The following is a 144,179-nucleotide window of genomic DNA, read 5'->3' on the forward strand; positions in this document are numbered from 1 at the left end:
AACCATGAACTTGGAAACTACAAGCCTCTGGGATTACTGGCCATGGAACACAGGAATTCTGCCAAGACCAGCCACAGTCCCGAACGTTGCTTGACCTAAAGAAGCACCCGGCAGGGATGCTCTTAAACCAAAGAAGCTATTCTTAGAAACGCCCCTTGACTTTTCTGTTTGGGATTCTTTCTGCTGAAGACGCTGTGACCTTCGTACAGACTGGGAAACAGATCTATCTCTCACTATCTGTTCTCTTCGAACCTCATTATCAAGCCCAGGTGGGGAGATATCACGGCAAACTTCCAAAACATCCTCTTCTAACTGTTGGGTTTTGTTTTCATTCCCACTGACCTCTGCATCAACAACACATTCCACACTGTCAGAGTCAGGGAGAGCTTGCTCAGTTTGAAAAACTATCAGAGAATCCTGTTCACACAGATCAGGATCAGACTGAACCCCAACAGAAAAGTCCATACACTATACACACTTCACTAGATATTGGTGCTAGTTTAGGTTTTGTTTTGCACAATTCCCCAGATAAGTTTTGAGATCTGTTCCCCCCAAAATGTAATATTTCACAAGAGAAATTCTCAGAAGCTCTATAAAAGGCTTATGTATAGTTACATACACGTATTTTTTAAACTGATATTGTATCAGCACTACTGTATCAGATTATAAATTTTATAGCATAACCACATTCTTTGTCCCAAATAAGGACTTGGATTAGTAACTCACTGTCTAGAACCTTTCTCATTCTCTTCTAACATGGTTTCTGGTTGAGTCAAGAAAATTTCACACAATGTCAATAGGAGTATAGCTACTAGGAAATATATGTTCAAAAGTAATCTCAAATAAGACCTTCAAAATTTTCTCAACCTTTTTTCCTCATCATGATGTTCATTAATTATGTTTATTTAAGCATTTATTTTTGGCTAGTCATTATAACTTTATATTGATGTTTTACTTATTGTTTTGATTTGGTCTATGTCTGTTTGTTTTTTTATTATGGCATTGAATGTTTGCCACTTTTTGTTTGGAAACTGCCCTGCATCCCCCTGGGGAGATAGGGTGAGTTAGAAATAAAATTTTATTTGTAATTATTATTGTTGTTGTTTATTTATTTATTTATTTGATGCATTTATTAACCGCCATTCTCAGCCCTTTAGGGCGACTTGTTGTTGTTGTTGTTGTTGTTATTATTATTATTATTATTGGATTACAGCATTGAGATCTCCAATACCATAGTAAAATTAATCTCTGCCCCTTGATTTGGATCCCTTCTGCAAAGAAGGAGTGGATTAGACATGTGGCTTGTAGGCCAGGTGCTCAGTCTCTGTGTGCATGTACTTGTATACGCAGAGGTAAAGAGATATTGTTAGTGGCAAGTGTATGTAAATACTAAGTGATGTGGGAAAACAGCCAAATGATAATTTCAGAAAAAAATCCAATGACAAAGTGACATACAGGCAGTTCCTTAGTTACAAACACCCAACTTACAAATTCCTCATAGTTAAGAATGAGCATGACACATCAGGAAGTAAGAAAAATCTATCCCTTGGAAAGGAAATTCACTCCTGGAAGCATGATCATTGGGAAAAGAGGTCTCCACTGAAGGTCTCCACTGAAGACCAATCTTTGTTTCTACAAGAAGTCACATTTTTTAGAATCAGTTATCACAGGGATAGATGATGAGGCAAAATCTTCTATATAGCATTGGAGTTACGCTGTTAAACATACCTGTTCCAGCTTGCATACAAGCTCAACTTAAGAACAAACCTATAAAACCTATCTTTTTTAACTTGAGGATTGCCTGTATATCTATCTGTGATCAAAGAAAGCAAAGGGAACACTGCATTGTCAAGATCACAAGGTCTTCTATTAGCAAATTCGCTTTTAACTGTATGTTTTATCATTTTGAATGAAAAGGCTTTAAATGCTACAAAATGAATAGTAAAGATGAAAAACTCAGTTCTTTAATCACAAAGAAAATGATTGCCTGCAAATTCAATGCTGCACTCTTTGTGCACTCCATGCACCCACAATTACTGTGTAGAGCTCATTCTCTCTTGCTTTCAAATACACTTTATGCTGTCTGGAAGAGAATCTTCCTGAGTTATACAAAATCAACCCCCCTTCAAGCTTACCAAGTCACCACACAGGCAAAATTCTCTCTCTTACAGCACTTTCACCTCATTTCAGGATTGGAGCCCTTCAGATCCCATCAGATGGTTTAGATTTACCTCTGGCAGGGCTCTCTCCCTGAACTGAGGTGAAACTGTCATTAGAGGAAGCATCTAGAATACAGGAGGCTCATCGAGAAGGGGCAATGTGGGCCATATGATTCCCTATGCCTCCATGCTGGATTCACCTCAATCCATGGTAAATCCCACTGCTATCACCTGCAACTTTGACTTCAATATGATGAGGTCTCTGGAGTTCTGAAAATGCTTAGGATAACTCTGGCCATGTTCTTTCTGCTAGTATAGTGCCTGTGTGTCTGAACTGGAAAAAGTTTGGGACCGGCATAAGTTAACTTCTCCTTCATTGTGCCCCTCAACTCCTTCCTTTTTTTCTTGGTCCTCCTAATGGATTACTTCAGGTGTGCCTGTGTATCATACTGCCAGCATGAAGGCATTGCCATTTATCGTGTAGGTCAGTGCAAGAGCATTCTGCCCATTCCTAACCTCCTACAGCTTATACTGGTCTGAGTTAAGTTTGCATGGCTACTCTGGTGAATAATTAAAAGTGTGTTGGCATGATATGCTCCTTTCACCTTCATACCAAGCTTCAAGAGATGGCTGACATACCTTATTCGGAAAGATCAACATTTACAAAGAGGCTGCTGAGGCGAACCCATAGAACTGTAAAGATTCCAGTGATCCCTGGAAATAACCAATGCTTAAAATAAGAATATAGGCCAGCATCCTGTAAGTGAGTTACGATAGTGTAAGTTCAATTTAAGTTATCACGACCTTCTTTTTTGTTGTTGCATGGATCATTTCCTTGTTGTTGGATAGTGGGAAGATTAGTGAAGACATATTCAGCTATTTTCCTGCTCTATGTGCACCATAAGAATGTCATCTGCACAGGCCTCACAGTCCCATCTCTCTCTAGGTCACTGCAGGTGCTTTTTGCAGCACATCCTGCTACAAGAAATGAAAGTTTTATTTTTCCTGAAATAAAAATAGGTTCTAGCAACTGACTGGACACAAGGAACAGGACTTTTGATGATTATCTGTAATTTTTGTTCATTTTACTTTTTCATTTAAAAATTCTGTATTAATATTATAACTAGGCCTGTTTGATCAAGAAAAAATTTGTTTCTAAAATCGATTTGTAATTGGGGTGTTTTTTTGTTTCGTTATTTAAAATATTTACAAAACTTTACAAAAAAATGTTTTGTTATTTACGAAATTTCGTAAATATTTACAAAACATTTTTTAAACTCCATTTGCCTAGTTTCCAACAGACCTCTGAGGATGCCTGCCGAGATGTGGGCAAAATGTCAGGAGGGAATGCTTCTGGAACATGGTCATACATACAGCCCTGAAAACTCACACAACCGGCCTCTGCGCGCCATCCAATCGGCTACGGCTCCTGCGCCCTCCTCCTCCTCCTCCTCGCGCGCGCGCCCACCCTTACAACCGGCCTCCGCGCGCCATCCTCCTCCTCCTCCTCCTCCTCCTCCTCCTCCTCCTGACACTTCCTGCAACACAGCTGGGAGGAGGAGGAGGAGGAGGATGGCGCGCGGAGGCCGGTTGTAAGGGTGAGCGCGCGCGCGCGCGCGCCATCCAATCGGCTCCGGCTCCTGCGCCCTCCTCCTCCTCCTCCCAGCTGTGTTGCAGGAAGTGTCAGGAGGAGGAGGAGGAGGAGGAGGGCGCAGGAGCCGGAGCCGTTTGGATGGCGCGCGCGCGCTCACCCTTACAACCGGCCTCCGCGCGCCATCCTCCTCCTCCTCCTCCTCCTCCTCCTGACACTTCCTGCAACACAGCTGGGAGGAGGAGGAGGAGGAGGAGGAGGAGGAGGAGGGCGCAGGAGCCGGAGCCGTTTGGATGGCGTGCGCGCGCTCACCCTTACAACCGGCCTCCGCGCGCCATCCGGCTCCGGCTCCTGCGCCCTCCTCCTCCTCCTCCTGACACTTCCTGCAACACAGCTGGGAGGAGGAGGAGGAGGAGGAGGGCGCAGGAGCCGGAGCCGGATGGCGCACGGAGGCCGGTTGTAAGGGTGAGCGCGCGTGGGCCGGGCGCCCAACAGGCAGGGGCGGTGCACTGCTGGGGTGCTTGGGAGCGCCGGATTGGCTCCCAGGCACCAGCAGCACTCAGCAGCCTCCATCCCATTAACGACACGAGCTGAAGCTCATAAAAAAAATGGGGCTGCTGTTTCAATATTTTTAAACCCTTCCGGGTTTGAAAATGTGTTTTGAAATCGCTTCGGATATGGTAAAAATAACGATTTAATTACGAAATAACGAATTAACGAATGAAACCGCACAGGCCTAATTATAACCAGTGCTATATTAAATAAAAATTAAAAAATAAACATTTTAAATATAAATAAATGTGTGGTGTGTATGGCGTTAGAACTCTATTTCCCATAGTAAAGGATTGAGTGATAACTGAATACAACATTGATCTATCAATATACAGGCAACCCCCAAGTTACAAACATCTGACTTGCAAGCAACTTATAGTTAAGAATGAGGGCAAGGCAACAGAAAGAAAGAGAAATCAACCCCCCAGGAGGGAAATTCACTCCTGAAAGAGTTGTAATGGGGAAAAGAGGTCTTCACTGAAACTTTATCACCAATCTTTATTTCCACAACAAGCCAAATTTGCCCAGACAGGGGTGTTAACCCTTCCCTATTCTGTATGTGTGTGTTTACACACACACACACACACACACACACACACAGCTGGATTTACACATGGCTAAGGTCATAATCTAACATATCAGTTCAGTATTGTTGCTTTAGTATTTTTTGGACATTCATTCTGTGAAGTTAAAAATCTGCCCACTCAAGTTTTTCCTGCTCTTTGGAGCAATTCATTTAGGGAGCCACAGACATTGACTCCATCTGAACAGAGGTTCTTGCTGATTCTGGTGGAAGGAGGGGGATCCAAGTGCATCACTGGGTTTCATTTTTGGGTATCATCTATACCTTAACAAAAATTGAAAAGTGGACATCAACTTCATTTTCCCTACTTGTGAACTACCTGGAGACCTCTGCTAGATTCTTTTGCTCTCATCTAGAAAAGTAGTTCTCTTGCTTTCAGGATCAATAGTAGATAACTCCTCAACATCTTTCCTACTTCTTAAAATGTAGTCACCATGGATTATTCCTGGTAGTGGAACTCTAAGATACAGACTTTGCAGAAAAATATCATACCAAGATATATTATTTATTGGGTTTACACTCTATCTTCCCCAAAATGGTGGGGATCAGCTTGCAGTAACCAGTTTCCAGTGATACTGAATACAAATTGTTATATAAAAGTACTACACAAGTTGCAAGATTAAAAAGGAACTAAGTTAAAAGCAGTTTTTAAAAAAGTTTTAAAACCAAACATTAAGCAAAATGCAACCCCTGATTAGTAATAAACTCCTGTCCCCTGCATCCAGACAGTTTTCAAAAGCCAGTTTGGATACAAAATATTTGCTTCCCTTGATAGAAATTTCACAGCCTGGAAAAAAAGCCTCTCTTTTGCTCTCTAACTCTTGCTCTCACTCTCCCTTTGAGGGGAAAAGGATTGAGAGAAAAAGACTACTGCATAGCACTTTATGGAGCTAGTCTCTGATCAAAAAGTACTGGTAGTTCTATTGTTCCTCTCATAGCCACAGAAGGGAGTTTTTCTTACAGCATTTTTCCATAAAAAGTCCAGGTACAAAGAATATATGATGGGATGCATTCACATGAATGAATCTGTCCATAAACAACAGTATGTACAATGACAAAATGACTTTGAAAACACAGAGAGGGGTAATTTTTGTACTGGAATTCATTAGCATTTAAAAATGTGTTTTAAAAAAAGGACAGGAGGACTGAATAGACTTATTGAAACAACCAATAAAGAGAAGGTGAAGAACATCAGAAAGTAACTTTTTCATATGTATTGGTATTCAAGAAATATTATGCGGAAAAGCTAAAAACAATATTTTCTCATAAGTGTCATAAAACAGCATTGTTATGCGAAAGCACAATTCTGTGCACAATATTGTAGAACTCAACTCTCTGGTATTTATTTTTGCACAAGAGATAGAAAAAGAGAGAATAAGTTTCTTTCTCCCTTTTTACCTATTTTAGAATTCTAGAAGTGACAGTGACAGGCAGTCTTTAACATCAAGTTTCATATATTGCTATTTGTTTGCTCATGGAAATAGTTTAGTTAAATATATTTTGCTGCTAGCATGATTAAGAGCTGCATGCTCTGGAAAATCCGAGTTTAAATTTCACCCCAACCATGAATGTATTAAGTGGCCTTAGGCTAAGAATGTCTGCACAATTAGACCTTTCCTTATTTCTATGGAAATATGTCCTGATCTGCACTTCTTGAATTAATGTTTGGGCCAGAATTTAACTATCAACCCAATTTTTCACTTCTCGTAATGTTCTGCTGCTGTTCTAAGTTGTTTGAAATGTACCAAATTATTCAAATGTGCATTGAAATGTATATTTTAACAATAAAACTCTAATTTAAAGAGGTGTTTAAGCAAAGGTATATAGAATGCTGGAAAGTTATTACGTTGGTTATACATATTTTAGGTAGTTTACATTTGCGCATCGAAGTTATTGGGTTTTTTTAAAAAAATAAAAGCTCAGATTAATGTAGAATTGAAACTAGTCAGGTGGAGATAAACATGTAAAATGTCCCAGTAATATTCCATGTTCCTCCTCTTTTCATTCTTTTGGCAATCTATCCTTATCTTCCATCCTTATCTTAGGAAATCACTACCTTTTGATCCTACACCCTAGTCTGAAATATAGGAATAGAAAGAAAAGGTTACAATAAAGAAACAGGGCTGCTATTCATGCTGATAAAGAATCATCAGGACTAGGAGGTAGGAAAACAGAGAAAAAAACTTGTGTTAAAGTCCAGAATGCAGGAAAACATGAATTCTGTTGATCCTTATGACTCATCTACACTAGCTCCTTATTGTTCCAGACTGGTCCTGGAGTCCTCTGAGATGGCCACATATTCTATCCCCAACCTGCAGGGAAGGCGGGGAGAAATTTGATAGATCCACACCACTTCAGCCTGGCACTACTGTCACTCCACTATCTCTGTCACTGTCACAATTGCTGTAGAGGTCCATTAGAGCTACTGGCTGTCATGTGTGCTGATATCTGCAGAGGTGCCCACACAAATAGGATGTAATAGGGGGTCAATTCCTTCCTTTTTCCTGGTTTTACAAACACCCCTCTCAATATCACCCCAGGGCACCTACAATAGCCAGGAGCTCTAACAGACCTCGGTGACTGTCTGGCAATTGAGACATTGCTGTCCCGTTTCCTCTGTTCCAATGAGTGATCTGTCCCTGTTTTTTTATCCTAATGAGCACAAGGAAAGGATGATAACCCACTTCTGCTGTCCACACAGTGCCAAAAATCCCCAAACCCTTTGAAGGCAAGCACTGGTGATATCATGATGAGTGCAGGCTATTGAGCTTGCGTAGACAAATACTGAGACTAAAACACATTTATCTGAAGATTTTTAAAAAGAAAATGTCTATTTTAGTCACCCCAGATCTGATGTTGGAGATCTTCATCATGCATAGTAACTTCCAGAGTTTGCTCTTAAGCAAAGCCAGAGAATATTTCAGAATTTGCAAAGAAAAAACAAAACAAACAAACAAACAAGCTAACTGTGGACTGTCTTTGGACTTTGTGGCTGCCTGGACAGTTGGATCAGGTCTATTTCATCCCAAACCACTTTCCACATTTCCATAGTTTCTATTACTTCATCCCTTTACTAATAGCCACAGGGAAGAGGATAGTAATTGTGTATACTGTGGTCATAATGGGGAACCTTCATAATCGCCAAAAAAGAATGAGTCACTCTATCCCTCTCTCACTGATCACATGAGCACCCTGTTATGACCTCAGTTGATATATTCATGATGGCCAGGTAACTGCAGAAAACTCTGTGGTTGGCAAGTATCAATAGTTGTGACAGATACAACAAGGCGACATCCTAGCAGAGTTGATATAGTCTCAGCCTGGCTGAGCCATTTGGATACTGGCAATAATGGATTTGTCCTGATGTATCCTAGTTGACATGGAGAGCTAGATAAAGAAAATCTAGTAGATGTCTAAATTTTAAAAATCTCATTTATACGTAAATATACATATGTGGCAACCAAAATTAGATTTGATTGGATTATGCCTATATCTATGTTAAGCATTTTTTTGTTTTGCAAAATCACTACTTTTTGTTTTTCATAGTTTTCAATTGGACATGTTAGAACCATTTCACAGGATAAAGATAAAATAAAATCATGCAACTAGATTTTTTTTGGTCTAGAGAACAACAGCTCATGAATAAATAACTCAGACATTTTGCCCCCAGCTCTACCTGCTGTGCACAAGGCCAGCCTTGTAGTTCCTGTGCTGTCACTCCTGCTGAGACTAACGTTGGATGCATGTCATCTAAGTTCCACTTAGACTCTCTAGTCCTCCAGACAAAGCTTATGTGCTCCCTGAATCCATTATCTGATCTCCAGCTTCCCAAAATAATTGACAACAATTAATATGTTCCCTTGTTTCACAATGAGAGAAATACCTGAAGATATTTTGATTATGCTATGGAAAATTCCTCATATATTGTTTGTGATTGCATTCCTGCATAAACTCTTGACAGCCTTAAATGACATGCCACAGACAGAAGTCTATGTCCTTATTTTGGAGAGATGTCACTGTACAGCTTAACATTACATGTAGGTGATTATGAACTTCTTTGCCTCACAATACCTGAAATCTATGAGATTTCAGACATCCATAAATATTAGGGCTGGGCGGTTTCGTTTCGTTAATTCGTAATTCGTCAACAATTCGTTAATTTTTTCAATTACAAAACGATAACGAACCATTCTGGAGCAATATTTTTAAAAAAACGAATTTTTAAACACGTTTTGTAAATGCTTCGTATTTCGTTATTGTATTCGTTTCGTTATTGTTCTGAGGTCGTTTCGTTATTATTTCCGCATGTCTGGGGCAAGTTTTTTGTTTAATTAGTGAAAAAAATTATAATATCACACCAACAGTCAACAACAGAGGGAGAGGGAAGCTTCAGAAGTTTTTGGAGGTTTTTTAGCGTATTTCGCGGTCGCGTCCGCCATTAACGAATCGATTCGTTATTGTTTCGGAAATCGATTCGTTAATGTTTTGTAATTTTTTCACATTTACAAAATTTCGTAAATATTGAACTTTTTTAAGGGAAAATTTTGTAATTATTTTAAATATCGAAACAAAAAAAACCCAAATACAAATCGATTTTAGAAACAAATTTTTCCATTGTTACCCAGGCCTAATAAATCTGTCTGGCATTGTAACATTCATATTCACTGACAAAAAGATGAGACACAAATGATGGGGAATAATTTGACAAATTTGTCAAACCATTTCAGATCAAACAGGACAGTGAGCACTTCCTTGGTACAGAATATATGTAGTTGAGGTAGGTTATACCTTTTCATCTCCTCTCATCCTCCTCCTCTATCATAATGGGACAACAACCTCAAATTCATGGTAAGTCAAAATGATCATTGATTCAGTAGTCCCAGAGTAGAACAGATGAAACAGAACAAAGAAAAGGTCACCATGAAGAAAGGGTGACTTTATCGATCTGATGCGATTGTTATTCCTAGTTTTACGACCATTGTGAGACTTAGTATCTTCTCTTCTTATTAGAAGTGCAAAATGTCTCCATGTCAGGTGCACTGCAAGGCCAGAACAAACAGTACCAATATCCAATTCAAGAAATTCACTTTAAACTAGTATAATATTGCCATGCATTAATAATTATATAGATGCATTCATAGCCACACTTATTTTAATTTAAAATCCGGGGCTCTTAATTTATCCTTTCTATGATGTGAATACATTCTTTAAATGTGCAGAAAAATCACATTGATGTCAATAGTAGAATCATGTCCTTTATTTCTAAAAAAAAAAAAAAAATCCTAACTCTCGTCCCCACAAACCATCTTTGACTTTAAACACACCAAATACTTATACAGTGGTGTGGGTACCTGTTACCTTTGTATTGCATTGTTTTGTTGTGATGCACCTAACATCAGAGGAATGGATGATACAGTGTAAATGAAGGGTGTGGGTTAGAAGAGTAGTCTAGCTGGAAAGGAAGGTGGCCCATGTTTTTACTGACTATTTCCATCTCAATTCATCTTTCTCTTTCACTGCACAGACATAGGGCTTGGTGCTCTTGTCTTTTCTGAACATACACAGTCAGGTCACACATAGTACAAAGCCTAATGCTTACATTAGTATCCTATGCATGGAGATTTGAACCTTTGAAGGATGAGGCCAATGGAGTAATAAAAGAAAAAAGCATTTCTTTTCCTTCTCTACCTAGAGGTAGGTAAGTTATAGTCCTACACCTGGTATTAGAGCCTAGCATTTCTTAGCATTGTTGGTACTGGCCAGGCCCTGAGGGTTACAATCTACTCACATTAAGAGAATCATGTTTTGTACATATCTGCTCTATCCCATCACTCAAAACTCACTCTGCCTCCTCTTCCCTTAACATCCTGAAAGGGTGGACAATCCATCATTTGCAGTGATGTGCAGACCTGCTGATCCATATCTTCTGCCTTAAGTATGTACACAATTAATTGGTAGTGTGTTCCTTTGCAGCATTAATTGAACATTTGAAGGACAACGTGGATTTTTTTGCTTGCTTTATTTAGTATCAGTAATTTTTTCCAGTCTGCCAAAGCATCTGCTTCCCATCTGCCAATCAGTGTCAGCACCAAATCACATCAGAATATCTGGACTCTTATGTCAGAAAATTAATTTATAATCAGCAAGACATCATTGATCATGACAGGCAGCAGTGTGTGGTTGCTAACTGGATTTCTTCCAACATATGGTAAAAACCGCATCCGTGAAAGTTGGCAGAAAGCCATTACTCTGGTTAGAAGCCACAATCAAGGGCTGATGCACTAGCTAAAAAGGTTGCAATAACAAGAACTTTGGAGCATCATTATTTAAACCATAATTTGAGAAATGTAAGAGAACTTCCTATAGCATTTCAAAGGTCTCAATGTGGATAATGATTCATTGAATCAAACTATATTGGTTAACATTCTGTAACAAGAAAATTTCACCAAAAAAAGAATAACATAAAAAAATGTATTTAGATAGTTTAAGTTTGTATATTAGATTACAAATTTGATATAGGTTCTTTCTTTATCCTCTATGGTTTTGATAATTTTGTCTGTTGGTTTTGCAGACTGTGTTTTGCAAAATGTTTTATTCATTTTTTTAAATTCTTGGCAGATTTTATTCAATAAAAATGATTTTTTTAAAAAAGAAAAGAGAATTATGATGGTTACATTTCCAGTCTTCAGTACAAGATATTACTGAAGCTATTTAGTGGTTTCCTCTGTGAAAACTGTAACCAAGTACAGTATAATAAATGACAGGCTGAATTCAAGGCAGCTCTGAATTCTTTAATTTATGTCAAAGCCTTAATATCATTTCAGGTTCCTTTTGTGAATGCTGCTATTAACAATAGACCGATATTAAATTCCTTTATCTGCTGACTTGCTGAGTTCTATAACAGAGATTCAAAAATGCCTGTTAGGTATGGGGTCGAAGCATATATAGTTGAAAATTAGTGCCCTTAATTTCACATTGCCATCTGATTAGATCCATGAGCATTGCAGACACTGTTCACTAATTCTCAACACATATCTTTAAGCTACAGGAAGTAGGTTTAACACATAATATTCTCTCACTTTTTCCTACTAGCTTAAAATATCTGCTCGCTCTATCCATTAAATGTCACACATCTGTAAAAAGTTGCAGCTGTAACACACACACAAGTATCCTAATGCTCTCACTTACTATGAGGTACTAGCATTGTTAGATAAGGCTAGTGATTTATGGGATAGAATATATTTTAAATGAGATGTACTACAAGTATTTTCACATGCTTGTCAGTGAATTGGTGTGTGTCTGTGCATGTCAAGTTGTTTCTAATTTTTGGAGCCCCCAGAGGGGTTTTGCGAGTGGCTTTCCCTGTGATTAAGGCCACTTTCACACAACCATATAAAACAGAATATCAAAGCAGGTAATCCACAATATTGGCTTTGAACTGGATGATCTGAATCCACACTACTATATAATCCCATTGAATGTGGATTTTATGCAGCTTTGTGGAAGGGTCCCAAAGCAGTTGAACTGGAATGTAACATTGTAGGCCCCTTCCACACAGCTTTAAAAAATTCACATTGAACTGGATTATATGATAGTGTGGACTCAGATAATTCCGTTCAAAGCATATATTGTGGATTATCTGCCTTAATATTCTGGGTTATATGACTGTGTGGAAGGGCCCCTAACTGTATAGTTTGGAGAGGGATGGAATGGGTGTAGGTGGTGGGTGCTTCACATGAACTGACATGTAATATAGTGGAAACCTCTTCAGTGCACTCCATAGCACATTCAGAGGAAAATTAACATCCAAAGAATGCAGTGAAGAATGTGATAGCCATATTTAAATATTGGAAAAGCTGTCAAATTTAGGAGTGAACAGGCTTTTTTTCTTCTGCTCCAAAGGCTAAAACCTGGATCAAAAGATTCAAACCACAGGAAAAGAGATTCATCTCAAACATTAGGGAAAATGTCTTGAGGTTACATCTATTTTATCTGGCAGTGGAATGTGCTGTTTCAAAGTGTGGTAGACTACCTCATCATACAGGCTGATTTCTCATTGTATGCCACTTCACCTCCATTTTCAGCACAGAGCCCTTCACATGACACACAAGGACTTCTGTTTGGGTTCTATGCTGAAAAGGGAAAGGAAGTAGTCTCTTTGGAGATTTTTAAAGCAGGCTGGACAGACATCTATCAGGGATGTTTTGATTGTGGATTCCTGCATGGCAGGAGGTTGGACTTGATGTCTTTGTGGTCTCCTCCAATTTTGTATTTTGTTTTTTTTTAATGAAGTTGAATATGGGAAATTAATAAACAAGTCACAAGGCCGGGGAAAAGACATGAGAGCAGAGTTAACACTTAATTTTTCTTAAAAGAAATCTAAAAGCAAAATATAATCACAACAAATTTTCCCCTTCTCTAAAATCAGGGAGGGAGGGAAAGAGAGAGAGAGAATAAAGTAGACATAAAGCCTTGGTTAAAGAAGGAAAACATTTCATTAAATCCAGTGAGAATTAAAGGAATATTATGCAGTGACTAACTACCCATAACTAAAGCCTATCACATATACTTCTTGTCTAAAGACAGAACTAGAATAACATTTTCACTTCCTTATCCCCAGGTACACCACTACGTGTAGCATGGTCTTCCAAGAGCTCTGTTTCCAGTTCCTTACAGCACTGGAAAATTGTTACTCATAAAAATCCACCCATATTCTATATACTAACTTGTTCAGATTCTGGAAAGGAGACTCTGGGAGCATATCAAGTTGTCTATACATGTCCCTGTCAATTTTGACCAAGTAGCCTGATTACAAGTAGAACAGCACCCCATACACCACTGATTAGCCTGTGCATAGCACAAATGAAATAAAGATTTCTGTTTGACCTCCTAGGATAACCAGCTAATCTTGTACATAATTGAAGTGTTATTGTGTCTAAAGAGGTGGGAAGGGAGCTGCCGAATAGAAAGAGGGCCAGGCTTAAATATTTTTGGTTCCTCTTTGTTCATGGTTTATGCCACCATGTAAACATTCTTCCTTTTCTGCACTCTCTTCATATGACATTTCAAAATAAGAGACCAGCATTGCACAGGGAATGGAACTGGCAAGTTACTGACTTGATTTATAGCGTTGCCATAATACATTCCTATGTTTAAGTAAAAGTTCATTTATATTTTGGTTTACAAATATTATGTATTGGTTATATATTTCATTAAAACATGTCGATTTTATACATAACTAACTTTTATACATAACTTGGATTGATGAATGAAGATGATTGCACAAGGAGTCACAGAAACAAAGAATACAAGTACAACACCCCATTTGCAAGCTTAGCATGGATGGGCCTGAGACATGCTCACTGACTTTGTGGTATTTGATTGCAAAATAGCACTACAAAGTTTGCAAAACAGGCTACAATGTTTTCATGTCATGGGGCTTTTGTTACTGTGTCTAAAGAAATGAAACTTAATGTCTATTTTTTATGAAAGTTGCCAGGGAAAAAAATGCTAAATTTCAGCTAAGAATTGGCAAAAAGAGCATGAAAAAAGTCAATAATCATTGGCAAATCTAGGAGTATTGAGCCAAAGAACAAGAACAGAGAAAGAACCTCAAGATTCAAGGAGCTCAGTTTTGATTCAATAATGGTGGTCAATCATTAAAACCTCCTGCCTGTCACATCATAGTTGTAATCCAGCTTGATCTCTTCACCTTTATTGGCTATTTAAAAAAACTGCTTCACAAAGGCAGACTTGGAGACATGTTACATTTCTTATTTGTCTCCGTGTGAGAAAGGAAATCAGGGCAGAGGAGGTGATAACAACTTATATGCATATCACTGATAATGCAACATATAGTATCTTCTACATGTTGTTCACATAGCGGTTTCTTCCATGCTCTTTTTGCAATTGCTTCCCTTGTTCATAGACTCTGTGCAGATTATCGATCTCAGCTGTTTGTGTAATAACAGAAAATATGTAAAAACAATTTACAACATAGTTTTTTTTAAATGTGTGCCTAAAAGTGCACACCCCAGGACATATGTCATTTCTCTCCTTGTGCTACATGTCACTTCCCATTTTCTCTCCTTGATGTTTCATTGGAGTGTAAAGCAATAAAGTTGCTTCAGTCTAGTTTGTCAGTTTGAAACTAAAGGAACTCAAGGGAGTCTTGTGGTGCTTTAGAGAATCATATTTCAGCACACTGATTCTGCTCTGAAAGTATATCTGGTCCTCCACAACAGTCGGATTTGTTTTCAGTAAGACAGCAACCCTGTGATAGTGCGCTGATGTGCCATTATTCTTCTCACATACCACCCTGCAACAAAATATAATTTGGATGGGAGACCTTTCCTCCTCCTTCTCTTCATTAGTCTAAGCACAGAAGTGATACATGAGCACGCCCACAGAAACACACATAATTCTGTCGTGCACCTTCATAAGTATGTGGCTGGCACCCTGTATTTCTTCCTTATATCAAAACATAATAACATTTGTTTCAAAGATGTCTGGTGGGTGAAAGAGAAAAATGTTGTCTGGCTTGTCAACTGGAGGGAAAACTACCAGCTCACCTCTTTCACCAGTTCCTGACATGCAGGTAGATTTTCAAAACTAAATGTATTCTAGAAATTATTTGTTGAAAATCAATTAGGAGATTTTCCAAAGCAGTTTTTTTAGGGCATCTTTCGCTTTAATTACCCAAGGAATTTGAAAACACAGTGCTCCGTATTGATGGCTTTTTCTTTGGGTTATTGTGCTTCTTATTATGCTTCTCCCATCACAAACTTCCCTGTTTTGTACTTATGATGTCATTGCACCATTCTTGCCTTGCTTTGAAGATCTATGTAGATGTTGTATTGGCCAAAAGAGTCAAAAGAGGCTATGTCTTGTGTGCAGCATGTTGAGGTGGACCTCCTGGACAAGGTAGACTACAATGGGAAAGAGAGACTATACTGTATTGTCTCTACTTCAGATTGGAAAATCAATCCTGCTGTGCTTAGATTTTGTGCACACCTGCAAAAAATAAAAGCCTTCTTATAGGATTGGTGGACTTTTCAGGCTCATATTGATTCACAACAGGAGTCCATAATTACAGTGAACAATAATGAAATAATATCATGGCATAAAAACTATTTTCCTCCTTCTAACTTTGAATAATATTTTGTCTTTTTTTTCTTCTTTCCAAAAATTGTCTCATAGAACATTACATAGGGATTGTGTGTGAAAAGTCTAAAGTACAAGTGTTGCTCGAATAACATAATTTATGTTTATTCCTTTCCTGAAGTATGGAAGTGTTGATGGGTTGTTTTGATATTTCAAAATCAATTCTAGGCTTCAGCTGAGAAAAAAAGAACCTCTTTCTGCTTTGCTTGTACTTGTGATTTTGATATATTGTGATTTTTTTTCTTTCCATTCCACAGCAAAGTGGCTTTGGGGTGTGTATGAAATGGCAAAATTCCAGCTCCAAAACTGCCTACTATTTGTATAAGAAACAACATAATATTTGAAATGAGTCAATATAATAGATTTATTTTATTCTTGCTAACAACACACATTTTCACTCAAAACCCTATCTCGGATCCTGGGAGGGTGGGTGATTAGCAAAACTGCACATTTTATTTCAATCGCTGTAATTCTTATGCCTATGCATGACACCAACAGGACACTACTAATATATATATACATGTAAAACTGTTCGTTATTTTTGGATGTAATTGATTTGGATACATATACATAAGAAGCAAAACATGGGGAATGGAGAAGAAATCTAACCAGGAATCCAAACACATCAGTGGCATTCTGTGTCTAGGAATGCTTTTTCAGTTCTGCCTTCCATCAGCAGTCCCTTCAACATTGGGGTCTTCAAAAGCTATAATGCCTCCGGTTCTCTTTCTACACATTGCAGTACTTTACTTTTTCTTATAACAAGATTTGAAGCAAAGCTGTAGTTTGTATCTAAGGCTGCCTACTTTTTATTTGAAAAGGCTTGCCTGATAGATGTGGATCCTGAGCAAATGAGCAGGTGTATGTAATTGGATAGGTATGTATTATAAAGACACAAAAACAATGAATACACTAATTTGATGTAATGCATTTATTCCCTACTTTCCTCTAAAGAGTTCAAGGCAATATACATACTCTCCCTGCTCTCTTTTTATTCTCACAGCTATAGTAGGATGAGAATTAATGACTGGATCAGTGTCATTTACAGATGAGTGTTCTTCTAGTCTAACTTTTATATCGACTTATTCCTATTAATATGTATTAGACAGATTAAGTTGTGGGGCAAAATTCCAAAAAAGAAGGGTGTCCTTTCTTACAAAGGGCCGAAAGCAGAAAACATCCTCCTCCCCCCCCCCCAGCAATAGAATTTGCTTCCAAAGGCTAATGTCTCTTAAGAATTATCCATTTCAATTAGGACCTCATCCCATGAGTGGTTGGAAAGTGGGGAGAAGCAGGGGAAAGTGGAAGGAACCATCTTATTCCATTCCTTCCCATCATCCCCTATTTTTCTTAGATGGTCAGCAATCCCATGTCCTTTCTGTGATGAGGTTTGTGATTCCCCCATTCCCCCCTTTCTACCATTTGGAGTCGAGTAACACCTTTTGGCATAGCAGTAGTAGTAGTAGTAGTAGTAGTAGTATTGCTCGTGCCATAGGCCAACATCATAGACAACAACAAAAATTAAAAAGTACAACATAGAAAAAATCTACAATACTTAAACAACTATTTTTAAGAAATAATAATAATAGTCATCATCATCATCACAATCGGAGCTGACAAAATTACCATCTGCCAGCTGCAGAAGGCCACCTTACTGGGATCTGCACACATTATTCGCCGATACATCACACAGTCCTAGAAACTTGGGAAGTGTCTGATATGTGATCCAATTCAACAGCCAGCAGAGTGTCTGCTGTGGACTCATCTTGTTGTGTTTCAAATAATAATAATAGTGCGGTTTTCTGGCATTGTATATTTCTGCTGCTTCTGTAAACGTTCGTTTGTATTTTGATTCTGTATCCCACTTGCTGATGGATGTCCAGAATCAACAGCATCCACCGCAGTCCTTTTTATCCTGGGCATCGACTGAGCCAGTATAGACTCCATTTTGGTTTGTTTCTCCATAATGGTAATGGGTTGGGTGCTCTCAGTTCCACTCCTCAGCTGAGACCTCTCTGGCTTGGTTGGACCTGCTGGTAGTTACACTACCACCAGCACAGCTCTCAGTATCCTTGGAGCAGTTAAGCCCCCCACCACGAGAAGGTGACACCCATTGTCCACTATGAAGACCTCAAAATTGAACTGCGAAGGCTCTGGCATAAACCAGTACAGGTGATCCCAGTGGTTATTGGCACACTGGGTGCCATGTCAAAAGATCTCAGCCAGCATTTGGAAACAATGAACATCGACAAGATCATGATCTGTTAACTGCAAAAGGCCACCTTACTTGGATCTACGTGCATCATTCAAAAATATATCACACAGTCCTAGATGCTTGGGAAGTGTTCGACCTGTGATTTTTTGATACAAAATCCAGCATATATATCTCATTTGCTGTTACACACTGTGCTTTGGTGTCAGTAAAATAATAATAATAATAATAATAATAATAATAATAATAATAATAACAACTTTATTTATATTCCATCCCTTGGGGAACTCAGGGTGTATTCCAACAAACAAAAAGGCAAACATTCAATGCCTCAATAACAGTAGACGCAAATATAAAAACCCAAGGTAACCCCACATAAAGAGCAACTTAAGCACAACTATAATTTAAATAAACATAATCATTTGAAAATTATAACTAACATAGAACTTAAATATAAAACATCCAAATTAATATATCAAAACAACACAATGTTTCACAAATGTGCGATTGATTGTATGGGCAAAGTTGTTAAAAGGGGTAATGTGATCTAACATGACCTGAGTGCATTTATACTATCCAATCAGCAGTCTGGTAGTAGTTTCTCTTCATCTAATCCTCCTTCTCTCCATATGCTTATGAGCAAAGATAGGTGTTCAGCCTTTTTTGAAGGAGAAAAGGGTGGCAGCTTTGATTCTTCAGGGAGAGAGTTCCAGAGGAGGGGCGCAACCACAGAGAAGGCCCTCTCTATCATTCCCACCAGCTGTGCTTGAGATGGGGGTGAAACTGAGAGCAGGGCCTCCTCTGATGACTCAAGTGATGAGTTGGTTTGTAGGATTAAATTACCACAAAGGTGCACACTACATTAGGTAGAAAGATCCCTGTAACAATCAACTAAAATGTCAGTGATTTTCATGGCTGCTAAAGCAAAAAGAGAGATGTGAATTACAGTAGAGCTGATCTCAGACAGGAAATAAAAAAAAAACTTTTTCTGAAGCAATGTTAGAATAAAGATAAAAAAAATCCCAGTGTAGTTTTCCATCAGGCTATGTTTTGCAACTATAGTTTCATATGTGCCAAAGTCTGGAAAGATATAACTATCATTCTTTTGATTTTAAAAGGATACAAACTATTACTTAAATTTTAAAACTTTCCTTTTTATGTAGAATAGCATACACCAAATCTGTTTCTGAAGTAGAACACAGTTTCCTTTTCTCTGTAAAGGTCATGGAGCAAGTAATAATAAATGTTATATACAAAGAAGAAATAATGGGAAATTAAGTGAATAAGAAATGAACAAAAAATTGTACCCCCCTACCTTTCTCATCAAGATGTGGTTTTTTTAGTGTCATATTTTAATTACAAACATATGAGTTGATTACAAATTCAGCATTTAAAAAAATGAGAAATAATTACTTGTTCAAGATGCTTACTATAAACAAATGAGTTTGAATATTAATTCAATTAAAACTGTTTGTATATAAAACATATTTTTGTAAATAAATAAAAGTCTTATCAAGAAGCTGAAAGGGGAAATAATTCTCTGTTTTCTCCCACTTCTTTGCAGATTTTTGTAGCAGAGGTGAGGAGCAAAACACTGAGTAACACATAATTCAATATAACTGAAAAACATTTCAGCAGTCCCTGCCTACACACAGAAAACACACACCACCACTTTTTTTGTATTTTTATTCTTTTTTAAATTTACATATTCATTAAAACGACAATAAAATAAAACCATACACATGTAAAAGTAAAGGTTTTCCCCTGACATTAAGTCCAGTTGTGTCTGACTCTGAGGGTTGGTGCTCATCTCAATTTCTAAGCTAAAGAGCTGGCATTGTCCATAGACACCTCCAAGGTCATGTGGCCGGCATGACTACGTGGAGTGTCTTTACCTTCCCATCAGTTCTAATCACATTTGCATGTTTTCGAACTGCTAGGTTGGCAGAAGCTGGGGCTAACAGCAGGAGCTCACGCTGCTCCCTGGATTCAAACCTGATGTCAGAATCCAGATGTCTTAAAGAGCCAGACACAGGACTATGTCCAAAACCATAGTTTATTAAAGCAAAGTAAACAGGACTCAGAGACACTTGCTTCAGTGCCTTTGGTCAAAACTCAAAGATTGTAGCAATTTCTAGCTTGTAAAATAAACTTAGTCAATAATCTGGATTAAACTGGCAAAAACCTGGATTAAACAAGAGTTCTTCCAAAGCACACCAAAATCACACAGTTCAAGGAAAACAAACAAACAAAGAGCCGTGAAGAGAAGCCGTCATCCAAATATTGCAAAAGATGAATCCAAAAATGATGCTTCATCATGTAAGATTGTGTTTGCTTTCATGTGCATTTTCAAGTTCCCTGTTGACTTATGGCTACCCCAAGTATTTAAATAAGCAGAGGTGGTTTTCACTGTTCCTTTTCCTGAAATATACATAGCAGCTGGTATTCATTGGGCCTTATCCAGACATTAATCAGGCCAAACTGGAAGTGGGCTAGCAGTCATTTCTGAGTTTGGGTTTACCTTTTTGTATATCTTTGTTTGGAGTGGGTTTGGGGCATAGGAAATTGACCCACTCCTGTTTCAAAATCTCCTTGCTAAGATGATTGGTGACTAAAAAGATACTGACTCCCCAGGTAATCATCTTATCATTTTCCGATGACAGAATTATCCCAATTTACTCCTACATACTGTTATAGTATTTCATACATTATGCATTTGTGCAGCTTCCATTAATGTAACATCTACTCTCTTTTCTAAGGAGGGCAGATCTAAGTAGTATCCTACCACTTGAATAGATAACTGCAATGCACTCAACATGGGGCAGTTCCTGAAGAGTGTTCCTGAGCTACATCTCACCATGTCCCCAAGGATTGTCCAAAAATAGAATTAGGTGGATTGATTTATGTCCACAAACAACTTCTATCAGCTTTAATCTATATGAAGAGAAACTTTTAACTATAAACTGTGTATGAAGAAATCCATTTTCTCAGCAACCACTGTGAGGATTACTGTTAGAAGGAATAGAAAAGCATAAGGGACTGGCAAAGCACTGCTAGTTAAGAAGTCCTTTTGCTCCCCCTTCAATGGGTTTTACTTCCAAGTAGAAGCCTGGCTGAATTGTTATATAACCCCCCTCAATACCTGCCATGGACAAGGGACAAGTATCTGGTTAGTCCCTTTCCCCTACCAAACAGTCAACACTCCCTGTTGTAAGTATCCAATTTTTCTTTCTTTGTGTAAGTGAATGCTATCAGCCTTGTGGAGCTTTCACCATCAAAAATATTATATGGTTCATCATTCTATTAAATTTCCTCCAGGCTGTGATGGAGACTTTGGGGATTCCCCATACTCCACAAATCTTGGCATGGCAAAATGGCAGACCATACCAATTAAGGTTAATGATGAAAACATGAGGAGGAGGCCTAGTACACTCATAAAACAAAAGAGGCAACACATAATTCCACTGAAGACATATTTTCCCAAGATACTCTCCAGTGCCAATTCACACCAGCCCAGAAACATCTCCAAATGGCAACTTTACCTGCTAATCCAAACTATGGCAACAAATCAGGATTGCTATATCACCGAATAGCATCTAGAACTAGCAGAAAAACATCATTAGTGAAATATAACCCACTACAATACAGAATTTGAGAGGATGCAAACTTCTGAAAAGGGGGAATATCTCCAACACTGTTTGATAGACACTGGTCCCATACCAATAGCAAAATTAATAGGTGAAGACCAATCAGAAAATAATAGGTGTTGATCTTAACCCCTTACAGGTCCAAGCTCTGCAAGGCCTTTATGGTGATGTCCCAAAACTAGCCATAAACTCTCATAGTCTCACTCGAACAAGAAGCTAAGGTATATTAGAGGTGTAATGGTTAATTCCAATTGAGGAAACCTTCCAGTACCAATTACCTTCCTTGAAACTTTTTGCTGAGTATTTTAGTGTACTACAGAATGCTATCACCCCATTACATTGTACAGGGCTAAAGAGAACCTTTAGGCACTCTGGCAGCAAAGGTTCGCTGTGTGACAGCACAATCAACTGTGGCGCAGCTAGTTAGTAGCCATCTGCATTAAATCACTACTGACTGAGAGGTCATTTCAAAGTCAGCCCGGGTCAGAGTGAGCTCCTGACCATTAATAGTCTAGCTTGCTGTTGATTTATGCAGCCCGAAAGACAGTTGCATCTCTCAAGTAGGAAATTTAGGTAGTGCTTTATGCAGGGAGGCTAATTTAACTAATTTATGACAACATAAAACTTTCAAGCAACGTGCATAAGAATGAGGACTCGGTGTCACAAGTGGACAGTGAAGTGACAGCTTCCCCTGTGGGCAGACGCGAGCCTTCATGAAACCGGAAAGCTGGAATGTTAAATTGTCTCTGTACCTGTCTATATATGTTGTATGTCTAATGGCATTGAATGTTTGCCATGTATAGGTGCATTGTAATCAACCCTGAGTCCCCTGTGGGATGAAAAGGGCAGAATATAAATTCTGTAAATAAATAGATAGATAGATAGATAGATAGATAGATAGATAGATAGATAGATAGATAGATAGATAGATACATAGATAGATAGATAGATAGATAGATAGATAGATAGATAGATAGATAGATAGATAGATAGATAGATAGATAAATCTCTCTGGACATCTCACACCTCTGCTTTGGCATTAGTCAAGCAATAAAGATAGAACTTGTTCTTCAACTTGGTGACTTCTGGGGCTTAAAAAGCTTCCCCTCCCTTCCTTTGAGGAGAGCTTTCTTACAACTTCCTGAAGTTCTTTCCTGAGTGTAGCTTAAGAGACATTTTCCTACATCAGTACCACAACCACTGGGTTGCAGTTCACTTGGTATTTCACATGTTTCTAGGCCTGTTCAACTGATATATATTTTGGAAAAGCAAAGCTTTTCTCCCCATTTATCAAACAACATCCATATCCCATTTTTCAAAGAATTCACCATCATTGCAAGGTCATTGTTATTTGCTTGCCTTGTTTGTTTAGTTTTGTTTTCGTCTTAAATGGTTCAGCTCTCTAAAATTTAATTCAGTCAGCTCTGTGTGGAGTTCAAAAGGTTTTAAAATGCTATTTTTATTGCTTTGCATTTGTCAATATTACATTTCACGTCGGTCCCTGTGTGACAGCCCATTTACAAATCAAATCCACATTCTTTTTAAGTGTTTCTAGCTGTGCGGCCTTCATTCAGCAGCCTTCCTTCTTGTCATTAGGAAATGTAACCAAGCTACATGTTTTATAAATAACAAGAGAGAAAGAAGACTCTCATACAGCAAAAACTTTAAGTACTGGCTCTGGTGGGCCTGAAATAATAACTTTTATCAACAATGCTGCCAGTCCTCTTTCCTGTTTTACTCTGAATCTTTTTTGCTGCCAGTAGATTGAGCTGCAATAATCACTGTAAAATTACCAAGGTCATTCTAAACCATAAAGAGCACCTCAAGATGAGGGAAATGGAAGCGAAACCTCTCTGGAATTAAAGAGTTCCTACTATTAATATTATTATCAGTAGTAGTGGTATTTGTGAGCATTCTCCTTATTATTTTTACCTGTTTATTCACAAATTGCAACCAGTTTTTTTCTTTTTTCTATTTCAATTTTTGTTGAATTTATATATTACTCTCTCTCTCTCTCTGTGTGTGTGTGTGTGTAGTATATATATCAGAAAAAAGAACAGCGATATGTTTCCTAACATTTACAGTTCCTAATTACATAATTCCCTCTGCCATCCTGTTATGTAGACTCCCCAGCTTTTGAGTTGAAGACAATCACATATAATTATCATTATAATTATCACATATAATTCAACTCAAAAGGAGCCCCCGGTGGCTCAGTGGGTTAAAGCCCTGTGCCAGCAGGACTGAAGACCGACAGGTCGCAGGTTCGAATCTGGGGAGAGGTGGATGAGCTCCCTCTATTAGCTCTAGCTCCTCATGCAGGGACATGAGAGAAGCCTCCCACAAGGATGATAAAACATCAAAATCATCCGGGCATTCCCTGGACAATGTCCTTGCAGATTCTCTCACAACAGGATGCTCCTGACACAATAAAAAAAATAAAATAAAAATCATATATAATTAGATAGGATTATTACATCCTTCCTTCCTTGTGAAATATTGTCCTATTCTTCCTTCAAGCATAATTGTTGTTTTTAAAAAGTTCAATTGAAAAAAAACTCTGACAAATTGTGAAGTTTTCTGTAAAAAGTTTTCCCTTTCTTTCTTTTTATGAAATTTAGAAATTTCTTGATATGTTCCAATTTTCCTTCCTCTATTCCTTGTGTCCTTCCCACTCTCGATGATAATGAGTCATATTCAATCTCATGCAACATTTCAAACATTGATTTTAACCAATTTCCATGAAATTATTATTATTATTATTATTATTATTATTATTATTAAATTGTCATCAAAGGGCACATCTACACTGACCTGTTATTCTAAAAGAATGGAGCGGTTTAATGTGATCATAAACCAGGTTAATAAATGTTGCAGATTGCCCAACTTCTCCCTGACAATCTGGAGCAAGCCACACATTTGGGCCCATTTAAGCGGCTGGGCTGATTCTAAGGCAGAACTTGCCATAAATGTTTACACAGCCATCCCATATTCTCCAGGCTTGGTCGGCCCAGTGATGTTGGATGATACTTACCACCCCTCTCCCATTAATGTTGTTGCAGCAGACACAACATGGCTAGTGTTCACCTCTTGTTGTCTGGAATGACACTAACCAGAGCAATGAGATGATTGGAGAAGGGAAGGATGGAGTGATTCCTCCTCTCCGGGTTGTTGTAAGTTTTTTAGGCAGTATGGCCATGTTCCAGAAGCATTCTCTCCTGACATTTCACTTGCATCTGTGGTAAGCATCCTCAGAGGTTGTGAGGTCCTCCCCTCCAGTTTCCCCAATCACATGTCACTCTGTCACCTAGCTGATATCTCTCCAGATAACAAGCAACAAACACTGTCTATGTTATGCTTGCTGGCCACCATGACAATGAGAATAGCAGAAAGATAATAATTTGGCACCACTTGATGATTAGGGATTGCTGGCCAAAATCATCCCAGACAGCTCCAGTGATCCTGTTTGGGCCCAGGATAAAATGCCTGTGATGCGCAGCCCAAAGTATTAAAGTGCTATAGCAATGTTGTACTAGTTATGCGTTAGGATAATAGTAATAATAATAAAACTTTGTTTGTAGACCATCCTATCTCCCCGAAGGGACTCAGCATGGTCCCTTCAGGGATTGCTTTGTTTTAGCGCTACCATTCCTATTTTCCCCATGCGATCCCTGTTGTATTTGTGTCCAGATAACAATAGCCATTTTCATTTGGCGGTTGTTTGAATTTGTATATGCAGAGCCAATGGATACAGAGAGCTGATTATATAGCTGATATAAATTGAGTAATTTGATTAAGTCCTAGAGTATTCTGTTTCTGCTTTTTTCCTCCCAATCTAAACTCATTATTTCCCATTTCCAGAGCAATGTGCAACTTTCAATAAAGTCTATACCAAACCCTTTTCATTTTTCTCCATTGTTGTGCATATTTTTGGACATTTTCATAAAAATGCGCATCAAATGTATACACTTTTATGTAACATAAAATTCAAATAACTATCATAAAATTTGAGAAATGAAAACTATATTTTGTCTATTGGTTCAATAAGTAGAAAGCTAGTTACAGTGCACTAATTTGTGAAGTGAATGTTTCTTTTTTCCTCATCCTATTGCTTGATCAAATGACTGCATTGACTTTCCCATACTATAAACAATATTTCCATGATCCAATTGCTTATTTTTTACAGTGTAGAATCAATCAGTCACCAAGCTCAATAACAGAAGCATTCCCATTAGAAATGTGAAGAGATCCTCTGTATACAAACATAATAGAAGACATCTTATTGGCTATAGATATGGCAAAGTGACTGTGGTTACATGAATACTTCTTAATCAGAAGATGAGGGATAAACTGTCAGTAGTTGTTAATCCTTTTTATTTTGAAAGACTTAGCTTTGAGATGAAGAAGGAACAATCCTTCCCTTGTTATGCCCCAGCAAAGAAAGAGCAAGGGAAAGAAACACAGCACACATTATGGAGGCCATTCATGAATGCACACGGTTATTTTTGAGCCGTCACTGCATTGTTTATGCCAACAAAAATTGCATAACTCCTATTTTCTGCACAAATTACACATTTTCCATGCTTCGTTGGCCACTTTTAACATAGGCCATAAATGGAGCTTTTGCATTAGGTGGTAGAAAGATTGCCATCATTACCCAGGCGTAAGCTTTATTATTGGTATTAAAGCACAGCAAAACATTTTGGCTTTCTCAAAGTTCTCAGGAGGGGATTCAGAAAGGTAAAATACATTTTGGCTTTCCCAAGGTTCTCGGGGGGGGATGCAAAAAGGTAAAATACCACTGATTGCTTTCCACCTCCACATCTACCACTCCATATTAATTGACTGCAAATGTTTTTGGCTCATTTAAGTGCCCAGACACTTTAAATTTCATTGTCTACACATCCTACTGGAGACAACGAGGCTGATGAGCTAACATGATGGAAAGGGTTGCACTCCTATCCTTAAAAAGAAAGAGAATGTGTTTGTATATGTATATTTGGCCAATGATTTATAAGCATATGGACTTAAAATGGTAAATGGCAATAAAAATAATCTCCTCAAAAATGTTTCTGGAGGAAGTTACTAATAATGTTGTTTGTTTAGAGACTTACTTTACTTAGGCAATCCCTTGTGGGATGAGTAGGATAGTCTTCCATGATCAGGATTCTTGTGGATCCATAGGTGGCTGTGGAGCCCTATTCTTGACCAGCATCTTCTCCCACTGTGAGGGCATTGGTATCCAGGTGGAAGGTGGTCTCGGTCGAGGTTGGCTTGACATGCCTTCCTCCTGGCACAGTTCTCTCTTTCACCCTCCATTCATGCCTCTTCAAATTCTGCAGTACTGCTGGTCACAGCTGACCTCCAGCTGGAGCATTCAAGGGCCAGGGCTTCCCAGTTATCAGTGTCTATGCCAGAGATTTTAAGATTGGCTTTGAGCCCATCTTTAAATCTCTTTTCCTGTCCACCAACATTCCATTTTCTGTTCTTGAGTTCAGAGTAGAGCAACTGCTTTGGGAGACGGTGGTCAGGTATCCGGACAACGTGGCCGGTCCAATGGAGTTGATGGTGGAGGACAATCACTTCAATGCTGGTGGTCTTTGCTTCTTCCAGCACGCTGACATTTGTCCACTTGTCTTCTCAAGAGATTTGCAGGATTTTCCGGAGGCAGCGCTGATGGAATCGTTCCAGGAGTTGCATGTGATGTCTGTAGACAGTCTACGTTTAGCAGGCATATAGCAGGGTTGGGAGGACAATAGCTTTATAGACAAGCACCTTGGTATCCCTACAGATGTCTCAATCCTCAAACACTCTCTGCTTCATTCAGAAAATGCTGCACTTGCAGAGCTCAGGTGGTGTTGTATTTTGGTGTCGATGTTGACTTTGGTGGAGAGGTGGCTGCAAAGGTAGTGGAAATGATCAACATTTTCTAATGTTACACCATTAAGCTGTATCGCTGGCATTGGAGAGGGGTTGGCTGGTGACTACTGGAACAGCACTTTGGTTTTCTTAATGTTCAATGACAGGCCAAGCTTCTCGTATGGTTCTGCGAAGGTGTTTAGAGTGACTTGTAGATCTTCTTCTGAATGCGCACAGACGACATTGTCATCAGCATACTGGAGTTCTATAACAGATGTTGTTGTAACCTTGGTTTTGGCTTTCAGTCTGCTGAGGTTAAACAGCTTGCCATCTGTCCGATAGATGATTTCCACTCCAGTGGGAAGCTTCCCATCAACAAGGTGAAGTATCATAGTGTTGAAGATGGAGAATAAAGTTGGGGCAGTAACACATCCCTGTTTGATGCCTGATTCCACCTTAAATGGGTCACTTTGGGAGCTATTGTTGTTCACGACTGTTGCCATCATGTCATCATGGAGGAGCTGCAGGATGTTCACGAATTTGTTAGGACACCCAGTTTTTTGGAGGATGGTCCAGAGAGCGCTGCGATTCACTGTGTAGAATGCTTTTGCAAGGTCAATGAATGCATGGACAGAGGTTGATTGTGTTCCCTGTATTTTTCTTGGAGCTGTCGTGCAGTGAAGATCATGTCCATGGTTCCTCTGGAGGGGCGGAAGCCGTTCTGGGATTCTGGGAGGGTGTCTTCTGAGAGGGGTAGAAGGTGGTTTGCAAGGATTCTTGCAAGGATTTTCCCAGCTGAGATTAGAAGGGAGATACCTTGATAGTTTCCGCAGTCTGTTCTTTCTCCTTTTTTGAAGAGGGTGATGATGGTGGCATCCTTGAAATCTGCTGGGATTTTCTTGGTCACCCACACTTTTTCTATGAGCTGGTGGAGTTGTGTCAGCTCAGGTCCTCTCTCTTTAAAGATTTCAGCAGGGATCCCATCAGGTCCGTTCCAAACTAGGCAGTGCTGCAAGCTCATCCCTGGTTTGTTGTTGCGGGATTTGTGAGAGAACCTCTTCGGCCACATTGGAGCTGCGGTTCAGGAGGCTTTGGTAGTGTTCTTTCCAACATAGTGCAATAGACTTTTTGTCCTTCAGCAGTTTGTTTCACTGTCAGTGTTGTCCATCAGTTTCCGTACGATCCATGTACCGAAGTTCTTTTTTTTTTTTGGCCGCAGGGTGGTGACCACATTGGACGCAGCAGTCCAGTCAGGGATAAGAGAGGCAGAATATGTTTAAGGCACCTTTTCTAGCCCCTTCCCCATGTGGGGTGAGCAGAGTGGGTCATAAAAAGGGATGCTCAGTCATGGATACAGCTGCCAAACTACTCAACTGCCTCGGACCTTGAGGCAGAACGACTGAGTCCATATCCACTGTCCATATGCCAGTCTGTAACTAGGGGCTTCCAGATTTCACTTCTCCCATCGCCACTTGCTGATCGCCATGGGACTTTGGTTGGTTTGTTTTTATTTTCTTTGGAAGACGCCTGTGCGTGAGTTTTTTTAATGTGTGGAGGTCAGTGCACAACTCATCAACACAGTCTTCACAGAGTGAGGTTCCACTGGTGGTGTAGTTTAACACAATGACCGTGGTTTCTCAATCTGTTGCAGCCTTCTTCTGCCTTCACAGCCATTGTAACATGCACCATGTTATCCTCCGCCTTTTCTGCCATTGAGGTCTTTGGGTCTTCGGACTGTGCATGGTCTGGAACCTCCTCTGCGGCCACTCCTGGGAGTGCACGACTCCAGTCGTTGTGCCCGCAGGTTCATTGGAACACGCAAGCCCCCTCACCACGACAAGGAGACAGTCCATTGAGGGAAACTGTTTAGAGACTGTATATCATTTGATGGGGCAGATGATCCCAAGAACAGAGTTTCTTGCCATGCTAGTAGGCTTTCTATGGGCAAGTAGCAAGGAAACAGAATTGTCCTATGAAATCCATAATGACCCTTTTGTTCTTGTAAAGTTCTTAAGTATTATGGTTCAAAAGTTTTATGGTTCAAAAGGGATGAGTCAATTCTCAAAAAATAACATGGTCTAGATTAATCTACTAAAACCCCATTCTTATTTCCATTGGTGCAAAGCAAAATGTCAATATCCTACCCACATGGCAGGGCCCAGTATAAAGCCGCTTTGCCAAACAAATAATAGTTGAACAATAGTTATGGAAAAAAGTTCTCTTCCTCCATCTTTGGCCAATACATTTGTTGTGGTTGAACAGATCTATATTTGTTAATTCTGAAATGTTAGCATAGATTGCAGATTTTTCAGATGTACCATCTTCACTGCTGTAACTAGGGAAAAAATTCACAGTAGCCATCAGACATGTATTTTTTTTTAAAAAAATGTTGTCATTCCCGAAAAACTCAAATACCTGCCATGAAATTGTATTCTTGGTTCAAATGAAAGGTCTTGGCTAGAAAACTATCAGTGTTTTATTACCCTCATCAAATATAATGTTGGGGTACTTTTGTCCATTTGGTTACAGCACTGACCTTTTCAAACTATAAATGGTGGCCTTTGCCTTGCAGTAAGACCAGGGTTTCTATCCTTACATGAATGCGTCGTATTTAGGGCCTTGCTTTGTCTAGCTTCTGAGTGGTCTCCAGCTTATTTTCTGATTTTCTGAAGAGCCTAATATTAGCATTCAGTCAACAATCCTTTGATACACTTTAGCAGTTATCGTTATTCAGATGGCAAATTCTGTTAAGTGGCAGGGAAGATTTTTAAAAGATTACATTATTTCCTATGCTCTGAAGTTGATTCCATGCCAATAAAGCAACACATTTTCAGACTCTTAACAGTTTTGGGACTTGCCTAAACTGAATTGGACACTTTTTTCAACAGCCATATTCCCAAATGATATTTCCAGTATTTCCTCTCTCATTGGGCTGTTATCCTTGATACAAAGGTACGCATATCTAATTCTTATGCTTTTCTATCCTTGATACAAAGGTATGCATATCTAATTCTTATGCTTTTCTATCCTTGATACAAATGTATGCATATCTAATTCTTATGCTTTTCTATTCTTTATAATGTTCAGAGTGGTTTATATAGGGCTAGCAGTTCTATTTCATCCATATCCTTAAATACACTGTATTTTGGGCTTCTCCAAGAGTGCATCTACACACAATTCTATGTGATCATGAGAGCTGTAGTCTTACAAAGCTTCTCTGCCAAATAGTATTAGTGGCTCACCAGACAACAATAACATAATTCCGTATTATTGAGCCATGACAGTTAAAATAGCATCAAACTGCATTCATTATAAAGTGTAGATGCACTCCAAGAGCTATTTGTGTAAGCTCACCCAGTTGGCTGAGAGAGTGTAGTTACCCAAGGTCACCAAGTAAGCATCAATGACTGAATGGAGATTCAATCCCTGGTTTCCAGAATTATAGTTCAATGTTGAAATGGTTGGATGCTGGCTCATGCTGGTTTTCAGGACAGCTGCAAATCCTTTAGTTTTTGACAGAATAAAATTGACATGTATTTAACATTAAGAGTAAGGGACTTGCCAAATTCCATGCCATCTATTGTACTGGAGCCTGAGAGCAGCTAATTAAACTTACCTGCTATTGCCGAAACATTAATTCTGAGCATTTAGAAAACTCTCTCAGCACAGAGCTTGTGCTGTTGTGGTTCACAAAAGCTTGATTTAAATGGTATATATGAATTAAAGGAGGGAGAACAAGATCATGTTCATCACACAAACCACCAGCAGCACAAACAGCTGCACACATAAGAAACTCCCTTATTGTGATCAGAAGTCTTACAAGGTAAACAAAGAAGTTTGATTTGTAGTTCATTGAGTGAATAATTGTTGATATTTTATGTCGGTTGTATGGAGATTATACCTGTTATAGTGTTTTCATCAGTTTTTTGAAGTTTCTGTATATTTAAAGACATCTTTAAATATACAGAAAGATGGAAACTTTCTGTATATTTAAGGAAACTCCCAGCAATATGTCCTCAAACGCACTTTAATAATGATTTTAGATTGTCTGTACATTTCTTCGCTCATCAAAACCTCTATCCCAAATTACATGTTACCTGTTCATGCCCAGCATTATTTTTAATTTTTTTAATTATTACATTTGGCCCAGCCATAGGTTTTTAAATGCGTCATGTTAGTGTTATTGTTTTTTACTTATTTTGCTATGAGTTTTGTATTGTTTTTCTATTATTGCTGTTATTGTTATTGTTGTATTGTGGGCTTGGCCTCATGTAAGCTGCACCAAGTCCCTCGGGAGATGGTAGCAGGGTACAAATAAATTATTATTATTATTATTATTATTATTATTATTATTATTATTATCTTTGATAGCTTACTTGGCTTGATCAGTGAAGAGACAAATCTCTTTGTTTCCACCTTTAAAAAATTTGATAGAGAATAGACATATAGAATTGTACAATCATGGAATCCTAGAGTTACCATGCAGGGAAAAAAATCAAGACACTCCTGAAAAAGGGCCATCCTAACTCTGCTTAAGAAGCTTCACTACAGCAATATAGATGATAGATAATAGACTGATAGTTTTGGGAAAGGTGGCCATTTGAAAAATGGCCCTCTCTAGCAGCCTATGTTACAACAGGCTTCCTTCCTTCCTTCCTTCCTTCCTTCCTTCCTTCCTTCCTTCCTTCCTTCCTTCCTTTGGATAGGAGACATCCTGATTTTAATTCCAGAGGAGCCTGTGCTGAAAAGGCTATAGCCTACAGTTAGAGTACCTTTTCTGAATGTGGAAGATCCCAGATTGAGACCCTTTCAATAACAGATACAATTTGAAAAGATTTCACCCTGAAACTTTGGAGAACCATGACCAATCACTGTAGAGAGGTGAGTGGTCTGACTTCATACAAGGAAGCTTCCTATGTTCCTAGACTTTAAAAATACAATCAAATGCCTCCTGCAGAACAATCAAGAGAGATTGCTGAGAAGACTGGTTAAACCAGCCCCATCTTTTCCTCTTATCAGTTGAACAGATTTACATTACAATCCCACTTTTATGATAAGCTGTACTCTTGTCCTGCTCATACTCAGAGTACACATGGTGGCCTTCAAAAGACTAATATTTCTCATTAATAACAACTGTATGCCTCTGCTTATTTAAGCAAAGCATGTCTCATATGTTGGCAGCTATGAATCATTCCTCCCACCCTTTCCCCTACCTCTGGCATCTTTCAGGAAATATTATCTTGGAATTACTACATTTCATTCACTGGTGTGGTTTAAAAAGAAACCTAATTATTCTGACAATTTTATCTAACACTAGCAGATTTTATGCACCGAGCTCATAAAAATAACTTTCTGTGAAATAATGCTGCAAAGTACATTTTAGTATCTATCATCTTGGAGGATCCTATTGACACATAGGACATGCAATTCCTCTTGTAGCTGATGGATGCAAAAGCAGAGTCACTGCAGGGATCTATGCCTTTATATTCATATTTAATCATTTAAAACTGAAGATATAGGAAATAGGGCTGAAGTTAAATTTTGCACACATCTGAAATTTATTGATTTTCCCTGATGTAAGCCACTAGGCCCTAATATATATGGAAATTCCTGATTATTTGGTAAGAAGTGATTTTACAATTTACTGTTTCAGCTTGGGACAGCTTGGAGTTGTAGCTTTTATTTAAATTAGGATGGAATTCAGAGGTTGTTCGACAGCAAGTCTCAGCAGGCTAGTCGACATAGTGAATAATGAAGAACGCTGGAAATGGTACTCTCACAAATTTTGGAGGACGATGTAAAACCACCTCAGCTTAAATTCACAGGAAAAGACAGATGTGAGTTTCTTTGATTGGTGTCAGATTTATAGACTCATCTAACCTTGAAAAATTTACATCAGAATTATATAAATATGGTCAATTCCAAATTACTCTGGAACCTGAGTACTATATTTGCACATAAAACAGCATATTTAATATCCTGGCTTGTTTTGTTCATGCACATTATATTAAGACACTTATTTGTCTCCATGCATAACAAAGAAGAGGGGAACTGAGCCTGGGAAGGAAATTCAGGGGTGAATCTCATTGCTTATGAGATCCTTTTTCTTGAGAGGAAAGTCTGGCTCTCCTTCCCTTACCAAATGTTTTCTATACAGTGGAACCTCAACTTAAGAGCAACCCAACATAAAAGCATTTTGAGTTAAGAGCCATTGCTTGGTCTGCATTTTGCTTTGACATACAAGAAGCATTTTGAGAAAAGAGCTAGCGTGAGAGGGAGCGTTAGCACAAGAGTACAGGGCTTTAGGGCTTTAAGGGAGCAGCCTCCATCCCTCATGCCTCTGTGCTTCATGCTATTGTCTGCTCTGAGAGATTGTTGTCTGCTTTACTCTTGTCCGCTTCTACCTATTCACTTTGTGCTTTGTGCTTCCTTGTCACAACATTTGCTTCTACCATTTTAAAGTTGATCTTTCATTTTCTATTGTTCCATGTGAATGTGAATTTATATATTATTTGTTATTTATAAACTACATTTTCTTATTTTAAAACATATAACAAAAATGGGGGTGGGGGTAAGGTTGAGGGGACAAAATGGATTAATAGAATTTCAATGCATTTCCAAGGGGAAAATTGCTTTGTGATAAGAGCGTTTTGAGTAAAGAGCTCAGTTGTGGAATGAATTACACTCTTGAGTTTATATGATCAATATATATCAGTATATATAAAACAATTGATACAATTGATATAATATCTGGCTTCTATTATAACTACACTAATTTGATAGGGATAACTTCAGATCAGGTAAATCACGCCAGATCAGCAGTTGAGGCTCAGGCAGATGAATTGTTCAGGGTCTCACTTTCATCAATCTCACATCCTGCAGTTTAGTTGAAAAAATAAAGGTACTGGGTGTCAATTGGCAAGCTCATGGATGCTTCATCTAATTTGCCAGCCCATTCAGCTTCAACTCATAAGGGAGGATGAAGTCAAGCAAATAACTGGGACCCAAAACATGTAGGGCTTTATAGATAATGTCCTACACTTTGAATTCAGCCTGGAAACAAACAGCCTGGAAACAAACAGTGGAGTTGTTTTAGCAGTAGAGTGGTATGTACCCCGTAATCAGTTCCTGTTAGTAGCTTAGCTGCAGATCTTTGCACAAGTTTTAGTTTCTGAGCTGTCTTCACAGCAACCCCATGTAGAGTGCATTGAAGTAATCTATCTAGGATGTAACAAAGGTGTGGACCATTGTGGCTAAGTCTTGCTTTTCAAGTTACAGGTGCAGCTGGCACACAAGTTTTAATTGTGCAAAGGCCCTCCCTGCCACCACTCCCTGCCACCTGGTCTTCCAGAGTCAGTGCTGAGTCCAGAAGGACCCCAAAGCTGCAGACCTGTGACTTCAGGGGGAGTGTTCCCCTGTCCAGCACAGGTTGCCACCCTATATCCTGATCAGCCTTGCGAGTGATGAGGAAGATCCCTGTCTTGTCTAGATTAAGCTTCAATTAGTTTGTTGCAGCTCAGCCATCTGTGTGACAACTTTTCACCCAAAATGAAGGGCTAATTAGCCCAAATATAGCTCAGCCAAAAGGTAATCAATCCACTGATTTAAAGTTTTTTTAAAAAAAGAAATGAGTGTTCTATAGAAAAAAAACTATTTCAAAAATACATTCCAAGGTAAAAGATACAAAAGTAAATCCAAGAAATAGGTAATAGATCAAAACAAAAGTACTGTTGTGAGTCAGCATTCTGACACCATTTCTACTACTAGTAGTAGGGGAAGAAGGAGTGATGCAGAAACAGAGGAGAATCAGCAGCAGCTGAAACGCATCCGTGACATCTTTCTGGCTCCCAGCGATGAAGAAGACTTTGCAGGATTCAGGCCAGAGGAGGCTCTGGAAGCAGATTACAGGGGAGTAAAGAGAGTAGCTAGTGATTCTGGCAGTGAGAGTGACACTATGTCTAAGAGGCTTAGAGACACAGCAGACAACTCCAGTGATAGTGAGGATGAGATGGAGGAGGCTGTTGACTGGACTCTGGTTCAGAACATTAGAGATATTTGCAATCAAGCAACATCAAGTGATGATTTTGAAGGTTTTAGGGATAATGGGAATGAGAGTACTGATTGGCAGGATCAGGCACTAGAGCAAAGGTGGCAGGAGTGGCGTGGTGTTAATGCTTCAGCTGCATCAGATGAAAGTAATGAAGCTCACTCCTCTGATAGTGAATAAAATGAGCACTCTGGGACCTATTCCTTTGCAGACGACAAAGTGTTGTTTCGTGTTGTTTTCTGCCTAAATCTTGTTTTGGATTCCCAGCATCCTGTTTTCCCTGCCGTGCTTCGGACCTTGGAACCCTTGCTCGTGAGTGAATATCTGGCTTCTTGACCTTAGAACTGACGGACTACGTGTTTGCCTACTGGATTTTGCCTCATGCCTTGCAACTCCTAAAGACTGTTGTTTTGTATTTTCTGCTAATTCAAGCCTGCTTATCTTGTGTTTTGTGTTCCTGTTTGATAACATCCTTGAACTGTTTGCACTGACTTTCAAGTGCCTTACTACGTTTATTTTGCATTAAAAGACTATTACTTTGCACCTCAACTACTGTTTAAGACATTCTGTGCTCTGTGGGTCACGACAGATTGTCGTCTGCCTCAACAAACACAGCAGTGAGATGGCGTCATTGGAGGAACTAGCAAACCAAGTGGCTCATTTACAAGCTCAACTCACTGCTTTGCAAGGAGTTCCTGGTGCTGGAGTTCCTGCAGTTGCTTCAAAGAAGAGTGTCATTCTTCCTGAGCGTTACAAGGGAGAAAAGGAATTACTCCCTCTGTTTTTTACTCAAGTGGAATTATATTTTGGCCAGATAGCAGCCTCAGAGTATCCTACTGATGCAGCCAAGATTTCTTTTATGTTAAGTCTGCTTACTGAACGTGCAGGAAAATGGGCTGTGATGATGGTAACCAACAACAGTCCCATATTAAGTAACCTGGCTGAGTTTAAAAAGGCTATGACTGATTCTTTTGGAGACCCGTTGAGTGTGGAGATTGCCAGCAGGGAGATACAAAGCATTAAACAAGGCAAAGACTGTGTGCTGGACTATGTAAACAGGTTCAACCAGTTAAAGCAACAGTTGGATTGGGGAGAGAAGGCTTTTATTGCTCTGTTTATGGGAGGCTTGACTCCAACTCTCCAATTTGAACTAGCCCGGTTTGAAACCCCAACCTCTTGGGATGAGTTAGTGAAATCTGCTTTGCGTTTGGAAGCCCGTCAGGAGCTGCAACGGAGGTGTGGGTTCTCTCAGCCTTGGAGTCGGATGTCCAACGGCAGCAGCAGTGGCAGCAGTGGCAGCAGCACCAGAGGACAACGAGCGGATGAGGAGGAACCAATGCAGCTTGGTAACCAACGCCGGCTGACTGTGGCTGAGAAGGAGAGGAGACGGTGGCTGCACCTGTGCTTATATTGCGGTGGCGAAGGGCATTTCGCCAGGAATTGCCCTGCCAAGGCTTCTCAGGTGCAGGGAAACAGGCAGCTCTAGTGTGCCATGGGTCAAGCACACTAGGGCCTGTTGTTCGTTGGCCCAGGTGCAAAGAGCATGTCTTTTTGCAGATTGCTTTCTTTACCAGCAATGGTAATAAGGTTTCCACTTGGGCGCTGGTGGATTCTGGTTCCACAGGGTCCTATATGGACAGAGACTTTGCTCTTGAACATCAAGTGACTCTTAGGAAAAAGAAACAAGCCGTATGGGTAGAAGGAGCCGATGGTACCTTAGTAGGGCGTAAATCTGTAACCATGGAAACTGGCCCTATGAATTGGGAGGCACAAGGGGTGCAGGGCAGATTCATTTGGGATGTCATACGATTGCCAAGGTACACCATCATTCTAGGCATGGACTGGCTAGCCAAGGTTAACCCTACAATAGACTGGGAAGCAAAGGCCATCTGGTTAAGACCAGTTCACTGTAATACTTTGACAGTTAATTCTGCAGATCTGGAAGGTGTGCCTGCCTGTTACAGGGACTTCAGTGATGTGTTCAGCAAGCAGTCCGCTGATAAATTGCCACCTCACCGACCTTATGATTGTCAGGTTAAGTTGGAGGAGGGGGTCAAACTTCCATCTGGTAGGCTGTATGCATTGTCTGTTCCAGAGAGACGAGCTTTAAAGGAGTTTATCGATGAGAACCTGGCCAAGGGTTTCATTCGCCCTTCCAATTCTCCTACGGCGGCCCCAGTATTTTTTGTGGCCAAAAAGACTGGCGATTTACGTTTAGTTTGTGACTACCGTATTTTGAACAAGCACACTGTTCGTGACTGTTATCCTTTGCCCCTAATTCCTGAATTGATTTCCAGAGTGCAAGGGGCGTCTGTATTTTCTAAGTTAGATCTGAGGGGGGCTTATAATTTAGTCCGCATGAAGGAAGGTGACGAATGGAAGACCGCCTTCAACACCTGTTTTGGTTGTTTTGAATTTTTAGTTATGCCGTTTGGCTTGTCGGGGGCTCCAGCAGTGTTCCAGCGGCTCATGAACGACATATTCCGGGACCTCCTGGACTGTTACGTTGTAGTGTACCTTGATGATATTCTTGTGTTTTCTCATGATATGCAGGCTCACAGACGTCACGTGCGGACTGTCCTGCAGAGACTCAGGGAGAACGGTTTGTTCGCCAAGGCTTCCAAGTGTTTATTCCACGTCACGGAGGTGGAGTTTCTGGGTCACATTATTTCTGGGCGGGAGGTGAAGATGGATCCACACAAGTTGGATGCTGTGGCATCTTGGAAGGCACTCACGTCCAAGAAGGATGTGCAGCGATTCTTAGGATTTGCTAATTACTATCGAGAATTTATTCCTTATTATGCCCAGATTACAGTCCTGTTGACCAGACTCCTGAAGAAGGATCAGCCCTTTGTTTGGAACCTGGATGCTCAGAGGGCATTTGAGACCTTGAAGTGCAGCTTTGCCAATGGAAGAGTCCTTGCCCACCCGGAGATTGACAAGCCTTTCATTGTGGAGGCGGATGCTTCTAATTATGCCTTAGGAGCTGTGTTGTCTCAGAAGGACCAGTCTGGTAAACTGCGTCCCTGTGGGTTTTACTCACGGCAGCTATCTCCCAGTGAACGCAATTACACCATCTGGGAGAAAGAACTCTTAGCCATTAAGGTGGCTTTTGAAGTTTGGAGGCATTGGCTGGAAGGGGCCAAACACCGGGTGGTGGTGCGCTCTGACCACCGTAACTTAGAGCACTTATTGACCGCACGGAAGCTTAACCAACGACAGATTCGTTGGGCTTTATTTTTTAGTAGATTTAATTTTCAGGTAGAATTTGTGGAAGGTAAAACCAACGTTAGAGCGGATGCTCTGTCTCGCAAATCTGAGTATAAAACGGACACTGATCCTGTAATGCAAACTGTGTTGCCGCCCAGGGCACTTAATGTTTTGGACTGTGCTGCCGATTTGAGTAACCAAGTTAAGGACAGTCAAAAGAATGATCGCTGGGTGCAGGAGCAATTAACTCTATTATCTGGTGGGTTGAAGACTGTAATACCTAATTTGAAGGACTTGGACGGGGTCTTGATGCGTCGGGAACAGTTATATGTGCCCATGGGGAAGTTACGTTTGGAGATAATTCGTGCCCACCATGACGAACCAGCAGCAGGGCATTTTGGGAGATTTAAAACAGTTCAGCTCATTACTAGGAATTTTTGGTGGCCTAAAATGCGTCAGGACATCTTGCAATACTGTGACACTTGTGCCATTTGTCAGCAGTGTAAGTCTGCATCTGGGAGACCTCGGGGTTGCTATCACCGTTACCTGTACCAGAGAGACCGTGGCAAATAGTCTCTATGGATTTCATTTCAGATTTGCCCAGGGCACAAGGTTATACCTGTATTTGGGTAGTGGTGGATCTGTTTACGAAAATGTCCCATTTTATTCCTTGTTCAAAGGTTCCGTCTGCCGTGACTTTGGCTCGGCTGTTTATGCGTCACATTTTCCGTTTACATGGAGCTCCTGAGGTTATAATTTCGGACCGTGCTCCTCAATTTGTCTCACGCTTTTGGCAGCAGTTTCAGTTGCAACTAGGGACGAAACTGAACATTTCATCAGCATTTCACCCCCAGACGGATGGGCAGACGGAAAGGGTGAATGGTTTTCTGGAGCAGTATTTAAGATGCTTTTGTCTCCAACAAAGTGGGGACTGGGTCCAATGGCTCCCAGTTGCTGAGTTTGCCTATAACAATGCGACACACTCTGTTAGCCAGCATTCGCCGTTTGAACTAACCTATGGTATGCACCCTCGTTGGGGCCCAGCTCCGGCCCGTAATGTGGTAGCGGCCGACCCTGTGTACCGTTCTAATGAGTTCCTAGCTTTGCATGACATGGCTCGTAGAATCTTGCAAGAAGCCAAAGAAACTCAAAAGGTACAGGCAGATAAGCATCGCCAGGAAGGGGAGCAGCTTCGTGAAGGGGATTTGGTTTGGCTTTCATCTAAGCATCTTAAGACTCCTGGGGGAAAGTTGGGAGCAAAGTTTTTGGGACCCTATCCCATTGTCAAACAGATCTCTCCTGTTGCGTTCCATTTGCGTCTTCCCCCGTCTCTCAAAGTGCACCCCGTTTTCCACCGTTCCCTGTTGAAGCTTGCGACTTCGGAATCGCGCCCACGCCTTGTTGAACGTATTTCCCCTTCTGTGGCTTCGCCGGTGGGGGCCTTTGTGGGGGGGGATAGTGTTGTGAGTCAGCATTCTGACACCATTTCTACTACTAGTAGTAGGAGAAGAAGGAGTGATGCAGAAACAGAGGAGAATCAGCAGCAGCTGAAACGCATCCGTGACATCTTTCTGGCTCCCAGTGATGAAGAAGACTTTGCAGGATTCAGGCCAGAGGAGGCTCTGGAAGCAGATTACAGGGGAGTAAAGAGAGTAGCTAGTGATTCTGGCAGTGAGAGTGACACTATGTCTAAGAGGCTTAGAGACACAGCAGATAACTCCAGTGATAGTGAGGATGAGATGGAGGAGGCTGTTGACTGGACTCTGGTTCAGAACATTAGAGACATTTGCAATCAAGCAACATCAAGTGATGATTTTGAAGGTTTTAGGGATAATGGGAATGAGAGTACTGATTGGCAGGATCAGGCACTAGAGCAAAGGTGGCAGGAGTGGCGTGGTGTTAATGCTTCAGCTGCATCAGATGAAAATAATGAAGCTCACTCCTCTGATAGTGAATAAAATGAGCACTCTGGGACCTATTCCTTTGCAGACGACAAAGTGTTGTTTCGTGTTGTTTTCTGCCTAAATCTTGTTTTGGATTCCCAGCATCCTGTTTTCCCTGCCGTGCTTCGGACCTTGGAACCCTTGCTCGTGAGTGAATATCTGGCTTCTTGACCTTAGAACTGACGGACTACGTGTTTGCCTACTGGATTTTGCCTCATGCCTTGCAACTCCTAAAGACTGTTGTTTTGTATTTTCTGCTAATTCAAGCCTGCTTATCTTGTGTTTTGTGTTCCTGTTTGATAACATCCTTGAACTGTTTGCACTGACTTTCAAGTGCCTTACTACGTTTATTTTGCATTAAAAGACTATTACTTTGCACCTCAACTACTGTTTAAGACATTCTGTGCTCTGTGGGTCACGACAAGTACATCCAAAGTACAGGATTCAAAAATACATTCCAAAGTATATTCTACAGGCATAGTATTCTTTGATGCATCAATAAACAAAGTCCAGCACTGAGAATAAAGTCAGTGCCCCCAAAAGTTAAATAAAAGACTGTAACTAAATGAGATCCCCCAATCGGAAAAACATGACACAAAAACAAGGCAAGAATCTCCTACTGCAGAGTGCAAGGAAAAGGTAACTTTCCCCTGAAAATGCAACATTTTACTCACACAGATCAACCAAAAAAAATAGCTTAAGAAACCTATTTTTTCCTATGGAGATAGTATCTGTCTGACACCTGGAATCCCTCTTTTTATTTTTCAAACACGGAGAAAACCTCTACTTGCTACTATCTTGTTGTAATTTAAACCACTGAGTTATAGGCAACAACCCCGTGTCTTCGACATTCCTCACATTCCTCTCAGGATCAGGGAAAGTGTCTGGAAGAGTCTCATGTCAAACACTCTTGCTAAGAGCAGATTTGTCTGTAAGGCAATTTCCATAATCTAGGGAAGAACTACTTTCTTCCTGAGGCACCACAGAAAAAGAGGGCTCCAATTCAGGCTCCAATTCAGGAGCACAAGGCTTCATCAAATGGTCCCCCTCCTCAGACCAGGCCTGAACATTGTTAGCCCTCATCCAGACCACCACAGCTGTCAGTCATTGATTAAGAACTAGTACAGCCTCCTTTGCTTTTGGTGTAATTAAGTAATAGAGTTGGGCATCATCTGTGTACTAGGGCTGGGCAACCACGGAAAAAAATGTTTCTAAACTCAATTCGTTTTTAGGGGGTTATTGCGTTTCAATTTTTAAAAGAATTCCGAAAATTTTCTTTAAAAAAGTTCAAAATTTACGAAATTTCGGAAATTATGAAACAATTACGAATCGATTCGTTAATGGCGGATGCGACCGCGCAATACGCTAAAAAAACCTCCAAATGGGACAGGGGGAACTTCTGAAGCTTCCCTCTCCCTCTGTTGTTGACTGTTGGTGTGATAATTATATTTTTTCACTGATTAAACAAACAACAACTATAAAACAATTTCGAAATGATTTCAAAACCATTTCGAAACAATTTCGAAACAATTACGAAACAAATTGAAAAATTCGTTTAGATTTTTAGTTGCTCCTGAATGGTTCAATATCGCTTCGTTATAAAAAAAAATAACGAATTAATAACGAATTACGAAATTAACGAATGAAACTGCCCAGCCCTACTGTGCACACATGACACTGAACTCCAAAACTCCCAGTGACCTCTCCGAGCAGCTTCATGTAGATATTGAATAACATGGGGGGATAGAACTGAGCCTTTTCGGTCTCCACAAGCTAACAGCCAGGGCTCTGAGCGGTCATTCCTCAATACCACCTTTTGGGTCTGACCCTCCAGAAACAAGTGGGGGCACTGTGTTAATGTCCCATCCCAGAGAGTCAACCCAGAATGATATCATGATCATGGTATTGAAAGCCACTGAGAGTTCCAAAAGAAACAAGAGGGACACACTCCCCCTGTCTAGCTTTCCGCTTAGGTCATCCACCTAGGGCAACTAAAACTATCTCTATTCCATGGCCGGATCTGAAACCAGACTGTGATATGTCTATATAATCCGTTTCCTCCAGGAATCCCTGGAATTGAGAAGCAACCTTGTGCTCCAGAATCTTGGCCAGAAAGGAGAGATTAGAAATTGACTGGTTGTTGTTCAAAAGTAAGGAGTCTAAGGACAGCTTTTTATAAATTGGTCTTACAATTGCTTCTTTAAGGCAAGATGGAACTTTGCCTTGTCCCAAGGAGGCACTGATAATCCTTGTGACCCATTTGGCCAAGTCCTCTCCAGCTTGTTTAATAAGTCAGGAAGGGCAAGGGTCTAGAGCACATGTGGTCACCCTCACTGATCCAAGAATCTTGTCCACATCATCAGGCTGATCAGATTGAAATGGATCCATTAATACTGGACAAGCAATTTGTCTATAAGGTATGAATTTAATACAGCAAATGAATTTTAGTTGCTAAAAACTGAAGATTTCAATTTTGATTTGGTTTCCCTCCCTGAAATGGTGTGTGTTTACAAAGTGAATTAAATTATTTCCATGTAAATTACGATTTCCCCAAGATTCATTAAATGACTTTTGCTAAGTCTGTAAGAGGACTAGCTCCTTTGAAACAGTACAGGTTGAATATTGAAGGGGTCATAGTGTTGTAAAATGCAACTATTTCACAGGAAAAAGGCAGAGAAGAGAGGCCACTAACTGTTACTGTAATATGGGATGGAAGCAAAAAAGAGACGAAATGGTCAAATGGGGTGCTAGTCTGATTTTTGAAATAACAATTAGAATTTAAAATGTTAGAAATTCATGTACTCTAATTACAGACTTCATATTGTATTCCTCCAGCACTCTTCTGATGTTCTGCTCTTACTTAGTTATACCTTTACATTGCATAGTTGAATACAAAGAAGCAGATATGGTGCCTTGGAGTGCTTGATTCAGTCCAATTTAAATCTGTTCTCTCTATCTGTCTAAGGGCCTGCTGTATGAATTCAAAGCAGGTGTTCTATTTGAAATGATTTCTTGCCTTTTAACATCTGAATACATTGACTGCACTGTGGAATATTTTCCATGTTGTATTATGTTAAAATGTCTCAGCAGGGAGAGAGGAACCAACCAGCAACCCCTTCCCACTCCAAAACTCAATTTTCAGTAGAAATTCAATATTCAAACACTTTGTTTCATTGTCAAAACCAAAGGTTATAACAATTACAATGAAAAAAATTAAGCAAATCTTAGCAAGACTCTATATGGCAGTCACATTGTGTTCCAACATTTTAAAAGGTAATATAACAACTTATTTGGAAGTCTGTCCTATCTATTCAGATGTCGGTCTCATTATGGTTCTTCTTTAGTAAGATGTATAGGACTGCAGCCTAAAGCTATATATTTCAGCGATCCTGCTATTTTCTTTTTGTCTGTTGAAGGAGGAGATTTTAAGGTAACTCTCTTGGGGATGCAACTCTTTGATTGTTTCATCTTGACATCTGAGAAGGAAAAAGAGCACATATTTTCCTTGCTGTGAGAAAAAAATGAATGTTGACCTAGTACTTTATTGCATGAAGGGGGCAAATAATCACTGAACTGTCGCTGGTGATGGCCCCCATCACACAATGTTGTGAGCATCTCACTGCTGATCTGCTTCTTCCTTGAGATAAAAACCATCACATCAACACTTCAGATTGCAATATGTTCCCATCACCCACCAAGTGTAATGGGACTGTTCTGCTTCTGTGCTTGTATTTCAATAGATTATCTTCTCCCTCTCTTCTCATCTCCCCATCAGTATTCCTGAGACAGTGGGGGGGGGGGGGGGGCATGAAAAAAAAACCTCACTGTAATTTTTCAAAAAGTTTGCTTCCGAAAGATAACTGTGTTACAATGATAGTGTTTGGAAGTGTGAATAAGATTGCATTTATTTCAGTCATTTTCTTAGTAAAAACTATCACTAATTGTAGTGGGCATAATATCTGTAAAGAGGTCTACTTGGAGTTTGGGAATAGCTACTTACTAATATCTAATTATTTACAACCCCCACCCCCAAATAACTAAGCTGCATCTAGATTACATCTAGTTTGAAAATTCATTGTAGATAATGCCTTTCTTTTTTAGTGTAAATGTAACTTGTAGTTATTTTCATAGATCCAAAGTGTGACTCAACAAAAGATGAAAAATAAGTATAATATAGTTCAAGTGTTGGCTGGTGCTGCTTCATAAACTGAGAAGATACAAAGAACTGTGGACTTTTAACATGCAAAAGTCATTCAGCATTTAGCATGGGCCTAATTATTCAGCACATTATTTTTGCTTGAAGGAAAGCAATGATCAATTTTACCAATTTTCTTCTTGCTGCTAGAGAGATTTTGATACACAATTTTCAAATCCAATTTGCAATTCTAGGTTTGTTCTATGTATATTTTGAATGTGATTGTTTTGAGCAGAAAACAACTTTCTTGCATAGGAAACATCTGTTTTGATGTGTTGAAAGGTTATCTTCCATACAGAAAAAGCTGCTTCCCATGAAGAAAAACCTGTTTTCAGTGATAAACCAAATGTGAATTTTACACAGAATAAGCCTTGAAGTGCATAGATCCAGTCCAGGATTTTCCTCAATATTTGAAAAAAAAGTCTTTGTTTTTAGTACCCCCCCCCCCCCCCACACACACACACACACCTGTCTGCCCACGTACCTGCCTACAATTTTTCTTTCCATCAATAGCGTGTAGGTGAATGAGGTCATTCAACTGTGTTGTTATTATTTTGTAAAGTTTTAAATTCAGGATAAGATTTAAAGATATGAACCTGGAATTATGTACCTGTAAAGAATCAATTTGCGGTCCTTACATAGTCACAATCATGGCACCATCATGGCTGCCACCCCATACTTTAGTAACCATCGGTTGCATGGACATGACAGAAAGGTGTCGCACCTCAGAATAGATTCACCTTGCTGAAATCACCAGAACTGCACACAGACTGAAGTCTTTGTAGTTTATTAAAAAGTTAAAGATGAAAAATTTAAAAAGCAAGTAGTGTTCCAAAGATCAATAAAACATAGCACTGTAAAGCAGAATTCCAAATGGCACCAAAGAAACAAAGTCCCATGAGAACATGACAAAAATCCAAAGACCATGGACACAGGAAAAACGTGAACCTGAATTCCATCATCCTCATCAGAGTCACTCTGAGACCCCAACTGAGTCACAACACTATCAGTCTATGTCTGTGGTTCCAGCTGAGTCACAACACTAGGAGACATTCCACTGGAGAGCAGGGTGTAATGAATCCCTTACCTTGGCAAGCTAGCCTGGCAAAGCCACAGAATCCATTTTAGAGAAGAGAGACAGGGAGATGCCATCTTAGTTTAGGTTTGCCTTAAGGAGGTGTGTTCCAGTCTTGGAGGGAAAGTTAGACCACTAGGATTGGTTAGAATGATGGGGGTGGAGCCTAAGTGAGCTGAAGGAAAAAGGTGACTTTTAAACTGAGGCTGGAATCCTCAGATTGCCAGTAGGGAGTTGGAGCTTGGAAAGGGTGTTAGCAAGAGCAGTTTGGGGTTTTGAAGAGGAACTTTGGGACAGTCTTTTGTCTAGTATTCAGGTTAGCTATAGAGAAGTATAGCTAGAATACTGTGGGAAGCAGAACCCCATCAGTGGTCTGTTCTTTTCCTTAAGGAAGGCTAGTTCAGGTTTTGGCTAGTTTCCTAAGGGGGATTTTTGTGGGAGTTACTTTCAGAGATTCATTTCCTGAAGTAATTTTCTGTGCTGTAACTTTTAAGACTTGAAACCCAGAAGTTTTTAAGATCTCTTCTCAAATGTAACCACAAGCTTTGTATGCCAGATTTTTACTGAAACCGTCAAGCATTTGTACCTGAAATATCCAAGTCTGTTCAAATAAAGTTCTTGTTAGTTTTACCAACTTATACCAGTCTCAGTGTGAATACCTTTGTGGTAAAAGTGTTATTCAAGTCAGCTTTTTACCAGCCTTTAAGAAAACTAGAGTAACACAGAGTGTGTTACTGAACAACCTCTCAATGGTACCTCAGCCTGTTCTTTAGTAATATGGTGGCAGCGGAAACCTTTTAAAGAATCATTTTTTAAGTCTCTCAGTTCCAGTGGTAAATAGACAGTTGGTCCAACAACTATTCTCCCTCTATATTTTTGATGAGCTAATCTGGAGTGGTGTCATCATTATAATTTGGTAGGCTGCTGTGTGGTCATTATAATTTGGTGAAAAAGGTTGGGAATTTTTATTATCAAATAAAGTTCCCTTCTTTTCCCCCACAGTTTGTTATAATTTGGCTGAAAAGTGGTGCGATTCGTTATACAGGGCATGGGAGGATGATCTTTCCACCATAAAAGATGGTTGGGAGGGGTTAGGCTAGTAAACACTACTTCACTACACAACTATAGTAATTATGTAACTTATTAGTCCATGTAGAATACTGATCAATATTTTAGTTACTTTTGAGACACTAGAAAGCAAAGAGATCTGTAACTGTGACGTAGCCTTCTAAGAACTGATTCCATGGTTTTGTAGTTCAACATAGGTTGGCTCAAACTACACAATATGACCATCAGAGAAAACAAAACTATAAAATTGGGTTACTCAGGCTTACACACATTAGGTATTGTGTGGCCAAATATACCAGATAAGTAAACCAGAATCTGCTATTCTCAATTAAAGAAGTTAGACACTACTATGCAAAATGTATTGTTAGTGTTGAGTGAATAAACTGGAAAATGCATAACTGATTGATTGTATATCTAAAGAAAAGCAAACAAGTTGTCACATTCTGTAGAATTCATTTGACTTTGGAATTTATGTTAATTGGTAGTATTTATTTATTTATTTTTCACTGCAGAATTTCTGACCCCAAATCAAATCCAATTCCAGCTATATAACTTAGAAGAAAAAGTAGCTTTTATGGCACAATATATTTGCATTTCAATAGATCAGTCTGAACCATACACACATTTTGGAGGGCATGTGCATGAAGGATACAAAACAGAACTGGAATAAATGTGAAATACAGAAATTCCGATAAAAGTAGGGCGCTGCCAAGAATCACCAGAGGTTTTTAGTTACCACTGACCCTGACTAGATGTGAGCAGATAACTTCTGAGTGAAATTTATTATGAATTAGCAACTCCTTCAGCCATCCAACCTCTTTTTAGTTTTATTCTCAATGCTAATATTTAAAAGGGGGGGGGGGGGGGGGGAAGAGCAGTCTGTCATAGATGTATATAATAATTGACATAATAGAACCTAACGGCTACTTGGAAGCATAATAGATCCTGACAGATTCACTGAAGCTTATTTGAAGGTTCAAAACAAGGTTTTGAAGGATTTAATATACACATTCTTCCTCGGATTTCCTTTTCACAGTGAAAGATTATGTGTAATTTATACAAAACACAAATACATTTAAAATGCATTTCAATTAATATAATCCCAGAGATTTGTATTTACATCAAAGAAGTAGGTCAAATATATAAATTGTGTGTATGAGGTTTTATTTGCCACTAAATACTTCACAAAACATTTGGCACCAAATGCTGCTTAACACCAAATCTCAGCATTGAAATGTTAAGGTTCCTTCTTAGACAAAATATGTGTATCTAACAAATTTGAGGGAATCTGAAAGAGCTATGTATGGCAAAAGAAAGATGAGTACCATAACATGGATTAAAATTTATAATTTATAGGCAGAATAAACTGCATCTGTTCAATTCCTCATTCAGTGCCTTCAAAAAAGTCTGCCCTGCAACACACCATCCTGCCCACTATGCACGCCATCCTGCAATACTACCTTCTTTTTGGTTTTCCTGTCTCAGTCCTGCTTCAGCCCCCCCCCCCCCCCCCCCCAATAGCAATTGGCAAAGTCACCCTAGAGCAGTGGTTCTCAACCTTCCTAAAGCTGCGACCCCTTAATACAGTTCCTCATGTTGTGGTGACCCCCAACCATAACATTATTTTTGTTGCTACTTCATAACTGCAATTTTTCTACTGTTATGAATCATAAGGTAAATACCTGATATGCAGGATGTATTTTCATTCACTGGGCCAAATTTGGCACAAATACCAGATACGCCCAAATTTGATTTTGTCATTTAGGAATTGTAGTTGCTGAGATTTATAGTTAACCAACATTCAAAGAGCATTCTGAACTCCACCAACAATGGAATTGAGCCAAACTTGGCACACAGAACTCCCATGACCAACAGAAAATACTGGAAGGGTTTGGTGGGCATTGACCTTGAGTTTTGTAGTTGTAGTTCACCTACATTTAGAGATCACTGCACACCATGAACACAGATATACATATTGGCACTAACACGGAGATACATTGTTTACATATACATATATTATTGATACACATAACATTCTCATAAACTTGTAAACACTCCATTGCTACAGCTAGATCTAGGGGAAAACAAATCTCTTCCACTAGTGAAGCTACTGAAAAACTGGAAGGGGAATTAAAGCAGATTGCAAGTGTGAGAAGTGGGGAGAAATCTCCTTTGAAGCTTCATTCCCTTTTCTTATTTTTACTGTATTGATAAAAGCCTCCCATTGGTTTCAATCCTAACTTAAATGTGCAATGGTATTTGGAATTCCAAAGAAGGAAGCACAGCAAACAAAGAGGGGATGTTTAGTGCTTGCCAACCTCTGTAAAAAGTCTCCCTCTCATCCCAAGTTCATAGAAAGCCTCCACTGAGGCTTCTTCTTCACTGCCATATAAAATCCGGATATCTGATTTGAAATAGATTATATGGCAGTGTAGAAGGGGTGTCAGCTAATCAATTTCAATGCAGGTAAACCGCATTATTTGGCAGTGTTGAACAAGCCTTAGTTACATTTTGCCATGCAAATTCCTTCAATGCCACCAATTAATAGGTGACACTGAAGGTTAATGTTTTGCTTTTTTGTATCCCACAGCCATCTCTTTGGCCACTATGGGGCAAAATTTTAGACTTGACGAGCTTTTGGTCAGATCCAATCAAGCTAGATATGTATAATACAGCAGCCTTATCCTCCACATTAATTCATTTCAATCTCACCCTGGACCTTTAAATTATAATGGACGACAATCCATTTCATCTTTTCCTTTGGAACTAGAAAGCAATCAACATAAGGTCACAGCTTAGTTCTTCATTGATATTAAGGTTTGATTCTTTTAGGCTAGTGAGAGCCTTTGATATTAACAGCTTCATTCAGATGAGTTCACAGTTCCATCTATTAGTATTAATTAGTTATCTTCAAGCATTTTGGACTGATAGATAATATATCTTCCTTTCCCTGGGGGTTAGTATTAATTAATATAGCAGAAACAAATATTGAAACTAGCAGCCACCAAGGCACTCACTTTCCCCTTTATATTTTTTTTCCTTCATTTATTTGTGTGTAGTTAAGCAACAATTACTATGATTAAAGTTTTTCTATCTAAAGCTTAGAGAAACAAAAGGTTCCTCAAAACAACAGTTGAACTATGACTAATTAGTGGATTTAGAACTTATAATAATGAATGGTTAGAATGAAAATACTTTTTGGTCATACACGAACATTCTTCTAAATCTGACACATTTTCTTTTTTGCTTCTCTTTTTCTCACTTTCCAAGAAACCAGTGTGGAGTGTTAAAATAAAGTGTAAAGGTTAATTAACAAAGAATCCTAGTTGTAATATGTTGTTTCATCATTACCTTTTGGATCCATGTATTTCCTTCTCTCCTCATTTGCTGTCTCTGTGATGATTTCATGTTGGCCTATAATAATTTAAACACGTACATCGATATAACAAAATACACCAATTACTCACATAATTACCCTAGCAAAAGCCCCCCGAAAGTGGTGGGTGATTGAGTGGTAATTCCAATCAATGGCTTCCAAGTGACGACCCATCTTACTGCTCTAAATACAGCATGAGCCTAGCTAGTTGCTTCAGGGCCAAAATCCCCAACAAAGGGGATTTTCTCCCTTTTGCTGTTATTTGTTCTTTTGTTTTTGCATATCCCATATATGAAAATGGACAATTAGTTAAATGTGACAGTGATAAATAGGTTGTCTCAGGTAGTTATCAAGTTATATAAAAACTCTCTGTACATCTTGGCACCCCTTTGGTGAAGGAAGAGGTTCTGGAATAGTTCAGGGGACTGGTAGTTGTGACAAAAGCTGCCCTTGAGGCTAGCTTCTCTCTTAAAGTTCTCCTCTCTCTTATGGAGTCCTGGAGTTTTGAAAAAAGAATGCCCTGGGTTGGCCTTCCAGTAATCCATAGCATTGGGTTGAGCAACCCATAGCACTGGATTCCTCTTTTTTTAGGTGTTTTACTCAAAGGAAGGCTAATGGGGTGATAGAAGGTATTGCACATGAATGAGGTATTACACTTGACCTCAGCTAGGTCATGTTGCCCTCTACCATGTTTCAGTTCAAACATCAAAAGAAGTGCCCAATTTGTTGCAACTATTTGAGACATGGGATTCTTCACCTTGGATAACTAATTACAGTTTAAGATAAACCCACAGAGTAGATTCACCAACTTTGCAAAGCTTTCAGATACCATTCTGTCTTCTCTAACATGCTACCAAACATATCCTTACTGGATTTAGGTTCTAAGACATATATAAAATCCATCATGATTGCATGGCTGTTTCCTGGAATTTACCTGATATGCTGAATGCACAAGCATATGTGATTTGGAATTTGTAGGTTAATTGTCTCACACATCTGGCTAATGTGTGAATATTTGATGTCATCTCCACGTGGATCTGACACCAGTATTGATGTTTCATATCCCTCTTTTTCCACAAGAAGGGGGGCTCAATGTGACTGAGCAAGTGATCTAGTAAATACAATTTAAACATAAAATTAATTCAAGTATAAAAGGTTTTAAAAGCAAATGTTAAACTCATGAACAGGGGAAAATACAGCATGGCCTATTTAAATGTCTCTTCTACAGCAAGTGATAAGACAACAGTGTAATTTTGCTTGATATATACTTATGAGTGTATTGCTGTTAAGTCTTCCTGTACAAGAATAAAAAGATATCCAACTTTGCAAAGCATTTTTATTTACTTTGGATGACTACTTTTTTCTTCTTCTGCATGCTATCTTCCCTATCATTTAAATTACACCATGAAATAATGGATCAATGTACTTACTAAAGGAAAAGGTTACTTTGTGGTTATTTCTTCTCTTTCCTCTTCAGATTTTTCTTTATTTTTTCTTTGTTTTTTTAACTGCAGTTGTTATGGCTTTGATTTTGAAAACTGACATCATCCCTCTCTACTCTTTTCTCCTTCTTTTTAACTCCTGCCACAATCTCCCATGGTGTTTTCCCCACTATGCAGAAAGATATTGACTCTAGGGTAGAGATTCATGAATCAGTCCTGTTTGTTTTTCTTTATAATCAGTCAATAATAAGAAAATTTGCATTTCACATAGCCATTCTTAGCTGAGCTCATTTCTTCCAACAGAAGATGCCTACTGGATCAATGTAAATGTTTCCCACAAGTAAGTGTGAAAAATGTAGAATGTACATTCATATACCTACATCCTTACATTCACTTGTTCCTTATAAAATACAATCTGGATTTCATCCCAACCCTTAAAAGTGAAGCAATATGCCGATTGACTGGTTTTTACTTTGGAGTCTTGTATTTTGCTGGCTAGTTTGTCACATCTCTGGGGACTATCCTTATTTAAAAGTTCTCCTATGATTTGTTTAGAATGCTGCTTTACTGAAACTGCAGAGATTAAGAAAATTATTTTCCTTTCATTTTCTCTGTTTTTGCTCTGGCATTACTACTTTTCTGCCATATCTCAAATTTGGTGTCAGGAGATCAGGCACGTTTAGATATGGGGAATTTTGGATCAAAATCTTTTTTTATACCCATGATTTAGAGTTAGGCAAGAATTTAATTTAAATACATTTTAATAAAGTATATTTTATTCATATTTAAGGGAGAAAGAATTTATGGTTTTAAAAAAGGATGTGAAAGAAACCAAACCTACCAGATGCATCCTTAGAGTGCTTGCTTAACTCATAAAAGTCTGCATCAAAATGAATTAGGCACTATTCCCATCCGTTTCTTAGATTGAGGGATTGAGGTTTCATGTTTGCTAATTTTGGATTCTATCAATTCTTTGTGAACTTCTGATCACCTGTGTGCCCAACTTATGATTGTGGTTAAATGAGACAAGCCAGGTTAACATAAACACTCCACTAAACATTCTCAAGTATTGGAATCTCAAGATATTTACAAAGGAAATGAGCAGACTCTTTCATACTATTTAGGTCATTTATTATATATTCATAAAAATATACAGATAGATACACGTTTTTCTTTTGGGAACAACAATGTTTGGGCACTAAGCTTCACTACATTACATTATGTTACATATGTTGAATCTCATATTAGCTAAAGGGCCTTTCCTTCAGCTGCCCTTAGATTTAGAATGTGGAATGACCTGCCAGAAAATATTTGAAAGCTGTAAACATTGTCTGAAAGTAAAACATCAATAAAGAGGTGTCCCTTCTAGCAGGCCTATCCAGATTAGTTTTAAAGTATGAATGCCATATCATGAATTCAATGTTGTGTCCTCATTATTTTAATATGTATTGGACATACAATTTGTTTTGAACTGATGCTTTATCCTGTTTTTAAACTGACTATTTGTGTTGTTTTTAAATATGTTGTTGTTCCCTGCCTCTATCCATAAATGCATACATATCCAATCATATGACTATCAAGATGTTACACTTTCATAAAGACTTTAATAAGAAGAGTCCTTAATTTTCTATTCCCTACCAGTTTTTTTTAAAAAAATACTTTAAACATATGGGAATGTACTTATTTACTTAGGCGATCCCTCATTGTCCAAATAGGATAATCTTCCAGGCTGGATCCATAGGTGACTATGGAGCCCTATTCTATGGAGCCTCTCCCTCAGTGAGTTTCCAGATGGAAGGCGGTCCTGGTCAGTGTTGGCTTGATGCACCTTCCTTTTCGCATGTTTCTCTCTTTCACCCTCATTCATGCCTCTTCAAATTCTACAGCACTGCTGGTCACAGCTGACCTCCAGCTGGAGCACTCACAGGCCAGGGCTTCCCAGTTCTCAGTGTCTATGCCAGAGTTTTTAAGGTTGGCTTTGAGCCCATCTTTAAATCTCTTTTCCTGCCCACCATTCCATTTTCCATTCTTGAATTCAGAGAAAAGCAACTACTTTGGGAGATGGTGGTCAGGCATCTGGACAATGCGGCTGGTCCAGTGGAGTTGATGGAGGAGGACCATCGCTTCAATGCTCGTGGTCTTGGCTTCTTCCAGCATGCTGACATTTGTTCACTTGTCTTCCCAAGAGATTTGCAGAATTTTCCGGAGGCAGCGCTGGTGGAATTGTTCCAGAAGTTGCATGGTTCCAGGCATTTGGGGAGTAGTGCAATAGGGAATCAACATAAATAGTCAGGTCTTGACTTTTTTCCTGAAAACCAGAAACAAACACTGAAAACCAGGAGCACAACCACACACTCCCACAGATTTAACTGCTTATATCAGCTCTTATATTTCATATAGTCCCTACAGGTTATACTATGGTCAGTTAAATTCTGTTCTGTCAAGAATCCTTGTGCATACTTCTAGCATGATACTGTCTGCATATTTTAAATTATGGGTGCTACTTGCTCCAATTTGTTTTATGAATGCTTCCTTAGAGCCTAATTCAGATTGATATTTGATACTTTCAATGTACAAATTAAACAGAATTATATAACATACACTTGCCTGGCTCCCATTAGGATGGTACTACACAAGCACATTAGGTGGTATGAAAAATGGTGGTTCTGGCTCACATTATGGTCAGATGGGGGGGGGAGTGCCCTGAGCCACCTCAGTGGCAGAATATTCACCTATCAGTAAGGTTATACTTTTGGGGGTAAACTGTACACTGTTTCATGTTCCGGCTTTCATTGGGGACCCCAATCCATCTTTGGAAACCTCAAGAAATTGGTAGGGTACATATTTGTTTTCAGTCTGGGGCCTCAAAAATCAGAAAATTATGGGGGGGGGGCACTCACTGGCTCCCTTCTTGCTGTGCAATTTAAGGAGGCTTCCATTCTTCTTACCTGGCACCTGTTGTTTCTACTCTAGAGTAAGAGGCACTTGACTGCAGGCACTGGCAGGTGTGCATGCTTTCCAGGCCTGCCTGCATGCCACACCACACACACTCTCTTCTTGAAAAGAAGCAAATTGAATCCAACAGATTTTCTCAGATTTCTCCTTGCAGGCTTTTAGAAATAGAACCAAAGATTCTATTCAAAGAAGGGTTTGGAATGTGGAGTGTTTTTTGGCAATACACTGGTTATTCTAACACATGGAGAGAGATACAGAGAATAGTATATTGAACAGATGCTGTTTTTAGAAAGAAATTTACAATATATCTCAATGAATGGTTTATGACATAGCTAGGTTATGAGATAGCTGACTCCCATGCCAAACAAAATGCAACAGGGCAGAATTGACATATTTAAAATTAATAAACACTGCAAACATGAATACAGAAATACAGAAACCACAAAAAAGCATACAAACCCCCATATAGATAGAAAATGTGAGAATTTTGGTTTCAGTTCATTTTCAGCAAAATTTGCAAAGATTTCCTAAGTTAATTTCTTAGAGAAAACACAATCAGCAATCAGTGTTCAATTATTTTATCAACGGGGGGGGGGGGGGGGCTAGTAACCTGATTTGTTCATTTTTTTTTAATTTATAAGATTGTAATTTAAAGGGGAAAGGGAAGACCTTGTTTGTTTTCTTTTATTTTTCTATTATTTTTCATGTGAGTTATCTATATTTCTTTTCAGGTGGAATATCTTAGTGTTTGACATCATCTGTCTTTCTTTGTTCAAGTGAAATTAACATGCTTCTACTTGTAAATAAAAAAAAAGAATTAGCTGCCTAACTGAAATATAAAAAGGATGTCTGAGAGATTATGTGAAACTATACAAATCGGCTCAATTGGTCCAAGGGAATTTGAGAGTTCAAAACAGTATCAGATGTCAGGGTTTTAATCTGAAATATAGCTAAACCTAATTAACCTAACTATGAGTTTCAAGTTGGGAGTGAATTGGGAGGGGTGAAATGCCATGCATCCAGTAGAGCAGACAAATAGATAGCTATTACTAGACATTGCTTGTGGATACTTTGCCTCCTTGGAGATCTTAAAATGGGACTGTTTGGCAGTAATGAGTTTTCCCTAGGAGAATGATTGCTTTTGCAGACATAAAGCATGCTGAAAGACCCCATTTGCCTGTAGACAATATATACCAGTAATTTGGTTGTAAACTATATATGAGGAGGAAGTGGTCAATTTAAAATAGCTCTATTCTTTAGATATACACTGTTATTTAGAAAACTGCCCCCTTACATTTTATTTTGTTTTCTTCTTTCCTTAAACATTTAGGGCACTACTAAATTCAAAAAAGGTGGCTAGCCTTATTCATGGGCAAGTATTCCAAAACTATAAAAGGTGACTATTACTAGAGCTTGTTTAGAAAAAAAAAATAGGACACTCTTTTTACTCTTCATGCCACAGGGAATGAAGGCATTTTTATGTATTTCTGTGGAATTTAGAGTTGATCATAATAGAAAGGGTTTTTTTTGTGGAAATATGTAGTGATGTTTGTGGAAAGGCTTCATTGTGAGTGAAATCACATGACAGCCAAGGTTGTACTGGCCAGTAAAGAAATAATATTTACATTTTCTTCTTTTCAATTATTTGGTAAAAGAGCCTCTTTAAATGTTGCCATCCATTGTGATTTTTTCCACCTTTCAAGACATTTTTGTAAAAAAAAATCATGAAAAATTCTTTTGTGCAGAAATAATTTTTGAAAAAATATCTTCAAGAAATCTTTTACAAAAATGTTTTGAAAGGTGGAAAAAACACATCATAGATAGCAGTTATTTAACAGATTCTTATGTCAATAATTCAGAACATTAGAAAAATCATATTCTATTTTATGTGGAGAATCTCAACCTACAAGGGTAATTGTTCTTTTGAGGAAATTACTCAAAGGAAACCTCGAGGAAGGAAATATACTTGTTAAGGTCACCAAATGCCCAGGTGAATACACATACCATCAATAGGAAGTGGCAGGGTAAAACAAGACCAACACCAAAGTTTACACTGGATTATAAACATAACCATGATTCATATAGTTCGCGGTCCTGAGCATAGTGTATAGATGAGAAAGGAGTACCAGAAAGATAATCCAAAAGTATATGCTAAGATCAGAAAGCCAGATATGACAGACAGCATGAAGTTAAGTTTGAAAGATATCATCTGCAAAAGTGCAACGGCCTAATGTACAGCCAATTCTTAATCAGCTCATCATTAGCCAATCTGATTAGCTCAGTGTCCTCTAGCTAAATGAAACAAATCATTGCCTTACCTTTTGTTCCTGGCACTTTAATTTATTTTGGCCTCCCTTTCAAATAAGCTGCTGCTGCTTGAGTTGGACAAAGTTTTAATTATTTAGAGAATTTTATTTAGAGAATTTTCACCATGCTCTTCAACCCAAAGGCATTCACAACAGCTTACAAAATGTTAATTTGCCCTCAGGCTTACAATCTACCTAAGATACATAAGATGTAATGCATAAGACATGATAGAGTTGTGTCTTGCTGGCTGTCTCTCTCCCAGTCAGTGGCCATTTGAAAAGGTTTGCCTAAGTCAGTATCATAAACAGGACTGCTAGCCTCCTCTAGCACCAACTGCAGCCTATCTTCTTGCTTCTCCTTTTTCCTCTTAATCCAAGGAGTCTTCCTGTGGGTAGAACATTTCCCATCTTTTAAAATGCCAAAGGGCACAATATCTATGAAGATAGGAATATGAGGTGGAAAAGCCATTGATAGATATATTTTAGATTTCCATGGGGGCATGGTTAGAGAACTTGGGAGACCCATGCCTCATTCACATTACCCAAGTGCTGTTCTTTCACTTTAACTGTCATAGCTGTATCCTTCAAAATCTTGGTGTTTGTAATCTAGGGAAATATTCTGTCTGAGAATTCTAGATGTCCTTCTCTTCCCTCCCAGTCTCAGAAGCACAGCAGTTAAAATGGCATAATAGCACTATAGGTCTATAATATGTACTAGCAAAAAAAAATGATATCCTTTTTTGCACCAGTCTCTATCTTTCTTAGAAAAAGAGTTGAAAAATGTATAAAATCATTTGTAGTGTCAAAGGCAACACTTTCTAAAATGTACATTTTAGAGAGAGAAAAAAAAGTCAGTGACAATTTACTTCTCTACCAGCCATTGTCAATCTGCCATGGAAGAAGAGAAAGCAGCCATTAAATCCACGGAAGACTGTCACTCCTGGAGACAGGGCAATTAGTGAGGTCCACTCTTAGTCTTGCTTGTCTAAGAGTGGATCTTATTGTTCTGCTTTCTTCCAGCATATACCACAAAATCTAGCACAGCAGCAACATGTTCAATCATGGCAAAAATGAGATTCTTCCCAGAAACTCCAATACGACTTCACTGCAAATTCAGCAGAGAATGGCATGGGGTAATCAGGCAAAACATTAGTAGTTTACCAGAAAAGGACAGTGGAAGAGTCAGGAAGAAGCAATTGTAAGAACACCCATTGAATAAATATTTGCTTTATATTCTAAAATTGATTTTGAGATGATACAATACTTGCAACTTGAAGTATACCATTATTGAACATCAGCAGCTATGACAACCAATGTATCTTGTTTCACAACAGAAATGTTACATAAAAACCAGCAATATTGCACAAAAATAGTCTCATTTTGTTTTTATGCAACATTGTTGAATTGTACATAATATTTTTGTTCTGCAGTGTTGCACAAAAATAGCCATGTATTTGTTAGAGTTTACAAAACATTGCTGGCTTCTATGTAAAATAAATCCAGCACAAAACACATATGTCCTCTCCATATGGAAAATAATGCTCAGATAAGCCTGCACACTTCTCAGAAATAGTGTATAGCTTCTAGAAAACAGTGAAGTTTTCTAGGTTAGCTATAAAGTTATCATGGAAACAGTTTCCCCCTTTAGTGAGGGGGAAAAATCCTTCCCAATTGTCTTGCCACTACAGAGACAAAAACAGTTTGATTTTTCTCATCTGTTAGGACTTGGAAAAAAACAAGAATTACCCTCATTTGTAAATAAAAATTAGTAAATAAAGGTAAAGAAAATAATATTGATTGATGATGAGAAAAAGCTTATTCAGGGACAAAGGAGCTGACCTGGAAACAGTTCTTGACTATTCTACTTGCAAACTAGACACTGTTGAATTTAAATACTACCCTAGCTGTTAATGTTCTTACAGTTTTGCACTGTATAAAATGCTTTGACCTACTTATACACACAAACTGAAGCTCCCAACATCATGTAGTACTACAAAATGGTCACATTCTAATCCTGTTACCCCAAGACAGAGGAAACTCTTTAAGTGGTTAAGAATATGTGAGAAGTAATGGAAAGGGGACAGAACTAGGGTGGGAACCCTGGATGCAAATACTCAACAAATTGTAGGCACGAGAAAAGAGAATTATTATAATAATCAATTCAGGGAAATAGACAACAACAATAAGAAAAAAGACATTTTTCTACAAAGTCTGAGAAATAAAAGGGAAATTTAAACCAAGTGTGGGGATGTTTTAAGACCAGAAGGGGAACACATTAGATGACAAATTAGACACCACAGCCCTGAAAGCTTTTCTGCATAGTGCCTGCACAAGGTTTCTCACTGCTGACTATGAGGTGGAAGGGAGCCCTACTGCCCAGACATGCCAAGCATGGCTTGGGGAGGGGGAGAGGAGGAAATCTCCCCTCCTTATTCTGCATGGCAGTGCTTTGCCTGATATCAGACAGAGCACCAGGAACCAGGTAGATGCTGTGTCATCACTGCAAAATGTCACAATATGGGATAGACACAAGGAATTGCCATCCCATGTCCCTGGACCGCCTTAGCTTAAGGTTCATGGGATGACAGCCACTAAATGAGGGGAAAAAAATCAAATCCTGGCCCAGTATTTGGGCTTTTTCTAACTTAGGTTACCTTAGGGTAAGGCCATGTTAAGGTTATCCAGTTCAGCACCATGTGACGCAGAGCTCATTCAGACCTACACAAACTTTTGGACAATGTAGATGTTCCCTGAGTTTGCAAGATCTGAGCAGAGTTGTTGATGATTGGGTGGCAATGAACTTCCTCAGATCCCATCTACACTGAGCATTTATGTCAGTGTAGATGTGGATCAGTCCCAATTTAGTCAAAAGTGGCCTTGCCCCACATTACCAAGATCAGGGGAAAGTCTGAATTCTCCCCCAAAATCTGGAGTCTCCACCAATTTAGGGACAGTGGGAACAGTCCCTACTGGGAAATGGGAAGATAATGGGAAATCCTCTTCTTCCCTCTTCCTCAGCACACCCTGGCCAACATCTTTTCAACCAACAGATAGAACCCATGTTGCAACAGGAGAATACTGGAATGCAAAAACTAGGGTGGAGTACAATTAGGGTGGCTGCTCAGTGGCATTGAACATAGTGGCTGGGGGACTCAATGCGTGGACCATAGCTGGGTCCAACCCAGCATTGTGAGTACGCAATCATACAAGCAACATAAGGTGAGTTCAACTTGATGGCAGTTATAAACAACAAGGCCATAACCAGCATTTTGATTTATTTTTGGAAACAAACTGTTTCACCAGGACAATTATAGGTTCCCTAGAATCATCCCTGGACAGACATATGCTCAGATTTTAGATCTGCTGCTCTTTCTGATCAGTTTTAAAATACAGCCCTATATACAGATCTTTACAGCAACCTATATGCAAAGTAATCAAAGAACGTCTCACCAACAGGGACAAACTCCCCCATCTAGATGCAGTGAAAGTAATCAGGGTAGGAATGTAATTCCTTATGACTTTCTTGAGGCAACAATGAGTAATTTCAGCAATTTTCTTCCAACTGTGAGAAAACTTTCAAAACCATACCATTTATGAAGGCTATTCACAATTCAGAACTTACTCTGGAATTTGATATGGTTGTTTTGCACAGAAGAGACCAAACTCAGGCTGCACATGCTTAAATTTATCCAATAGCATCAGACAAGTAGGAGCTAGCATCAAGTCAGAGCAAATCCATGTGATTTTGTGTGCTAAATGTCATGCAAATTTTCCACAACTAAGTGGTCTATAAACTTCTTAACCGTCTTCTGAAAATGTGCATTTCACTACATTCTTTTAAATCACGATTTTATATTATTAGTATATTTTAGTTACACACTTTATTTGACTTTTGAAAAGTAGACCTTAGAGACAGTAAAATATATACTTTCAAATTTTAATTTAATTTTGCCATGCCTATGAGCTTGAATTTAGATATGATTATTTGATTAGGGTCTGATTATAATCACTGCTCTTGAATACAGTAAACAATTTACACATCTGAAGATTGATTGCTATCCATATGTCACAGTGCTTCTTTGTTCTTAGCTCTTTTTCCTATTTTTATCTTAGAAAATTCTCTTTGAAATGTCTGAAAATTATGAAAATGAAAAATAGTCCCAGATGCTTAAAAAGCATTAATATCAGCCTTTGTGCAGTGCATTTATTTAATGTGCTACATAGTTTGATGGCATAGAGACAAGTTCTTCTGGGATGTTCAATAGCTGCTTTCATTTTCATCTCAGTAGGAATTTTGCTAGCAAGAGATGTGAGCAGAATAGGGGTTAAAATAAAAACCAGCATTTGTTGACCCCTCATCTCTTCCTCAATTGACTGAATGAATAATAAAAAAAGGAATATCCATTCATACAGGTTTAGCATGTGTACTTATTTTAACAGAAGCTAGTCTTAAGTTAGATATACGAATGAGTTTTGAAAGGAAATGTGTGGGTGGTCATCTTAGACTGGTGTGCTTTTATTAGATTTCTTAACATCTAGTATAAGAAGAAAAATAATTGAAGTAATTTAAATAGGAACAACTTAAAGTCAACTGAATACAAACCCTAAAATTGAAATGTAATTGTTAATGGATATAAGTTGTGGCCCTATGACTTCCATGTCAGTGAGATAGGTGGACGTTTTGGTCCAAAATATCTGGGCACCAGGATGCTTTTGTTATTATTATGTGCCTTCAAGCTAACTTCAACTTATCTTCTGGTTTTCTTTACAAGATTTCCTGATCAAACCAAGGAATAATGAAATCAACCCAAAAATAGGAAAGAATAATAGCAACCTTATTAACTGTTACTTATTTTATTATATTTGGTGATAAACAAAATTAATATGTGGGAGTAATTTGATACTAGAGCAGCCAAACCACACCCCTGCCTCCCTTGAGTAAAAACACCATAGCCCCTGACAAAAATCCCTGAAACTCAGAGGTGTTTCCAGGCTAGCTAGTAAACTGGAAGGCTGACCAGAGGGTGTAAACCCCTACATTTCATGGCCCCTGGTGAGGGCAAAGATCCAGAGACCAGGCCCAAGGTGAAGAAAGTTTTCTCAACCCCAAGATGGGAGCAGTTATAGATCTCCATCAAATACCTCATGTACCAGATAGGAGCCCCCGGTGGCGCAGTGGGTTAAACCCCTGAACCAGCAGGACTGAAGACCTATAGGTCGCAGGTTTGAATCCGGGGAGAGTGCGGATGAGCTACCTCTATCAGCTCCAGTTCCTCATGCAGGGACATGAGAGAAGCCACCCACAAGGATGTTAAAACATCAAAACATCCAGGCATCCCGTGGCAAATTCCTTGCAGATGGCCAATTCTCTCACACCAGAAGTGACATGCAGTTTCTCAAGTCGCTCCTGACACGACAAATAAATAAACCAGAAGGTGCATCACCAGTTCATATCTTCCCACAACACCTACCTGGCAGACTTATTTAAGGCACCTCCCTTGTGCAGTTGTCCAGTCCTTCATGATAATGTAGGGTAGACAGGAAAAAAGCCTTGAAACGGGGAAGGGATCTGAAAGAGAGAGAGTATAGAGCAAAGCCTTCTAATAAAGGTAGGCCAACCCCAGTCACCTTTACCCAATTTCCTAATATGGTGTCAGGACTTATTTATTGTTCACCTCAACCTTTGCTGTTCTACGGTGGAGGACATCAGATTAGTCAAAGGAAGTTTGTAACTGCTTGCCCAACACATATGTGTGTGATTATGTTTCCTTCCCATCCTGAGAATGCTTAATCTGTTAAAGAGTTCTAGATGATTAGGTGAGCAGAGTCTTCTTCAGTCTCTTCCATATTCACCTTCACATATTTCACTCTTTCCTCACTGTTATCGTGCAGAACCTGTATGGAAATGGGAATAAATTTTGGCAGGACTTTGTCATATTACTCATGGAAGGCTCATGCATAATCTTATATGACAACATCAATCCAGAAATGAATCTCAAAAAATTAGTTCTTGATATTGTCATGTCCAAAGCTACCCACTGAGAAAGGTGTGCCCATAAGAATTTTCACAGTACAAATTTTAATACCAGGACAAGTGCTATTTTCTATGCAGAAAAATCTTTTTGTGTATGCAGAAAATGCAATTGCCCTTGCCCAAAATACGCATTTTACATTCATTTTTTCCATTGAATAGCTATGAATTCAAAACCTGCCAGTTTTTATCATTTTCTTACATCAAAGAGAAGAATTATTTACTGCTTAGAAAAGAAATTAAGATATGCTTCCTTATAATACTACATGAGATTTACTTGATGATATCTACAAATATGCCAAATATCAGAATGCTTGAATAAATATTGTCAGAAGTGCAACAAGTTTATGATCCTTTAAAATTGACCCATTTTTCTAACCTTATAATATACTTTTTTGTCAATTACTTAAAGATTGTGAAGGTTTGTATATAGTCTTTTAAGTGTATTTCATCGGTCATACAATGCCTTTTCATAAAATGCATTAAAATAATATATGCAAACCTTCACAATCTTTAAACAAAACACTTATATATACAGTTTATATTTCTATGTTAATTAAATTGTATTTAATTTAGATTGTGGGTTTGAGTACATTACTGAGAGAAAAGTGGAATACAAAATAATAACATGTATCCAAGTATTATTTTAAATGTTATATAACTGTCATGCTCTATTAAAGCTTAGGTATTCAGTGGTCAAAAAGGTTATTTTGAGTATTCTTGGTGTCATTTTGAGACTAGAAGAGTGATTTTGGCATCCCATTGACTATCCTTGGAAGCATGTGAGATATAATAATAGATGGCATTTTAGGTATAATGATATAATAAAGAAGCATTATGCTTTATTGAATTGTAAATTGCAAAGTTTAATGTGATGTTACTTACAGTAGTTCCTGCAATCCCACCCACAGCCATTTGTATGGCCATTGCATTTGATGGAAGTTTGCATGCTCATACACTACAGAAGATGAGCATACACATTCATTGTGTAGCATGAAAGACATCCTCGGGGCTTCTAACATATATAAACAAGAAAATCTAAACTACATTATTATATGAACCAGGAAAATATAAAATTATAATTTATTGTTAACAATTTAAAATGTGGATACAACTAGGAACGTTTGCAAGACACCAAATTTGATTTAAGAAAAATGAAATCATATAACATTTTTCATTAGGTTTTTCTGATTTTAAAAGAGTAATTTGAACATTAGACAGGCTAACGTCTGTAGACTTTCTGATGTTGAGGCTGCCTCCATGTGCTGTACAAAATGTGTAAAGAAAATGAAAAATGTGTAGTCTGTATGTTTTGAATTTATGAAGGTCATTAGTAGGGTATGAAATCAAGATAAAACAGCTGTAATGATAGTAATTAGGAACACTGAAACACCCTCATGTGTTTCTATAATTGCTTATGTCTGCCTAAAGTTTAGGCATTTTTAAATTACCTTCATGAACGTTGACAAGAAAAATAATCCTTGATCCCATTTTATAGCAGCCCTTGCATAGACAGTATAAATGAACTTACATTTTCCCCTTGTTAATTTCTCACCATTACTAATGCAAAATGTGTCCTGATTTAGACAAGAATATAAAAGTCTTTGCTGTTAGGACCGTTCGTTAACAACCGTTACATCCTTATTAAAGTAGCAAACTCTTATGTGGTAATTAAATATATTGAGCATATTTTCTTCCCATTTCAAGCTTATGGAATATTACAGATATAGTGAGCAATGTCAGTACCAAGCCACAAAGCAGTGACTCAAATGATATTGGAATTGGAATGAGGAGATGCTAAAATCTAAACCAATAAATCAATTAATTAAACATTTTCTAATAGTTAACAGTACATGATCAAAAAGTGGTTTCTAAATTATTAACCCTCTCCCATCTTGTAAACCTTTCCCAAAAGATCCCACAGACCAGGGTAGATGATGGAGAAACATAGAATCATAAAATAATAGAGTTGGAAGAGACCACATGGACTAGTTAGTTCAACTCCCTGCCATGCAGGAAAAGCACAAAGTACCCATGACAGATGGCCACCCAGCCTCTGTTTAAAAGCCTCCAAGGAAGGCTTTTATTAAGTGAGACTTAATATTCACCCCTATAGTGGACCATAGGGCATAGCTTCAGCTGGGACAAAAGACATCAACTATAGCCAAAACGCAACATCCCATATATATATTTCTAAGTTTTATGAGGTAAGTTTCTCTCTTCCCTCCCAGAAGACTGGGGTATTTTGAAATAAACAACTACTCCAGGTAGCATGGCAAATTTCATTTGATTGAGGCCACATTTCCCCATTGCCAGCACAGCAAAGCAAGTACTACTGACAGGGAGTGTACAGAGCCCTTGGGAACTTACCTAGTTGCTATTTGCTTGGAATTCCTATCTATCAATTCCCAGAATCCCAGAAGTACTCATTATGATGAACCATGTCAGAAAAACAAACAAATGTCTGAAAATTAACCGTATGTCAAACTGGGTGAAGCTATCCTTACTACTAGAAAGATAATTCAATCCCATGATTGGCAGGAATGGGACACGCACATTAATATGCATATAGATATACGAGGGGTTTAATTTTATTTCAAAAAAGTAAATTTATTTTCAGAAAGTACATACTTCACTCTATTTTTTGACATAGTTGCCAAGTTTGTTCAAACACTTATCATACCTCTGAACCAATTTTAAAATACCCTCTTCATAAAAACTTGCTGCCTGCTCCTATAACCAAGAGTTCACTGTAGTCAAAGAAGGGCGACCGGAGCAGTCCTCATCATGGACGTTGTCACGGCCATCTTTGAATTGTCGTACCGACTTACGCACTTTGCTTTCACTCATAACAGTATCACCGTACACTTCACAAATCTGTCCATGAATTTCTGCAGCAGGCAGGTTCCTTGCTGACAAAAACCGTATCACTGAGCGAACCTCACATGCGGCGGGTGAGTTGATAGTCTTAAACATTTTTAAAGCACAGAACAGAACCTTACAGGTTAGCTACAGAGCGGAAACTGAGCATAGTTGTTCCCAAGGCATGCTGGTACACGACGCATGCGCTCGTTGCAGTATGCGCGCGAACTACTAGTGTCTACAACAAAATGGACCTTACTTAAAAAAATACACACACCCCCGTACTTCAATATTCAGCTTTGTGTGAAAACTCCATAGAAACATTGTTGATCTAAATGAAATAATTTAGGCTTCCATTAAATTTCATCAGAACTTTTTTCCTCAGAAGAAATATACCAATGTAACTAATATACACAGCAGATTTCTTTGGCAACATGAAATGTCTGAGAATAACTGAAGGTGGATTTTTAGAATGGCTCACATATATTAATGTATGATTTTCCATACAGCTGGAAATGATCCATGGAGCTGTAAATATCCCCCCACCCTGAGATATCACTCTCATTGATGACATACTTTAAAATACCTGTTTCTGCTAACTACCATAGTTACAAAAATATTGGGAGGAATTTATAGGTATGTGGGCATGCACAATAGGTGGATGGTGATCTATTCTCCACATTTTGATGATGAGTCATAAGTTGATAAGGGACTAATTGCAATGGTCCCTCTTTATGGACATCATCACATGGATGCTTCCCAGATGGAGTGAGGACCATCACATGATACAGGGCGACTTCCAGTGGGACTCTGAGTCTCCTTCAGGGTAATAAGGGTGGAATATAAATGCTGTAAGAAATAAAGAAATAAATTAATCCTGGATCAATCCTGAAAGCATCCTAGGATGGAGCCCTGAGAACACGGGTAGCTACACATGTGCTCATTAGCTAAGCTGGTGTTGCACCCTAGTACTGAGGCACCTCTTCAACGAGCACACCAGAAGCCAATAGTCCAATAACAAAGTATTTATTGAATAAAGAGTAATAAAAGGGGGTGGGGAAAAGGGTTATAAGCAAATGTAGCAGTCAAAATACAACCAGCAATATACAAAATCAGAGTTCAATAAAAGTCTTTCATAAGAACCAAAGAAACATCATAAAAGCTAGAAATCAAAAACATAGAAATAATACAAGGCAATTTCAGGAACATATATACAGGAGATCCTTCCAGACAAAACTCCTTCAAGATACAAGGCAAAGGCAGGAACTTGAAACAAGAATCTTGACAATACAAGAAACATAAAACTTGGTAATATGGACAGGGGACTGATTCCCCAACAGCAAGTTGTCTCCTCTGAAAATGCTGGGAATTGAGCACATAATTTAAGCCCTTCCAGTCTTTGCCTAGGTTCCCCTGAAATCAAGACTTAGACATCTGGGTTTCAAGACCTTATTTTGGAACAGCGCCTTATCTTGGAGATTCTGGGAAGATCTCTTCTGTCTGATTTTCATGCCCTGCTTTCTGAGATCTAATCTACATTCCCTAGTGACCTTGGCCTCCCCATCTTCCCAAGGTCTCTTAGCTAGGGAAAAGGTTCCACTTTCCTCAGCCTCGGTTGCTGGAGAACGGTCTAAGGTATGAACAGAATCAGCTGGGTCAAGCTGCCCTGTTTGCAAATCACACCTCATCCTTAAAATCTTCTGTCCTGGCTCTTGCCAAGCTACAACAGCTGGGGACAGTGTCGGGAGAAGCCAGGCGGTGATGGTTTCCCACATGTGAAGGGGTACGGCATGATGTGGGTGTTGCAGGGAGCTTAAGGACAGTTTCCCCTGTTGCCTGATAGATTTGCTCTGTTGCCTGACAGATTCTCCTGCTATCCTCTGGCTTAAGGATCTCAATGTAAAGAGGTCCTGTGTAGCATAGGTTCTGAGTATCAAGTCCTATTGATTTTGGTCAGTGTATAAAGGGGTGCAACATGATGTCATCATCATAGGTGATCACTTGTGGCTGAGAATGATTGTCTTCAAGGGTACAGTCTTGGCGGTGGGTTTTATAAGTGACTAAAGATCTATTCTGGATTCACATGGTTTTTCACAAAGAGGACACTGATTTCCAGATGGAATGGCAGTCACAACAAAAGTTTGCTTGATATGGCTTACCCTCTGCATGTTTCTTCCTTTCACCCTGTTTTTTTTTTCCTCTTCAAAATCTGTAACATGATTGGTAATGGCTGACCTCCAGTTATATTACTTGAGTGCCACATAGACACTGACTCAAGGTGGCTCACAGAATCACTCCAAGTGCCCATCTATACATAAGTTTATACACAGTGACATAAGTGTAAAAACAACAACACACATAAAATCCCACTATTAAAATGTTAAGAATTATAAGAATTATAAAATTTCTTAAAACGTAGAACTTGCAAATAAAACTGGCTGTGAGCAGTAACTAAAGTGCAGAGTGGTACAATCAGTGGATAATCAAGCTGACCATAAATTGTAGACAATTTACATGGGATTATAACATTAAGAGACAAAACACAAAATTTAGGAGAGAGTGAATACCTTTTTCCTTTCTGTGTGAGCTTCCTGCCATCTTTTATTGGCCACCATTGCAGAATATATAGTGGCCTGATTTATAAAATGCATGATAGAGTAGAAAATGTGCATTCTTGTTAATTTCCCCCACAGTTGTACAAAAAAGTATTTTGGTGGGAATGGATAGAAGAACTGTGGCATGCTTGAGAGGGGCAAATACCACAGATATCTTTTCCCCATAATATTATAAGATGAATACATTACTAAATCTCTTTTATTACTTCAAAAACAGAGGGCGGTTCTTGTTTTGATATCCACGAATGCTCTTATTCTCTAAACAAGTGATAGATTATAGGACAGTCATCTTTTTCTATTAATGTCGCATTTTCCTAGAAATAAACACTTCACAAATGGATTGTTCCTGCTACCATATGATTTCATTTTATATTAATGATTATTTTTCAATCTCACCAGTAAACAGGGGCAAAAAGTGGCAACAGATGTCTGAGGAATTGTGATGTTTCTCAAGTTAGGCTTTGTAATTTTTCTGTAAACTACTCATTCTTTGATGTCCTTTCTAGTCTTTGTCATGCTCAGAAAAGTGGTCTCTAAATTCAACCTGGAATATCTCCATAGACCCAACTGTCAGCTCCAGCAGAAGTCAGACATTTTGGTATGGCCTAAGGCATAATGGAAATTCAGGTGTGGCATCAACCTGTTTATATTTGACATGAAATAGAATTTTAACAACAACATCAAGGTAAAATATCTCTGATCTCTGGTCTTCTATTTACTCTTGGGTTTATTTATTTTTAAGCATCCAATTTTCTTTGGCTCAGATATGAATTACTTTTCTCTTGCAGTGTCCTAACTTTGAATCTCTGCAATATTGAGCCTAATGCTAGCAATTTCAATACAGGCCAGACTTATCTATTTGAACAGGACTCACGCTGAAGAAAGTTTGCATATTTACGGCTTGCAGCCTTACAGCAAAATCACAAGTAAGTTATTTGGAGTTCAGTTCAGTTAGCTGCAGGTGTGTACAGGACTGGGCAATCCTTTGTGCACTTACTTGGAAATAAGGCTTACTGACATAGTGGATTTACATCAAAGTTGATGTACAGGAATCTATGCTGTAAATCTCAATCTCCAGTAAACCCCTAGAATAATGCTTATACTTAACTAGAATTCGAGCATGCAAGCCTTCTTTGCACTATATAATGGTTTATAGCTGTGGCACTAAACAATATTTTGTGTAGAAACATAACTGCATTAATATTGCGTGGAAAGAATGGAATTGAGTACAGAGATTTAGGATCAGTTTTGGTGTTCGATTCAACAAATTATTAGGAAACAATTTATATTTTCTACAAAGCACTAGTAATGAGTGTTTTGTACTTTCATTCTCCTAAGAGAAACAATGGGTATGAACCACATAGAATTTTTATTTAGTTTTAATCAAAAGTGTTTTAATAGCTACTAATAAAATCAATCCAAAACATGTTTTAAAAGAAGCATTTAAAATACATTAACATGAGGGGATCAAAGCAGCAGAAAGTAATATTGGAACGTGTGAAATCTTTTGCATATGAAGTCTTCATCTGTGAGCAAAAGAAGGAAGGAACAGGTAAATGTTGGCAAAGGAAACGTAGTAGATAGAAACTAGTTTTTCCTCTGATTGAGCACTTATATGCAAGATTATATAAAATAAAAACAATTGCTTATTAAAATAGTGAGATTCCATTATACTCCTTGCAGGAATGCATGCACTTTTAAATGGAGACAAGGCTAACATTGTACATGAGATGCAGAAAGAAGGGTAATGCAAAAGACATGCATGCATTGTGCAGATTAAACTCCCAAGCATGTGATATCATAATATATGTGGGTGGATGTAGGAATAGAATGTGATCCCAGTTGCTTTCACATAGGACAAGGATGTTGCTAATGGAGTGACATTTTATTATACATCTTTTATTATTTTTTGTCCTTAGTACTCACAAGGCCAAAACTTACTGGATGTCAACGTATTGTGTAGACTGCCAGCACTGGATTTGAGATGAGTCCAGATTTTTTTTCTTAATGTAGACTAGACAAACTCAACATTTCAAATAAAATGTAGATCTGTGACACTAACTTTATCACTGTTTCTCTCCTGTATGTTTTCAGAACATATTTGAATGATGAGGAAGCTCCTGAATTATCAAAACCTTGCATAGTGAATTTTATGCTTGGGAGCTGCCTCAAAAATTGCATTGCTACTTTGGATTTTGATCTTGATAGTCTGATTATGGTTTTTCCTCCCTCAAAATGTGCCAAATTTTATTGAAGCCCAAAATAGATTTGGATCACACAGATAATTAAAAATTTAGAAACAAATGTGATAATCGTGTTTCATGTTAAATGACTTCTTGATATTCACAGTTAAATCAGTGACAAATATTATCAACATGACTGAGCTGGAAATATTCAAACCTCTTATTTCAAAAGTAGTCCTAGACTAGACCAATTCATTTCAACAGGGACACTCCAAAATAAGTAGTCCAATGATTGCAGACTGAATCATTCACTGCCCCTCTCAGAGGAGATTCTTTATTCTCTGTGTTTAGAATCTAGATGTACTAGAAGTGCTCAGCTAGAGCAAAGGAAGGAATACACACCACAGAGCTACTGAAATATTAAGCAAAAAGAAAACATGATTTATTTCAGGTATGTTGTGAATTTAAATTATTAACTGTAGCCAGATATCTTTCTGTTTTTGCTCTATAATTCCTTGGTGAGTGTGAAGGAGAAAAACATACATACACACATAGGCATACAGAGCACAACTTTAAAAACAGTCATATCATCAAATGCAGTCTATTTTTTTTTTAGTTGAAGAAAATATAATTTCAGTATAGCCTGCTATGATTCTGGAAATGGTTTCTCAAAGGTATTCTCTTCTATGGCTACTTCCAAATGCAACAAACATTGTAAATATTGTTTTGCTTTCATTGTGAACAGTCAACATGTTCTAAAAGATATCACCTTCTACATGACCATCTAAATGAAATAAATTAAACTAAATAGCCTAAGCCAATGAATGCACAAACAACAAGGGTGGACTAATTCTATTTTAATGTTGACTTTTTGCATGTTTTAACATAATTGTAATAATTTTAATTTGTATTTATTTATTTATTTATTTACTTCATTTATATACCGCTTTTCTCAGCCCTCAGGCGACTCAAACCATCTTGATCCACAATTTAAGAGTCAGCAATAACAAGAGGAGCTGAATAGATATTTGTTGGCATAGTTGTACAAAATTTGGCAAAAGGATGCAAATGTAGGTAATTCTGTTTAGAACATATGCCAAGAATTCATGATTTACCAAGAATTCATGATTCATGATTTACCAAGAATGGTGATGGGTAATAGCATTGATCCAAAAATACAAATACATCCCATAATTTCTACTTCTGGGAAACACTGGTAAGTGTAGATAACCAGATTACCATTCTCTTCCCTCTATGGATGATTCTACACAGCCAAGTAATCCAGAGCAGAATGTGGATGATAGAGATTTGGTTTGTCCTGGAGTGCCAATACGTGCACCACATAAATCAGCTGGAAAATGCAAGAGAGTCCACACAGTTCCCCTAGATTTTTATAATCCACTTTCCACTCCAAATTAATTGGTTCAGTCAAAACCCAGAATTTTTCTTATCTCCTTGCAGAGATACACTTATACAAACACTTTTTGGTGTTGCCTCCAAACACAACAATGCAAGGCAATAAGAGAATAATAGCAGCACACAGTTGGACAAGACTGCATGGGCCATCCAATCCAACTCCCTGTGCATGAAAAGCACAATCAAAGTACCCTGACAGAAATACCAACCTCCTCTCCCAAAGCCCTAAAAAGCCCTTTTAAAAAGAAAAGTACTTACCCAGCCTTCATTGGAGAGCTGCCACAGTAATTCTGGCACATATAAATGATGTGCCAGGAGAAGGGGAGCAGGAGGAAAATCGCTCCTGCCCCCCTTTTCTCCTGGCACATCATTTCTATGTGCCAGGAGAACTGCAGCAGTTCTCTAATGGAGTGTCCCGCTGTCCTCCCAGGCCAGTCCCAGAAGGACATCCGGACACCCACTCCAGAAAGTGTGTCCTTTCTGAGGTGTGTGGACAGGACCCCAGGAACATTCACTTTTTAACTGCAAATCCTCCGGGGATAAAACCCTGTCTAGAAAGGCCCTGGGTCAGTCTCAGGATAAGTGGTGAGTGTAGAACTAAACTCGGTTGCCTTAGCCAGTTACTTATCTTTTTCCTTGAGAATCAACATAACTGGAACAAGCTAAACATGTTAAAGTATCATATGTCTTCTTTCCGCCTAATCTTCCCAAAATTTTATAGTTTGACAGGGACAGTCCCCACTAATAATCTGTCATTCCACCTTCTTATCTTCTATCAATTTCTCCTTTGTCTTTGGCTTACTTCAATTGATGCAGGTTGAGTTCAAGGTGTAAATGTAACTTGTACTCAACTCCGCAGGAAGGAGAAAAGAAGATGGAGTGAAGTTTTGCTTTTTCTGACAGCTCATTGTTGCAGATTGTCCTAAATTTAAAATTAAACATTTTGTGTTGCGTGATTCCAAACTACAGGTTAATATAAGCAAAATAAAGAAATTCATCTTATAAAAAAAATGGCAATAGTTTTGCTAGTTAAAAGGGCCTTTCCTTGAAGATATGTCATTTGGCTGTGCACGAGGTACTTTTTCAACCTCTTTTTCTCACAACAAATAGTTCCTCTCATACTAATTTTTGGAAAATTGCATCAACATTGCAGAGAAATGTGGATTTGGGATGAGCCATCATGGTGTAGTGCTTTGAGTGTTGGATTACAGCTCAAGAGATCAGGGTTTGGCCCCAGGATCAAACATATCCACATGATCGACGCAACTAGAAGATGAGGTCTGGGACTCCCAGACTTGAACCTATACCACGATGTCTGCGGAATCTCCTGGATAAAAGATTGGATCCTTCTAGAAAAAGAAAAAACATTGGCGCTAGAGGGGTTCAATCTGAGAGTGGGTTGGCACTCATATCTGTGGCTAAACCAAACTAAGAAGGAAAAAACCTTTAATAACCATATCATAAGAAGGCCACTAATAAAAATATGGGAAAAGTATAAAAACCATCTCTACCCAGGGAAAACCCCCATGTGGCTATCAACTTTAGAGGGAGAACAAAGAAGACTGTTAGGCTGGAGGAAATGGCCTACCTACGAAACATCAACGATCAAAAAAGAAGGAGCACTCCAATTAAAGACGAAGGAAGAACCTTCCAGAGAATTCAAAGCATTCTCCTGGCTCCATTACTTTCAACTAAGAGAGCACTTTAACAAAGACCGAAAGGAGGGATTCTTGGAAAAAGATGACTTTTGGGAAAAAAATCCTACGAAAAGACAACAAAGATATTTCATCCATCTACAACAAAATACTTAAATGGGCAACCGAACCAGAACTAATCAAAGAATGTATGACAAAATGGGCAAAATACCTTGGCAGACCAATAATGCTTAAAGAGTGGGAACAATTATGGACGAAAAAGACCAAATACACATTTTCCATAATACTAAAGGAAAACTGGTATAAGATGCAGTACCGATGGTACATGACACCTCAGAAACTGGGAAAAATGTATAAAAATAGTTGCAACAGGTGCTGGAAATGCGATAAACAAACTGGAACTTTCTTCCACCAATGGTGGTCATGTCCTATCGCCCAGAATTTCTGGAAGAAGGTCAATGAAACCTGCGAAAAGATCTTCAAACTTAAGATCCAAGAGAAAGCAGAATGCTACCTTCTCAGAATTTTTAAAGAAGAATGGGAATTAAGCATAAATGAAGACATACTGCTCACATTCCTAACAACGGCAGCAAGAATAGTTTATGCTAGGAAATGGAAATTAAAAGAGATTCCAACGGAAAAGGAATGGATGGAGAAAGTTCTAGAGATAAAAGAAATGGACATGTTAACCTACGCATTAAAGGACACACATGGTCACCCACTCAAAAGAACCGACTGGAACCCATTAAACGAATACATGAAAGAGAAATAAAACCTTAAGGAAAGATGAGCAGAAGGAAAAAACGAGAATTAAATAAGACGTACAAGGGAAAAGCCACAAAGGATCCTCGACCAGAAGAAATGAAAACAAGAACGCGGCGAGTTAGGAGGCGGAAGTCAAACTGCATCCCCAACCCTATTCCTTCCCCTCTTCACCAACCTTTCAACCCCCCCCCCCCCCCCGTCCCACAGACTCTCCCCCGCTTTTCCCTCACAATACCCCCCTCCTTTTTATATAATCTTACAACACCCCCCCCTTTTTATATGTGATGTATTTAAAGAAAATTTGCAAATAAAAATTATATTTTAAAAAAAGAGAGATCAGGGTTTGGCAGTGGAAACTCACTAGGTGGCTTTGGACAAGTCAACCTCTCTTTCAGCCTCAAAGGAAGGCAAAGGCAAACCCACTGAACAAATCTTGCCAAGAAAACCCCAGGATGAGTTCGCTTTAGAGTTACCACAAGTAAAACATCAATTAAAGGCACCCAACAGCAGCAATTTGATTTTTTTTCCTCTTCCCTTCAGTTCTGATTTGTATATGTTTGTGTTTTTGGTATTTCATTCTCTTTACATTTATATAAAATATCTGTTTCAAGAGTTACTTTTACTTTTACACCCGGAATCCTCCCCCACAAACATTTTCCCAGCAGTGTGCCCTTTATCTTGCCCCAAATGCCTGCTGGCAAAGGAAGATCTTGACTTGCCCGAGAAAGGCCATAGAGATAGGGCCATCTTGGTCTCTTTTGAGAGGTAGTCCCAGGACGGTTCCAGACAGCACTTTAATGTGAGTCCAATAGGATTTTAAAAACCTGATTGGACTTGCATTGAAGTCTGCACAACCTCCAGACAGTGTGTGCCTTTCTGGGGTGGGGGTGTCAGATGTCCTGCTGAGCTTTCCAGCAGGGCACCAGGACACATAAAAGAAAATGCCTTAAAAAGCCTTTTAAAAAGCAAAATAACTCACCAGACCTCCATTTCTCCTTCTTTGGCTATATCCTAGTTTGTACCAAATATGCGCCTGGAGAAGGGGAGGCAGGGGTGATTTTCCTCACCCCCCCTTTTTTCAGGTGTGTCATTGGTACGACTCAGGAGAGGGCCGAAAAGGGGGGAAATTGAGGCCTAGTGGGGAGTTATTTTGCTTTTTAAAAGGCCTTTTTAAAGGGGTTTTGGGAAGGTGTGGGGGCTGTCTTGGGTTTCTTGGGCTCCAGCAACGCAAAAATCTCAAGTCAATTGTGTGGATTGGTACCGGAAGTTGCATGATGTAATCCCTGGGCCCAATCCACACAGCCCCCACATCTGGAAAGACACTGTTCTTTTGAAACACCCCTATATTTCTAGCTGACAAATTACCTCAGGTCATAGCATGCTTTTCCTGCTATGTCCCAAAACTATTTGCATTTACTGGAGGCATTGTCTGGACACCCCTCTTTAAAAAAGTAGGAGCTCCCACTTCTAAGCGGCTGTCTGTATGTGCCCCCAAAAAAGCCATCTCCTGTGTTCCCACCAAACACAATTGAGTGGGTGGTGGAATAGAGAGAAGGTCCTGCCTAATAGATCATAGATGTCTACCAGGTTCATAGAAAGAGGTACAGTACTTTGGATAACCTGGACTAGAGCTGTATAGGATTTTGTAAGTCAAAATCAACACTTTGAATTGTGCCCAGAAATGTGTTAGCAGCCAATAGAGCTTTTCTAACAGAGGAATTGTATGCTCCCTGTAGCCAGCCTGAGTCTGGCTACTGCTCTTTGGACCAACTAAAGTTTCTGAGCACTTTTCAAAGACAGCCCCACATAGAGAGCATTGCAGTAGTCTAATCAAAATGTCTCCAAAGCAAGTACCAACATGGACAGATCTGACTTTGTCCGGAATAGGTACAATTCATGCACAAGCATTCCTGGTCACTACTGATACCTGGGACTCCAGGTTCAGAGCTGAATCCAGGGGCACCCCAAAATTGGGAATCTGTGTTTTCAGGGGGAGCATGACCCCATCTAACACAGGATGATTCCCTGATCTGTCTTACAACTGACCAGGAACACCTCTGTCTAGTTTGGATTAAGCTTCAATTTGTTAGCACAAGAATCACTTCCTTGGAATTAGAATGAAAAGAGTTGAGTGTCATCTGTGTGGAGATGGCACTGTACTCCAAAACGCTGGATGACCTCTCCCAGAAGTTTCATGCATATATTGAACTTCAAGGGGGACAACACAGGGCCCCGGAGTACCCAACTGGCCAGTGGCCAAGGAGTCAGATTGGAGTCTCCAAGCACTACCTTCTGAAACTGTCCCCCCAGAAAGAAATTGAGCCATTGAAGAACAGAACATCCAAGTCCCATCTCAGAAAAAATGGCTCAGAAGGATACCATGGTTGATTATTTTGAAAGCTGCTAAAAGGACTAAGATAATCAAGAGGGGCACACTCCCGCTATCCAGTTCTCTGGGTAGATCATCTACCAAGGTGATCAAAGCTGTCTCTGTCCTAGAATCAGGCCTGAAACTGGACTAAATTTAAATGGTAAATTGAGATGTGACCTAGATTAGATTATACTAGAACAAGATGCCCATATGAGAGTTTTATTATTGGGAAGCTGATCTGTAATGTGCATTAGGTCGAGGAATTCACTGGATATTATACTGAATGTGAGGGAAAGCTGGGATTTTGAGTAGATGTGATAATAACTCAATCCATGCATTCTATGGTTTCTCTAGGGAAATTGGTTTTATGTGTTCATCCTTGTTAATGATGTTATCCTCTTACTTTCTGTCTATAACCTTTTGACCAAATTCTGGTGTTGCTTGGCCACAGATTTCCCAATTTCAAATATAGGCTATGCTATTCTAAAAACCAAGGGTATTGCTTATCCAAGTGCAATCCTCTTAACAATGGCCATCTCGAATATGTTTTTCTTTCAACAGGCTTAAAGAGTTGACAAGTTTGAGTCCATGTGCAATGCCATTACTGCTAGCTGCAGGTTATATTGGGGTGAAAGAAAAATATCTTTTAGAAATCTATTGTTCAAATCCTATGTCAAAGATAAAAAAAATCAATGTCATACCCTCTTCACCTGAGCTCACGCATCAGGAGCAAGAAGATGCTTTTCCTTTAAAAAATATTTTCTCTATATCTCCTTAGTTTTTTACAATATTATTTTTGAGAACTTCCCCCTCCCCATATATACACACCATCTTCTCTAGTCTCAACACATGTGAGCTGACAAACACAATTCCCATCTGCCCTGCAGAATTTTCTAGCTTTGAAATTTACTTTTTCTTCAAGTAATCCTCACTATCTGCTTTGCTGCATTGTCTTTCAGCCGTGTGGAGCTTGACCAATGAGCAGGTCTGTTTGAAAAAAATATAGAAAAGCAGATATAGGATTAAAATATTTTTATAACACTTGCAATTATAGTTTAGTGTTCTTTATATTTCACCATCCTTCTAATTTCTGTCCAGTCTACCCACTACTCTTAAAATTCACACATATGCATCAGACGACCTCCCAGTCCCTTCCCACTCCAACTGTTTTTTTTAAACAGGTTAGATTATCGCTAACTGCAACTCCCCCCCCCCCCCCACAACTTTGCATATGGGACTTGCATATGGCAACCTACTAACTACTGTCACTACAGTAGTTGTAGTTACAAAGAAAACTGTTGCAGGCCTTATTAATCCATGGTGAGTTCTGGCATTTAAATACAGAACAGGTAACACAATTCGCCACCACTGTGCTGGTAGACTGTCACACTGTTAGCATTAAATTGAATATAGTCCATAATAATTAGGCAAGGATGATTCACATATTCAGTATCTCCTCCTTTTAAGGTACTAAATTTTATTGTTACTGATTTGTACAGTGCCTCGAAACTGACTCAGGTAAGGTACTACAATTAATGTATTCAGATCACAGAGCAAGTTATGAGAGAGGAAAGTCCTGCTTTGTCAGAATGGCTCAATAGTTTATTTATTTATTTATTTATTTTATTTACTTATATACCGCCGTTTCTCAGCCTAGCCGGCGACTCAACGCGGTTTACAGCATAAAATAACAGTTAACAATATACAATTAAAAGCATAAAAACATAAAAACACAGTTTATACATCAATACCAATCCAATTCAGCTCTTAACTAAAACGTGATCCTATTCGTCGTCATATTGCCAGTCCTTTAGTCAATTACCATTCTTGCATTGAGTTATCCAAATGCCTGCTTGAACATCCAGGTCTTCAATGTTCTTCGGAATGCCATCAATGAAGGGGCTGATCTTACCTCCAAGGGCAGGGCGTTCCATAGTTGCCTGTGTTGAAAACTATATATACACTGCCTTCAACAGTTAAATGAAGAAGATGACATAAAATTCATCACAGCCTCCCACAATTCCAATATAAACCTGATTACAATCTAATCCAATTAGTTTCTTCTCCTGATTGCCAGAACTAGACTACTTCAATGACAGGATTATTAGTCTGTATTATAATTCATTCATTATGAATCCAAAGGCTATTTTTTGGTCTGAATCATATGCACTACACCTCTGTTCTTAATATAGTAAAATTAGATGACTCCTCATTGCCAGTAAATCAAGGTTTCATTATTCTTTTAACAGTCTGTTTATAAAAGCCAAACCTGAAAAAGATTAAAATTTTAGGTTGCCATTCAAGTATGATTACAATTTCATTAAACTATTATTGTTCCACTTTTCATATTAAGAATTATGGGATCAGATCATTTCATCTTGATTGCAGTGGCGATTTTCATTTCTGCAGTCAATGAGATTCCCCCTCCCCCTCTTTTTACTACAATGCTCTTGGCACATCATTTCTGAATCCTTGACATATAATTTTCCTGTTTTATAATGCGCTCTGTTTCTGAGAGTTGATTAGGCTGCATCACAAGCATCTGACAATGTTTGATGGTGTCACATACCTAGCTTTTTATTGATGCCTATGGCATGTGTATGACGTTTTCTGGTATAGCTATTGTGCTAAACACTGGAAATCTAAATGCCTACATATCTGACCAGTACAAACTTTTGGATGGGTAAAGAGAGGTCCAAAGACTAAGTGTTTCATCTTCCTTTACGCTACATGAAAAGACAAGGAAGAAATGAGTTAATTTGCTAGTAGAAACTCTCATTTGTACAGTACAGGCAGTTCCCAAGTTATGAACAAGATAGGTTCTGTAGGTTTGTTCTAATAATAATCATATCATCATCATCATCATCTTTATTTGTTACCCCGTCACCATCTCCCCAATGGGGACTCGGAGCAGCTTACATGAGGCCAAGCCCAAATGACAATTACAATAAAGAAAAACCAAAAACTCAAACCAAAAACGCAAACAATAAACAATAACATCATAGTTATATAAAACACATGAATACATAACAATATGAAAAATAAAGAATATGCACAGGCACAATAATAATGGGCGGGCAACATGTAGTAATCAAAAGGACAAACTTATGAAAACTAATTAAAAAGTCGGGCAAGATAAAAGAGGGAAGCAGGTAATTTACGGAGGAAGGCTTATTCTTAAGTTGAATTTTCAGGTAAGTTGGAACAGGTACATTTTAAGTGGAATTTCAGCCATATATGTGTGTGTGTGTGTGTGTGTGTTGGATAGCATAGGGAAGGATTAACACCCCTGTTGTGCTTATTTTGCTGCTTGTGCCCTTGTTCAGAAGATTTTACTTCACTTTCTGTTCCTGTGATAATTGGATTTTGAAAAATGTGGCTTGTTGTGGAAACAAGGATTGGTGATAAAGCTTTAGTGGAGATGCTTTTTCCCCATGATAACTCTTTCAGGAGTGAGTTTCCCTTCTGAGGTGTAGATTTCTCTCGCTTCCTGTTTCACCTCCATCATGACTATGAGTCATTTGTGAGTCAGATGTTGGTAACTCGGGGAGTGCCTGTACTCATAGGATGGGGAATCCATGTCCAAATCAGCAACCATCAGGTAGCCAAGGCAGGTGTGATAAACCAAACATTCCTGTTGGTTAACTCCAACATACTTGTGATATATCCTTCTAAGGTATGTATGCTCTGCAAACATACCGAGTCCCTTGTGGAGATGGTAGCAGGGTACAAATAAAGTGTTATTATTATTATTATTATTATTATTATTATTATTTCTGTCCCCTCTCATCTCAAGCAGATCACTTGACAGTGAAATAGTAGCCCTTTTTGAAAACAAAGATTGTTAAAAAGACCTTTGAGCTTGTTCAAGTCAAAGCAGTTACATTTGACTTGAACATGAGTGAAAAGGGTATATTTGGAATGCATTTCCTCCATCTGTCTATTTTAAACAAACACACATATTTTAAAGAATAGGGGCTTGTGATTTATCCATATAGTCTGTTTTCCTGAAAATAAGACCTAGCCCAAAAATAAACCCTAGTATGATTTTTTCCCGGGATTTTTGAGGATGTGCAAAATATAAGCCCTGGTTTAATTATATGCCTGAGTTCCTGTTCATAAAAAAGTCAATTTAAATAGTGTCCAGGCAACTATACATGTAAAAAAGTAAAAATCAATTGGCATTACATTGCAGCAGGACATATAAACCCTTTACCAAGGAAAGAAGGCATCCCTTCCTGCAAAGAATTGCACTCAAAAGACCCCAAGAAACCCAAAACAGTAAGGATTGGTAAGTGCTGGGCTCTCATACACAGGTCAGGTAGTCTGGCTGGCATCACTCCTGTCACAGGTGCATTACATGATGCTAGGTCCCTTGGCATTCAAGTTGCTCTCTTTCATGTTCCACTGCAGCCTGATAATCAGAAGCAGCCACAACAATCTAATATAATAGACTAGGGAGGGAAGTGACACCAGCGGGATTACTCAATCTGCGTTTGAGAGCCCGGCACTTGCCACAACCCTTATTGTTTTGGATTTCTTAGGGTCTTTTGAATGCAGTTCTTTTGAGGGTGTCTACTTTCCTTGGTAAATGATTTATCCACCATTTACTATGATACAGAAGCAAATGTAAACAGATGAACAAGAAACAACAATGTCGTTCATGGAAAAATAAGTCATACCCTGAAAATAAGCCTTAACACATCTTTTGGAGCAAAAAATATTTTTAGACCCTGTCTTATTGTTGAGGAAACAGTATTTGTTTTACTCTTCCCAGTGAAGGACTGTAGAAGATACCTGAACTTCAAATAAAGAATTATGTAGTACCAAATAATATATCAAATTATGATAATAGTCAATGGCTCCCTTACCTAAAATGTTTGGGACCAGATGTGTTCTATATTTCATTTTTAAAATACTTATATACACATCGTGAAATATTTTGGAGAGAGGAACCAAAATCCACTTTTCATATATGCTTGATACACACTTCCATTTACACATTATTATTATTTAAAAAAACAAAACAAAATTGTATATAAAATGTATTCTGTATACTGAACTATCAGAAAGCAAAAGTGTCACTCTCTCAGCCATCCATATTGATGATTTTGGAAAATTTTGTATTTCAGAATACTCAACCTGTACATTGCATTTCAAATTTCTCCTTATCTATAGTATAGAAAACAATGCAGTTCAGCAATACCTGTGATTTATTTAATTATAAGTTATTGAATGACATCCTGAATATAAGAACCATTTTCAACACACACAACACCTTACAATATGTTGTATTACCCTTAGACAAAATGGACTCAGTAAACCAACTTAATTGTAAGCAGTGTATGTTCATCAGCTTCAAACTTATCTTCCTTAGAAGTAGTATGATATTATGGACACATACAATTCCAACCTACTACATTTTAATAAATATCTTTGACTACTCTCTATAAGATAACAGGATCCGGAGGAGTGAATGCTGTGCTTTCTAATGTCCTATGAAGGTGCTATAAAACAGTAAGAAAGATACAGAGGGTCTTGTACTGACATTATGCTTCATCCTAATCTGTTGAATTTGACTAAGTCCCTTAATGCACATCAAGGCTCTGTGTAATCACCATCTGAGCCTGATATTGGTTCTGGGGTTCTCTGGGACCCCATCTATACAGCACTATAATGTGGTGTGAGGGCCACATTGGCATGAAGTGTCCAACTGATACCTTATGATAATGCACATTAACATGAAATAAACCTGGAAATCTAGGTTTATTTTATGTTTTTAAAACACCTACAAAGATCTGGTCCTTTCAGTAAAGTCTGGTTCTTTGCAGGTGTGAGGCGTGTAGAGATTGTTAATGGGATTGCCATCTACAATCCCAGAAGTAGTCCAAACAGTGATCCTGCCTCCATAAACTCAAGCAGCTCATGGAGGAGGAATGCTAGTGCCATCTTCCCTTACCTGGACACCATTCCCCCATTTAAAAGGTGAAGGAAGACTCCTTACCAAGGCTGGAGGCTTCTGAGGGCTCCCTATCTAAATAGCTTACAGAGCTCTGGAGGGGGAATTCCTTACTTCCTTCTCCAGAACTTGATCACATCATTTGGATGTAACACAGAGCCCTCAGAATCCTCCAGCCTGGGTCAGGAAGTTTTAATTAGGGAAATAGTGTTCGGGAAGAAGGCCAGGTGGCTGTGCTCATACGTGCCAAAGCTAGTTCAGCAGAGGTGGGTGTCTGGCGGTGGGGTCTTGGCCCCCTATGTGGCCAAAATGCTAATTTCACATGCATTTGGGCTACTGTAGAAAGGGACCTACACAAATATCTGCACATTTTTTTTCAATACCAGTTTGAAACTGACTTACCATAAATGTTCAGTGTAGATGTGCCTGGTCTGTTTGAGACTGCCTTAACTGCCATGGTTCAATGTTATGGAATCATGGGAGTTACAGATTTACAAGGTCTTTATCCTTCTTAGCCAAAGTGTGCTGGTGCCTCACCAAACTCCCATTATTCATTAGCATTGAGCGATGGCAGCTAAAGTGCTATCAACCTGCATTACTTCTGAAGTATAGATGTACCCATGTGATCTTTTCAAGACAGTCTGATGAAACTGAAAAATAGATCTATACTTCTGGTCAGTTCTTACTATCCTGTCGTTCATGTGATTTTCTTTTCTCAGTATTCTTCAATGTGCTTTGTAGACAGCTGTCAGCAATAGCACTGTCAGTTAACTCTGTCAATTAGAAAGATTCCTTTCAGACCTAAGAACATTGCCACAAACGTGTGTGTGGGTGTGGAAGCTTTTGTTGTTATTATTTTTTGCAGGGAAAGAGAATTTGTTGTTGTGTTTTCATGACCTAAACAATCCATCTTTTTCTAAGTTCTCTTATTTGTGTTTGCACGTCCACATGCACATATGTAATTGCAAAGACCCTCAGAGCCACATGCTTAAAGCAGAGATTGATTGGGTGCCATTTAAATACTGCTCTATACTTCTGTAGACAGAGGAAGGAAACTTTGCAGCATTCAGCGCTGCAGGAAATGAATAAAAAACCTACCCCCTCCCTTTCCAACTTATAGATAGCTGTATAAATTAGAAATGGGGGAAATTAAAATACTACTGATTGGGAAGAAACAGATTTAACAACAATAAAAAGTATTCAGCAGAACCGAAGACTGTACTGCAATAAACCAGCATTTCAAAAGCCTCATCTTTATTCTTGCTTAATTATCCTTCTCCCCAGATACAAAGTTTATAGTCTACTGAAGCCACTTTCTTCAGCAGTCCTGCTGCTTTCACCAACACACATTATATTGCCTGCCAGTTATTTTATTAAGCACCAGCCACCTTGGGTTTTATCACACTACACAATACATAGTTTGATGTGTGTGTATTGGGGGGTGGGTGTGGGTTTAGAACATTATTGTATTCATTTTGTATTACCAGATATGCATGATAGTTTAACACCTTTTTATTTTTAAAATAGGAATGAAATAATATAAATGCAGTGCTTGTAAGAGGAAATATAAATAAGGGTGAATATTATAGCTACTAACATTGACAGTGATGAGTAAAAGATCAACTGTGAGAATGACATAACTCAAGAAAACCTGCTAGAAAAATCAATAAGCATTTTATTGTGAAACTCATCAACAAGCTCTTCTGCCCAGTGGACCACTTTCATCTTACATATATGTGTTGAACTCAGTGGCTCTTGCCTTTCTGCCATTCAGAGGCAAAATTTCAATTTTCTCGTGACTGCATAATGCAGGGCAAGGGTATATTTAGGTAGCCTTGCCATGTATTGTCATATAATAATCCCATGCAACATTTGGTCATCACAGGGCTGGTCCTCATCTACACTGATCTAAGTGATAACCCCAGACAGAGTGTACCAAACATATGTCAAGAATACACTACAATAGTTGGCACAAAAGAGTAGTTGGTGTAATTTGTAACTAATCTCCAGTTTCTAATCACAATGACTCATTTCACTGGAAATCACAGATCCCAGCACCTTAAAGAGTTATCAGAATAATATATTAAATATATACTTACAGCTACAATTCTAAAATACTTTTAAGGCCTTCTTCATAGATACTCTCTGTCTCTTTCTCTCTTTCTCCCTTTCGCTCAGCAGTACTTGTTGAGACTGCAGTACAGTATAATCCCATTAGCCACAGATTAGATTGTCACACTTTCAGTTACCCATGCCCCAATAATAATAATAACACCGTTGCTTAGATGATTCACTGGAACTTGTGCCACAAATACCATCTGCCTGCAACAAAGAACTGGTGGGATCACAAGCCGGAAAAAGTTACAGAGAATGAATATGCCAAACTCCTCTGGGACTTCTGAATTCAGACAGAGTTCTGGAGCACAACGCTCCTGACCTCACAATCGTGTTAAAAAACAAAGTATGGATCCTCGATGTCGCAATCCCAGGTGACAGCAGGATTGCACAGAAACAACAGGAAAAGCTGACACAATATGAGGATTTAAAGATCGAACTGCAAAGACTCTGGCACAAGCCAGTCAAGGTGGTCCCAGTGGTGATTGGCACACTGGGTGCAGTGCCTAAAGACTTTGGCCTGCACTTAAACACAATCAGCGCTGACAAAATTACCATCTGCCAGCTGCAGAAGACCACCTTACTGGGATCTGCACGCATTACTCGCCGATGCATCACACAGTCCTAGACACTTGGGAAGCGTCCAACGTAAAAACGGTCCCAGTGATGATTGGCACACTGGGTGCAGTGCCTAAAGACTTTGGCCTGCACTTCAACACAATCAGCACTGACAAAATTACCATCTGCCAGCTGCAGAAGGCCACCTTACTGGGATCTGCAAGCATTACTCGCCGATACATCACACAGTCCTAGACACTTGGGAAGTGTCCAACGTGTGATCCCATTCAACAGCCAGCAGAGTGTCTGTGCGGACTCATCTTGTTATGTTTCAAATAATAATAATAATAATAATAATAATAACAACAACAACAACAACAACAACAACAACAACAACAACTCCATCCAGAAATGTGTGTGAACCTCCCTAGTTCCTTCAGTGTGATTCTATAGGATGCTTCCCACCCAAGTTTAGCCAAATTATAAGATTCATTATTATCCAACATTATAGGAATGCAAGGTGGATAATAGTGAATCCATCTTGGGGGAATATATATTGGGATGTATTCCTCCATGGATACAGGGGCATGCTGTATTGGCTGAGACTGCAAATGGAAATTCTTTTTCATATAGAAAGTTATCTGTCACAGCAAAGGGGTCTAGTCCAGTTTTTTTTTATATTAGAGCATTTTAAGATATAGAATTTAATATTTTTATGAAAAATAATCAGACTCAATTAGCATCCCCTAGAGAGGAATTGACAACCTTTCTAATCATAATGCCTAGAACTGTTTGGGATTATTACATGAAAAAAGGTAATGGCACTTTTATCATTTTACAAACACATACAGATACATTCATCACCAAATGTCAAGATAAATTTTAAATAATATGTCATGATTTGAAAATGCTTGCTTTATTCAACCTTGAGTATGGTGCAGTAGTTGTTGTTTTCGCTTTGGATTTTGGCACTAGAATGTATGTTAATTTATTTTTTTATCAATAGCAACATTGCCATTAGTATAATCAGTAGATAATCTCAATATATTTGTTGATTTGTTGCAGGTACGAAATCAGAGGCAAGGTCACCAGAATCCCTTGTTAACATTCATCTTTTTCCACAGATGTATAACATGTCATCAACTATCAACCCCATCATCAGGAACAATAGACAAGGTGCAGTGACTTTCTGAACAGCTTATTCAGCAATGTTGCATTCTTCCAGAAGAATGAATGAGTGTCCACAGGGATAAAAAGAATTGGCATGGAGACTGGGGAAGAATTTCTTTCCAAGACAGACAGTGTAGTTTTTCTAAGATAAAGCCATGCCTATTTTTATGGTGTTAAAAATATTTCTCCTTTGTAAAAGATGAACATTATCTTACAATGGCTTTCTTTTTGTTGGCCAGTTTAACTAAAAAAAATAACAGTAATAATGAAGAAAAGGAAATATATTCTGTCCCTGTCCCCTCTGATATCTTTACAAGCCCTCAGGAGAAGCATATGTGAATCAAACAAACATGATGAGATCCATGCTGAGCAGAGAAAGAGTTCTGCTATTTCAAATGTACATAATAAGTACATAGTTTTATTTTATGGTTATAAGTACTTTTGGAATATTTTTAGGAAAGTACCAGTGAGTATGAGGGAAATAAGTTATTTATTAATTAAAATATTCATGTTCTATGCTATATTTGAAGATTGCAGCATGGCATAGTATAAATCAGTTTGAAACAATAAATAAATAAACAATGTGAAACAATAACAATTTCAAAAGATGTAAAGGTAATTAAATCCTTTATCACTTTAAACAAGATAATTTAAATAAGCTAAATCAAGTTTAAAATAATACAACGTATAGCACATGAACAACACATATACTATATTTTATGCAAGATTGATAGTAAATTCCGATCTGGTTCATCCTCAAGATGGAAGAATTATTTTTAGTGGTCATGGCCTTAGAGAGTTCTAAACATTTTCAAGACTGATTTTGTGCATTTCTATATCTGCAAATAATAAAACTGCAATAGACTATTCTTTCTCATATGAGCTATGAAACAGCAGTAGCTTTAGATGGATTGTGTCTTTTTGTTATATACCTGTTTTGTTTTAACTATATATGTATTTTAACTACATGTGGGGAAAATGTATTTGTGTTTTTATCTACATGAAGGGAAAATACGTTACACAAAGACAATTTAGACAAATTGTGTAAAATATGTGTTAAAAGGGACTTTCATCTTGTGTCGGAGACAAAGCCCTCCTAAGGATCTCAACAATCTTTGAGAGGCTCTGCCATCCTAATGCAATGGTCTGTCTCAATTAAAATCTTGCCAACAGCAGGATTTTATCACGTCTCTAGAAAGCAGATAATCCTAGTATATAGATTCTTGTCTTGATAGCAGAAGAGTTTTGTACCAATGTGGTTCTTTTGCTTATTTGTAGTGCTTTCATCTGCATAGAGGGATGAAATAAAAATAATTAAAACTTCTAAAAACTGCTAAATGTGGAGGTGTGTGATGGAACTGTTTCCTCCACTTTCTCACTTTCCCAGATAGATAGATGGTAGATAGATAGATATAATTATGGCTGAACTGGAGTCAGAATTTGAATCCTATAGGCAGATTCTGAGAGTCCACACCTGGCAAGCCCAGCTAACCCAATGTTCCCATAAGATCAGACTCACCAGTTTGAAAGCAAACAATGGAAGCTTTATTTAACCTGCAGGAGGAATGCATACACAGCAATGGGTGACCAAAATGTATAAGTGTAGGGATTATGTAACATGCAACAATTCTTATACAGTAGAAATCTCATGCATTAATGTTGCCTGAGCTCCAGTTTTCCTACTCCACTCTCTAATTGGCTGAGAGTTGGAGCTGGCTGGCTCTGCCTCTGCTCATGATAGGTTAGGAGGCAGGCTTAGGCCAGCACAGGCTGAGATTGGAGCAAGGTTTGATGACGCCAGCCAGGGTTCCCCTCCCAGCTGGGCTGGGCAGTCCTGAGGCCACTAATCAGCTGGCCCTGGGCATAGAGGGGCCCACAATCTATATTTGGCAGGATTATGCTCACAGCAGGGACCCAGAGAGCACAGATGATGGGGTTGAGTCTAGTTTTCCTGTGAACAATGAGTGTTGAACTTTGCTGTCTGCTTTCAGATGGGACAGTCAATAGGAGGATCCTGAGATGTCTATTTGGGACCATCAAGCAAACAGAGTTCTCTTTGCACAATGTCCTGGGTGTTTAATGGCCTAGATTTCCAGAGGGGAGATCATAACTCCTTCAGGAAGGTGCATTGTCAAGTGATAATTGCTTTTTGAGTCACCCTGCCCTGCCTGGGCAGAGGTGGAGAAACAGTTCATATCATTTGCCTTCTGTTACATCCAAGGATAGAGTCCAATAAAATATAGTATGTATAAAATTGCTGAATTGCGGCACATTGGCTGTGCAGTTCATATGGGGTTATGCCTTGTTCTTTTAAGTTAGCAAGGTATAGCTGAGGATAAAGAAAGACAAGAAATTCATCTAAAAGAACAAAAAGATACAACTTATCTAATTGCAGACCACTGCAAATTAAAGAACTGTGTCAAAAAGTATGTGGGGGAAACTTAATGGTGGAGCCTGTTGAAAGTATTATAAAGTGTGCAAAATTATATTGTTCATTGAATGTTTTTGGTTGTGTTTGGTTGGTGGGTTTGTGCCTTTAATTGTTGGAATGCTTGTGGTTTGGGTCTTGTCAATTGGATGCAAGTGGGGCTCATTACTGTTGTTATTATAGTTTGCATCTGCCCTGTAGTCTCTGGTCTGATCTCTGGGTTCATCTTTTTGTTTCTACTTTGAAGCTGTAATAAAGTAAGCTTCTGCTGTAGGATTGTTGTTTTTATTTGATATCATAACTCTGCTGACAGAGCCATCTTGTGGAATGCCCTTCTGAAAGTTAATGACCACAGCCAGCTATGTATATTCATAGTTTGATGTTTTTCAGAAAGATTTAGAATGAGTTGGTTATGTAGGCTTTGTAGTGACCGATTAACAGATTTTTTTTCCTGCTAGTTTTTGTGAGTAATGTGGGTTTATGTAAATGTGTTGGTTTTTTTTCTTTTCTGTGGCTTACCATGATAAATGGTTTATATCTGAGCAGGTTGGTTTTATGGCCTAAATCCAATGCAGTACTAGAGAAAGAAAGAGTTGTGCAAGTGGTAGCATACTGTTCTTGCAATACATAGTGCTATTGGTCACATGATGTCATTTTAAATACATGGAGCTAGTTTTTCCCATTGATTTAAACTCCAAATATAACTTAATATGACCCAACACATGGTGTTTTGCCTTCCAGACTCCCTTTTGTCTTTTGGCTGAGCTGCACATGGTCTGAAGACAAAATTAAATCATGTCACTTCAGCTCTCCTTAGATCAGTCCTTCATTCCCAATGGAAACTCATGATTAAAACAAATTATACAACCTATGCATGCATGCATTTCAATTTGACTGAGGGGGAAAAGAGTAGGAAAGAATTAGTTTGAGTAATATGTTACAAACACCTTAACTTCTAAATAAATGCATTTTAAATAAACTGTATCAATCAGTGCCTACACATTCCAATCTATAATATCAGACTTCTATAGGTACTATAGCATTAGACACTGATATCTGTTGATTACTTTATGGACATACAATCAGTTCAGTCAGATCAATAATTCCATCAGACTGCTTAGGAATGCTTAAATCTGAGATTAGCATAAGGTGTCTGACTGTTAATTTATCCTCTACTAATAAGAAAATCCAAGCACACCACTCACGTAATTCATCTTATTTTAGTTAAGGGCTGTCTAAAGAAATGTTTTCTACATTGCCCTGTTAAATATGATCACTGACCAAATTCATCAGCATGAATTATTATTAACTTATATTGGAGGAAAGCTGCCTTCTTCCCTGCCTTAGCCTTACAAACAGACACAATTTTAGAATGAAGGGTTTCATTTCTTTTCAGCTTCCTATGAGGTTTACCCTCCAGTTTTGAATTTTGGTCTTTGAAGATAATCTATTCCCTGCTCCTTGGGCAGCTTTGCTCATCTTCCTATAAGAACTGTCTTTACATAGGCATCTTCAGCAAGTTTTTTTTTTATTGTCAAGGGTTGTGTGAGCCAGCAGTTCTTGCTGACTCCCATTGTATCCGGTAAGGAAAAGGAAAAGACATTGTAGTCAGTCATGGGCTGAGTTGGGGACAAACAAAAGAAGCCATGGTCAGAAACAAAAATCAAACCCATTCTAGCAGGTAGACACTGTAAGAAAATGTGAAAGAGTAAACTCTGGCTCTCAATAGAGTAACCAAATTGTCAAAGCAGAAGTTGAACAACAACCAGCCCAGTGCCTAACCATACTCACATATGGTCTAGCAGAGAAAAGACACAAGCTTAATACTATTAATAAAACACATAAAAGAACTTCTACTCACTGCTCCATAATCAAATAAAATAATAGAGCAGAAAGAAAGAAGAGAAAATTAGCTGAAGCTTCTTTTATTCAGAAATAGAGAGGGCAAAAGAGGGGAAAAACTAACAAACAAGAAAGCATAATGTATGTGTATAACACCTAAACTAGTTGGTGGTGCAGACTTGCATAGGTTACTATCTCTAATAGAGAGGTTCACAAACATGCAAAGCAAGCAGGAACTTACATGTAAACATATACAGACAAAGGTAGACATTTCCACACATCATATCAAGCCATTGGCACAGACACACCATCTCACATCAATTCATACACACACACTTCAATTGATTTGCACAACTTCAACCCCAATCATTCACTCTTCAAGTGAACAAAAGGACAAAAAAGTACTTCCCAGCCCCAAATAGGAAACATTCCTACCAGTTGGCATATGTTGCTTCACTCTGTCTAGTTTTACAGCTAAGTCACTTAATTGTTTGCATTTCCACTCACTGACTTACATAAATAGTAAAATAATACTTTTAGACAGATTCTCTCCAAACCATTTATTTATACTTTCCAATCAAATCAAAGGGAGAATGGTTTGTTACTAGACTTGTGTATGGATTCATTATGGATGTCTGCCTTCAGCTTGTTCTTATGTTTCGGTTGATTCGGAAGCCCATAATGGCATGGCCTCCATCTCCATTTTTTTACAGGTCGCAACAGAACAGTGGCTGTCAAAAACCAGCTGCTTTCAGTTAGTTGTGAAGTGCGGAGAGAGAGGCAGCCACTAGAGGGAAAAGTGTGAAGGGGAAAAAGCACCACTCCAGCAAATCAAGAGAGAAGAGAGGACCTTTTTAAGGAAGCCAGGGTAGGATACCTCCAGGTCAATTTCTTCCTTCCATGGGAACTGCAAAGACTCCTTAAAATGCCTCGGAAAACTGCCTGCTGCAGGGAGAGAGCACAAGTACCTGCAGATCCTGTTTCCTCTAGAGTAGAAATAGCTTTAACGAAACATTAAGCCTTATCTTTTCTACAGACAGAAGGGAAATGATTGCAGAAACAGTGGTATCTTAACTTCAGTGCTTTTAATCCAGGTCTTAATGAAGGTTACAGGGACAAACAATGCCTAAAATGATGGGGAGGAGAGGAGAAAAACCCCTTTCTCATTGCCACTAATGGGCCAGATAGAAAACAGATCTTTCAGAGTCCTGGAACAAAAATGGATATCTGTCCTCCTGAATTTGGGAGACTTCCAAAAATAGGGACCACCATCACAATCTGGGACACCAAAATCGATCGCAGTTTGCCCAGATTGTACCAGCCTATTTGTTACTATACTTGATATTCAGGCATTTTGGGTCTGGAAAATGTTCCATGCTGCTACTTATTATTTTGTTGTATGTATTTATTTGATTCATATCATATCTTTCATTCTAATGGGCTTCAAGGCAACTTACAATATAGATAAAAATAACTAAAATAGTATTTGATTTTAAAATTTTAAAAGTCTGAAACCATTGTTTTAAAACATCAATGAAAATAGAAATGTGTGAGATACATGCTACATTTTAAAAACAACACACCTAATTGCATCTCCTTCAATTTGTCAGAGACCTCACCAGATGTAGCCCATGAGTGGGGGGAAAGTGGGGGGGGGGGAGCATCTTACTCCATTCCTTCCCATCAACATCCATCTTCTGCCATCCAATTCTCTTTCTCCATCTTTTCCCCTCATTCTCTCACTGAAGTCAGGTAATGCTCAATTCCTCACAAAGTATTCTGGGCTCTATTTCTCTGCACTGCAAAATTGGAGTTCCATGGAATCCCATTACAAGTAGCCTTGAGCCATGCGATGGCCTCCATGGGACTCCATTTCAGAAGTGGAGAAAAGACACAAGGGAGACCGTATCTGATGAGGTCCAAAGACTGAGGACCCATTTTAAAATAGATAATAAAAACAAAATGGAAAGGGGGGATTGAGAAGAGTCTTCCAAGTTCTCACCAGATAAGCCTGGGAGAGTAGTGGGATATGAAGCACATCTACACTGACCATTTCATGCAGCTTCAAAGTGTGGTGACTATAAACCAAGATAAACAAAATCAGAAGGTACTTCAAAGTAGAGCCCTTAGTGTGCATCAAGGTGCTCTGTGCAAACTATATTGCCCGGTGAAAGCAATTGGGAGAGTGGATGCTCTGGTGATCTGCACATGTGCATTATGGAGAGGGGTGTTGGAAAAAAATCCTACATTTTCCACAGTTGTTAAGCTGTGGAAACTCTGAAACCTGGAACTGGTTTGAGCCCACCCTTTGCAGTGCATATAAGCACCACCCAGGCCTCAAAACAGTTCCAAGACTTCAAATCTAAACATTCACATGCCAAAACTTCTTCCTTTTGTGCAGATTTTACCCTGCAATCTAAACAGATTAGATTAATCTAAACACTATGCAATCTCAAAATTTATGGAAATTGTTTTGATGACCAATAGCAGTATGTATTGCACACTCATTCTAATGATCACAAGCCCTGTCTTAATGATCATAAAACTGGAATCTGCTCATATAACGAGATAACAGGTTGTCAGAAAGTCTGGAACTAAGCTGCAAAAGGCTTCATAAGTCAAAACCATTTATTTGAATCATGCACAGAAATGGACTTTCAGACAGTGAAGCTTGTATCAACAAAGGAGTTATACTCTCCCTGTTACCAGTACTGGTCTATAGTCTAATCATAGCATTTTGCATCTGCTGTAGTGTCCTAACAATCACCAAAGGCAATCTCACATATTGAACTGTACCATATTTTAAATACTGAAATAGATATGACTTGAAAAGCCCCCATTTTCCCCAAGATATTTGATCAATGCTATAAAGCAATTTTTGCTGGAATAATATTGGAACATTTCGCATTATAGTTCTATTCTTTGAATCCTGTCACTTTTAAATATAAGATATTTATTTTAATCTGTAAAAAGCCTTGAGTTCTAGTTTTGAGGTGTAACTAGTGTTTATTTATTTATTTATTTATTTATTTATTGCATTTCTACCCCACCTTCTCAACTCCGGAGGGGACTCAAGATGGCTTTACACATAGGCAGCTATTTGATGCCATTAAAAACAATATACAAGTAAAAGGGAACATTTTAAATAGAATTATAAAATACATTAAGCCATTTATTTTTTTTATTTCCAATATTTCTATCCCACCCTTCCCAAACCTGAGGAGGGACTCAGGGCAACTTCATTTAAACCAGTATCACCATTTTTAAACTACACTGTCCATAATCGTAATTATAGAAATAATTATATTATATAAATAATGTAATATAAATAATATAATATAATATAATATAATATAATATAATATAATATAAATAATGATCCTAAGTATTACAGAAGGAAACATATTCTCTTTCTTGTGCCCTTATGATGTAGGTAGGTACTCCAAGTTCCAGCACATCTAATATATTGAGAATACTGAGTTTAGATTCTTGTCGCATGTGATTTGGAAGTTAAGCAGGGTCATCCTTGGTTACTACTTTGAAAGAAGACTGCCGGGTGCTGTGGTACTAGAACTGAAAAGCTGCCTCTAATATTCTTTTCCTGAGGAAACTGTGAAATTCATGAGGTCACTTCAAGTCAACAAGTGACCTGAAGGTACATAGACAAACACAAAATCTAACATCTGACTCGAGGCACATCTACAGTGACCATTTAATGCGGCTTAAAGCCATCTCCAAGCTGCAACAGTGAGAAATTGCACACCGCTAGAGCATGCAGCAGCATGAGTCAAAGGGTTTAAAGTTCATTAAACCAAGTCAGTGGAAACTCTAAGTTAAACCCCTTAATACACTTCACAAGCCCCAAATCTAACACACATCACATGGCAACATTGGTTTCACAGAATGAGACGTATATTGTAAATATCAATCTGTGCTGAAGCTTGTTTAAAATTCAGAAGGAGTGTGTCGAGGGTGTGTGCGTGTGCTGAAAAACACGCCAAGGGCATAGCTGGTCAACAGAGGGCTAATTGATCCCCTGGGAAAAGTAATTGATTACCTCCACTGTTAATTATCATTTTCCTTTTATTCCATTGCCCCTTATGCCTGCGGAGCACTCGTGAGCATCTCATCTGAAAGTGAAAAAAAATACTGAGGTTTCTGAAACGGGTTTGAGGTCAACTTCCATGGTTAATTGTAATTATCCATCTGGCCTCAAACCTGATCTAGACATGTCTATCTAAGCATTCAGCTAGAGAAACAGGTTTCTCCCAAATTGTTTCCAATCAATACTACATCAATATTGCAGAACTTATGCAACTTGATATCACTTTAACTGCTATGGCTATACTGGGGTTTGTTCTTTGGTAGGACACCAGTACTCTTTGGAAAAGTAGATTAAAGATGTTTTAAAACTAATTTTCCCATGATTCCATAGCATTGAGCCATGACAGTTTAAGTATTGTTAAACTACATTAATTCTACAGTGTAGTCTCAGTTGAAAAAGCAGATAGAAAATCCTCACATTTCTGACCAGAAGTAAGGTTTAGAAAATAGAAATAATGTGTGAGAGAGGAAGATGCAGGTCTACAGAGCATACTCAAGTAGACTGGTCCTATAACATAATGGCTATAGCAGAGGGTTCCCCCCTTTTGAAATTAATATTCTCTGTATCCAATGGCTAGAAATAACAAGTAAAAGAAATGAAATTCTATTCAAGATCTTTTATTAGAGGGAACAAAAAACCATTGGTGGATATGAACCCTGTTTGAAAGGTGACCTCTTTTTTCCAAGCAAGGTTGGCAGCTCATTGTTGCTGATTATACTTTTTTGCTATTTACAATGAACTTTGCAATAAATTGGAATGTGTAGCAGGTTGAAAAGAGAAATGAACACCTCAAGAAGTGCTTCTATTAGAGAAAGAGCTACTATTGTCCACTACACTGTCCTTTCTTCTCTTTTGTTATTAAAGTTGAAGTAATGCTTGTGAAGGGCCATGCTGTCAGCCTTGGAAAAAGTCAATTTTCTATATAGACAAACAGTGTGGTAGATTAGAGTCAGCACTGACTTTTTCAAATCACTCCACAAATAAGCCTTAGCTTCCTGATAACAACAATGACAACAAAACGTTTGTGACAATGAAATAAGGGTTCCCTAGATGCCTACCATATTTTAAATTAAAAATAAAAGTGTTCTTTCATTACTTCATTGTTATTTTGGAAGAAAATAATGGAAAATAATAGAAGGGATGGGATGTTGTTTTTTACTAATATGGCAGCAAAGAAGCATCGGACCCAAGTTACATTTTACTAGAATATGAAAACAGTAATTTTCTCATTCTCTTATGCCATTGTGCAGTAGGTAATATAAGACTTATGGACTTGAAGAAATACTTAGGCCTTAAAACAGATTTAACACAACACTTTAAAATTTTAAGTTATAACCTTTACATTAAAATTTGGGTATCTGGAGTCACATTTTCATTCTGGGAGCAGTGGCCTCTGCCTATAAAAGCTGGTAGGATCCCATGGATACTGAAGTTTAAAGACTTCTGTCACTAGTACTATATATGTAAACATCATAGTTCATTCTTGCATATAGGTAAAAATAATTAAACCCTTCCTTCCTGACACACAATATTATTTATGCATTTTACTATTTATGTTTTGGAGTATTTTAGGACATTTCTATTCAAAAAAAAAATCTCCTGCAAAACATTTTGTTTAAACAAGAACAAAAATAGTTTGAAAGTGATTCTAAAATCTAAAAGCATGTTTTTCACAATAATTTCTTTTCTTTAATGGAAGCTTTGAAAAGAAATAAGCTCCATCTTGCAGCAGTTTCCCATTTATTCCCAAGGTCAGGATTGAAAGAACTTTTGATTTTTTATAGTTGAAAAGGTATTTTTTTAGTGTTGAGAAACTCTGATGAGAACTGATGAGAATCTTCACAGTTTGGAATGTATCCTACACAAAATTCACACATGGTTATTTTGTATGGAAAGAAACATTTCCTGCATATCAAGCAGCATTTTCTGTGCTGAAAAATATATCCTGATCAGAATGTGTTGTTTTCTGTACAAAAATACCATGTGCAATTTTTTCATAATTAATAATTCTTAAACTTAACAATTTTTAAACAGAAAACTACTAAAATTTATGAAGACTTACATTCCTTTTTGCAACATATCTCTTGTCACTGTGATGGACAAATAAACCAACAAACAAAATAGGATTTTTCTTTGATTTTCAGGGAGAGTTTTTTAGTGTGCTAGACAGGTGATACTAAATTACCCCAACAAATCTTCCTAATACATCTAACTTTTGCTGCCAATTATGAGAGGTGACAGCAACACTAGCAACAAGGCAAAAGGTAATCCAATCTGACTACCTTATAGGTATTGCAACATTTACTTTCCTGCCTTTTGGACTATATCATGACTCAGAGATTAAGGATACTAGAGGATAGAAATCTAAGGTCTCATGTTGAGAACTTTGGTTAATAGACAGGTATAAATTCCTCCAGATGGCACAACTAAGGTAGCATGACCCTAAGTGTAAGGTCCTCCAATTCAGCTTGAGAAGAACCAGAATTGCCAGCCTGACATGTTTATGAACAATAGGGATGGAGGGGAGTTGTTTAGAGAAATAGAGACAAAAGTCTGTGAGAACTTAGAGGTGTAAACCTGAAGGGAGGAGGGGGGAGGTAGGGGTTAGGAAATTGATTGCTTTGGGAATTAATAGTAAAGAAACTGCTTCAAAGAGAAGCATACTGTAAAGGGTATTGTCAGAATCACTTTTCTTTTGCTTCAGTAAAGGAACAAAATAAAGACTTTATGTATCCAGTAATCACTATGAGTGAGCCTAGCCTTTTGTTTCACAACTAGATTACAAGTTTACACTAAGTCTACAATAGCTGAAGAGTTGTTGATTATAGTGTGATATGGAAGTCTCTTATTCATGGGTCACCATAAGTTGATGTCAATTTAATGACAGTCAACAACATCAGCAAAAACAATGAAAACAACAACAATTGAACTACTAAATTAACAATACTCACATGATGATCGGTGTAGAGGAAGCTAAAATTAGCATTCTTGACCCAGAAGTCTTGCTCTTTTTGCAAAGAAGATGATTAGATAGCCTTCTAGTGAATTTAAGAAGGGGGTGCAGTCTTTAAAACTAAAAAAAAAAAAGAAAGATAACCTTGGGGAAGTGTGGATCTAAATAGTCTTATGCCCCACCAAAGCTGTCAATGGGTCATAACATAGCATTCTTGTGCATTACAGGCCTGCCTACACTCCTTCCTGACCACAGAAATATAACACATGTTGAGTCATTCTGTCCTGGGTAGAAAGAAAGAATAATCTTGGAAAGAAAAATACTTGGACAAAACAACTTCTAAAGGTCAAATTGAGAATAAAGAATGTATTTTATCTATTGTTAGTGACCTCTAAAAACTGAATACATGTCTGCACTCTGTATGCCAGGCACAACTGGAGCAGACTTTGTGTCTGTAGCCTGCAGGATACACAGAATAAAGGCAAGTCAAAGTAGCATTTCATTATAATTGAAGATGGGGGAGGGGATATGCAACTTTTTCATCTCAAATTTTAAAGTCCATCTGTCCAGAAGTGTGAGTCATAAAATACAAACATTCACAGATATTTTTACCAGCAGTCCTAATTAAGCCATCTGGTTACTGTATGATGAAGGCGTCAATTACACAAATTATATAGTAAGAGAGAGAGACAGACACTTGAAATTATAGTATGGATTATAGAGAGAATATCTGCTTAATGATCTGTCATTAGGTATACATGATGCCTATTCTCAATGCTATAATTTAATGTCCTTGTCTGCTTTACTAAACAATCCACATGTCAACTATTTGTCTACTGTTTTTCCTGTCCCCCAGACATTTTGGATTCCAGCATTTTTTTTCTCTACAATGTATATTAATTAACCATTTCTGCCCAAATTTTATATTTACGTTAAGCCTGATATCCTGACTACTATCATGTAAGTCTAAGGCCAAGTACCATGTTCTGGAATTGTTTTCTAAAAATGCTGGGTTTGTCATTGTTTGAATACAATTTCTTGTTTGCATATAATTTGGAAGATTGTGACTCAAATAGAGATGGGAAGGACTGGGAAAAATCTGGAAAAATGGGGGGAAAGGTTTTTTTTCCTGCTTTTTTTTCCAAAGTATTTTTTTCTGGAAAAATTGAAAAATGTGTGGCATATGTTCTTTCCCCATTATATATATATATATACATACACACACACACATGTATATGTGTGTGTGTATACACACACACACACATTGTATTAAAGCTATATAACATGAAGACCTCAATGAAAGATTTCTGAGACTTGTTGTTTCTATACACTTGTTTTCATTTTTTTCTGAAAAAAATATGCTTCGGAAAAAATCAGACCCCCCACCCCCCAATATTTTCATGGTTTTTCCAGATATAGACTGGAATCACTCAAATATATTTCAGCATTCCAATAAGAATCAGAATCAATGAGAGAAAGGTGAATAATATACATTTCTCATGATGCCATAGCATTTGAGGCATGGCAGTTAAATGGGATGTCAAACTGCATCAATTCTATAATGTAAAGGCACTTTAAAAGTCTCTGATTCACATAATTCACACGATTTAATTTAATTGTAAATATCAACAACAAATTTAAAGAATGCATGAAATGAACCAAAAAAGACGCAAGATGTCGGGGAATGTACAACTTCTTTGCAATAAAAGCTGCTAAGTTCAGATTAGAGGCAACACCCATAAAAGTATTCATGAGTAAAACTGATAAAAATTAAAGAATCCAAAGCATATTCCCTTTTAAGTGCTCTTCAACTCAACGGGATACAAGTGCACTTCAAAGTGGCATAGGCTGCACCATATTGTATTTCCTCAAAGCAGTTCAAAACCATGTCAAGAATATACTTTTCCATTACATCAGTATGTAAGAGAAGAAACTACCCTTCCAGGATATCATTCATATGATATAAAATTTTCACAAAAGGAATGATGCTGGAAGTCATTCATTGTAAAAAAAAATTTGAAAATTGTTAAAGGTCAGCCTAAATCAAAAACAGAACCAGTCCAGTTGTTCAAATGGCCACAAAGCCCATACATATGCGGGGATTTTCCTGCAAACTCCAGTCTCTCAAAGGTGGCTTAAAGCAGAGCAAAGATAGTTTACAGGCAAAAGATTTGGGATGCTTACTAGAATTTGCTACAAATTGTGTAGACTGCCAGTGCTGGATTTGAGGGGTGTCCAGGTTTTGTTTCTTCATGTAGACAAGTTTCTAGCTTAAGACTAGGGGCCTTTCCAGATAGGTCGTTATCCCAGGAGCATCTGCATTTTAAAAATGTTCCCCAAAACAAAGTAAAAAAGCAAAGGAACTCACCTGACCTCCATGAGGCAGCTGCCGAAGTTCTCCTGGCATGTACAAATGACACCCCAGGAGAAAGGGGGGCAAGAGTGATTTTTTCTTCTCCCCACTTTTTCCTGGTGCATTATTTGTATGTGCCAGGAGAACTCCAGAACTCCAGCATCCGCTTCATGGAGTTCTTCTGGGTTTTTTTTACTCTGTTTGGGGGGGGGGGGGGGTTGGGGGGAGGGGGTGATATTTGCAGTATTCTGCAGTCCAGACACCAGAGGTATTGGATTTATCCCACACCTTAATTTGCCACAAACCAGGGTTTCCTGGATTAATTCAGGTTTGTTCAGGACATCGTCTGAACATCCCTCTTTTTATTGTGGAAGTTTCCACAATACAGGGGCTGACTAGATGTGCCCTAGAGTGTCTCCAAATGTCTTGATTGAGGAAACTGTTCTCATGGAAATTTATCTGCCATAGGCCCCTTGTAGAAGAAGAAAATTCTAGAGATTGTTCACTGTGAACATACAGAGCATTGGCTAAAACTGTTGGGTGCAACCACATTGATACTGAAAAGCAATATTTCTGGCAACAATCTAATTGAATTTAAAATAAATATGTACAGCCTTTCAATCATTCATATAAGCTTCCTGGAGATATTTGGTAATGGAGCTGGAAGCACAGCAATATTCAAAGGACATTTCTGAAAATCTACATTTTTCCTCTTCATAAAGGTATTATAATGAACTTTGTTAGTGCTCTATATATGCACATATATTTGTGAAGAATACAATACTATTAATATTGACAATATTTTTCAAAAGAATAGGGTTCTAATTCCACAATGTCAGTGCTTGTATGCCAAAAATGACATAAGCCAACTCAACCACCAAGATCTGTAGGCTGAATTTCATTTTGAACACAAAATGATTTCTCCAAAACTCTCAGTAAGAAATCCAGTGCATCTAAAATTTAAAATTTCATATATGTGAGTAATAGATAATATTGTTAATCTCTTTTTACAAGATGAAATAGTATGGAGGGCTAATGAAAACTGCATCCCTGCCATAAATATATGATTAGTAAGAGCTATGATATTTCAAAATTTAACCAGAAGACTACTTTCCCTCACTTAACCACTTGAAACGTTCAAGAGAGACTTCTTTGACAATAATGAAATATATGAATATGTCAGAACTGCAGATATATGAGGCAGTAGGAGGAAGTGTACATATAAAATTATGATGATAGGCATGCAGTTCTTTGACTTGGGCTAATAAACCTGCCAAGGATATATTGTCCCATTCTCAGTACCAACTCAGGAAATATTTCACTCAAGCCAAACTGCTGTGGCCTCCAAGATTGTCTCTTTAAAATTAAACAGAATGACATTTACAATCAGGAGCCAAGAAAAATATACACAGAGAGATGCATCCCCAAGTATGCCTAGAAACACAGGGGGAGGAGTTGTTTGACAGCTATTTATTGTTGATTTTTTTTTCAGATACATAAATAAAATAAGTGCAAGTCTTCACTGACTTTCATGGATCCTGACAGAAAATAGGTATGGGATTGAATTCCGACTCAGCCATACATAAAGTACAAGTCCATTGAAACCAATGGAACGTGATGCTAGAATAACTAAAACCTCAAATTTTGTGTGTTTTCTGAGTTGTATGGCTGTGTTCTAGCAGCATTTTCTCCTGATGTTTCACCTGCACCTGATGGTAGTAAAGTGAGTGGAGTATATATATACCTGTGGAATGTCCAGGGTGGGAGAAAGAACCAGTGCCTTTTAACCAAGTATGAAGGGTGCAATTGGCAAGCCTGGAGGTACACTTATTTGCAAGACATACATATAAATACAAAATTAAAACAGAGAAAATAATACAGGAAACGCTATCAGCAGAAAGAACCTATTTTAACTCTTATACATAAGAGAGATATAAATGTGGACTTGTTAGTAGACAAACCATATTTCTGCACAGACAATTCTGTTTTAGTGTTTGTATATTTGTAGATTTTAAATTGTATTGAAATGCTTTTAATATAAGCTGCTTTGAGTCTCCTTTTGGAGAGAAAAAAACAGGGTATGCAAAAACCATCATCATCATCACCACAACAACAGCAATAATATGGAGGTCCAAGAAGAGCAAAATAATGGTAAATAAACCAAATGACAGCCATGTTGTTGTTGTTGTTCATTCGTTCAGTCGTCTCCGACTCTTTGTGACCTCATGGACCAGCCCACGCCAGAGCTCCCTGTCAGCCGTCACCACCCCCAGCTCCTTCAAGGTCAGTCCAGTCACTTCAAGGATGCCATCCATCCATCTTGCCCTTGGTCAGCCCCTCCTTCTTTTGCCTTCCACTTTCCCCAGCATCATTGTCTTCTCTAGGCTTTGCTGTCTCCTCATGATGTGGCCTAAGTACTTCAACTTTGTCTCTAGTATCCTTCCCTCCAATGAGCAGTCGGGCTTTATTTCCTGGAGGATGGACTGGTTGGATCTTCTCGCAATCCAAGGCACTCTCAGAACTTTCCTCCAACACCACAGTTCAAAAGCATCTATCTTCCTTCGCTCAGCCTTCCCTAAGGTCCAGCTCTCACATCCATAGGTGACTACAGGGAATACCATGGCTTTGACTAGGCGGATCTTTGTTGCCAGTGTGATGTCTCTACTCTTTACGATTTTATCGAGAGTGGACATTGCTCTCCTCCCAAGAAGTAAGTGTCTTCTGATTTCCTGGCCACAGTCTGTATCTGCAGTAATCTTTGTTTATTTGGAAACACTGGGCATAAATCAAGAAAATATAATTAACCTGGACATAAATCAAGAAAACCTAATTTAGACAGTCACAACTGTCTAAAATCTCTGCCTCCAAAGCAGTTCTTTAAACAAAATAAATGGAATTACTTTCCCGCCAATGAACAAGGCACATGAACATCCTTGAACTACTCAGAAGAAGAGCTAATATAGCAATTTAAGTATTACACTGTGCTAAAGTAGCTTTACCCAAGAACAGTATTAAAGAAGAATTTGATTTTTTTATGATTGCAAAATTCATTGAATACTCTACTGAGTCAGGGTGATACTGGTACTAGCATTATTTTCACTTTAAGCTATTTTTGAGAAATATCTTAAATTAGCAATGTGTGTCTGTTGCCTTTATGATGTGTTCATACTTCTTTTAAAAAAGAGGGGGGGGGGTGGAGTGTGATTTGCTTATAGACCAGGGGAGGTGTTTGTATAATCCACCTGTACTTGTGTAAAATAATTCTTGGCTACTCAGACAATTTCTTTGATGAATTAGTGAAGAATTATAGCCATATGGCTAATTAATTAAGAATTACAGTCATAGCTGAGCTGGTTAAACAAAACCAATTTCTTCAACAGCATGGATGGAGGAGGAACAAGGACTACTTGCCAAATAGACTCTTCTGGGAAGTTCATGATGATGACATGACATTAGCTTTCTGATTTTCTAAATGTTTTACACGATTTGAGAAACTTTACAAAGAAAGGGTTAAACTAACCCTACTGTCAAATCAAGGCCTATGGGTTTAACTTCACAAAAAAAAAACCCAAAAAGAATAGTTATTGTGAATTCACATGCATATACATAACCAGTACTTCCTTTGTGAGCAAAGAATCACATTATGTTTTAGGTTTCTATACACAAGTCCCTTTAAACATTAAATGTGATTATGCTTGAGAGTTTAGCAAATGTTGATCTCCCTCTAGGCATTTTTTTTTTACCAGAGTAAAGGGATATTGTTTAACAAGCTCTTGCATACAAATGCATACAGATAAATACAGAAATTATCTTCTTCTGGTAAATCAAGGGCATCATAACTTCTAGCTCACTTGTAGTGACCAAACCTTCTATCCTCTGAAAGAGAGACAGTAGAAAAACTCCCTCCAACTCCCTCCAGCTTAGCACAAATGGCTTTTTGGAATTCTCTATCAAACCACATAAAATATTTTCACTGGCCAATTTCTTCCCCATCACCCCCATGGGCCAAATGTATTAGAATGACCTGCCTTAAACACATAAACACACACTTGTAATGAGCCAAATATAATTTTGATGCCCTGCACAAGCTAATGTGGACCATGAGGAGGGGGACTGAGAAGAAACAGTCAACTATTGCTTATCCTCCCCACATGTTTTCAAATCCAGCTTCGATCCCTCCCAAATATGTATAGAAGAGGCAAAGCTTTTCAACAATTTGGAGAGTGTCAACATCTGCAGGGTTAGTAGCTTGGATTCTTTGTTCTGCTGAAAGGATTTCTCTCATTCTATAAAATAATCCAGGCATGATCAAACTTTGGCTCCCCAGGTGTTTCGGATTTCAACTCCCTACTGGCTGTTGGGAATTGTGGAAGCTGAAGTCCAAAACACCTGGAGGGCCAATATTTGATTATGCCTGTGATAATTTCAATGCAAAGGTATCAGTTCCATCATTATAAAGTGACTGGAGACATCTGGAGGGTCTTTATTAACCGTAAAGTTAAATGGTTATGATATTCACTAGCAGCACTATAAGATTCAGCAACCAAGGCCTTGGAAGCTTCAACCGGGTTTTGGACCCAGGTTGTATATCCCTGGTTTAATGGATCTCAGCAAAAAGACTAGACTACACGCTTCCCTTGAAGAATTCTTGTCAGCAGGAATAGAAATTGTTGGGCTGATGGATATAAGTCAGCTGCTTATATTGACACATACACAAAAGTAAGTTCTAAATATTGATGTGTGATGTTCCTCTATCGTTACTCCCTATAATGTGGCACTGGAAAAAAAAGGAAAAAGTGACCTTGCTCTTACATGCCTTAATGGCTCACTTCCACAAAGCCCTATGAAACATCTTTTAAAAAATGGAGAAAATTTTCTGGAGAAAATTTCTGAAATTTCTGAAAAAAATGCATGCCAATCCTGACATGCATAAAAACATACAAAAAATCCTTACTCCTCGACCTCTAAATTCTGAATTGTATGTCCCTCTCAACCTGGCATTATACTTCTTTTACCTATAATTCTCCCTCCACATTCAAAGGTTTGGGATCCATGTATTTGATTATTTGTAGGTATGCCACATCTCTCAGACTTTAACTTTGGGAGGGAGGGAGACCAGTGATCACCATAGCTGCCACAATTTTTTTTCCTGAGGTTAAAGGCTCCTGTGTAAACATGCTTACAGTAGTATTGAGCTTTAAAGAAAGAAAGAGACCAAACAACAACAATCTCTTTGGTCAACCACTTCTGGAACCTTCCTACTGTGAGGATTTCTGGAGGTGGTTGGCAGGCCATAGGTGCAGAGGACCAATGATCCTCTTTGCAGCGTAACTCTGGCAGTCAGCCATTGAGTAAATTGACAGAGTTTATAACTAAAGAGTTTGCAGATGCTTTGCACCTCCCACAGTAACAAAGAGGCAAAAAAGAACAAGCTGTTTTGCTGACTCACTTTGGAAGGCTATACACACCAGTAAAAAGCTTGCTGTTCCTCTTCCATTCATGCTGGCTGTCAGAATTGGTTGATACAGTGGTGCACTGCTGCTATCCCTCCTGTGGCTTTGAAAGAGATGGGAGAACAATGGGCCACTTTGCCAAACAACTCTGGTAGCCAGCCAATCTGTACACTGCCACAGTTATTCACAGAGGGGCATCCTTCTACTCTGCCTTTCCACAGCTTTGGAAGAGGAGGAAGATATATCTCAGGGTATGGCAGGGTAGAGCAAGGCTTTCTTAAAAATCCAGCAAGTGCATGGGGACAATGGGCATGTTCCTCCAACATACCCCAAAGCCACTGAAAGTGACAGAACAGAGCATCAGTGAACCTTTCTGCCAACCAATTCTGGTAGCTATCCAGTACCTAGGCTTCCATAGTTGGTTGACACTAGATCACTAGAGCTCCACCCCCAATCTCCGCAGCTTTGGGAGAAATGGAGGAACAGTTACCCCCTTCCCCCCGGCACACACACACAGATAATCTCTGCAAGGCTTTACACATTCATGGGGTTTGGGACATAGGAATCTTGCTGGGGTGAATGTGTAAGGCAAATTGTACTTCAAATCGGTGGAGGGAAATGATGCAATGCCATTTAATTCACCATTTCAAAATAAAAACAGAAGTAAAATAATATTTTAACAATTTTGATTGTGAATTTTTCTCTTTTGTAAGCTGCTGTGAGTCACAGTATGATCTCCATGTCTGTGCACAGATCCACACCCCATTCCCTACCAAAAATGCAAACTCTGTATAGTCATCTCCCAGCTACAACATATGTAGTGTTCTTCATGGTTTCATTGACCTGGCACATAAATATTTCCATACAACACATGCAATTACTAACCTATAGTTTTGCAAATATGTATTTGCATGAGAAAATACCTGCTTCTCCCTCTCCTTATTTCTCTCTTTCTGTGAGTTTATGTGTTTCATGGGAAACACAAAAGAGTTATTTGATTGGACGTATTTGTTCTACCTGGTACATTCATTTTGAGATAGTCACCTTGCAAGACAAACACCGTTATGGCAGTCTAACTATGCATGTGAGCTGTAAACATCTGCTTATGCTAGTTAAGCTCATCAAAAGGAGTTTGATGCAATTAATGTATGCAGTTTTAATGAAACATACAAAACAGTAATTGCGCCTATAATTATGCTATAATTAAATTGCAATCATATAATTAAAATAGGCTACATAAAAGCTTTGCCTTTGAAATAATTCAATGTTCCATCTATTTTGGCATTTATGTCTTTTATCTGTGTGATTCACTACTTTTAGTTTACTGAAACATGCATGTGTATCATCCAATATTTCACGAATGAAAAATAGCAATACATTGGGAATTTGTAATACATGTGCCTAAGCCATTAAGGCAGGCATCCTCAAACTGCATCCCTCCAGCTGTTTGGGCCTCCAACTCCCAGAAGCCCTAATGAGCTTGTTCAATTGTCAGGAATTCTGGGAGTTGAAGTCCCAAACAGCTGGATGGCCACAGTTTGAGGATGCCTGCATTTAGTGTGTGGCCAAATGCAAAAGTAGCTAATGCGAAAGGATGTTCTAACTGTTGAAAGTATTATAAAGTGTGCAAAATTATATTGTTCATTGCATGTTTTAGTTGTGTTTGGTTGGTGGGTTTGTGCCTTTAATTGTTGGAATGCTTGTGGTTTGGGTCTTGTCAATTGGATGCAGGTGGGGCTTATGACTGTTGTTATTATAGTTTGCATCTGCCTGTAGTCTCTGGTCTGATCTCTTGGTGTTCTTTTTGTTTCTACTTTGAAGCTGTAATAAAGTAAGCTTCTGCTGTAGTATTTTTATTTTTATTTGATATCATAACTTTGCTGAAATATTTTGATCATGATGCTTGTGCCCTTTATTTTTTATTTCCTTTTTCTAAAAAAGAGATAGCAGTTACTAAATACTTTACCCCACCACAGTTTATATATCTACTACTTCAACTCATATATCTTGTTTCCACTATTGTAAATATTTGCTCAGGCAAACATTTATTTAGTTCATTTGTTTGTCTTCTCTTACTTTTTATCCCCTTCCCTAGAGAGAAAACTTTTTATTGCTGTCATTTTACTATTGTCGTAGTTATTCCTTACCTATTCCCTTTGACTAGCAGATTCAGAACATAATAACAATTCAAATATCCGTAAGTGATTGTATGCAATAAAGAAGATAATAAAATAGAAACAAACACTGTGTTGTCCTTAAATGCTGAGTGTTATGTAGTCACATTAGGTATTTGATTGGATTTTCACTGCATAGAATTTCTATCCAAAACACTTACCTTAAACTTGAAGAACATTAATAAACTGAATAAGAATAATATTTTCTGCAATTGCTTTGAAGATTCTGAATTTCTGCCCCAACGGATTAGTGAATTATTTCCATTCGAAGAAGAAGAAGAAGAAGAAGAAAGTATGCCACCACTAGAATTGTTCCTCACTAAGTAAATAAAAATACAAAAGAAATAAAACAATGTTTTATCACTTGTGGTTCATTTTTATGTAAATAAAGCAGATCAAAAATAAAAATGTTGAAATTAGACCCCCTGAAGTGGTTTTGGGTTTTTTGGGGGGGTTTTTTTGGAAAATGACCAGAGGACTTTTTTGTTCTTAATCAGACTATAGACACAATTATTGTTATACTAAATAAGTAATTGTCAGCTTTCATAGCATCACTTGAAAGAGACAGGATTTCATGTTATTAGTCAAGATGACTACAGTAAGTTCTTGGTATCCATGGATGCTGAAGTCCCATTATATAAGGTGGTGATGAAATAATGTTTCCTATATAAAATAGTAAACTCAAATTTGCTATTTGCATTTTGAAAAAGAATGTAGCAAATGGTTAAATCTGTGTATGCAGAATTTATTGATATCAAGGACCAACATCATAATGATAGACTTTTCAATATTTTACAGATGAAAATTGGAACACGTGCAGTCAAGCAACATCAGAACATAGTCAAGGTGTCAAAAGTTATTAATGAAGATGAAGGCATAGGACAAGAGAGGCTACTGGGAAGATTTTCTTTCCTACTATTCCTCTTGATGTGTTGAGTTCAACGTACATTTTCACTCTGAACTCACTTAGAAGTATTTGAAGTAAACTCTTAACTAAAGGGGAGCGTGGGAAGAAGGAGAAACTGGAATATTTAAAACAGTTGAAGTATGTTTGGAATATTTCATGATGTCTCTTTCTAGTGATGGCACCAGAGTTGGCTATAAACGTACTAATAATGGCAACAATCACAACAAAAACAACTCTTAAAGGTTGAATTAAAATATTTAATGCAGCAGATTTTTGTTTATGAAGGTGAACAGTGGAAATATCCAAGGTCCTTATTTTTTCAGGATTGAATCTTTACTTTGGTGTTCTCCATCTAATTCCAGGATGGGGAAAATTGAATACAGTGGAAATATGTAGTCAATGTCACCCCAATTTATAGTTCTTGAAATGCCTTGAAAAAATTGCACCTCAAAAATTTTTTATTTGACATGACTCATATGTTGCCCCCCTCCCCCAATACATAGGTTTAGCTCCTACATTCTCTCCAAGAAATCCACATAATTATTTATTTATCATGTCAGGGGCAGACCAAACAGTTGCATTGCATTTTTTAACAAACAAACAAACAAACAAACCACAAAGTTTGCAAGTTTGGTAATTGATTAAATGTCCTTTGACCAGTATCTGGCCACTTGGAGTGCTTCTGGTGTTGCTGCAAGAAGGTCCTCCATTGTGCATGTGGCAGGGCTCAGGTTGCATTGCAGCAGGTGGTTAGTGGTTTGCTCTTCTCCACACTCGCATGTCATGGATTCCATTTTGTAACCCCATTTCTTAAGGTTGGTTCTGCATCTCGTAGTGCCAGAGTGCAGTCTGTTCAGCGCCTTCCAAGTTGCCCAGTTTTCTGTGTGCCCAGGGGGAGTCTCTCATTTGGTATCAGCCATTGGTTGAGGTTCTGGGTTTGAGCCTGCCACTTTTGGACTCTCACTTGCTGAGGTGTTCCAGCGTGTGTCTCTGTAGATCTTAGACAACTATTTCTTGATTTCAGTCGTTGACGTGCTGGCTGATATCCAAACAGGGGATGAGCTGGAGATATCACTGCCTTGGTCCTTTCACTATTGGCTGCTACTTCCCGGAGGATGTCAGGTTGTGCAATACCAGCTAAGCAGTGTAATATTTCCAGTGGTATAGGGCGCAGACACCACGTGATAATGTGGCATGTTTCATTAAGAGCCACATCTACTGTTTTAGCATGGTGAGATGTGTTCCACACTGGGCATGCATACTCAGCAGCAGAGTACCATAGCGCAAGGGCAGATGTCTTCGCTGTGTCTGGTTGTGATCCCCAGATTGTGCCAGTCAGCTTTCGTATGATATTATTTCTAGCGCCCACTTTTTGCTTGATATTCAGGCAGTGCTTCTTGTAGGTCAGGGCACAGTCCAAAGTCACTCCCAGATGTTTGGGTGCGCTGTAATGCTCCAATGGGATTCCTTCCTAGGTAATCCTCAGAGCTCGGGATGCTTGTCTGTTCTTGAGGTGAAAAGCACATATCTGTGTTTTAGACGGATTAGGGATCAGCTGGTTTTCCCTGTAATAGGCAGTAAGAGCACCCAGAACTTCGGAGAGCTTGTGTTCAACCATCTCAAAGCTCCCTGCTTGAGTGGTAATGGCACAATCATCAGCATAGATGAAACTCTCTGGTCATTTTTGTAAATGTTGCACATTGATGGCGCAAGCACGCTCCCCTGAGGCAGGCCGTTCTGTTTTCGCCATCTGCTTCTCTGGCCCTGGAACTCAACAAAAAAGCTCCTATTGTGTAGCAGGTTTCCTATGAGGCGGGTGAGGTGGTAGTCCTTTGTGATAGTATACATTTTTTCTCAGGAGGAGGCGGTGGTTGACAGTATCATAAACTGCTGTGATCTGCTGCCTTTCAAAGCCATCTTCTATGTGCTGAGTCTGGTTCAGCACTTACGATGTGCAGCTTTTGCCTTTCCTGAAGCCAGCTTGCTGTGGAATCAGACATGGGTCTATTTTTTCCATAATTCTATGCAAAATAAGTCTCTCCAGAACTTTGTAAAGGTGGCACAACAGGGAGATTGTTCTATAGCTTTTTGGATCATTACGGTCTTTGCCTGGTTTCAAGATGGCTATGACTTGCTTTCTTCCAGATTTTGGGGATCTGACAGGATGCAGTGCAGGTATTCATCAGCTCAAGTAGCCAGCACCTTGTTTTTGGACCAAAGTTCTTGATTTGTTCCCTCCATAGATCCAGGCTAGATTACATTTATTGAGAGTCATGTCCAATTCAGTAGAAGTAAAAGGTTCATGAAGGTTGTTGTTCTCAATATCTGGTTGTCTGGCTATTGGCTTCTTTCTTACTTTGGTGGCAAGGTTGGGTTTCCCATTCTTCAAGAGTTGGTGTGCTATCTGATCTGCCTTTATGTTGGCATGGGTATTAGTTTGTGAGGGGTCATTGCTCAACTGTATTAGCAGCCTCCATGCCTTCTGGCTGCTCCTGCCCATGTCAACTTCTGCTATCAGCTTTATCCACTGTCTTTCTTGGCTTCAGAGATGGAGGACACAATGCTCTGTGCTGCCTGAAGGGTTTGCTCACTAAATGGGTCTTCATTGTGGAGCCTGTAATAGTTTTCCAACAAGGCAGCTGTTTCAGGAGTAATGCCGTGAAGGTAGTTGGTTCTGTAGCCTCTCGGTATAGAGGCCCGTGAGCAGGTTTTCACTATTTTGATGAAGTGCTCGTATTCCTCAAGGATTGGCGTGACCAATATGATCAAATCATCTAACATGTCTGAGAATTTCATCCAGTCTGCCTTTCTGAAGTTGAATCTTCATTTAAATCGAACTTCCTGGGGCTTTATAGTTGGAAATAGTTGGTATACTATTGGTTGGTGCTGTGTGTTTGGAATTGGTAGTCCCAATGATTTAGTGCATTGCTGTACAATGCTGTCGCTCACAAATAAGAGGTCTGGGTGATATCCTCGGTGCCATCTCCCGCTGTTTTAGGATGGTGGGAGCTTACTATCGTGAATGAGTGATAGTTTGTGCAGTTCAGACCAGGAGAGGACAGCTTCTCAATTTTTATCCTCTTGAGCATAGCCCCATACATGGCTATGGCTGTTACAGTCACCAATTACTACCGCCCTTTGGCGCCTATCAAAGTTCTTGGGGGAGGAGAAACAAAACCCTTCATTTGGGGGCTTGTACACAGAGGTGATTGTGGTGTTATTAAGCTCTACTGTTATAACCTCTATATTGTTTTCTTCAGTGTTGTGGGCACTGCTGACTTGGAGGCCTGGTTTTACAAAGACAGCTCTTCCATACTGTGCATATGGTCTTTCCACTACTAAGACCATTCCTGGAACTTTTGTCATTTCTGTTGTTCATCCCTATGTGTTTCTTGAACACACAGCACATCACATTTCTTATCTTGGCACAGTTCATAGAGCAGTTGCTCTTTGGCAGTTGACATGCCTTCAATGTTGATTGAGATTATTGTAATGGTTGGTCCTAAAAACGTCTGTTGGTTGTTTTCCTTGCTTGTTTGCATGCTGCAAGTCACTTCTGGTTGCTTCTGCAATGAGAGAATCAGCCGTCTACAAAGACGTTGCCCGGGGGATGCCCGGATATCTTGCAGTCCTGTGAGGAGGCTTCTCTCATGTCTCCCATCCACATCATTCAAAAATCTTAACTCCTACCTAACCCCTACTCTTAAAAAAAAACTGTCTGCATAAGTATGTGATGCTACTTCTGGTTGGTTTAGATCAGAGGTCCTCAAACTTTTAAAATAGAAGGTCAATTCACAGTCCCTCAGACTTTTCTTGGAGGGAGGACGCTATAGTTTGAAAAAGAACCATTAATGAATTCTTATGCATACTGGACATAATATTATTTGTAGTGCAAAACAACAACAACAACAACATGAAAAAGTATTTCAATGGGAAGTATGGGCCTGCTTTTGGCAGATGCAATATCAAAATTAGAGTTGTTGTTGTTTGCCTTCAATTCACTTCAGACTTAGGGTGACCCTAAATGTAGAGTACAGACCAGGTAAGTGACCTTGGAGGGCCACATCTGGTTTAGATGCACTGGTCCAGCCTTCAGTGATGGAGGGCAGGGACAAGAATATCTCCCACTCCTCTGCATAAATCTATCCAAATGGTAGAAAAATTGACACCCATATATTATTCTCGATATGTAGTAAGCCATGAGCAAATAGGGGAAATAATTTATGTCCCTAATGGCTTCCTACTAGTACAGCATGACATAAATCATTCACAATTGAACAAATCAATAATTTGTCTGAGTGACAGCTATGTCTACATCAACATCTGACATAGGAAACACAGAAAGGTCTCAAAACATGTAAAACATCAACTAGAAAAAAAGTAGAGGATGAAAAATTAAAACTCTCAAACAAAAGTTAATTATGATAATATGCAGTAGTGGTACACAGAAAGACCAACTATATGTAGTTCAGAAATCATGTAGTATGGTAAAAGAGACAAAAAAGAGTTGTAGTGTATGTTTCACTGCATTTCCATCAGAATAACAAAAATTAGCATTATCCATAACTTTTTCAAGGACATAGATGAAATATTTCAAAGATGCTGAATAGGTGTAGAAATTACTCATAGTAAAAAAAACCCAACAAAAAACCCCAAAAAACTCATTATAAAATAGAAATATAGTACATTTACCACCTTGAAGATGAAACAATAAGTTTTTGTATTTGTAGGGTTGCATACTCAATGTGGAAGTTTGTAATACCTTATTTGGAAATTAGAGGAATTATTGAGTATCTTTCACAATTTTGTTCTAAATCTAGGCCATCCTTTTCGTCTTTCACTGGATATTCTGGATGTTACTTTAGATTTGACACACAATTCCCACCTCATGAATGTTTTTGCTATTCAGGTATTTGCTATAACCTCTGATAGCTAAAAGTTCCATTATAAAAGCAGGGATGTGTAGGCACTAGCAATAAAGTGTTCACTCCTCTTCAGACCTTTTTTTGCATACAGTATGATGCCCAGAACGAATTTACTGAGCAGGTTTGGCAGATATTGTCTGGCTATACTTAGAAGCTGCTCTGTGATGTACTTCATGTAACTTCTGTGTTTCAGCTCTGAAATAAAGCATTTCTGGAGTTGCAAAAATCCTTCTGAAATGTTAAATTATTCACTGAACTATTGCAATTCTTTTGGAAAAATAAATCTTTCAGCTAATATAAGTGAAGATATATTGTTCCATGCGCCAAGTCAGAGTCTAAGGAAAGAACAGACAATATGCTAAATCAAGTATGTTTCCAGAGTACGCTTTGATACTGGAGACAGTCAGCCCAGCAGGAGTTTAAACAAACCAAAACAGCCTTTACATTTTCTCTTCCTCCAGTGACAGGATTGCAGAGGGCATGGAGCCACCTGGGAGCATTTGTGAAGTTGGAAATATTCCTGCAAAGAATTCAATATCAAAACAAGGCAAGACAGTGAGATATCAATTGTTTATATCAATATGAAAATTTTAGGGTAAATATCTTTGAAAACACTCCAAAGATTAATATTCCTTTTTTGCTTTTTGGTCACTAGTACTTCCAAGATTAATTGGCCCGCCAACCAAAATTTGTTAAAATAACATTCATATGAGTTTTTAAAGATCTGATTAAATTTTACTTTTAGCGGTCTATTTACTACCATAAGTTTTGCAAACATGACAGTTCAGACAAATATATCAGCATAACAATGTAATGGACCTGAATGAAAAGCCCAGCAACAAAATCAGGAATGAGGAGTAGAGCGGGGAGCATGAACACACTGGCCCAGCCGGGACGATGTTTCTGTTGTCTCTTCAATAGAAGGGAGCAAAGTAATCTCCCACCCTCATATTGAGGGGGGAGTGGAGCAATTTCTATTTTAGAAATAACTCGTGTGTCAGCAATATGACTCACAGGCTTTTTTTTTCTAATGAAGTCTGACTTGGCCATGGTAGTCCATGTCCTAGTTAACTCCAGATTGGGTTACTGCAATGCACTCTACATGGGGCTGCCTTTGAAGACGGCTTGGAAACTACAGTTGCTTCAAAGATCTGCAGCCAGACTACTAACCGGAGCTAGTTACAGGGAGCAGTCAACTCCACTGTTCAAACAGCTCCATTGTCTTCCAATAAGTTTCCGGTCCTAATACAAAGTGCAGGTTATCACCTATAAAGCCCTAAACGGTTCGGGACCTGCCTATCTTCATGATCGCATCTTCCCTTATAAGCCAGCACATACTTTAAGATCATCTGGGGAGGCTCTTCTCTCACTTCCACCGCCCTCACAAGCTTGGTTGGTGGGGATGAGGGAAAGGGCCTTCTCTGTGGTGGCCCCTCAGCTCTGGAACTCCCTCCCCAGGGAAATCAGACAGGCTCCCACTCTCTCCATTTTCCACAAGGAATTAAAAACTTGGCTATTCCATTGTGCCTTTGATTAGGCAGTTCACCACAGAATTTCCCGACCTATCTAGTTCCTGTACTTTAACATGGCCCCTTTCTGGCACTTCTAACATTTTAATAGCCTAAGAACATTATTCATATCATGATCTGAACACCATGCTCAATACATAGAATCATAAAATCAATCATAGAATCATAGAATCATAGATTCAAAGAGTTGGAAGAGACCTCATGGGCCATCCAGTCCGACCCCCTGCCAAGAAGCAGGAATATTACATTCAAATCACCCCTGACAGATGGCATCTCATATGCATGGGGGTATTGGGGTAACGATACAAAAGGTTTGCTAGGGTAGACCCTCTTTCACTCAGACTCAGCCCCTCCCCCCGAATCAAACTCACCCCCCCCCCAAATCAAAATCCTGGCTACGGGTCTGGCACTTAGTAATTATGAACTGAACCCAGCACTTTATTTGCTCTGTCATGTTATTGCTTTTAATTGTTTTTATAATGTTGTCTGATTTTATGTTTATTGATGTTTGATATTGTTTGTTTTTTTATTCTTATTTTAACCTTTTCTGTTGGGAATGTCCCTTTGTAAGCCACCCCGAGTCCCTTCAGGGAAATGGAGGTGGATATAAAAATAAAGTTATTATTATAAAGTTATTGTATGACATGACAAAATGTGAGTCATCCCATAACCAAACACCACAGCCTCATGTGTGCACACTGGGTTCCACATGGACAAATTCATGGGAAATCATATTTTTGTCCTGGAGCTCTCAACTATGTGTACTTCCTGAAAATCCCTTCCTGTGTAGTAAGGCTGGCATCTTTCCGCAACATTTGCTATCACCCTTCCAAGTGTCTGGGAAATGTGTTAAGTGCCATACGACACCTGTGATGTATATTATAAATACCAGGGTGGTGAACGGCAAAGTTTTACTTTTTCCAATGGCCAAGTTTGGCAAGCACTACAGAAAAAAATGAAGGAGGGTAACGATATGACAAATCACCTCATGGAGCATTCCACACCACAAATCAGGGATCTATGGGCTCATTTTGAGTGGGAAAGGAACCAGTATTATGAATTCAGGCAGCGGAAGGTTGGTTTATATTATGAGACAATGTGAGTATGCCACCTTGTATTGGGAATGCACAGTGTAGAGGCACAGAGTGGCCTGTTTGTTCTCCATTTAGCTCAGTCATCCTAACTATTACAACATTTATACATATCATTTCTTGTTTTACTATATCTAGCTTCCCTTGATTGATGCTTTTCATTTTCCATGATATTATAATATGTGTTGCATAGCTTCAGAGTTTCCTTTTGTTTTTCAGCACGTGAACAGCTAAACATTTGGCTTGAGTCCAGTTGTGTCATTAGCCACATTACTACTCATACTTGTCTTTTGCTTTCCCAATAGCTGTTTCGTTTAGGATTGTCTCATAATAGGATTTTCATGGTAAAAGGCATTCAAAATGGGTTTGCCATGCCTTCTTTTGCACTATGTGAATATAACATTAGCTATGTTGCTACTGCTGTCATCTCTGTGAGAGCCTCTGCCATTTTCCACATACTTCTGCCACAAGTTCTACTGTGGCTCAGTAGCTGTTTGGCACATTCAATATGGCTCCTCAGAAAAAGCCTGTCTGACTTGGGAAACTCTACCAACAGCACTACTGCCATACAAACTGATATAGCCTCTTGCCTCATAGAAGTAGGCAACCCTTGCCCTCTCTATTTGTACTAAGTACTTTTGCCTTTCCTTTGAGTTTTCAAATGCACTGTAATACCTATTGTGCTAGATATGGCTAGGTACCGAGAACCTTGTACACTGTTTCCGTATCTAATGATTCTAGATGGCAGTTATGGCCAGCAGCTTTTGAGAGACCAGTCTTCTTTGAGGATGGCTAAGTCTTTTCCCAAAGCCATCAGAGCTAGTTGACAGCATATAGTAGTGCAAAGTGTGCAAGAGCTTCACATTGTGTGCAAAAAAATGGAGTATTATTTCCTTCATTCTGCAAAATTGTACAGCTTCTTCAGAAGTACTACATTTGCCATCATCCATAAACAATGATACACGAATGAAATCAAATCCAAGGAGAACTCTGTAGGAGAAAATGAACAATGGACAATGTAGTTCTGGAACATGAGCATCAACAGACCCTGTATGAGCAGATCATTATTGGAGTACCTTTAAAATCTTTCTTCACATCGAGAAACTGAAACTTTGGGGATCTTAGAGTGTATGTATGGAGGACAGAGTGTCAGCCTAAGGCCATCTTTCCAAATTATTTCATGCCTGAAATGGGATGTCAGAAATGGATTTTAATGAGTTCTGATATTAACTGACCTTACACATATCACAAAGATTGTTATGAAAATCAAGAATTAATTGTATACAAACTATCATCCTTCTTAAGCATCCCAATGGAAAAAATAATTATACTGTACTTACAGGAATAAAGGGCTTATTTTGAGAAAACATAGTTTAGAAATTTGTATTTCTATGCTTTTCTAAGGAGTGCTTCACATTTAATGAGGAATTTACACTTGATAGTCTACTGTACCATTGAGCGGGAGGTGTGCAACCCTTCAAGAAGCTATTAATTCCCATGACTCTAATAAGACATTTGAGGGGGCTCTGCAAAAGGAAAAACTGGATAAAGAAGTGCAATCATTATTAACCCTCTTCAGATCCTTAGAATAATTTGCAGCATACAAAATGCAGCTGACAACTTACTTTCATCTAAAGCAGAATTTGTGTCAACACACTAATTCCACAGACCAAACATGGCATGCACGTTTTTGGAATACCTCCTGAAACATCAAGCATAAAATTATATCCATTGATCAAAGATATATGCAGTAACATATGCAGAACACCAAGAAACATCAATGTTCAATTAAATGTTTTTTATTCAGCACATACATACATATACTCCCTACAAGTATCATTCAAAAAAGGAACATTCATTTGTAATTTCTATGTTGGAAGTCCAACAAAATAAATTCCTTTGAAATATCTGTGGAAGAGACTGATACAGGATATGAGAAAAACACAACATTTGACCAATATTTGACTCAAATACGCAATGGAGTTTTTAAAATGGCAAAGTATTTATTGAAGTGCAGTATACCAAAAATGCTGAAATATACAGATTACATCTGTGCTGGTATTAATTGAACAGAAAAAATGATGTTAAGCTTGTGATGGGGTAGCCCAGTGAAAACCATGTGTGATTAAGATACATTCTTATTTGCTTTCCTAGGAAATGTTTTCAGCAGAATCATTCAGGTAGTTGCTAAAGCCGGGATGTGCAGGTAGTATTATTTGTGAGAGTTGGTGCAATTTTGTGGGGGAATTAATCTAAATCGCAGAAAATTATGTGGATAACCTCAAATGTGTTATTGCCTACAACCACACATGCATTTCTCAAAATGACGAATGCTACACTTGGTACTGCTGATCTGTTTCCCTCTCTTTTTTTTTTTATAAAGTCACAGTAGGTAACAAAAGAAAATGGGGACCATGTAACGAAAAACACATCCTTCAAATTGGAGTACTACTTGCTAACCCTTCCCTCTGTCCTGCCCACTATGATTTTATATCACTTATTTTCAGAGGTGATTTCTTTTCCTGATGCCGGTCACTTCCCAGCAAGGAGAGCATCATGTAATGTTCCTCAAATGAGAGCTCCATTTCCAAAATCACAAAGTGAAATTGTTTTTCTCACCTCCATTTTACACACCATATCTCCTGTATGACCTTTACCACTGGGGATCAGTAACATAATGCATCAGCACCATACTTTACTGTATTGTTGTTCCATTTCTTGGAATGCTTTTTTCATTTGTACTACTTCACTCGGGGGCTTTTTCCCTCTCCTGCCTGATTTCTTTTCTTCATTGCTTATCTGTTTTTTTTTTTCTGGCCTCATTGCTGCTGTGGGGTGGCATGAAGGACAGCTAAACCAGACTGCAAGCAATCCCTCCTTCCATAATGGGTCTCTCATCTGTACTTTCACCCTCTGTGTGTCTTGTCTCACTTTTCACAAAGCCTGATATTAAGTCAAGAGAGTAATAAAAAATAGGGGTTTTTTTAACTAGCTGACACAGAAACATTTGTTCCAGTGTGAGAGCACATTTGAGTGCAGGACCTTTACTTATTACTGCCTTTCTTAGTTCCCTAAAACAAAATGTAGAGGCTCATTCTAATGAAAATATTATGAAGGATAGTTTCCTAGACGGCTATGCAGAGACGTTTTTTTTCCCCATTTGGACACACATCAACCTAATTCATACTTCCTGTCTTTATATATCAATTGAAATACAATTATCCTTCAGCTGTTGCACTTCTCCATTTTTTTTGCAGTGAGTTCTTGAATTAGCAAATGCATTTTAGAAAGTATAGATGCACACCATAAGCAAAACAGTGTACAAAACAATACACTGAAATAAAAAGTGATTTTTTTTTTGGTCTTCATAATGAAAGGTTGATAGGGACAGAATGAACTTGCAAACATTATAAGCGTTCAAGATGACAACTTTATCCAACATTACTCCTAGTGACATCAAGAGTCATAGTTGCCCTAGGCCTCTACTAACATCTTTTTTAAAAACCGTGTGGGACCACCACCAAACAGCTGAATATTCAGCCTGAGAAAAGCACTCTCCTACTCTTCTCTATCATTAAATGTGAGTTGAAGTGATAGCCATAAAATGAGCTCAAAGGCAGTTCACAACAAGCTTGTACTTTGGTTTTGGTCAGAAAATAGTAAAATTATCTGCAGTGGAAAGAAAAGAATGCCATTAGACTGTGATTTCCCACCATTTCCTAACCCTACCCCTCTCCTAGCCATATCTGTTTTGAACCTTCTGAATATGGTCTCTTCTTTCACCTTTGACTTGCTTTGTGAATTTTCCCAGACTATTGTTAAAGGGAAAAAAATCAGTTAGTGAAGTTTTTTCTTCCACATTACATCTTTCTCAGACAAATCTTTCTCAATTTATCTTGGGGTTTTATCTCAAGGTACAGAAATAAGTCCAGATGATCACAAAAATGCAAGGAAAATTCTGCATATAATTTGAGAATTGTTGTACAATTATTTCCAAGGTATCGTTGTCATATAGAGTTATATGTTTTACCTTTTTATGGAGGATGGAACAGAAATCTCAGGCTCATGGGATGCTGGACTCCTTATTCTCACATTTGAAACTATGAGTGTAATAAGTATGTATAAAGCAGGTACTGCACATCATTATTTATTTATTATTTAAACTTATATGCCGCCACTCCCCTGGGGCTCGGAGCGGCTTACAAGAATAGCTAAAATCTAACAAAGTTTAAAAGCAATTTAAAACAATTTAAAAACAACAGTATCAAACATTAAAAGCCTGTCGAAACAGGTATGTCTTACATGCCCTGCGGAAATCATGAGAAGAGTAATGTTATTCCTAAATTTAAGCATTTAAGTTTCATTGCTCTCAATTTTTAAAATACAAAACTTTTTAAAATTTTAACAATATATTGCAGAAATTATATTTTTAATCAAGATCAAATACAAATCATTGGTATGATCACTTCCCCTCCCCCATCCCAGTTGTGTCCTGGCTTTAGAGAGAGGTGCTTCAGTCCGACTGCGTTGTTGCTTGCTTGTGCATCTTTGAATCTAATTTTATTTTTTGATTTTCATAATTTATTTATTTATTTACTATATTTATATACCGTCCCTCTCAGCCAGCAGGTGACTCGGGGCAGTTTATTTTCTTGATTCTTTATTTTGTGGGACTGGGAGTTGGAAAGTATGGGGGGGGGGTGCATGGCATTTGGGGACTTTGGGTGGGTGTGCTTTTCCTTCAGGGTGGCTTTGAGTCACCCCTCAGCTTTTACGAAAGCCTTTAGCAAGTCTTGTCTCTCCTCTCTTTCAGAAAGTACTTTTAAAATATTATTGTTATTAATAATTATAAGAATTCCAGAAAACATCAAAGCCCCATTCTCAGAAAAATCTACCTACCCAAACCTATATGCAATACCTAATAATGTCTTTCCTTTGCAATCCCATCACACATTATTTCTGTTGTTTTATTATATTTATCTCTGTGCTATGTGCCTTCTTAATTTGATTTAATAATAATTATTTGGCTGTTGCCTATAATAATAAAACGATTAAGCTTCTGTGGAAGCTTTGCCAAGCCAACAGAATGCATCATCTCCCTCCAACTCCAACCTCCATCAGAAGAAAAAGGTTATTGTTATTATTATTTGTACAGTTTGTAAGATTTGTACCAGTAAAACACCACCAACACAAGTTCTACCAGCCTTCCTCTACCAATCCTACCTTTTGGAATATCTCTGCTGTCTTAATTTCATGTAATAATAATAATAATAATAATAATAATAATAATAATAATAATTTGACTTTTGCCTAATAATAATAAAACTGCTGCTCTCGGAGAAGTTATAGGCCAGCAGGGAAACCTTTTGGGGAATTTTAAAAGAGGTTTTATTTCTAGAAAAAAAAATCCTAAAAACCAGGGGATGACCTAAACATCATGAAACTTGATGGGCTAACACTGGTAAATGTGTCCACCAAGTGTGGCTATTTTCATGCCAACATCCCTAAAAATGATGGGAAAGGGAGCTCATGAAGCCTCCCACACACACACATTTTTTGGCTACGGACTGAAAACATCTTTTCGGGTGCCCACCTGTTTTCAGGATTTGCGCAAAAATTGATCCACAGGTCTACCAAAATTCAGATAGCAGAAACAGATTGTTGTTCAGCTGAAATGAACAAATCTAATTCATAGCCTGGAAAACTGTGGGAATACTGTCTGGACTGCAGTATTCCGCAGTCCAGACACCAAAAGCAGTGGGTTTATTGTGTGCTTTCCAATAAGGCATGGAATAAACCCACTCTCAAATTAATTCACCACAAACCAGGGTTTTCCTGGTTTGTAACGAATTAATTCCAGGTTGCCCTGAACATTGTCTGTATATAGCCTCCTTTTTATTGCAGAAGTTTCCACAATAAAGGGGCTGTACAGATCCACTCCAGGTCTCTTGGGATGTTGCTATATCAATGTTAAATCACTCGGTTCCCTTGCAATAATAGCAGTCCTGTGTTCAGTGTTTGTGTTATCCAACAGTGTTCCATGTTTCAAAGTTATTTTTTTTCTTTTTTGACTGCAAAGAGGTGACCCCTCTGGATGCAGCAGTCCAGTCAGGTATCAGGAAAGCAGACTATGTGTAGGGCACCTTTTATAGCCCCCACACTGCATGAGGTGAGCAAAGTGGGCTCTAATTAGGGCAACTGCCTTGGACCTTGAGGTAGAATGACTGAATCCATATCCACCATCCATGTACCAGTTTGTGGCAAGTGACTTTCAGATTTCACAGTCCTGCCCCCATTGCCATGGGACTTTGGTTGGTTTTCTTTTCTTTTTCTTGGAAGATGCTTGTGTGTGAATTTGTTTTATGTGTGGAGATCAGAGCACAACCGATCTACACACAGTCTTCACAGAATGAGAGTCCCATTCAGTGCATTGTTAACCCAGTGGCTTCTCATCTGTTGCAGCCTTCTTCCACCTTCACAGCCTATGTATCATGTTATCGTTCCCCTACTCTGCTGTTGAGTTCAGATTGAACTTGTTCTGGTCCCTCCCCTGTGGCTTTACCCCCCTGGGAGCACATGACTCTAGTGGCTTTGCCCACGGTTTCACTGGAGCACACAAGCTTCCTAATCATGACAAGGTGACAATCTGTCAAGAGGGATATTTAGATAACAGCTACTTAAAATAGTAAAATGTTTAAATAAATGTAAATAGACAACTAATTCCTCTAAAATGTACCCCTAACTTTCCTATAATGTATACCCAATCAGCAGGCGAATCATTACTCTGATTATTTAGAGGCATATTCTAGGATTCTAGCTTGAAGGTTATACAGTACAATATGGAGTCATTAACTTCCATTTGACAGCATGATAGAGAAATAGGAAAAAATCTTACCGACGGAATCCTTTGTAGAAAGGCAGGGAATGAGCCATGAATCTTCATGCTTTGGAAGCTATCATTTGGTGGTGATGCACCCCTACCATAATGACTCAATTGTTGAACATCATAATCATGTGCACCCCTGATGAGACAAGTAGCAGCACTCACAATCACAGGCTGCTGAGAGGAACAGTAATGTGCCTTACTTAGCTTTTGTAATCGCTTGAATGGAAAGTAAAAAAGAAATGAATTTAATGTTAGTTTTTTTTTCCTTGACAAAAAACAGGATTTGAATTCTTAGATCTTATGTCATTTTCAGTTTCACAGTGGGAGATGTCTTGTGTGATTCTTATGATGTTGCTTCTACCTTACAAAGCATTTGTGGAGGCCCCATCACACTAAGATACTTGCCCAAATGTATCAGCATGATTTTTTTTAAAAAACCAACAACACAAATCTGTAGTCTTTGTTAGTTTGTTCTGCTTCTGACAGTTTTAGCATTTTTTTTTTACAAAAAAGCTAAGAATCAGTCCCACTAGGATTTAATAAGATTCACTTAAATTGACACATTAAAATGGAATTGGGCATGTCAGTCAGTTCTGGTGAAATGCTCCTTTGGTATAAAAACTGCCATAGTTTGAATCAGGTTTGAGGCAAACCAAAATCTTTGAGGATGTTAATAAGACAAGAAGGGAATCAAAGCAAACTCTATGCAGTAACATATCCAAACTTATGTAAAATCATTCTGAATTCATGATTTTTTTGTGCTGTTGCTAAAGATGTTGTAGTTCAAGCTTGCATAACATATGGTCTGTGGGCAACATGCAGCCCATGGGAGCATTTAGTGTAGCCCACTGAGCATCTATTCCCACCTCCCTGGCCCGGCACTTGAGGCTTTTCCCCTCGGTTGAAAGTGAGAAAAAAGTCACCACATGTACTCTGCTGCTGGGCACCATACTCCCTGCTCACTCTGCCCCCATCACCATGCTCCTCACACATCCAGCCCCCATTGCCATGCTCCCCACTAACTCTGTGCCCAGGAAGGAGAAGACAAAGAAAGGGAGAAATTAAAAAGAGAAAGGGAAGGAATAGAGGGTGGTGGAGAGAAAGAAAGAAAGAAAGAAAGAAAGAAAGAAAGAAAGAAAGAAAGGGAGGGAGGGAGGGAGGGAGGGAGGGAGGGATTTCTATTTGGCTCATGAGGCACCATTCAGGGTAATTTATCACACTTACAATGAAATAATTTTAAACTATTTTGACTGTGCTTAAAGAAAATAAGTAGCAACTTAGGGGGAAAAATAGAGTTTGATTTAAAAATCAGAAGTAAACTTCTGATTAAAAATGCTTTTATTAAATTTATTTTGTCAGGCATGTATTTTATAAAGCACTAAACACGTGGGTTTTACAACATAATTCAATTTGTATCATCTGGTTATGGGAATATCACTGGCCCTGTCTAGACAGTTATATAAAATCTGCATTATCTGCTTTGATGGATTATATCACAGTGTAGACAAGTGCTTCTAAACCTTGGGTCCCCAGATGTTTTTGGCCTACAACTCCCAGAAATCCCAGCCAGTTTACCAGCCATTAGGATTTCTGGGAATTGCAGGCCAAAAACATCTGGGGACCCCAGATTGAGAACCACTGGTGTAGACTAAGATAATCTAGTTCAAATCAGATGTGGATTTTCAGCTTTGATAACCTGGATTATCTAGCAGTGTAGAAGAGGTCACTGATTTTTGGCTTACATTTATGGCCCCTTCTACACTGCCATATAAAATCCAGATTATGTGCTTTGAATTGGATTATAGGCATTGTAGCCTCATATAATCCAGTTAAAAGCAGATAATGTGTATTATCTGATTTGATAATCTGGATTATACGGCACTATAGAAGGGGCTTGTGAAGTCCAATCAGGAAATCAGTTAACAACACTTTATGAGGAAAGCTTTCTAGGATCTTGGTTCCTTGTTATAAACATTATAAACATATCTCAGAAATAGGTTTAACATTATGCGGGAAAGAAGGGACTCTATTTAGTAGAATTCTTAATAAATGTAATAAATCTTTAAAATTACTGCTTCAAGTTGATGTGCATAATAAGGAACACATACAGCTTCTGGCAAACTTTCCCAGTAAGTGTTAGCACCCAGAAGCTAACTTTGCTCTTGCTTCCTTATCAAATGTTTATTTTGTCAGTCCTTGGTAAATTCTAAATTATTGATTTGCAAGCTGCCAGTGTGCACCCTGAAGAAAATAAAAGGATGAAAGACATTTGAATTTTAAATGTGTCAATTAAATAATTGTACATTGTTTGAATGTGGAAATTTAATGCATAGGTATTGCATGTATGCAATATATGGAAATGCATTCCTCATTACTCCCTACTGACAGTAAATAATGTAGGGGATAAATAATTAATCCACATCAAGTAGTTGCTGTAAAATTTATTTACTTTGATTGAAAATTTTAAGAAGCTTTGTGAAATTTTCCTGATTCTGTCTTACCAGTATTTTTTCTGGGTCTCTCCCTCCTCCTTTTTCTTCTTTCCAGATTGTTGTTGAAATTTAAAACTTTAAACATATTTTTGAACATGATCAAATCCGAAATGATTTTTTAAAAAAGTTGTATATCTTGTATGGAGAAGTATTAGTAAAGGACCCTTTGGGCAGATCACAACAGTTTATTGCTTATTAACATATGTTTTTTATTATTGCATTTTTTTAAAAAAATAGCATAAGAGTAATCAGCTCATTCTGCTGGAAAATAACACATCAATATGTAAAACAAATAAACATAAAATGAGAAGGACATTTTTTCAGCTTGAGTATTTCAAATAAGCTTGAATCCTTAAAATAGCTCATTTGCGACCCCGGAATCCGAAAGGAAAGGAGCGCCTTCCTTGTTACCACTTGGCGTTTGTTTGTGAGAGGATGGAGTCGAGTCTTTTTTATGGGTGTCTACAGCCGCTGACTATTAATATTCAGCGAAGTAACAGTGTAATCCACGATGCCACTATCAAGACTGTGAATTTAGAAAAACAGACTGTATCAGTGGAATGGACAGAGAATAGCACAATCAAAGGGAAGGAGATTGACTTTGATGACGTGGTAGCAATAAATCCTGAGCTGTTGAAGACTTCAGTTGCTGCTGATGGGAAAGGGAGCCTTCCTGTCCAGGAAAATGTAACCACACAGAGTCAAAATCCCAGGACAATGATCTCAATTCCTGCTCCAAGAGAAGCACTACAGTCCCAGGCTAACAAAATGTCTGTAACAGCTGAATCACAAAACAATGCTCTTGAAAGCAACATGGAGGTAGAATCAGCTGCTCCTGTGCCACCACGAATCCATCCTTCTTTTCCTGTTCAAAGAAAATCTTATTTTGTGAAGGCAATGGAAAAAATGAAATATAAGAGAGAAGAAAAACGTGCTCAATTCTCTGAAATAAGAAACAAGCGGGCACAGATTGACTTTGATAATGTGGTAGCAATAAATCCTGAGCTGTTGAAGACTCTAGTTGCTGCTGATGGGAAAGGGAGCCTTCCTGTCCAGGAAAATGTAACCACACAGAGTCAAAATCCGAGGACACCGATCTCAATTCCTGCTCTAAGAGAAGCACTACAGACCCAGGCTAACAAAATGTCTGTAACAGCCTAATCACAAAACAATGCTCTTGAAAGCAACATGGAGGTAGAATCAGCTGCTCCTGTGCCACCACAAATCCATCCTTCTGGATTGCAACTATTAAAATGAAAATCCTACCAAAAATGTTATTTCTCTTTCAAAATCTACCTATCATAAGAAACATGAAACTACTAAAAGAATGGAGTAGGGATATCTCTAAATTCATTTGGAACAATAAAAAAAACAAGAATACATTACAATAATTTGATAGAACAAAAAGAAATAGGAGGATTGGCAGCACCAGATTTAAAATTATATTACAAAGCCAACGCATTGGTTTGGGCCAGGGACTGGGCGAAATTAGAGAAAAATAAGTTATTAATCCTAGAGGGAATGGATCTAAGAGGAGGATGGCACCTTTATATATGGTATAAAGGGAAAGAAAAAGAAAAAAACTTTGTAAATCATTTTATAAGATCGGCAATTCTAAAAATTTTGGGAGAAATATAAAAAGAAATTATACAGTAAAACACCACTCTGGCTATCGCCATTAGAAGCAGGACAGAGAAGGTGTATGGAATGGAATGCACGGACAATTTATAAGGATATATTGAAGAAGGAGCAAGGAGAGCTAATATTAAAATCACAACACGAACTAACTACTATAGACCAAAAAATTTCTTGGCTCCAATATTGGCAAATAAAAAAGAAATATAAACTAGATAAAAAACTAGGATTCACACAAGAAAAAAAATTGGGGATAAAATCATGGAAACGGAAATTATGTTAACAACAAAGATATATATAAAAAAATACTAGAATGGACTATGGAAGCCAAAGAAGATAAAAATTATATGAAAAGATGGAATGAGAATATAGGGAGAAACATTAAAAAAGAAGAATGGGAGAAAATTTGGAAAAAGAGAATAAAATATATGTATGTATCAGACCTGAAAGAAAATTGGGTTAAGATATCACAAAGATGGTATATAATGAAATATGATGTATATACTCAGCTTGATCAGTTTATCAGTTTTATCATGTCTTATCATATGTATTTACTGTATTATTATAAGTGTCTTATTTTAACTCTCTACGTGCAGTGTGATCAGGTCTTGTCAGGCCTTGTTGTTCTGTTTCTTACTGTGATATGGCCTAAGGGCTAATCAATAAAATTACTACTACTACAAAGATGGTATATGACACCGAAAAAACTGGGGAAAATTTACAACAATACATGTACAACATGCTGGAAATGTAAAGTAAAAGAAGGCTCTTACTACCACATGTGGTGGACATGTGACAAAGCAAAAGAATACTGGAGGAAAATACAGAAGGAGATTCAAAATATGCGAAAAATACAACTGCCATTGAATTTACAACTATTCTTATTAGGCATGTATAACAATAAGGTAGATGAAAATACAGATAGAATATTATTTTTAATACTTACAGCAGCAAGAATATGCTTCGCAAGAAAATGGAAGCAAGAGGAAATACCAGAAGAAGATGAATGGTTAACAAAGATCTTAGAAATCAGAAATATGGATAGACTCACCGTCCTAATACTGGAGAATAAAGAATTGGGGAGGAAGGAAACAGACTGGAAAGAAGTTACTGAATATCTAAGAGAAAAGAAAAAACAGATGGTGATCTGAAACAATATAACAAGAGATAAAATGAAACGCAAAAAGAGAAGAGAAAGAATAATGAAAGAAGGATAAGAAGTGAAGACACAAGATAAGAAGACCATATAGAAGACTTTGGAAAGATAAAAGGGGGTTGAGATTTTTCACAACCTTTTTTTTTCTTTTTTTCTTTTCTTATCTCTCTCTTCTTCTCTCTTTCCTTTAACTTCTGCCTCTCCCTCTATCCACTCTTTTCATCCTTATCTTTTTCCTGCTTATTTCTCTTTTTCTTCTCTCACTCACTAGGATGATTTTATAGAACTTGAACTGATATTAAGAAAAAATCAATTATATATATATATATATATATGTGTGTGTGTGTGTGTGTGTGTGTGTGTGTGTGTGTATCCTTCTCTTGCTGTTGGAAGAAAATCTTCTTTTGTGAAGTCGATGGAAAAAAATGAAATATAAGAGAGAAGAGAAATGTGCTCGATTCACTGAAATAAGAAACTTTGATAATGTGGTAGCAATAAACCCTGAGCTGTTGAAGACTCCAGTTGCTGCTGATGGGAAAGGGAACCTTCCTGTCCAGGAAAATGTAACCACACAGAGTCAACTTCCACCAAGGTAGCCTGCTCTTTACATCTCTACCTTGCCCTGGCAGAGGAAACTGAAGCAAGGTACCCCCTCAGCTCCCATCCAGGCAGCTGGCACTTTAAAACTACACCTTGGCCAGTCAGGGGCAGCTGAAGCAAGGCGTCACCTCAACTTCCACCAAGGTAGCCTGCTCTTTATATCTCTACCTTGCCCTGCCAGAGGCAATAGAAGCAAGGCACCCCATCAGCTCCCATCCAGGCAGCTGGCACTTTAAAACTACACCTTGACCAGTCAGGGGAAGCTGAAGCAAGGCATCGCCTCAACCAAGGTAACTGCCAGTCAGGGGCAGCTGAAGCAAGGATATTGCTGAACAGCCAGAATATGATCTGGAGGCATTTGTATGTGAAGCTCAGTGCTTTATCAATGAGGGATTCAAAAGTTTCTCAACTTTGAAAGACACTTTGGAGCAACTAACCATTGCCATGCAGATGGAGGAACAAGCTAGGAAGCACCTGAATAAGAGGTAGCTTCAACAGCCACTCAGTTGTTCAAATTAACCTTTTCTGTCTTCATTTACCTGTCACTTCTTTGCTTTGGTGTTCATGTGTATAATGTGTATAATCATGTGTACAATCAAAAATTCAGCCTCTAATTTGAGGAGTGGGGCCACTATTTTTTTGCAGGGTGAAAGAACAATGAAGCAAGGCACCCTCTCAGCTCCCATCCAGGCAGCTGGCACTTTAAAATTGGCAGACCCCTGGTCTGGCTACATGTAAAAAAAAATGCTTTGTAAAGTCAGAGGGAGGGAGGAAGGGAGAAAAAGGGGGTAAAATGTAATGGTTTATGGATGTATATAAAGTAAGGTGATTTATATGTATAAGAAGGATACCATTGCAATAAAAATAGTTTAAAAAGAAAAAGAAAAGAGGGAGCCTTGAAAAGTATAAAATAAGGTGTCATTTGTGAGAAATAAACTACTTGGATTTTAACTGGAGATGTGAAAAACAGTGTATGTTGGCTCCTGTCATGCCATTGTTAAAATGTACTAACTAGGTACTGCCATTTTCAGTATCTGGTAGGACCTTCCTAAATGAACCTCTAGGCTCATTTTATTTTATTTTCAACAGTGTTTATATCCATCAAACTGAGTAAATATGCAAACCTTATTCATTCTGAGGTTTGACTTCCCCATTATGCAATTTTTTTCTTCTGTTCTTTTTTGGGGCGGGGAAGTTGGGGCTGCTTTTAATGGGACTTCACATTCCTGTCGTAGCCCATTTCTGCTCATGGAAGGTATCATCTGGGATTAATTCAGCAATTAGTCTTGGACCGCCTAGCTGTTGGTTGCCAGATAAACCCATCTTATCCCCTCAAACGTCAGTACTTGGCATCTGCTCAGGACAGCAAGCATGTCACATTCACGTACCAGGATGTTATCAGTATCATTTTCTGTTTTATTGTTCCTTCCGTATTCATAGACTGACATGTACCATGGAGAAATTCATCTTTTTGTACATTCCTGCTGATAAATTGCCAGTGTCACCTTAATTGGACTACAGATTAAAAGAACTTCTTTCATTGATTGGTTTTAAAACAAAAGATACTGCTTTGTTGATACCATTTGAGATTCCTTGACTGCCAAATCCTATAAAATAATCAGGTAACAGATCTCTCTCTCTCTCTCCCCCCCCCCCCCCCCAGTTGTCTTTATAATAGTCTTCTAAAACATTTTCCTCTTCACTCTCATTTTTATGTTTACTCGCACATCTTATCTTTCTGTGTTATGACTGTAGCCTCAAGAGGATCAGAACTGGAAGTCAAGAGAACCCAATAAAATCATGAATTTTCAAAATGCTTAGTTGGAAACAAGTCCCTCTGTATTTAATAGAGTTTTTCTCCCATGTTCAGATGTTTATAGTTAAAGGAGACCCTTAGCACTTGGTTTTAATTACTATTATTTGTAGTAGTAGTATTGTTTATATCCCACTTTTTCTCTCTAAAAAGAAACTCAAATTGTAAAACCAATACAATACAATTAAAATCTAAAACTATATACACATAAAAATGGACTTAAACATGAATAGTATTAAGAGCCCCTGGTGGCACAGTAGGTTAAACCCTTGTGCCGGCAGGACTGAAGGCCAACAGGTCAAAGGTTCAAAACTGGGGAGAGCATGGATGAGCTCCCTCTGTCAGCTCCAGCTCCTCATGCAGGGACATGAAAGAAACCTTCCATAAGGATGATAAAACATCAAAAACATCTGGGCATTCCCTGGGCAATGTCCTTGCAGACTGCCAATTCTTTCATACAGAAGTGACTTGCAGTTTCTCAAGTCACTCCTGACACAAATAGAAATAAAATTGTACAGCTAAAACCCTTATAACCAACTCCAAGACCACAACCCCACCCCGGGGTAGCTGTCATATGTTCTGTAGTTGATGGTGATGGTGATGGAAGGGTTAATGTGAGTATTAATTCTAGAGGGTTTGGTAATCTGTAAGTGGGAGTTCATGGGTGAAAGAAATTAGGGGTGGAGGTGTACAGGAGATGGGTTGCAGCTGGGTGTTAGAGAATTTAAGGAGCTAACCTTGAGACTGATCTTTGGGAGAAAAGTATGTTGCAATTTGCTGGTGGATGCTGCTGGTTTTTCCCCCAGGTCTGTTGGATTTTTTTGGTATCCTGACCTGTCTCCTGTAACCTTGGAATCCTGGTGCCTTGAACCTTTGGACTAGCTTTTGACTACGGTATAGACTCTTGATCCCTGGACTTTTTTATTGAACTCTCGGCATTTGACCATTGGACTGGACCCTTTTGACTACGAAGTTATTTTTGCTATCAGTTTTTGTTTATTCTGTAGCTGAGTGTTATCTTTGTGTTTTATATTTTGGACTATAAAAACAGCAAGTAAGTGCTGTTTTAATTAAACTGTTTGTTAAAACTGGGAGTTTGATTTATTTCTACCTAAATAAAACAGAGCCCTGGCAACATGACAGTAGCAAATCTATGAATGTTTATGGTATAATAAAATGGTTTTCCTTATGTCAAAACCAAAATTAGCTTTTTGGGTTTTTTTTAAGAAAACATTTTCAGTTTGTGATGCATCAGTGAAGGAATCTGAGGGTTGAATCTGTGGATGCACAATCTGTGGATACAGAGGACTGGATTTACTGGAAATTACATTGTTTTAATTATCCGTGCCCACATTAATCTAGGAAGCATTCTCAACTATAAAATGCATGATCTTCAGAGATTGTGAGTGAAACATACACTCATAAAGACAATTGTTTATACATATATGCTAGCTTGATATCACAAAATTCATCATGCAGTCCAACTGCAGAATGCCACAGCAGTGAACATCATAATTTTAAAAGATTAAGTCAAATCAGTGCGTGCACATTGAATTCCCACCACAAAATAAAAAGGCCAGACATCAAACATATGGTATAAAGGGCCAGTATTTGACCTGTATTTATTTATATAACTTCTGCTACCTGCAATAAAAAAGAGGGTTAAAATCCACCTGATGGGTATAGTTGAAGGACAGATGTCACTTCATTACCTCCACAGACCACCCTGGGTCAGCACCTCAACCTTGAAGGGCAATCCAAACTATTTTGGTTGTTCACCCTGGCTGGTCTTAACAGGAAGACCATTACGGGTGGCTCTCCCTCCAAAACAAAGGGGTTTTACAAGCGTGATTCCTCCCTTCTATTCTCAAGGGTGGCCCCTTCCCCAACTCACCAAGGTAGAGACATTAGATAGACCATTCTAGAGAGTCACCCTTCAACCACAAAGGGGATGCCATGTGCCTACCAAATCTAATTTCACTTTTAACATACCACAAAAAGTGAGAGACTTCTGACTCATCACCTTTCCTCATCAAAAAGAAAATCATGGATTCAATATCCCCTTTCAAGACTTCCAAAAACAAAACATTCACCACAACAGAGAGGTGAATTTCACTTGCCCTGTACAAGTTGGGCCTTCCCAACATTCCTCTCAATATAGAGGTGAAGTCCTTCTGCCCTGAACAACTCAGGTCTTTACAAGATTCCTCTCAACAGAGTGGTAAACCACCTTCTTCCCTGTACAAATTAGACCTTCATAGATAGCATCTGCCCTATTTGGGCCTTTATACGTACCATCTGCCCTTTAGAATTTGGGCTGAATCTTCAACCAGGGGGCCTACTACTCCTTCAAGACAGTAACGAAAGGCATGTTTGAAACGGCAGAACTTCTTACTGCAACTGCTGTGTATTCCAAATTTCCAAAAACACTTCTTTGCATCCCCTTGGGTCATGGTTCCCTTACCTTGAATGTTCACAGTTTTTTGGGGCAATGTGCTTGCTATGTGACTATTCTCCAAGGATTGGAAAATCTTATGTCATTAAATGCATCCAAAGTTCATTGAGAGACTTATCCTACCTGGGTAAAGGATACATCCCAACCTTCATTCCAAATTCTTTGTTGGAGAAAAGCTATGCTGGACTAGAAATAAATAGTAGGCCTTCTGAATAATATCCAGATATTTAACCGCATAAAGCTGGTGTTGAAGAATAACACCTATGTATATGCAGCCATTCTGCAAGCACAAGTACAATGTATAAAGAAGCATAAAGACATTTGGGTTGGGCAACTCACATGTCTCAGATCTATTCTATGAAGAAATCCCTGAACCTTTGATTCTACCCTTGGTCACTTTATCTTATTCTGAGATATGTGTGAGGTTTCTCCCAATTATGAGCTGCTCCTTCCAGAAGTATGACACTTCTCAGTTCTTCTTCTGGAATATCTCTCAGAGATTGTAATAATAATAATAATTATATATATATATATATATATATATATATATATCTTAAATCTCATTTTTCAAGGAGTAATTTCTCAGTTCTCCCATTCATTTCCATGTGTGTCCCACTCTTTAATTTCTCTTTCTGATTTCTCTTTTTAGCAGGAAGTGAACCTCAGATTGAATTGGCTCCAAAAGCTGCTATCTCTTGCAGTCCAGATCCAGCTCATTCTGGCTCCCCTTGTCTCAGGAAATTACATTTTTGGATTAATATTTCTCCATGCAGAAACAACAGTGATTTATTAGTTTACTAGCTACACCTTGGCCCATAACAGCAGAATCCAGACTGCTCAACAACCCACTGTGAACAATTTTCTAAGTACTTTGCAGATAAGAGTGCTCAGACTTACTTTAATCTGGATGCCTTAGCTAACACAGGCTGTGTATGTGACCTTGACTCCTCTTTTTCCAACTTGAATGGTCAAGTTTTTAAAAGAATCCCGTCCAATGATGTGGATGGATTCTTGGAAAACTGAAAGTCACTACTTATATGTTAGATCCTTGATCTTCATGGCTAATTTAAAAGGTCAGAGAAGGAACTATCTGCATGGATAATGGGAATGATTAATGCTTTAATGTTCCTAAAAAGAGGCAGTTAAAGAAAAGACCTGAATCCCACTCTACTGGATAATTATCTGCCTGTTTTCGATATTTCATTTCTGAACAAGTGAATAGCAGCATATGTCCAGGGGCATCTGGATGAGACAGATCTAAATCTATATTAAACTGGGTTCGGGCCCTGTTATCAGACAGAACAAGCTTGGGTTGTCTTTATGGCTAATCATCCCAGGGTCCAGGCTGGTGGAAGTGTGTTCCTGTTGGTTCTACTAGACTTCTCATCATCTTCTGATACTACTGACTATGGTATCTGCCTAAGTTGCCCTGCTGTGATGTAACTTTTAGGCTTCCAGTCCTTTTGAAGAAGTCAAATTCAGAACATGGTACTGAGGGATTCCTGTTTGACCTTTCGGCCATTGACCTGTGGTGTAATGCAGGGCTTTTTTCTATCAAGATTTACATGAAATAACTGGGAGATAATATCTGAAATGTTGGGGTCATGTCAACAATAGGCTGATGACACCCACCTCTATGTCAGCTTTCGACCTCAACCCAAGAAAACTGTTTCTTCCTGTCAAAAGCAATGAGCCAGGTGAGGACAAACAATCTGAATCTTAATTTAGATTGAAGAGCTAATGGTAATTCTCAAGGTAGGAGAATGAATAGAAATTGAAACTATGTAGGATGGAGTAACTCCCTCTGAAAATATAACTGCATACTTTGTGTACTCCTAGATTCAGCCTTCAAAATGAATGGTCAAGTTTTAGCATTGGTTCTGGAAGGCATATGCACATTGGAAACTAATCTGTCCACTGCACCCCTTCCATGTAACTGACTTGAACATGGTGACAAATGCCTTGATTACATCCTGCTGGATAACTGTAATATGCTCTATATGAGAATGCCTTTTCAAAGTGCTAAGAACTTCAGTCACATTGTTAACAGGGACTGGTTACAGGGAACATATGACACCTTTATTATAACATTTCCATTGGTGCCCATCTGTTTCAAATGCTGGTTGAATATGGTTCATGTCCAGGGGGGAGGGGGGGAGGGGGGGAGGGGTTCACCCCCCACCCACCAATTTTTTTTCATGTTAAAAAAAACCCCGATGGATTTAAAGTGGTTAACCAAATCCCCATGCTAAGTCTATGAGAAGAAAAAAATTAATGAGTCCCCCCAGAACTGCAAGCACTATCTCAAGCAAATTTTAACACTTTATTCACACTGCCATTACTTGCAGCAATAGCCGATATAGTGGAAGCCACCAAGTTGGCCCACTCAAAACTGGCAGGAAAAGCCTAAGATACGGGGGAGGATTTGAAGATCCTCATGAAGGAGACAAGACTTGGTGGGGGTGGTTGACAGGGGCAGAGCTGCAGGTGATTTAAGGTTGCTCTGTCCCACTGCAGTGCTCTTTGCTTCAGCATGACGTAGGAAGCTGTTCCTAATGGGAAATTAGGCCTTTCCCTCCTTGTTCGCCCCTCCCCTTTTCCAGATAAAAGGGTTCAGATTCCTGTGCCTATATAAACTCTTAAATGTTTGAAAACATACATAAGAAACACAATGGGCAATAAAGACCAACTGGACTTGCACTCTAGAGTATCCACCGAAGTTTATCAATGGAGCCTGATTTCTGTCAAAGTGTATTCAAGGTGTTTCCAACAGATGTTGTGATATTCTTTTGTAACTATAAATTACCAATTAACAGTCATTTTCAGTTATTTTAAGACATGAAACTTTGTAACTAAAATAGAAAATCGATGTAATTAATGTATATAAAATATGGAATGAACCATACCATTTAAATTATTTTGTGTTATGGAAATACTTTTCATGATTTGCTAAAAAAAAAAAGCTTAACCCCCCCCCCCTTTATTTCTGCCTATTGGCCCTGTGTCGAGGCTATCTGAAGGACTATCTTTCATTAAGAACCTACCCAGGATATAAGATCTTCAGAAGAGATACTGTTCTCATGGGTGCTCTTATGCTCTGGAATGCCTTAGAATCATAGAGTTGAAAAAGATCACAAGGCCATCTGGACCAACCCTCTGCCATAAAGGAACACACAATGAAAGCACACCCAACAGATGGCCACACAGGTGTTGCGAGTGCTTTGATTGTGTGTTCCTAAACAACTTTCTGCAGAAGACTAATGTTCCTTCCTTGCTGTCTTTCAGTAATCAAATAAATTTATTTCTTTATTTTTATCTCATCTTTTTCTGATTTAGGGACACAAATAAAGACTTCTATTGCAGCAGACTTTTTTATATATACTAATTGCTCTCTTTTAGAAATACACTGTTTTTAATAATTTTGAAAAATCAATGTTTTAAAATTAATGTTTAATGTGTTTTAAATTTTATAACATTTAACATTTTAATAATATTTTCCTGCTTTTAAGTATATGTACTTCTCTCTCTTTATTCTTTAACCACTCCAAAATAGACTTTATGGGAAAGAACAAGAATAGAAATAGGATGTTCATTTTGTTGTTTGAAATGCATTAATCCTTTTAATGTTTCCGTTTTCTGAAATTTGACATAATATTCTTCACTTTCCATGCAATTATTGTTTCTATTAAAACACTTGTACATTTGAAAAATCCAATTTGTTAAGTTATACTATTAACAATGTTGAAAGATTGGTTACAGATGTGTATGTTCAAAAGGTATGTGAGATCAAGCATATGCATTAAAGGCATAATTAGCAACAATAGTTAACATAATTTACAGTCATTGATAGCTTTACTCTCTATTTGTTTTTATCCACTTGATTTTATGAGTGAATGTTAAACTGTTTTAAACTTTTAGTTGTAAACAACCTTAAGAGTATTATTCAGACTAAAAGTTGATTTAAAAACAGATAACTCAAAATACAAAATAAAATACTGGAATAGATAACTACTTGAATCAATCACAAGACACATTTAGCTAACCATGGTTTATTGTTTGCACTGTATGATCACCTATGACTTGATCAAATCAGTGAAATGCAATTATGCAAAACTCATTGATTATAGTTTGTGAAGAGAAGGTATAATTTATGGCTTCTATAACCATTGCCAGAATATTGAAGCTGTTTGATTTTTCTCTGAGCATCATTCTTCACTTGACAACCTCATGTTTAAGGACAAGAAGATCAGTCGTGAGCCTTTGACAGCAGAAGTGCCCTGATAAATATAGAAAGGTGCAGCTTTGGAAATTTAATTGGTTTACATTCTATCTAAGATTCTAAGGTGAATGTAGATCAGAATAATATTTACTGCTGGATCAGGTCTCCTTGAAAGGATGCCTTTTCTGTGTAGATATCATATTCGGATAATGTCCAGAGCTCTGAATCACAATTTTATTCAACATACGAAAAGAATCTGAACTGAGCTGTCACATTGGTGCCATTTGAGCCCATAGCCCCAAAAAAAATTAGAGTAAAAAAAACCTGGTACACTCAGAATGAACTATTACACATTTATGGTGGAAAAAAGTAGTCATTTTTTTTAAAGGATGCAATGCATCACAGTGTTTCTCTGTTTTGGCGGATGAAAATTTGCATGTGAGTACCTCAGAACAGTTATCGCTATTGGTAAGGTAAGTTGCTGTTGAAGCTGCAGGAATAAGAGAAGACTTTATAGACTTTGTGAAGACAAGTGATAGCACAGGTGAAGGATTTGCAGGCATTATTTTGAAAACACTGGAAAATTGGGTTGAATTTGCAATACTTGTGTGGACAGGGTTATGATGAAGCTACTAATATGAGTGATCATATTAATGGTGCACAGGCAATTATATCATAGAAGTATCCAATTTCGGTCTACATCGACTGCAGTACCCACTCACTAAATCTAATCTTAGCAAAGACTTGCAGCATGTCACCTGTCATAAACTGCCATGGAATAATATCATCTCTGTGCAATTTATTCAGAGCATCATCCATCAGTCTGGAACTGTTGAAGAAAAATAGAAAAGACTGTTTCCCTGAATCAACAGCAAACAACCAGTTGATGTTTTGTGAAACCCATTGGGTTGAGCAACATGATGCAATTTTACATTCTATTGAACTGTTCAATCTGCTGGTAAGAACACTTGAAGAACTAAAAGAAAGCTCTCTATACAATAGTGAGACTTCCTCCCAAGCTGGACACTTTCTATTAACTATTCTGAATGCTGAATTTGTAATAACCACACATATCCTAGGAAAGCTTCTGTCATCATTCTTTTATTTATTATTTATTCATTATTATTTCCAACATTTCTACCCCACCCTCCTCAACCTCTGAGGGGGGACTCAGAGTGGCTTACAGTGGCAGCAATTCGATGCCGCAATGTAAAAACAAGTTTAACAAATTTAACAATTTAAAATGATAAATAAACAGTAAGTTAAAAACAATTTAAAACATTATTGTCAGCCATGTAGTCATTTCCAGTCCAGGTAAACCTCCAAACGCCTGGTCCCAGAAACATGATTTCAGTTTTTTCCTAAAAGAAAAGAGGGATGAAGCCAACCTAATCTCACTGAAGAGAGGGTTCTACAGACGGGGGGTCACCACCAAGAAGGCCCTGTCCCTTGTCCCCACCAAATGTGTTTGTGAAGCTGGCAGGACTGAAAGCAGAGCCTCCCCGGACAATCTTAGGTTATTAGGTGGAACACAGAGGGAGATACATGCAGACAAGTAAGCTGGGCCAGAACCATATAGAGCTTTCAGCTTAGCAAAACATTACAAGAGTAGATATGGAGATTTTCTGTAGTCTGCAATATGTTTACAGTCTCTTAGAAAATGCCAGGGAGATGTGCCCAGAATCTGTGAAATAATTTCAGGAGATATTTAACACAACAAGATCAGTGGTGGAGTCTATGGGTGAAGAAGTTAGGCTCCTCACATTTGTTTGACAGACTTGTGGAAGCAACATGTAGAAGCAACTAACACCAATGGAATATTATAGGCTAAATGTGTATATCCCAGTCCTGGATTTTTCTGCAGTCAGCTTCAAGAAAAGTTTACAATGCACAAGGAAGTAGTTCAGGGACTGCAAAGGTTCCTGCCTAATAATTGTGGACATTTAAAATCCAACTTGAACAAGTGCACAGAATATTACAATGAATGCCTTCAATGTATTAACATACCGATAGAAGAATTTGACCTGTGGTGTAGAAAATGGGAAAAAAATCACACCTGTAGAAAAACTATCAAATGAACTGGTAGCATATTTTTGTCTGTGAGAGACAGTTTTTTCCAAATGTGAATAAACTTCTTCAGATTCCTGCAACATTACCAATGTCAGCAGATACAAGTGAAAGGTCATTTTCAACTCTTAAACATTTGAAAACATACGTAAGATGAACAACAGGAAAAGACAGACTGACTGGACTTGCACTCCTTATTGGCCATGGAAGTTTATCAATGGAACCTGATTTCTGTCAAAATGTATTGACATAGTTTTCAAGTGTTGCCAACAGGCATTGTAGTATTCTTTTGTAACCACTAAATTATCAATTTAGAGTAATTTTCAGGTTTTTTTAGACGATGAAATTAATAGACATTTTATTTAAGTTTATATAAAAATATAAAATGAGTTATACAATTTAAATTGTTTTGTGTAATGGATCTGTTGTTGCTGTTCATTCATTCAGTCGTCTCTGACTCTTCGTGACCTCATGGACCAGCCCACGCCAGAGCTCCCTATCTGCCATCACCACCCCCAGCTCCTTCAAGGTCAGTCCAGTCACTTCAAGGATGACATCCATCCATCTTGCCCTTGGTCGGTCCCTCTTCCTTTTACCTTCCACTTTCCCCAGCATAATTGTCTTCTCTAGGCTTTGCTGTCTCCTCATGATGTGGCCAAAGTACTTCAACTTTGTCTCTAGTATCCTTCCCTCCAATGAGCAGTTGGGCTTTATTTCCTGGAGGATGGACTGGTTGGATCTTCTCGCAGTCCAAGGCACTCTCAGAACTTTCCTCCAACACCACAGTTGAAAAGCATCTATCTTCCTTCGCTCAGCCTTCCCTAAGGATCTACTTTTCATGATTTGCTTTAAAAAAATGTCCCCCCCCCCCCCAATAAACCTTTCTCTGGTTATGGGTCTAGTGCCATTACTTTCAATGAGCCTCACATGACAACATGCCAGTTGATTATACCACTAGATCTGTCTCTTTAGTTGCCATTTTTACATTAGGTTAACTTAAATCCCTTAAATACATTCTTACTTAACAGAAAAACCCCATCATAGAACTATAGAAGGCTTAATTATACATCTCTATCCTTATATCAACTCAACCTTTGGAGACTGAACTATGGAAGATCTGAATTTTCTCTTAGTTGCTATTATTGTTATCCATGTTGGTGGAAGATTTTGGAAGTTGAAGATCAAACAGCTGGGTGACCAAAGAATAGAAATTTAATATGATTATTAAAAGACCCCACAAATGAAGCATAGAATGTTAGCATGCAAAACAGCTACAAAATACTTAAGAAGAAACAACGAAGAAGAAGAAAAGGTTATACTGACTTTCCATGAACTAAAAAATTTAAAAATGCAAACAAGGAAGTATATCTTCAAAGGAAGCTGTAAAAAACCATAGCTCGAATATCCTCTATAGATGTGTTTCAAAAGGCTATTCTATGTCTTACATTTCTGAAGTGAATTATGCACAATTCACTGGCAAATTAAATATTTAAAGCAAGGCAGAGGGTCTCCCAGCCATACTAAAAATGTGGACAGACTTTCATTTTGGCAGGCTGAAAAAAGGCAGCTTTCTGATTCCCTTTACCAGAAAAAAAACACCTTGAGTGAGATTTCAGAGCAGCATAAAATACATCCTGTGCTCACGCAGGATTCCCCTGATATTATTTTTTTTTCACAATGCTATGAAATATTTAACAATGTCTGATTAAAACATTTCCATATTTATATACACTTTCAAATGTGTTATGGAATAAAAATAGATTCAAAATATAAAAGAGAAATGACAGCAGTGAATGATAAAAAGATATCAACATATTCATATAACTCTACATCCATTTACATTTGAAATATTCTTATCAGAGCTGATTAGATTTTCTCCTTCCCATGAATCTGGGATTTAAAAATATACTAATGATAAAAAAACACTTCCAAATAATTAATCAGGATTGTTAGCCAATGAATGGGGTTATCATGACCTGTGTGATATAATTTAGGTTGGCCAGAAATTCCGCTTCTCCCATGACCTTGCTGGGTGCCAAATAGAATTAAGCGCTTTTTTTAAAAAAAAAAATCTTCACTGGGAATGTGTTTTCACTACATTGGTATTATAGATAAATATCATAATTTCACCTTCTGGAATGTTGGGATTTAGAATCTGAGGATGTTGGGATTTAGACTCCACTCACTCCCTATCAGGACTTTGTTCCAAGTGCTGAGAATACCTTGTGAAATATAGAAACAACTGAACATGTGCTCCTCCAGTGCCTGTTCTACAGATAAATTCAAACTAGACTAATCTTACCATTGCTATATAAACACCTGGGCCACTCAGGACAATTTTACATGCTTTCAGATTCCAACTCTATTATAACCTATAATGTTGCAAGTTTTGTGCGGCAGCGCTTAAAATTTGCTTGGTGATGACTGGCACCACAAGTTAGCATTCTACCTTCTCAGCAAAAGCAAATAGCTGATTTTAGATAGAGATCAAGCAGAAAGTGAATATTACTAAGAAAGACAGGAAGGTAGTAGTATGAAGCTACCGTGTTTGTGAATCACCTGTAGCGCTGTAGATTTTATCACTGAAGGCCATAGAAATAATGGTACATTTTTTTCTCCATCCTGTTATGAAACACCACAGTTTTATGGACAATTTGCCATTCGGGATTTACTCTGTTAAAAATGCACATTTTTTAAACATAAAATGACATTTGTGTGTGTGCAGACGATATGATTCTCTGAGCAGAAATGTTGTTTTCCACAGAGAAAGTGCCACTTTTTCTTTATAAAGAACCAAACATGACTTTTATGTAAAAGTAATCCCAATCTACAAGGAGTCTCATCCAGGATGCTTTTCATGAGAGTTCTGCAATGTTCAGGGAAATATTTTTTTTTCATTTTTGACTTGCAATCATGGATACTGGGTAAAAGCACATTTCTATCCCATCATTCCATTTTGATAGATCCTGAATGCATGCAGTCTCCTTTTCTCTTTTCTATCCTCACAATCACATTGACTTTTTCCATGACTGGTGACAAAGGTATGAGTACAATGAAAAAGAAAATAATTATAAAGCATTCTACACAGAGGAACCTTTAAAAAGTTGCTTCTGTTTTTTTTTAGTTTTTACAATTCTCTCATAATTTATAATTCCAATGCAATATATATACTTACACATAAACATAAAAATAATATATGTGCTTCTCTCTCTCATTTATTAATCCAATTATTCATAATTCCAAAATAATTTTATCTGCTACTTTACAACATTGCATATTTCAATAATACAGTTTCCGGCATCTTCTAATACTTCAGATTAATTTAGAAATGGAATGTAGAGAGTTTGTAGTGATTCTCACAAACTCATCAGACGAGCTAAATTTGGCGGCATACGACATTCCTACTTCAGTTGTACCACAGAGTCCTCTGGCTCCCATTTCATGACACCAAACTACTTCCGGCAGAGCTCTGTCATAAAAGTGAAAAGCTTCCCATGTTGCATTAACAAGAATGAGGGAAGCCAGGAAACATACACTTCTCCCTGTGGATGGGGTAAGGAGAAAGCTGTGTTATGTGGGCCATGGGGAGAACAGTTCTCCACACTCCATGCCAGGCCCCATGGTGAATCCAGTGGTAAATGTGATGAGATTCTTAGACAAAGTGAACAGGCTTTGGGTTTTGATATATAGCAGAGAGTGGGAGCAGATCAGGCCGTATAATTGGAAGTCAGACACAACTATGAGTGGGGGAACTCTTCTCTGTTGATGTTTAAATAAAGTGAATGCATGGGTTGGATGGCAGTCTGTGTTTTTGAAAAAGGTTAGAGAAAAAGTCATCTCTTCATTATAGTTGTAACAACATCATGTTACATGAATACAGGGGGAAAGTGGACTATAAATTAAATAGCAAATGTACTTTGTAAAGCAGGCAACATCATTTCTACTGGTAACATGGCTAGGTGCCCTGTTGTAACTTCATCAGTAGTAATGTCATCTGCAAGACAATGCAAATG

The sequence above is a fragment of the Anolis sagrei genome, chromosome 3 (assembly GCF_037176765.1).
Source record: "Anolis sagrei isolate rAnoSag1 chromosome 3, rAnoSag1.mat, whole genome shotgun sequence".
Lineage (NCBI taxonomy): Eukaryota > Metazoa > Chordata > Lepidosauria > Squamata > Dactyloidae > Anolis > Anolis sagrei.